Source organism: Coenobita brevimanus, chromosome 49 (genome assembly GCF_032717465.1).
Source record: "Coenobita brevimanus isolate Jiangsu-jjx chromosome 49, ASM3271746v2, whole genome shotgun sequence".
NCBI lineage: Eukaryota > Metazoa > Arthropoda > Malacostraca > Decapoda > Coenobitidae > Coenobita > Coenobita brevimanus.
Window position 1 is genome coordinate 13,581,336 of NC_137002.1, and position 144,179 is coordinate 13,725,514.

Consider the following 144,179-nt stretch of genomic DNA (forward strand, 5'->3'; position numbering starts at 1 on the left):
TTATCTGAGCGAATTTGAAGGATGGAGAAGTGGTAGGCCAAGAATGTGGAGGGATATGGTAGATGGGTGTATGAGGAAGAGAGGTATGGAAGTTGGTGAGGCTAAGGGACTGACAAGAGACCGAGCTGGATGGACAAATTTTGTGCAGAGAAGCGCATAACCAGGGATTTGGCACTCCTTTTTAACGTGAAAGCATTTTGATTGACTCTATCAGAAAGGTATATGTAAAGCTACAGAACTTTTTTTTTTTTTTGCCTATCTGATGAAGCCAGGATTTCGAGGGCTTCAATGAAGAGTGAATGGAAGCGTGGCCCACTGAACTGGGCAAACTTTGGCTGTCTGAACGTTGCTACTTCTTTCCCTGCCCTAGGATGGGAAAGGAGATCCGGATGATGATGATGATGATGATTTTATTATATCATTATTATTAGTATTACTGTCCATAATTTATTCTAATACGCTCAGTTCTTGACAGGTTTTAAGACATTCCCCCTTCTTTTCGACTTGGGAACCTTTTTTTTTTATTTTTTATTTTTTTTAAATCCCATAAACCTGCATCTGTGCTTTCGGGTTGTGTAATAGTAACCGTATGATCCATATTGTAATGGAACCTTGATTTCAGGAGTCCATTAGAAACAAAGACTTTTCATCACTATTTGAAATGAAAATGAACAAATATATTGTCTTGTGGTTATTTGCGTCCTTTGAAGCGAAAGAAAACGGAAAATTACTTTGCCTTGTGGTTAGTGCCGAGACATGACTCAGCACATTGGTGAAGAAAATCCATCAAAAGAAGAAAGGATGATCAATTATTAATGCGTTTGGTAAAACTAAGACAATATCCAGTTCCATCCACTTGCTACGAGACACATGAACCCTGACTAGTCACTGCACTACATAACATCAGTATGGTAGATGACTGGCCTACGTCCCTGGTGGCATTACATGACAAACATTCCTTTTTGGAGTTCGAACCCAGCATCGTTTGACCACTACATCAAAAATGAAAATGTTGGGAAGATATAATTATAAACAAGGCAGGATATACTGTGAATACTGTGAGTGTGTACAAACACTATTCAGATCAGCAGTGTGCGAAAGATTGTGAACACCAAGGTTGGAGAGAGAGAGAGAGAGAGAGAGAGAGAGAGAGAGAGAGAGAGAGAGAGAGAGAGAGAGAGAGAGAGAGAGAGAGAGATGTTTAAGATAAAGAAAATAATAGATCATTCCAGTCAAAACTCCTAATATACCTCTCGGTAGCATTGTCGTAGGTACTTGCAGGGAGATAGGGAGGTCGGTTGTAGATCGTCTGAGCACTGCCAGAATAAAGTCGTGAGAAGTAGTATGGCTCGAACTTGTCGCTGCTTAGTAAAATGGTGTGTCATCGGTTAGACTGAATAGGTAGGTCTCTCTCTCTCTCTCTCTCTCTCTCTCTCTCGCCTTCCCCTTTTGTGTATAATAAGTGAGCTGACTTACAGAGCAACTCTGGGGTTACGGAGTTTATTGTACAGTTATATCGAATTGCGATTTACAGCGTAACGTGGAGTGATGACAAAACCTCTTACGTGACCCTGTCTCCTGCCTCCACCCTGATTGTGTTCTCGGGCCTTCTCTAACCCCTTCTGACCTGAAGGGAAGCTCTCCGACATTATATACAGCTTGGAGAGGATGTGTGGTGTGATGTAGTGTCTGGTAGATTTCCATTCACGTGGACTAACCGACTAGGGCTGCTTACCCCATGTGTTTGAATACGTCATGGAATTCTTGGTCGTCTGAACTAAGAGATTGTTTGAGATACATCATAGGTTAAGAATTCTTGATGGTCTGGGACAACAACATTGTGGATAGACATTATGTCGATTGACATTCCTAGTGAGAAGCTGTGTATGTCTCCAGCAGACACTACATCCTGTACATTGTGTTATGAGATACATACTAGTGCCTATATAATGTCTACTTACCAACGAGAGAGAGAGAGAGAGAGAGAGAGAGAGAGAGAGAGAGAGAGAGAGAGAGAGAGAGAGAGAGAGAGAGAGAGAGAGAGAATTACTTTTTCTATAAAGAAAAAGTCATTCATCACAGTCAAAAATATCTGACATAAAAACCATTCCCACACCAACCAGGCAACTTCATCCTCTTCCGCCAGGGGTGGTTCGGGATCTTTTCTCTTTTTCATTTTTCTTTTCTGTCTGGCGAAAAAAGGGGGTTTCAAAAAACAGAAATCAATAAGGATTTATCTTGTGCCATGCCTTTTATTTTATTTGCATTTAGCTTCAGGGAGATCTTTTAGTGAAGGGATTAGTGAAAGGTATATTACAAGTATGATTAAGGCATGTTAAGGTCTTAAATAGTCTACTAGATTGTTCCGAGGTGTAATAATAAGATTCATGTGACGTCTTTGGGTTGAAGGAGTGAAGCCTGACAATGAAGCTACCAACGCCCACTCTAAATGCCCGCCACAGGTAAATTCAGGCCCCCACACAGAGCACCGAACATCAGGAGACAAACCTCAGTGCGAAAGACAGTGAACACCAGGGCAGCATGAGAGAGAGAGAGAGAGAGAGAGAGAGAGAGAGAGAGAGAGAGAGAGAGAGAGAGATGAAAGACGTAAGAATATGTTTGCGATAAAGAAATACACTTCACCCTGTAATTAATAATCCATACATTACATCTAAAAAGTATAAAACCTCATCATATTAGTAACAGTCCATCAATAATCCCAAGCCAACAACCTCCCTCATTTTCATTCGTACTTCTTAACAAACATGCTTACTTTCCTGTCTGCAAAGTATGTTTGTGCAAAAGAGTAATTTCAGCAACAACAGCAAAGCCTTCATTACTACACAAGGGGCATAAATAGTGGATTTTTCCCTCACAAGTAAGTTTTCGTTCCGCCTGTGTGCAGTAAGCGTGTGTGTGTGTGTGTATTATAACCCGGTCAATCCTAGCTATCCTTGAGCCTAGTATACTCATCTGTCAGAAACGAGAATATCAAACAATTATCTGCAAAGTGGTTAGTGAGAGCATGTGAGTTGGTGTGTGGGGTGATGAGAAGACTTAATGGGGTGGAAGGAGCAGCATAATGGGATGAAGTGATGAAAGAAGCTGTGGTGCAAAAGAAGGAAGCACATAGTAAGTGGATTAGAACTGGAAGCGGAGGCATGGAGGAAGTTGGGAGACAAAAGAGAGAGATATGTAGAGAGGAAGAGAGAGGTGAAAAGATTAGTAAGAGAGAGTGGATGGGGAATTCGGAAGGAATTTGAATGTGAAGTTGAAGGAATGTAAGAAAATATTCTAGATGAAGGTAAAGGGAGTTATACATGGTGTTAAAGGCAAAGCTGAGTAAGGGCGGGAGTTGAATGTCATTAGGCAGCAGTTGGGTGCCTTACTGTTAACCACCTCAAGCCCCAAGTCCCAATCCCCTCCCTCAGGGTACCCTGCCCCACCCCCAACTCTGCCCCCCGAATGCACTGGGGATAAAAGTCCCAACTGAACCCGTTGGTCACATCACACTTCACTTTACCATGGACACCCACCCACTCAAGCATAGGGCACCGGCCCACCTGGTGGACGAAGATTACGGGAAGAAGACGTGCCATCTTGTGGTGGGGTTAGATTCTACTGCCTGCGATGCCTTCACTACATGAAGGAGCTGGAGAAGAAATACCCCAGCTCAACTTCTTCAAAAGCCACCAACGTCTGTACAAATTAAACCATTGTACCAGAGAAAGCCGCATCAAGCCAGGGAGTCTTTGCCTTGTTGAAAACATCGGCGAGGATCCCTGGTTTGCTGGAATTGTGGTGCAGTATGCCACTAGATACCCCACAGACGACAACGAAATGTCCAAGCATTACATCTGCCACTCGACCGACGCAAATTATGTCAAGGGACTGAGGAGCAATACTCAAGAGAACCACCAACAGTATTTTGCTGAGGCCCTGGGACGACTGACTGGTTTTCTCAAGTCCAGGAAGAACGATCTGCGAACAGTGGTGCTCTCTGTGACTAGCGGTAGCCGTGTGAAGAAACTCAGCAGGAAACAAGAGTTTGCCTAACACTATCTTCCGCTGATTCACAAGGTTGCTGAAGATGTGCCCCAGGATTCAGTAGAAGTGGTGTTAACTTCCCCCTCGGAAAACTTCCTCCAGGATGCGCGTCTGTATGCGCAGTATCTCAAAATCATGAAGAAGGCCACTGTTGGGGAAACAGAAAATGATGAAGATGAAATGCGTACAGCCACGGATCCCCCTCCCACCACCACCACCACCACTGACGCCACAGGTGAAGAGGAACAGGAAGCGGAAGAGGAAGAAGAAAAAGAAGAAGGAGAAGAAGAGGAGATGGAATTTGCTGAGGCCAGCCAGAGAATGGATGATGTGGTGGATATTGAAGGTGAAAAAGAAATGATGGAGGAGGAGGAAGAGGAGAAAGAGGACAGTAAGAAACGGAAGCTGGAGTGCAAAGATGATGATCCCTTTCCCCAGGAATAGAAGCAGAAGAAGAAGAACACAGTTAGTGGTCATTAACTCATTGTACTCATCCCATTAAAAAAAAATTGGAACAGTATATATATTTATACTCCTCTATGTTTAGGTCTGGAGTTATTCTAAGGTGTGAAGCACAATGGAGTGGTCTGATACTTATGTGTTTCTGAGCAGCTATGGTACCTGGGACGTATTCCCTCATAACCAAAACCCCTCTCTTCATCTCGATCCTACTAGAGAACAAGAATTTGGATTAATAAATATTGTGTACCATCAAAACAATACGCCTTAATTAAAGACAACTCCAACAGTGGGATCACATTTTATGGTATCAAACCGAATGATAACATCGAACAAAAGATCTTTGTTTACACACCTTGGTCAGACCTATATCACGACTATGTGATATTTGCCATCAGTGTCTTGAACAGACAGATATCCAATGACTTAAAGAGGGGGATGAAGAATCTTTACCAAAAATACTTCGACGAGAAGGGGCTCTTTGAATATTCTCCGCATTTTGACACAGTTATTGAGTATCGGAAAAAGGGAATATGTAACCCACACGATAAATATTGCACCATTAAACTGAAGCTGGGGTACAGATTGGCAAAGTTCCTAGGCTTTGAACAAGGTGAAACATTAACAGTATACAAGCACTCTGGCTTAAGAGTCCATACACCTGAGGCCTCAACAATAGCACCTACAACAACAGTACAGAGGGGATTAGGAAAGGGGGACGAGGCAGCAGTGGTGGAGGCACTGACGGAGGCACCTGTGGTGGAGGAGGCAGTGGTGGCGGAGGCACCGATGGAGGCACCTGTGGCGGCGGTGGAGGTGGAGGTGCGACGTGCCCGAAGAAGCCCTCCCTCAGAAGGGGATTTCAGGCGTAAGCCACAATATGCACCCGACCCACCACTAAGATGCAATTTTGCTACCGCAGTGTATGTGTATACAGATATTTTTGAAAGAAGTAATTTTGGTAATCAGTTTGTCAATATTTTCGATATCTTTGCCCTACCATCCTCTGCAGTCATTTACAAGAAAGTCTCTTCTCATCTCAATGAATCCATAGACATAAAATTAACAGCTGAAAATGGGGAGCCTGTTTACTTCCAAAGAAACCAGAGCATCACATGCGTCTTGCATTTTAGATCCAAATAAATACCATTTCTTCTGAAATATTTCATCAGTGCCACCACACCACCTCAGAATGAAGATGCCGTTTCACTCACCCTGTGAGGAACATTTCCTTAAATTATTTGTCAAGCCCCCACCTGGGGGCTCACTGGCCGATTTTAAATATTTTAAACCCTCTCCACGAGGAATGGGGATATTCGGACTACTGGCGGGGTTGGTTAAAAAAGCCGCCCCTTTTCTTGTTTAAAAAGCTCTCCCCTCTGGGTTAAATCTCATTCAGAATGAATCAGATGATGTTTTAGCTGGCAAAAATTTCAAGTCATCATTAAAGCAACATGGGATCAGAGCAGTACAGGAGGTGCGAGATAAAATAATGTCGGGGGCAGGTAAAAGGAAAAAAAGAGGGTGAAACGGAAACCTCCTAACCAAAGGAGGGTGAAAGAAACACGAAGGAAAACGAAACAATCTCAGGGAAGAAATGCAAAGTGGAGAAAAACTGTGAAGAGGCTACACCCTCATGTATTTGACGTTACATAAGCTTCTCAGTGCAAAGAAGTGTCTCAGTGTACCCGCCGGTTGCATCATGGCAAGTTACCCACGATGGGGGGAGCATTTCCCTGACTCGCAATAAGTGGCCACTGTGGTCGATAGCTCTCCTCATGTCGACCGACATCGTCAGGTCAAATCCAGTATTTCTAATAAATATGTTACTGAGGTATTAGCACTCAACCTACCGCCGACCGGCAGAAAACTGACTGACCCTTATTTGGAGTACAGGATACCACCCAGTCCTGATTTTACTGATATTTCAAGCTTACTCACTGAGCTCTCTCTCTCTCTCTCGATAATGAAGGAAGACGAAAACACGCCTGTAGACGAGAGTGATCAAGTCATGTTTGCCAATGAGATTGCTAATACAGTATTTCGAGCAGTGCAGATTTTCTTGGGGGTACAACAGTCGAAATCAACCATATCATACTATCAAAAGCTACGTAAAACTTCTTATTACAATGACCCCCGGAAAGGACGAGAGTTTGGCCAGGATCAGGGGTTTCCACGCAGATGGTCTGCTTTCTTCCAAAAGGAGCTTTGCCAAGAGAATCATTTCGCGGAGGCGAGTCCACAAGAAATAGCTACCTTGGCTCAGATCAGACAGAGGGGCCTGCACATGATGTTCCCGTTATTGGTCGATGTTTCCCTGCGTGAAAGTTATTTACCCAGTAATCTGGACATGACGTTCAGAACCCAGGATGTAAGGAAAATAGGAAAAGCATTTTGGCCCTTCTCGTCATTTAAGAAAACTCCCTAGCACCTCTTCCCTAGATCTTTATTATTGGGTATGGTTTGTTGATGTCCTTTTGTACGTTATCATTGAAGCATATGGTGATATTGTAGTGATTAATGCAAAACGAAGAAGGAGAGCAAAGTGTAATAAACAAAATAAATCACTTAGGAAAAGGTGTTAGAGAACCTTCTTAACCGACGAAAAGTCGAATTTTGTTGCTAGCACACTGTGAAGGCAAGAATTTTGACCTGCCTTCTAGGTCTTGATGAAAATCGAAACTGATGTGTGAAAATGAATGAAGAATGAGGAAATTCATCTAATATACTATAGCAGTAGCCGTGTGTGTGTGTGTGTGTGTGTGTGTGTGTGTGTGTGTGTGTGTGTGTGTGTGTGTGTGTGTGTGTGTGTGTGTGTGTGTGTGTGTGTGTGTGTGTGTGTGTGTGTGTGTGTGTGTATTTTGGGCAGCCGAAACTACACATTCAAATTGCACCATAATTAGCACAAATATCGCAAAAAATTCGCTGATGTGAAAAAACTTGGTCCCATCACGATTGAGAAACTTTTACTTTATTTAATTATCGATCAAAGTATGACAAAAAAAACTCCATTCCCTGCGTGAGTGCGTGAATCTAGGGTTGCGTTCACTGTAGAGTTTTTCATGGCTTTCTCGACTAAGTTTCGTTCGGAAAACACTTCATTCAGTACCGGGACTTTTAGAAATCGAGTCTACTCGAGCCATGTGCCATGACCCTATACTTTTTGGACGATCATAACCGCTGAATTGAGCGTTTTTACTGTGCGTTTCCCGTGCTGTTGCCTTGGTGGTTGTTTGACTAGAACAGCACATAAACGTGACTCGGATTACCTGAAATGATCGCAACGCACGCGCGAAGACCGAGGAAACGAGTGAGAAGCACGAGGAAACGAGTGAGAAGCACGAGGAAACGAGTGAGAAGCACGAGAAAGCGATCGCGCAGCGCGAGAGTCCTCCGCAGGAGCAAGTGCGATAGGGCCCGAAGGGCCCACGAGCAATTGTCAATACTACAGGGAAACTCATCAGTACTATGCTATCCCATTCGAGATGTAAGTCCCCAGGATAGTACAGAATAGATCTAGAGAGAGACTGACGACAAAGTTGAGATGTGAGACGAAAGGAAAAAGAAGACAAGCGTGTGATGAAGATGTGATATATAAGGGAAGGAAAACAGGAACTGGAGAGTTATATGTGAGGTGTTTTGTAGTCAAAGCCTTGAAAGAAAAAGTGATTGACTGAGGTCCTTATTCCCGTCAGTTGAGGAAGCTCCCTATCAACTTTTTCTAAGCGATTTATTCTGTTTACTGCATCTTACTGTCCTCCTCTGTTACACAAATCCTTTCATTATCGGCATACTTTGCATAAACAGTGTACTAAAGGATATTAACCAAATATGGCCAAGAATAAATCAGGATGGAAGAGGTGTTAGGGAGATTTCTTAACTGACGAGAATACGATGGTAGATGGCAGGGAAATACAGGAAAGAGCTGAGTCATTTTACTACCGTGATGTCTTCTTTGCCACATTGAAAAAACGCTAAGGAGTTTTATTTAGATGCATATTAACCTTCTATAATGAAAAGGATAAAGACAGCCTCCTTTACCACCTTTAATACGTCCGTTAGTTCAGGAAATATCTCTCGTAATGAAGTGGTTAAACGCGGTCTGATAACCCCTTCAAACCGATTACGTCTTTATTGATCTTGGTGTCAAACGATTTATTCAGCCTTACTAACATCTCCCCTATTGAAGGAGTTACAAGCACTGTTATACTTCTTTTACCCCACCTTGGCCTAAAATTGACATCTCACCATCTTTACAGCTAGGTTGTAAGAACAGAATAACACTAGCATGTGATCCTTGTCACAAAGAACTGTTAAAGAAAGGATGTAGAGCCGTAGCATTGTTTTTTCTGCCACTCTGCTACATGAAATAACTTGCAAAAGGACGAAAGCCTGGCTAAGTTAATGTAAAAAAAAAAATATAATTAGCCTCATAAAAATAACCGTGTCTTTTTTTTCTTCCATTTTATTCTTGCTACTCCCTGACAATCTTATTCGGTTAAAGGAAGACTTTCGAAGAAAATATTAGAAATCACGTCCATTTACCTCTTCGGTGCGATGACGTCTTTCTTGATATCTGCAAACTATCGCGTCCATTTACCTCTTCGGTTCGATGACGTCTTGATATCTGCAAACTACTTCTTTCTTCCTACAATTGTTTGATTTTGTTTTCATCACCAAACGAATTTGTTAAGCCTTTGTGCAATGTGGTGTTAAGGCGAGGACAGGGAGCCTTTAGTGTTGTTATCAGCATTCACCAGGCCTGGGTCAGCACGTCACCCTACGCACACAAACACTGACGCCCATAGTCTTGAAACTGAGGGCAGGGGTTACCCTTCCCGCACCCCGCTCGAGGTGGAAGATCACACCTTCAACGTGAGTGGTAATCTCGAAAGCGGGAGAGAGCACCCCTTCGTGTGGGTGGGCGCGGCAAAGAGTTGGTAACACTGATTCATTTCAAAATTCAAAATCTTAAAATAAAAACAATACATCTGACAGTTTCTAAGATTCACACACAGTATAGTCTATTAATGTTTGCAATTCTTATCTCTTTTATTATTAAAGACTGGCAGTTGCTCTTAAATACTCTGTATAAGAGTGTGTATACAGGATTACGAGAACCTGTACCGCAGGAAAAATTCGGTTTCAGACATAGCTTCAAAGGGGTTCATGCAGTCAGTAATAACCCTACGAATATGCCTTGGCTGGTCAAACCGATTTTGACTTTATTTCTGCCCAAATGCTTGTTTTTGACATGTTTCCCACCCAAAACCCAGAAATCGCACCCCCCAAGACACGGGGAGGCGGTTAAGTTGAAAACCAATCATGAACACCGAAAATAAAAGCCAAATTCGTTCAAATCACACCAAAATAAACCAGAAAAATACATTGCCAAGCCAAAACAAAACAGTGTGGACTTGCAAAAGCTCACCGAATGCAAACATGAGACTTCGTAATTCAAACTAACTGGCTGTGCACCTGTCGTCTGTTTACGTAGTACTCGGCCATTCTTTAGTGCAGGAATTATTTCGCATACTAATCAAACTAATTATGAAAGTATCATGCACCATATCTGATAAACAGCTTGGTAGAAATATTGACAAATAAAATGGAAGTGGATACAGTATCTTATCTTTGTTTTCGTCTCGTCGTAAATTAACCATCTCCAGAGAAAAGGTGAAGTCTTTTAAAACGGTAAAAATATTAAACGCTTATTTTTGTCTTTACACGATGTTTTTATCATTAAATTAAAATTCCCATCACACACACCATAGGGTCCTTCAAATTCTACAGTTTTCTTTGCATAAGGCTGCTATAATATGACGAAGGGGCATGCGAAGGGGCGCTATGAGACTCCCCGCGGATTCCAGTATTACGCTGCGGCAATCCTCTCCCGTTCACCGGGGAACGCTATCCCTTTCGTGCGTTAAGACTACCAAAAGATATGGATAGGGCAAGGTGAACGCCTTCCCACAGTTTAAGACTACGGCCGTGAATCTCTCACACCACCCATCCTTACCCTCCCAGCCGTCCCATCTCAAATCATCCCTCTCACACCATCTACCCTTGCTCTTTCATTCCTCTCACACCCCTCTCGTCTTTTGCCACCCATCCCTCACATCCCTCTTACCTTTTTCATCGCTCTCATCCCCCCCCCCTTTCATTTCTGTTACCCCTTTCATGCCTTTCATCATTCCCTTTGTCAACACTTTCATTTTTCTTATCTTTATCCTCTCATCATTTCATCCCACATAGTCCTCTCAGCTTTGCCCTCCCATCCCTCTCATTAATGTAATCCTTCTCATCCCTTTCATGGCTATCATTCCACTTACCGGTATCCCTTTCGTTCCCTTTATCCCGCACATGCCATTTCATCCCTCCCATCCCTCTCACGTCTGTCATTCCTTTCATCCCATTCATCTCTCTTATGTCTCATCCCTTTCATCTTTGCCCTCCCACTCCTCTCACTTTTCCTCACCCTTTTCAATCTGCAAAACACGCAGACAACAGAAACCACTATTAAGTACAGATATTGGAGAAGCAGCAGAAAGCTCTATGTACAAAAATTGGAGGGGCAGCAGAAAGTTCTACTAAGTACTGTACATATATAGTAGAGGCAGCAGAGAGCTCTACTAAGTAGGTTACATATATTGGGGAGAAGGCTGAAAGCTGTAAAAGGTACATATAAAGGAGTAACAGAAATAGTGTTGGTGTGGACGGCCAAGTTAGTATGTAGTTCAGAATACATCTACTATACCATTTTTACTCTGCATTGACCTAAAAATGCCATCTATCCATCTTCAGTGCTAGGATGTGACAAGAAGTTAACACTAGAGTATTATTCTAGTCACGAAGAGGTGATGTGGGGGTCGAAATCTTATTCTGCCACTGAGCTCTGTAAAATAAACAGCAAGCCTGGGTCAGGTTAGAGTAAAAAGGACTATAGTTTTGATACAGGTGGCTGGTGACCTCCATTTACCTGTCCTGTGTTTCTGTTAGTGGAATGATTACAGAGATTCCTAGTATAGGAAAGGACAATGGGTAGGGAACTGTCTCCCTAACATCTCTTCCTAACCGATTAATTTTGAATATGGCTGGTAATATAGTGTTGTATATTATTTATGTAGAGTATGGTGATATTAGAATTATTTAAACAATACAGAAGAGGACGAGAAGGCGTAATAAGAAAAAACAGATCGTTTAGGAAGTGTTAGGGAGCTTCCTTAACAGACAAGACTTAAGCTGAAAGGGAATTACTTGGATTTATTTTTTTCTAATTACAGGTGATGCTGGGCTGTCTGGGGACGGGGATGGGGAGTTGTAGAGCGTACAGTCAAATGCTAAATTCCTTTCACCTCTCCAGCCTCTTTCCCCTTACTGGATTTATTAAGGCTTGCATTAGACGTAGTCGGAAAAAATGCGCATCTTATGACCCAAAAATAAACGATAATATGCATAACGTTGAGCGTCTGTGATTCACACCATACAAGAGAGACTGAAGAAATGAGTCGTCTTTAATGCTTGATTACATGGTAAAAGAGGGGAGGAAGTGAACAACCTTTGGTATTTATTTCTATAGTACAGTACGTAAGGGGTGAAGCCTGGCAGGGAAGATGTAGTGTTATCGTACAACAGAAAAAGAGTCAATATTTGGTGTTCTCCAGCGTCTAGGTGGAGATTAAAGAACTCACCGTACAATGGAGGCGTTGCTCTATGCTGGGCACAAACGGTATATCCTCCAGGCAACTCAAAACTGACTAACTTCAAACTCGGAAGGGAGGTACGAGCTGGCCTTATTCGCAGGAAGTAGGCGTGGCCTAAGTTTAACAGTCAACGGAAAGAAAGTGAACGATATAGGCTTACAATAAATCACTCAGTGAAAGCACTAATGTCGTGGATAAGAATGGTCACTTGTGATAGTGTGACAAATGTTCTGAAAACCATCCCGATCGAAGTGAATACTAGGACGATTGAACTGAGTGATGCCCAGTGGGAAATCCACTAGAGTTCGTGGTTTTCTCATCACAATACAATGTCACGAATTTATATAAATACGCTTCCGCAAATTCGTGACATTACGCCCCATCAAAATCAAATTTTTCTTCAGAAAAATTTTCGATATACAGACATAGAAATCCTAACTCAGTCACACAAGATTCACACTGTGGTGTGTGTACTATCCTGCTGCAAGAGAAAATCACAGTTGCCCATGAGCGTAAAAACTTCGTATTTACCTTAACAGAAGCAAGCTTAAGGAAAAAAAACACCATGACGATGGTGAAAAATCCTGTATTCAGGTCAAACTGAGCGAAAAGTTCGCTACATTTCCATTAACAACTAATTGTTATGTAGCGTGATGTAAGTAATACACGGTGTAATTGTGACAGTTGTAGTGTAACTGTACCTATGTGTAAAATGATATAATACAAACCAATAGTAAATAGAGATGACGGAGCAGAAGAGAAGAGGCGGCAGCATGCGGCAGAGACGATCAGCTGATCTGCACGACAAAATTGCTACACCCGCCAGCTGCATCTGCGAAAGCAATCAAGGTGGAGCATCAAAAGTGTCAGTATGACAAATAATCTTTATTAAATTACAGTTTCTCTGTGTGCCTAGTAGTCAGTACTTATGTTGCAAAAAGTACACTATTATCTTCTTAATGTATACATTATTAACCAGGAAACGTGGTCCCAGGACAGAATCTCAAAGGACCCTTATGGTTTACTGGTTAAACCTACATTATTATTAACCAGGAAACGTGGTCCCAGGACAAAAACTCAAAGGACCCTTATAGTTTACTGGTTTAACCTACATTATTATTAACCAGGAAATGTGGTTCCAGGACAGAATCTCAAAGGTCCCTTATAGTTTACTGGTTAAACCCTATTCTACACTTACAATTAATATTGGCAAGCTGAGAATCCCTATGCAGTCTTGGGCAGGACACATTTTAACACCCAACGTGGGTGTGAACACTCATGTGGATAATGTGCATTCTCCGGGAATTCTCAGAGAGGCCCACAGCTCGAGACACCACAAGGTAATTCAAACACACCCTCAGATTGTCCCTGCGGGGTTCTCGAACATCCCCCTTAACCTATGGTATACATGTATGTACAGGCCCAGGACATAATGTATCCTGTGGGGCCAACAGACGAGATGTCAGATCTGCATGCACATTACCACTGCCCTCTCTCTCAACTGACTCAGAGATAATAGGCGTGGATTCAAACAGCACAGGAAGGTCATGTCCCTGATTGGTGGTACGTTGACACACATTGCAGGAACTCACAAAGCTATCTATTTCTTGTCCCATTCCTGGCCAGAAAAAGTCAGCACGGATATGGCCCTGGGTTTTCCTTTTGCCCATGTGACCTAAGGCTGAACAATGACCCCATTCTAACACTGCTTGGCGATACTTAGCAGGAACAACAAACTGCAGTCGAACCTCGCCCTGGGGTGTTCGTGATTCATGGTACAGCCGTCCTTGTTTGCGAAGGAACCTGGCTTGACCTCCCCGTGAATACTTAATCACTCTACCCTTTTGCATCTTCTACACAGCAGCAAGTGTCGGGTCAGACTGTTGTTCTTGGACAACATCTTGACGACAAATCAGATCTTGCAGCGATGCAATGGTCACAGGGGTGACACAGTTCGGAGCCTCAGCCATGGCTCGTGTTACTGCAGCTGAAGTCTGAGTAGCATCATCTACAGTGCAACTGTACTTGGCACTGGATATGTTGCCTATTATTAGGTCAAACAAAGGTTCTGGCATGACAACTGCAAGTGTCGTACCAGTGTAAAATGGAGATGCCACCTGGATACGTGCCTCAGGGAACAATCTCACTGATCCATCAATAAGCTGAGCTTGGATCTGTCAACCTGTGTACTCCTCAGGCCGAACTAGACTCTGCCTGACAGAGCAACCTGAGGAACCATTGTCTCTTAGGACCTTTACAGGAGTGCCTCCCACAAACCCTGGCTGAACAAGGAAGGCACTGTTACCTGTGGGAGGGCCTGTGAAGGACGCAGCCAGCCACTGATGAGGCTGCTGAATAAATGATGTGGCAAACATGGTGCCCTGAGAACTAGATGCCTGAGGGGTCGTACTCACCGTCTGGGGAGATGGAGCATTGACCACCTGTGGCGGAGGGTTCACTGTCGCTGGGGGACTAGTGAACTCTGGGGAAGAACCTGTGCTGCTAGGGATGACACCACGGTACTGCTGTTGAGGAATGAAGGCTGCATTTGCCTCCTGCCTCCGATACACTGGGGCTGGTGCTGAGAAGGATTGTCCCGATCTTTGATTGCGTGGCTGATACTGCTGCTGATTAGGGTACTTGTCATACCGCTTCCACTCAGGTTTCTGGGTGTTTTGCCCCTGGTCCTTCTTCTGCAGTTTGTTTGGACCTTGGCCATTATTCTGAGAACGGCCTTGATGCTGGGGTTCAGTCTGAGATGGTTTCCCAGATTTGTCAGCTTTCCCGTTCCAGGTGTGTTGCTTATGAGTTTGATACCCGTACACTGTGAAGAATGCATCAGACTTCTCCACCATTTGGCTGGCATCCCTTACCTGGCAGATCTTAAGCTGAGCCATAAGCTCAGCAGGCCACGACTTTTCTAGCTGCATGTGCAGCATAAGGTCAGTTATCCCCTCTTGCGTGGGAGGAGTTTCATCTTTCTCCATCCACTCATCTAGGTGATCAGAAAGCCGATCAAGGAACTGAACAGCAGTCTCCTTTTCTTGGAGACACGCCCTCATAAACTGTCTCCTGGCTTTGTCAACTGTGAGACCGTATGCTTTGATTAGTGCGGCCTTCATCATCTCATACGTGAGATTGTCTCCACGAATTCTGTGGAGAATATCGAGGGCAGGGCCCTCAAACAAGCTAAGAAACTTGAGTCGCTTAGATGCCTCATCCAGCTGGTACAGCTGAGCCATGTCTTCGAAACGAGCTGTGAATGGCTCGATTCGCTTGCCTTCCTTGTACGGAGGAAGCTTGGTGTGTGGGATCGCCAGAACATGTGCAGGGAGAGCACTCATGGAGCTTGGGTTAGCTGCACCAGATGTGTCTGAAGCCAAGGAGTCTCGCTTGAGCTTCAGCATCTCAAGTTCATGTTTCTCATGTGCCTCGTGCACGGTACGTTCGTGTTCTTGTTCTCTCTCTCGTTGTTCTAGCTCGTATTCGCGTTCTCTCTCGCACTGTTCTCGCTCATGTTCACGTTGTTCTCGCTCGTATTCACGTTGAATTCTACGCTCTTCACGGGCATGATTCTCACGCTGCTGCTCGTAACTAAACCGAGAGAGCACATATTCCTTTATTTGTTGGGGATTGATAAGCCACATATCTTTGGCTTCCTGTACATATATATTAGTAGCCATAATGCTAACTCAAGTAAGGCTGAGTAGACTACAGACTGAGTACTGACTGCTATTTTGCAGAGAAATGACAATAATCAATAGTAAAGAATATAGGCACAGGTTGGTGGTGAACAGTTTTATCTAGTTAAACTGATAAAGAAAGAAAATTTAAAAAAATGTAACTGACTGGGAAAACTATGACATAAAATTAATAGAAATGAATCAATAACCACCAGTAAGATAGTGCCTATAGACTTTAATGATAAATACCTAGGTGTGAGTGGGTATTATCTTGTTAATAACTTTAGAGCTAGGAGTTAATATCCTGGAATGAGGTCGCCAGATGTCACGGGGGGATGTGAAATTATGAATTAAATATGCTGGATGTTACTTGAATTAGAGACAAGGAACTGACTTGTGAAAATCAAGCAGTAAGTTTTACTTTATGCTCGCTTACTTCGCCGATTCTCTAAGGACGAGAATTTATGAACTTTCTCAACAGTACACAGCAGAGACTAATTACTCACGTGTGCTATTTGTAGTACTGTTAGCCTCTAAAGAAAGTGACTCCATCCCTGACAATCAATAACTAATGCTAATAATAATAAACAGGTTCTTGTCGGTGCTTAACTCCTGGCTGGCACAACGGATTTAAGTTTGATACAAAAGAACTGGCCTAAGTACCAGTTAAGGATAATGTAAAGAATTTGTGCAAACTAGGAGCGGCAACTAAAATAAGCTTAATGTGGAGAAATAAAACATGGATCTAATTACAATAAGCTCAAAGAAAAGGACTGTAAATCTATTGATTACAATGAAATAAATCTACGTTATATGAATCTCAAAAATGAATTCAAAATAACAAGAATACACTCATTCACTCATTCAAAAGCTAATTAAACTTAAGCCTAGAAAAACGAACAGAAATACTGGTCAGTGAAGGGGAGCCGAAACGAAAGTCTGGGCGCCTGTGATGAACATCAAAACACTGCTATTCGCTGTAAGCCCGCTTCACCAATTCACCATCTAGGTGGAGATTCAGGAACTCACCGTACAATGGAGGCGCTGCTCTATGCTGGGCACAAACAGTCCTATCCTCGAGGCGACTCAAAGCTGACTAACTTCAAACTCGGAAGGGAGGTACGAGCTGGCCGTATTCGCAGGAAGTAGGCGTGGCCTAAGTTCAACGGTCAGCGGAAAGAAGGTGAGTGATATAGGCTCACAATAAATCACTCAGTGAAAGCACTAATGTCATGGATAAGAATGGTCACTTGTGATAGTGTGACAAATGTTCTGAAAACCATCCCGATCGAAGTGAATACGAGGACGATTGAACTGAGTGATGCCCAGTGGGAAATCCACTAGAGTTCGTGGTTTTCTCATCACAGTACAATGTCACGAATTTATATAAATACGCTCGCGCGAATTCGTAACAACACTCTCGGTCTAACGGCCGAATATTTGACTATGCCCTGGGACCTTGGCAGACAACAGTTACTTTCAAAATTTAATTACTTCATTCCTTCCGAGGCCTAAACCCGTCCACTAACTTTGGTTCAGTCAGATAAAAACTGTTCGAGCTGACTTTGCCTAGTGACCTTGACCTTTATCCTTACCCTGTGACACTGACCTTTCACTGATTGTTTTGAGTATCAAACTTTTAACCTTGTCCTAAACTGAACCCATCCATAAAGTTTAGTTTACATCGGGTAAAAGTTGTGTAATTAGATCTTATCATGAAATACTGAGCACTGACCTTTTGTTCTGAAATCAAAAGGCCAACCTCTTGGGTGATCCTCAACTCTACCATGAAGTTTGATACAAACTAGATCAAAACTGTTTTAATGATTTAGTTCACACACAGACACAGGAGTCGAAATTTGACCCAGCCTTGTGATCTTGACGTCTGAGTGCTAGTTGTCAAAGCAATCCATTCGTTCTACCCTGACCCTTAACCCTTCCGCCATGTTTGGTTATAGGCAAATCAAACCTGTGAGAGATGATCTTCCCAGTGACCTTTGAATTTGACTTCCCTGTGACTTTGATCTTTGACTGATCATTCTAAAACTGTAATCCTTTCATTCTTGTTTTATCCACAACCCTTCCACAAAGTTGGGATTGGATCGGAAAAAGAAGTTTTAGATTTTACTTAATGTTCTAAAAATTTATAGGCTTTCCTCTTGGCCGATCATCAACCCTCCAACAAATTTAAGGTATGACTGGATTAAAACTGTTTGAGTTATTTTGCGTACAAGAGCACACAAAGGGCAAACTTTGATATTGCCCTGCCACCTTGTTTTTAAAAAAGACAAATAATTCATTCTTGCCTCACCCTCAACCCTTTCCAAAAATCAAAATTGGACTGAATTTGCTAGGTTAAGCTTTGACCTAGATCAGAAATCTTGACCTTTGAGCTATTGTTATTTAAAAAAAAAATATACATATATATACTTTTTGTCAGCGTCTCAACTCTTTCGCAAAAACTGGTTAAAGTCTGATTAAAACTGAGATACTTTTATAAGATTGGCACACACACACACACACACACACACACACACACACACACACACACACACACACACACACACACACACACACACACACACATTCCATATTCATGGCGAAGCCATTGAAAGACGAATAAAACACTGAAACCTTCTTTTCCTCTCTTACGTCTGAGCTATTAATTCGTTCTTAATATTTCCGGGAGATTAAAATTATTATAATATGTCTGATACGGCTCGCTTTTCCTGCCACCATCAATTTGCCATAAAATAACGCTTTTAAAATCGAGTCCTCAGTTTTGTCTTATGCATTCATTGGGTATTCGAAGTTTTACATCTATGACGGGTGAAAGAGTGCTTACAAAAATGTACTGCCCTGGAAAATTGCTACCGTATTTTTTTTTTTTTTTTTTACGTGTCAGACTCTGGGCAAAGGCTTCAGGGCCTACCAGTAGTCTTTCTACATCTCCACCTGTCACCACTTCGGCGCTAACACCCACCATCCACATTGAATACATGCTAGGACTGTCTCATACAGGAATGGTGTACTGATATTAGCGGAGGTACTTTTATGACATGTCGGCGGGTCATCTGGTAGATCTGAAAACCCTTTTTTTTTTTTTTTTAAATAAAATTCAATCCTTAAACTGTTCCCTGCCCCAGCCGGGATTCGACCCTGGGTCCATTAGGACTGCAGGCCATGTCTCTACCAATTCAGCCACCGCCTCTCCCAAAGAGAGAGAGAGAGAGAGAGAGAGAGAGAGAGAGAGAGAGAGAGAGAGAGAGAGAGAGAGAGAGAGAGAGAGAGAGAGAAAGTAACGAGTCAGTAAACGAACAGTAAGATGAAAGTGAAACTGGTTAATGGTGGAAATAACAAGGCTGGATGGTTGAATGATGGGTGGAGACGAGGGTAGAGTGGGAGGGAGAGGGTGGAGTGAAGAAGAAAAAATGTACTGATGAAAGAGAGGAATGGGATGAAGTGGTGGAGGAGAAGGAGGAGAAGGAAAAGAAGGAGGAGGTGAGAATGGTGGAAAGGACAGGGCGGTGGGTGTGGGTGGAAAATGGTTAAGGAGAGTAAGTGCAGGTGAGGAGCGATGGTGAGGGAGCGTGCAGGTGTGGATGGGGTAGTGGTGGAGGGGAGAGGGTGGGTGTGGGTGGGGTAGTGGTGGAGGGGAGATGGTGGTCGTGGATGGGGTAGTGGTGGATGGGAGAGAGTGGGTGTGGATGGGGTAGTGGTGGAAGGGAGAGGGTGGGTGTGGGTGGGGTAGTGGTGGAGGGGAGATGGTGGTCGTGGATGGGGTAGTGATGAAAGGGAGAGGGTGGGTGTGGATGGGGTAGTGGTGGAAGGGAGAGGGTGGGTGTGGGTGGGGTAGTGGTGGAGGGGAGATGGTGGTCGTGGATGGGGTAGTGGTGGATGGGAGAGAGTGGGTGTGAATGGGGTAGTGGTGGAAGGGAGAGGGTGGGTGTGGGTTTGGGTAGCAGGTGAGAGAGGTGTGTAAGACGGTGGCGTGAGACACAAAGCAATCTTGAGTCCAAAGGAGAGCAACAAGGTGATAGAAAACCTTATTAAAAGTTCTTACGAGAAACAACACTAACCCTTACTATCCACTAATTGACTTTTGTATCGTCCCAATTTTCTTTGTTTTGTGTATATTATGTAATTTCAGCATTTGGACACAATTTTTGTTGACGTTAATGCGAACTGATTTCTTGAATAATAAGTTTTATGAACATATGTACAGTAGCATTGACACGACGTTCTGTAAACACACACACACACACACACACACACACACACACACACACACACACACACACACACACACACACACACACACACACACACACACATTTACTTACACACCTGCTTGTATCCCTTAATCATTTACAACCCTTCCCTCTCTCATCTCATTGCATACCAGTTACACTTCTCTACTTGTCTTTCCTCTCACCTTCCTTTCCACCTATCTACAGTAGTACGTTTGAACTCCCTTCCCACCCACTTACCGATTTAACTTGTTTGTCTCTGATCTTAGGAATCTCTCATCATCTTACCTGCTACCGTGCCCACAGTCCACCTGAGTTCTACCCCTACTCACTCCTCAAATTCTTAGGATTTTACCGTATTCTTCACGGGTCTAGAGGCTCACTGGCACCTCTTACTGTATGATATTCGTACATAATAACTACACTACACTAGTTACGTCACATAACATGCAGGAGCACATCAGCGTGCTCCAAATAAAAATACAGTGTGGTCCATATATAATGCTGCCCTTTCACTCCACTGGGCTATTATTCGTGTGGTGAGGACGGCTCGGTCTGTGTTACCAATGTCTATCCTGCAGCGTTTACTCCTATTCAACCCCCACTTCCACCTCCATCCCACACCAGCATACTCAGCCGTCCCCACAATACGTAAGATACCGCCAGGTGAGTTCTCGTGGAGCGCTATTTACGGACCAGCCTGTATATTTAGGAGGGAGAGAGAGAGAGAGAGAGAGAGAGAGAGAGAGAGAGAGAGAGAGAGAGAGAGAGATCCTTAACCCTTCCGTCCAGCGACTTATTTTCTGCTATATTTTTGCTATCTCCAGGAGTCAAAGGTTTTTCGTCTTATCAACTCTCCTCCTCTTACTGGCTCCCTTCAACCTCTGTATCTTCGCCGCACTGTTGCATCTTTATCTCTTTTCTATCGTTACTTCCATGGTCACTGCTTCTTTGAACTGCCTGCTTGCATCCCTCCACCTCTACGACGGGCGCGTAGCACCCTTCTGGTAACAAACTCTCATCTCTTTTCTGTCCAACTCTCTAATGCAGGAGTTACTTCCAGTCCCTCATTTATGCAACAGGTCAACTCTGGAACTGTCTCCCTCTGTCTGTATTTCCTACTTCCTATGATCTCCAGTCTTTCAAAAGCAATGTGTCCAGGCATCTCGAAATGATCGGATCTTGAATTTGGCTCTGTTTTTTATTGTTTTTGTTTTTCTTGGAAGGAACGGTTCAGGGCTCCTGATCTTTGGTTCCTTCTTTCTTGCATAAAAAAATAAAGACAAACTCTATGAACTGGAGGGTTTAGACATAGACTTCATTAAACTCTTCACTAACGGAGTTCTTTTCTGAGCTAAGCAAAACGATTTACAAGTAGCAAGGCTAAAGAGGAGGAGGGGAAGACCAAGAATGAGATGGAAGGATGGTTTGGAGAGATATATGAGAGTGGGGGATGTGTGCTGGAGGAGGGCAGCCAAATGGCTTAGAAAAGGGCGCTGTGCAAACGAATTGTTAGTGATCACACCTCTTACGGGATTAAAGAGTCTGGTAATAGAAACATAGATACAGATAGACTGAACACTAAAGATATGACACAGTTCTAAAGGGCTTAACTACAAGGAAATAGTACCCATGGTCCGTTTTTTTCTCGGGTAGGAAGACTCCCTCGTACCTCCTCCTTAGCCATTTGATTTTGGATGTGGCTGGCTAATATCATTTTATACATTATTTATGGAGAGTATGGCGATATTGGAATGATATATATATATAACACAACTTAGGACAGTAAGGTGTAATAAGCAATATAAATAACCTGGGAAAAGGTGTTAAGAAGCTTCTTTAATCGACATGAATACGAGTCCATATCCTCCAAAGCAAGTAGTAATTGCCGATGACGTGACTACTCCAGTTTCATCTCTCTCTCTCTCTCTCTCTCTCTCTCTCTCTCTCTCTCTCTCTCTAACACACACACACACACACACACACACACACACACACACACACACACACACACACACACACAGGTTTCTAGTCCTCCTTCACAACCTATCATTGTTTTCCCTCTTCTGTTTTTCCAATATTATCTCTGGCAGGGTTAAGTGTCCCCCAGATTCCCCTATCCAAAATCACTTAATCATGGCAGTCGTTTCAGAGAGCCTCGGAGGGCCCAATACCTGCCCAGGGCCCCAGCCAAATGGGCAGACTCGCGTGACCATGTGGAATGTGGGAGGTGTGATTGAGGAGAGCAAGAGGGTGGAAGTGGTGACTGTGTTTAAGAGTGCGAGATATGCCGTGATGGCACTGTGTGAAACGAAGATGAAAGGGTGCGAAGTGGAGGAGTGGGAGGGTGTGAAATGTGTAAGATTGGGAATGAATGGGCGAGGAAGATGCAAGGAAAGAGTTGCCTTGTTGATGAATGAGGTGTGGCAGAGTGGAATGAGAGACTACAAGTGTGTCAGCTCGAGGTATATGTATGTCAAGTTCAAGTCTGAGAAGGTGAAAGTGGCAGTGATTGTAGCATATGCACCGTGTGAGGACAGGAGTGAGAGAGAGAAAGACAGGTTTTGGGATGAGCTGGGTGAAGTATTGAGAGAAATGCTCAGAAGCTATAAAGTGATTGTGTTGGGGAATATGAATGGAAGAGTAGGCACTGGTCCTGAGGATGACATAATGGGTTGCTATGGAGTAACAGGAGAAAATGATATTGGGAAGAGACTAAAGGATATGTGTCAGGAGAGGAGGTTGTGCATTTGTAACTCGTATTTCAAACACAGAGATGCACATAAATATACATGGTATAGAGGGAACGGGGATCGTGTTGAAAGAAGCCTGATTGATTACGTGCTCGTAGAGAGGTTGATGATGGGAATGGTTGCTGATACGAGGGCTGTGAGAGGACGATGTGGAGGTCTGTCAGATCATATGATTGTGGTATGTAAGATAAAGCTGAGAGGAGTGAGGTGGATCAGGAGAGAGAGAAGCAGTCAGGGAGAAAGACTGAAAGTTGAGAAGCTGAGGATCAAAGAAATGGCAGATGAATACAGGACCAAAGTAGAGGACGCGTTAGAATTACCGAATTGGAATGAAATGGATCTGGACAGACTGTGGAATGCATGTAGGGATTGCTTAGTTAGGAATGCTAAAGCGGTGTGTGGTGTGGCAAGAGTAACAACAAAGAAGAAAGGTACGGCATGGTGGGACGAGGAGGTAAAGAGAGCGGTGGAGGAAAAGAGGAAGAAGTGGCTAAAGTGGTTACAGGATAGGGGTTCAATTGAAATAAGAACTGAATATGTTGAGAGCAAGAAGCACGTAAAGAGACTAGTGAAGAGGAAGAAGAAGGAGGTAAATGAGGATCTAGGAAGAAAAATGAATGTGAACTACTCTGAAAACAGAAAGTTATTCTGGAAAGAGGTGCGGAAATGTAAAAGTGAAAGCGGAAAGAAATGGGATGGTTTGAAGGATGTACTTGGTAGATTATTAACCCATGGAGATGAAGTAAGGATCAGATGGAAAGAATATTTTGAAAGCCTGATGAATGGGGATAGAGAGAGCAGAGCAGCTGTAAACATGATTGGTTTTGGGGATGTGCAGAGAAGGAATGCAGTGCCAGGAGACGTGACACTCGCACAGATGAAGAGTGCTGTGAAACGGCTGAAAAATGGGAAAGCAGCTGGGGTTGATGAGGTGTATGCAGAGATGCTTAAATGTAGTGGAGAGAATGGAATGAAGTGCTTGTTGGAGATATGTAAGAAGGCATGGATGAGTGAAACTGTGCCTGCACAGTGGAAAAAGGCTGTGATTGTACCCTTGTACAAAAATAAAGGTGAACGAAGTGAGTGCAAGAATTATCGTGGCATAAGCTTACTGAGTATTGTAGGGAAGGTATATGGAAGAATTTATCATAGAGAAAGTAAGAGAGATATCAGAAGTCCTAGTGAGTGATAAACAGGGTGGCTTTAGGAGTGGCAGAGGATGTGTGGACCAAATATTTGCAGTGAGACAGAGAGTAGAGAAGGCTTGTGAGAAGGACCATAAGGTGTTAATGGCATTCATGGATCTGGAAAAAGCATATGACAAAGTGGACAGAGAAGGATTGTGGAAAGTTTTGCGCACGTACGGTGTAGAGGGTAAGCTGCTAGGTGCCGTCAAGAGATTTTATGATGGTAGCAAGGCATGTGTCAGGGTTAATGGGCATCTAAGTGAATGGTTCACGATCAGTGTGGGCGTGCGACAGGCTTGTGTGATGTCCCCATGGTTGTTCAATGTATATATGGATGGGGTGATGAGAGAAGTGAAAACACGAGTAATGGAGATAGGGATGGCATTGGTAATGAATGATGATGGATGGAATATCTCAAATTTGTTGTATGTTGATGATGCAGTACTGCTTGCAAGTAACGGACAAGAGTTTTGCTGATGTCTGTAAGCGTCGTTCCTTGAGAGTAAATGCAGAAAAGAGTAAAGTGATGGTTATTGAAGGAGAAGGTGACTCCCAGTGCAATGTAACAGTGAATGGAGAGAGACTGGAATTGGTGAGAGAGTTCAAATACCGGGGTACAGTGATAGAAAAGAGGGGAAAATGTGCAAAAGAAGTTGAAAGTAGAGTGACACAAGAAAGAAAAGTAGCTGGTGCAATGAAGGCCTTGATAAAAAACAGAGGCTTGAGTGTTGCAGCTGCACGAGGCTTACATGAAGGAGTGTTAGTGCCAACTTTAACATATGGATGTGAGACTATGGTGTGGCATGAAAACGAAAAGTCAAGAGTAAGAGCAGTGGAGATGGGACCGCTGAGGGATGAATGTGGAGTACAGAGGGTGGATAGGATACGAAATAATGTGATTCGTGAAAGATGCGGAGTGAGGAAGTCGGTGGACACCCGAACTTAAGAGAGTGTACTGAGATGGTATGGTCATGTGGTGAGAATGGATAACAATAGAGTGGTGAAGAAGGTATATCTGAGCGAATTCGAAGGAGGGAGGAGGCGAGGTAGGCCAAGGAGAAGGTGGAGAGATATGGTGGATGAATGTGTGAGGAAGAGAGGTTTGGAAGTCGGTGAGGCTAGGGAACTGACAGGAGATCGAGCTGGCTGGATGAATTTTGCGAGGAGAAGAGCATGATCAGGGGTTTTTGGCACCCTTTTTAACGTGGCAGCGTCTGGATTGACTGTCGGATACGATTATGTGAAGCTACAGAACGTGGTGAATGTTTTTGGCGTACCCAATAGAGCCAGGATTCCAGGGGCTTGAATGAGGAGTGAATGGAAGCATGGCCCATTGGATTGGGCAGTTTTGGGCTGTCTGGACATTGCTACTCCTCACCCTGCCCTTGGGTGGGAAAGGAGGTCCAGATGATGATGATGATGATGATGATGATGATTTCTATTACCTCCCTGTTATTTCCTTTGGATGGGAGGCCAGTGTTACTCAATGCTTCCCACAAAGAGAGTTCCCCTGGGGAGGGAGGGGGGAAGAATACATCCCCAGTATCCCTGCCTGTCGTAAGTGGTGACAAAAGAGGTATTTTTTCCGTCCTTTTCTCTTTACTGTCTTCCCTCTTCTGTCCTACGTCTTTTCTTAATATTTCCACATTTCTTCCGGCCTCAATTTCCCTTCTACTCCTATCAGGTTAGACATTTGGTGTCATGACATGAACAGTTTAAGGACTTCCCACTGACGCTGACCTTTTCCCCCTTACACAACTTTAACGTCAAGATCACATCAACACCAGCCGTTGTTGCATATAGTCATGTTATGGCTCTCTCTCTCTCTGTATATATATATATATATATATATAATTGCTTATTGACCTGTGCCTTCGAGCCTGTGGTCTATAGCCAGAAAAAAAACGTGTCCGACTCCACGCGAGCAGATGACGATTCCTATTCCCCGCACATACATTTAGTATTAAATAAAAATAATACGAATTTTGAGGCCAGCAAAAAAAAAAAAAAAAAAAAAAACACCAAGACTGTTTTAAAAAGAAAAAAAAAATCCCTTCCCAAGAGTGTAAAACAAGAAACTATTTTTAAAATCTGCTTATTTCGAGATACGTGGACACTTTTTTTTTTTTTTTGCCTGAGTACCTGGGTCGCTGATACCAGAACATCTGTATTGTGATATACTTTGGGTGTATCGTTCAGGACTAGTGCAATAAATGATATTCTGGGGTATTCATGACATATCGTTGTGTCTTGTCAAATTATTCCCGGAAATTTTCTGATTAAATGCTTGGTTGGAGTATCAGCAGCATATTGTATGTTGGAGTGTCCTTTGTGTACAAGAGAGAGAGAGAGAGAGAGAGAGAGAGAGAGAGAGAGAGAGAGAGAGAGAGAGAGAGAGAGTAGGGTGTGGAAACTGTTTGAACTGTTCTTGGCTGATTGCAAAAGTGCAAAAGTTGCAGAGCTTGGTGAATGAGTTTTGGAATGTATGTAAGAAATGAAATGTAAAGGTGAATGTAAGTGAATGCCAGTATGGGTAAACTTATGGTCTCTGAGAGAAATGAAGTCACAGAATGAACAGTGAGGCTGGTTGGTCAGGAAATGGAGAATGTGAGTGCAATCAGATGCTGTGGTATTGTAATGGGTAAGAACGGAAATTTAGAGGATGAAGTGCATGAAAGGGTATAGCAGCGTAGAAAGGTTGCTGGTTCATTGAAAGCTTGGTAAGAAAAATTGGAATGAGCACGGAAGTAACGAAAAAAGTTGCTGTTTGACAGTACTGTGATCCACACGTTAATGTATGGAAATTGAGTTTGGTTCCTCATGGACGGACACATTTCAAGTGTGAAAGCAGTGGAAATAAGTCAGTTGAGATGAACATATGGAGTTACATAGAGAAAGACTGACAAATGAGGAAGTGAATGAGGTTTGTGGTGTTGATACGAATGTGACTGTAAGTGTTCTGAGAAATGCTATGAGATGGTTTGGGCAAGAGGAGAGGATGGAGAATGACAGACTTCTCAGAAGAGTGTATGAGATTGAGATGGAACGGGAGAGGGGAGAGGCAGAGGGGGAGACCGAGGATGAGATGGAGGGAAGGAGTGGAGAGATATACCTATGAGGGCAGCCAATGGCAGAGAACAGGGTGACATGGTGGCGAGTTGTTTGTGGCCAACCCTTATGGTATTAAGGGTTCTGGCTATTGATAGCACTGTTCTATTCATCTGTTTCTTGCCGAAAGTTACATGTGGGTTTTACAAGAATCCCCTCGGTAACGATTCCTTTTCAAGATACACTGCCCGTCCCAGTATACTCTTGCCTTTTATCACAGTCTCTCTCTCTCTCTCTCTCTCTCTCTCTCGCTCTCTCTCTCTCCCAACCACCCCACCATGACACACTCTCCTAATCCATCCATCTCTTCATTGGCTACATGTGAGCAGACCGCGTGACACTGCAGCTTTTAGCTCTTCCAACATCAACAAGTGCACAGGAAAATAGTTAAGGGGAAGCAAGAATAACAGCCACGGACAATCAAGTTACGGAGCCCCCACAAGACTGATCTGTCCTGGCAAGAGTGTGGGTCGTCCCTCTCGGATTAGGCTGGGCAACCCAATATGGGCTTTATTGGCTATCGCATTACACAGGTGGCGGGGAAAAGGCTGCCTGTGTGCTGAGGTGAAGTGGGGTCAGGAGAAGTGCTTGGCTGTGTGCTGGGGTGGGATGGGGTCAGGGGAGGTGCTTGGCTGTGTGCTGAGGTGAGGTAGGGTCAAGGATGATGCCTGGCTGTGCGTAGGATGGAGAGATTAATACTGTAAAGAGGCTTTTACTGGGTCAGCGGGTCAAGAGTTTTCTTTGAGGAGTATAGGAGGAAAAGTGTTTAGGTTAAGGATGAATCAATGAGTAGGTTTAATGGAAATTTTATGATACACCTAGTGGTACCGTGGGAAAGGTAACAGATGTAAAGCAGGAGGGATACTTCAGGTGTAAGGAACATTGCACTATTAAGCTAGAAAACACTCACAGAGCGCATTTCTCCGCCAATGCAATTGCCATTAAAAAGCATCCAGATCCGGATCCGTGGATATTGGATCCGGATCCAAATCCAGATCCACCCCCAAAACTAATCAATTCTTTGTTGGTCTATGGTCGACTTTTCCACAAAATTTCATTGAAATTCATTGATAAATTTTGGAGATATTGTGAGGGATATTCCGGACCCGGATCCGGCCCAAAATTTAACCATTTCTTCCTTGGCCCATGGCCCGCCCTTCCACAAAATTTTATCAAAATCGGTTCATAACTTTTTGAGTACTCCCGGATCTGTGGAAATTGGATCCTCATCAGGATATGGATCCGCCCCCCAATTTAATTAATTCTTTACTTGTCCGTGGCGCACCTGTTCACAAAGATTAACTGAAATTCACTGAAAACTTTTGGAGATAGTCTGAGGGATAATCAGGATCCAGATCCGGATCCGCCCCCAAATTTAATCATTTCTTTATTGGCCCAAGGCCCATCCTTCCTTTAGTTTCATCAATATCCGTTTATAACTTTTTAAGTAATCCTGTTGGCAGACAGACAAACAGACAAACCAACGCGATGTAAAACAATACTCCCTTCGCAGAGGTAAGGAGTATACACACAAACACACACACACACACACACACACACACACACACACACACACACACACACACACACACAAGCAGGAGCCTTAGTAGGTAAGCCAAAGCAAAAGTACGACCATTTTCCTGCCATAAGCATAATAACAAGAGAGAGAGAGAGAGAGAGAGAGAGAGAGAGAGAGAGAGAGAGAGAGAGAGAGAGAGAGAGAGAGAGAGAGAGAGAGAGAGAGTTGAATCTTCCTATCTCCTTTGCTGAAGAAAATCTTAGTCACTAGGTATAATTTACGTTATTTTGTGTAGCTACAATAAGATAGGTTTTTGCAAGAGTATCAAGCATAGGAGAGAACATAATCTTCCTACAGAAACATATCTTAGTTATGAGCAGAAACCATGGTAGTTTGTCTGTGAATATTTTATATGGCAGGGGTGAGTTGAATTGCTTTGTTCTTGCTCCTGATCCTCATTGGTCTTGTTTATGGTTCCATACCAAGTCTCTCTCTCTCTCTCTCTCTCTCTCTCTCTCTCTCTCTCTCTCCCCAATTTATTTATATGTCAACATAAAAAAATTATATATATTTTGTGTTGGGGAAACGAGGGAAGTAGATGTGCTTAATGTATATGTGAAATTGACTGTGTTCGTGGGTTTGTGCGTTGTTGTGTTTAGTGCTTACAAGAACTTCCTTTAAAATTCCTTTGCTTTTCACTTTGTGTTTACTTGTCATGATTTTTTTCCTTTTTTTCTTTATGATGTCACAATGGGCTCAAAGTTAATTTCTAATCAAAGGACTTGTGTAACAGCCAATGGATAAATTCTGTTTGATTTTCATTTCTTTCATTTTCTTAAAATCCTCTTATTGTAACTGCTCTTGTGCATTCCTCTCCCTTATCGTCCATCTTCCCCTTACTAACCGAGGCTTATTCATCCTGTACCAAGATAATATTGCGATTATGCCAAACAGCGAATAATGTATTTTTATACTAAAGGGCGGTGTGAAGTTAATAGCAATAAACAAAGATAAGACTGGTTAATGTAAGTTTCCCTCTACCACAATACTGGTGTATCCTAACTCTCTTCTGTATCAGCTCTTTTCCACCCGTTCATTACCAGCAAATGGCTTCATTACCACATATGAAGGAACATAGCATTTCCGATAATACCCACTGCCTATTTTAAGTTAACCCGGGAAGAAAACTGTAACTGTTGTAGATGGAAGTGCTTGATAAGCTGTAGTCACCGATGGCTTATCAAACAGCAACAGGCCTAATCTTAAAGCTCTAATTTCGAACTGTTTTCTTTCGTAATGCTGCTGATGAATTTTTCCCATGTGCCACCGATACCTAAAATCAACAGTGAAATACAGTCTACTTTACGTCTGTAATTTATACTGTAATTTAAAACAAGATTCGGTAAAAAAAAAAAAAAAAAAAAATCCCTCTTTACCCAATAGCCAGTCTGCCATTTTTATCCATATATTTTTTTTTTTTTCAATATTCACCCTCCATCCTCTAGTATAGTTTCTCTCTTTACTTCCGTGATATTTCTTCCTCCAAGATGTAAACTCTATTATTCAGTTACATCTTTGACTTTCGCTTCGCGCTTGACAGTAATAAAATTTGGTTCATTCATATATACATCATTTTTGTCTGGTTGTGTCTATGTTTCCTGGTGACATTTTTTATTTTATGGCCTGTTGAAACAGTATGGGAAACACATGTCTAACTAAGCTTTCATTTTTCTCATAACTTATATCTTTCTCTTTTCACTGCTTCCTCTTGCTGCCTCGAGTTTTCATCATTGTCTTCACCATCGATCCTTCCTCTTACTGACTCACGTTTTTTTTTTTTTTTTTTTAAATAACAGAACGGAGGAAGGAAAAACAAATGGGAAAAAAAAAATAATCCATACACCAGATTACTGGTGTCCTCTATTCATAAAATATCTGTAACAGTTAGACTTGAACAGTTGTGGGTTGAAGTTTGGAGGAAAACAACTATGGGGAAGCGAGTTCCAGAGAGATGCAGTTCAGGGAATGAAAGAATTCTGATAGGCAGAAGTTCTGCAATATGGATGAGTGACATTCCAGTCATGAGCGCTACCAGATGCCCGTGTAGCACGAGGGAAGGCATGGAGAGGTGGCACCATGGACGCAACTTCATCTGAGCATTTGCCAAAAAAATATCTGTAAAATAATGCAAGGTAGGCAACATTCCGTCTTACTTGCAGGGGAGGTAGTTTATATGTAATGGCAGAGTTGTTAATGATTCTAACAGCTTTGTTCTGAATTTTGTCTAGTTGTCTTAATGCAACCTATCCACAACCATTCCACAAGGGTGAGCAATATTCAAGCTGAGAGCGCACATGACTCTTATAAATTTTAGCTAACTGCTCATCGGCGAAGAAGTTACGGAGTCTGTACAATAATCCAAGTTTCTTTGAGGCGGTTTTAGCAAGTGATCTGACATGAGAGGTCCAGCTGAGGGCACTGTTAAGTGAGACACCAAGAATTTCAATACTTTTGGAGATGGGAATATTAGTAGCACTGAAGGTAATGTACGAATCTGGCAATATCTGTCTATTAGTAAACTGTATATATTTAGTTTTACTAGCATTAAAAGAGACAAGGGTGTTTTGTCCCCATTCACTGATTGTAGCTAGATCTTGATTTATGGAGATGGCTGTACTGAGTTGAGAGATAGAGATATTAGATTTTGTAAATGGATGTCTGAGTGTGAATGAACTATGTAGTGTTGAGTCATCTGCATATGAGTGAACGAGATTGTGAGTGACAGATAAGAGATCATTAATATGAACCAGAAATAGGGTTGGCGCCAGAACTGATCCCTGCGGCACGCCGGCGTTAATTGAGTGGAAATTCGAATATACATCATCAACTTTTACTCTTATTTTCCTGTCACTAAGATAAGAAGAAATCAAAGGAACAAAAGCAAGGGAGTTTGGACAGCAGGGAACGGTGCCATACTCTGTCGAAAGCTTTAGAGATATCAAGAGCTACTGCATGAGTTTCTCCAAAAAGATCAATTGATTGATGGATGGTATGAGTTAAGAGATTGAGTATGTCAATGGTGGATCTTTCGTGGCGAAAACCGTATTGTCTATCACTAATTAAGTTGTTGGATTCAAGATGTTTAACAATATGCTTATTAATTAAAGTTTCAAATACCTTACCAAGAGAAGATGTGACAGCTATTGGTCTGTAATTGGAGGGGTCAGACGAACTTCCTTTCTTCGGAACTGGGTGGATATTGGCTTCTTTCCATGAATTTGGGAATAAAGAAGTACGTATGCATAGTCTAAATAATTTGGCTAGGACAGAGGCAAGTTCAGGGGAACACTTTTTCAAAACAATTGGCGGAATTCCATCTGGGCCTGGAGCTTTGTTGGTAGGCAAATTGTCTAGGATGGATTTTACGAATCTTGTCTGTATTTTAAGTGGGGCAATTTCGGGAGAATCAAGTTCCAGTACTGAGACATTCTGGCTTGTATCATCTATGGTAGAGTTTCTTGCAAAGGTACTAGCAGAGATATCTGCTTTCCCACGCGGGGTCATTTGTAATATTGCCATCTGAAGATTTTAGTGGGGGAATGGAAGATGACTTGTTAAAGTTATTATTGAAAGAACTAAGAGTTGACCAGAATATTCTATTGTCATTAGGGTTGTTAAGTAGTTTTGATGCTTGCTTTTGAAGAAAGTTTGATTTAGATAGATTTAATACAGCTTTTGCATGATTTCTAGCAATTTTAAATTGGGAGAGTGATTCAGATGTTTTTGATTTTAAGTAAGAGTTATATGCTAATGACTTTTGGGCTGTTGCTCTGGCACAATTGCCATCAAACCATTTTGGAGAGTTTGATCTTTTAGTGAATTGTTGACTTGGTATGAATAAATTCATACCAGCTAGTATTAAGTCGCAAATGTGGGACTGGGTAGAATTGGGATCACTAGAGAAGAAAGACTGCCATGGAACATCAGCAAGATAATTTCTAAATCCATCCCAGTCCGCCCTGTCAAAGTGCCATCGGGTCACCCTGACAGGTTCGGAATGGGGAGGTGTAGGAGGGTTAACTAGTGAGGCTTTGATGAGATTGTGGTCAGAGGATCCAAATGGTGACAGTACCTCTATCCTGTATTGATTTGGATTATTTGTTACCATTCATTATAATTTCCTTACTTCTCCATGAATTTCAATTTCATGTCAGCTCTTCATTATTCATTCATTCATCTCTCTTACCCCTTTCTTTTATTTCTCTCTCTCCCCCTTTCCTTTACTCCTCTTAGTGACTTTCTTGTCATTCGTCTCCTCCTCGTGCCTTCAGTCACTCATCCCTGTCTCCGCTAACCCCCTTTCCTCCTTCCCGTCCCAATTTTCCTTCCCTTTCCCTGTCTCCCTTTCCTCATTTTTCTTAACTTGCTGCCTCACCCCGGCTCATAAAAAAAAAAAAAAAAATAGGACGGGTTGACGTGCCTCATATGTCTCTCATTTTCCCCATATTTTTCTTTTGTACCAATTTTTTTTCTTCAGTGTTCTTTTATTCTTCGTTTTCGACTTCCTCCTACTGCCTCTCACTTCTATGTCTCCTTCTTTACTCTTCCTCCAAGTGTCTCAAGGAGGGTAATCTCAAGACCTGCCAAATTTTACTTTTCAAATCCAATCGGTCTCCTTTTTCGCCTCTTCTTTCCTCCCTTCTGCCCTCTCTCCTTTTTTATGTATTTTCCTTCCCCCTTCTTCCATTCTTTACTTTCTTTCTTTCCCATCTCATTCTCACTCCCCTCCCACTTCATCTTCTTCCCCTTCCCTTTCCTTACCTCTACTTTTCACTTTTCTACTTAAAGTTTTCATATCTCTTTCACCTTCATGTATTTTTTTTCATCTTGTTCTTTCCCATCTTCCTCCCACTCCTCCCTTCTTCTTCCCATCCCTTTTTACTTCCTTTGTACTCCTTTGAACACTATCTCCCTTTCGTCTTCTGTGTCTCCCTTTCTTCCCTCGACAAATCTCCACCCTTCTCCATCTTTCTCCCCCCCCCCCGTCCTTTCTCCTTCTTGTCCAATGTTTCCCCCAGACTCTTCTATTTCTCCCTCTTTTCTTTCCACAAATCTCTACCTCTTCTCCATCATTCTCTCTCCCCCCCTCCTCCTTTATCCTTGTCGTCCTATTTTTCCTGCTCCCTCGCTTCTCTCCCTCCCCTCCTCCGCCTTCCCTCCCCCCCCACCTCCTTCTGCCGTGACATTGAGAGAGGCCCCGGAGGGAGGCCACACAGAAGGCCGCAAGGTTCTCAGTCTGATTCTTTTTATAATTAGGTGATATTTCGCTTTATATCATCGGAGAGAGAGAGAGAGAGCTGCTTGGTGTGTGTGTGTGTGTGAGAGAGAGAGAGAGAGAGAGAGAGTCATTATGCACCGTCTGTAGAACTATGAGTACCAGAAGAAAGAGGAAATTTTAAGACATAGGAAGGGAAACAGTAATATAACACAGTTGTCTGAAGAGATGAAAAAGCGTCAGAGAGGAAAAAGGGAAAAGAAGCCAATATAGATATTTATAAGAGAATTGTCATAAAACAGAGGAAAGGGAAAGGTGGAAGAGCTTAAGGAAAATGAAAAGAGAAAAGAGGAAAATGATACAAAGAAAACGTAAACGAGAAGAAAATGTGTAAAGTGAAAACATATGCTGGAATGCTGGGAAATAATGAAGCAAGGAATTTAAGTACTGTATTTGGTGGTGGTAAATTCGGTTAATGTCGAAGAGTGAAAAAAGAAAACTCTCTCTCTCTCTCTCTCTCTCTCTCTCTCACACACACACACACACACACACACACACAGTCACACCCCCTCCACATAATCACCCCTACACTCAAACTTACCCCCTACACACACATATTCACCCCCTCCTCCACACACACACAAATCCACTTTACAAAGGACATTAGCAACCACAAATAAAAATCATCTGAGGCAGCCACTGACATTTCAATACACTCTCCCTGCCTCTGGCGAAATTGGAACGCATTGTTAATAGCTCTTTTTCCAATCCACCCTGACCTCCAGCTTCTCATTTCCTCTACCTGCTCTCTAGCGTAACACAATTCTGGTTTTAGATTTACCCCAGTCGTCGGTGACAAGAGGAGGAGAGGACGTAGGCGGTAATAGGAAATAAGAGAGCAGTGCGGTATGTTGTGTATGGCTCGAGAAGGTAAAACTTGTATAATCTGTCACGGGGTTTTTAAAATATCACGGGGTTTTTAAAATAAATGCTGAATATTATTATCAATTAAATAATATTTAGCACTTATTTTTAAAAACCCGTGATATTTTAAAAACCCCGTGACATGTCACGGGGTTTTTAAATAATCACGGGGTTTTTAAAATAAATGCAAATATTATTTAAATGATGATAATGTTCAATAATATTGAAGAGCAAGGACAATGATTGTCTTGCTTCATCAAGCAATGATTCTTTACGCTGGCTTACTTCGCCGATTTTCTCAGAACGAGAATGTATAAACTTTCTCAACAGTACACAGCAGAGACTAATTACTCAGTTGCTGTTTTTTAGTACTGTTAGCCTCTGGAGAAAGTTACTTCACCCCCGACAATAAATAACTAATACTAATAACAGTATCAGGTTCTTGCTGATGCTTAACTCCTAGGAGCCACAACGGATTTTAAGCTTAATACACAAGACTGGCCTAAGTACCAGTTATGAATAGCAAAACGTTTATGCAAGCTAGGAGCTATATGGAAAATAAGCTTAATTGTGGAGAAATGAAACAAGAGTTTACATTACATTAAGCTCAAGAAAAAGGACAAATTTATTGATTACAAAATAAATTTAACGTTACAATTCAAAATCAAATTAATGAGATAGCACTCACTCACTCACTCGAGCTAAATTTTTACGCCTAGGAAAAACACAACATGCGGCGCAGCCGGCCAGCATGTAAGGAAACAGCTCACTTAACTAAACTCTTAAACCTAGGAAAATACAAAAAGGAAATACTGGTCGATGAATGCGGTGTATCACCACTAAGGTGGGAGCACTGGGGAACTGTACTAGTGGAGCTTGGGTGCTAGCTGACCTCTCCTCTCACACTGCTGGAGCACAGAACCTCTCTCCGTCACAACAAATACTCGACTCAGTAAGTCGTGGGAAAGAAATGGGAGCGATAGGCCGCATTTTTTAACGGTCGAGTGAGCGAAACGCACCCAAAACAAATCGCTCAGCGGAAGCGCTAATGTATCACACAGAGACGATCACTTATGACAATGAAAAATTGATTTGACAAAGCTTCCGTCCGAATGAGCGGTTAACTGAACGATACACAGTGAGTTTTCCACTAATAGTTCGTGGCTTCTCACAAAAGGGAAATGTCGCGAATTTGATTCGTGACATAATCATTTTTTTACTAAGTTGGTTCCACACTTGCCATCTCCATCTTGAATGCTTTTTTTTTTTTTTTTTTTTATGTGACTGACTCTGGGCATAGGCTTCACAGCCTGATTTCAAGGCCCAGTAGTCCTCCTACATACCGCACACCTCTACATGTCACCACTTCGGCGCTAATGAGTTGTAACGAAAAAGAATTACCAGAATATGATGCTAATCACGATGCAGCACTATGGAGAAGATGCAGAACCACATTATTATCTGATTCTGCCACTGAGCTATTTAAAAGACCTACAAAAGGAAGATACAGTAATCTTGACCAGGTTAGAGTGAAAAAGAACTACAAAATTCTGCAATATTTCCTCAGAGATAAATATAGGTGAAGGTTTTTAACCATTCGTTTCCCTGCAGACACTCCCTTTAGGACGATGCTTTAAAGCGGGTTGCTCTCGTGCTTTCCACACAGCCATTTATATTCACAATTTTATAAGAGATTCGAAAGCCAGTATCCCATGAATTATGGTTTCCATTTTCTTCGAATTTCTTCCAGCTCTCAATATCCAGTGATGAATTGCCAATAAAGATGCCTCATAAGACCATAAAGATTTTCATTTTAAATTAATAGTCTATTCCCGTTAATAATACTGTCATTTCATTTTAACATCTTGAGCACGATGGTGTCTTTACACTTGCATTCATAAAACGAGAGTTGATCTTATGTTTTTGATGTGTGTGTGTGTGTGTGTGTGTGTGTGTGTGTGTGTGTGTGTGTGTGTGTGTGTTAAAATAACTCGAAGTTAACTACACTCGGTGGAAGGTTTAAGGGTCACCCACTTTTTTTTTTTTTTTTTTAAGTGTCCTGTATCACGGTCAAAAGGCAAGGTAACTTAATTAGTTCTTATCCGATTTTGACCAGACTTGTGGGAAGGAATTAGACTAAGGCATTCAATATTGAAAACAATCAAAGGACAATGTCACATGGCAGGATCAAATTTCAGTCTTTGTGTAAGGGTGTGAAAAAAAAAAAAAATCGATGTGGTTTGAACCAAATTATGTGACTGGGTTGAAGACCACACATAGTGTTGATTAACTGTTCTTAAGAGCAGTGGGTCAAACGTCAAGGGCCCGTACTCTCGTCAGTTAAAGAAGCTCCTTAACACCCTTTTCTAAGCAATTTATTTTTCTTATTACACTTACTGTCCTCGCCTGTGTTATATAAGTCCTTCTAATATCGCCATACTCTGCTTAACGTACAAAAGAATATTATCCAGCCATATCCAAAACCAAATCGCTTAGGAAGAGGTGTTAGGGAACTTCCTTAACGGACGAGAATACTGGCCAGGGTCACATGACCAGGTCAACTTCAAGAATTTTCTGCCATGTTAAGCGAAACTTAATTTAAGGACTTATATTAAGATAGGAAGAGAGGGATTCGATTTTGAGATCAGTTAGTCCATCGTTAGCGCCACAAGGAAAGGTCAAAGGCCAAAGTTATTGGGCAGAGTCAACTCGAAAAGTTTTTATGTGATTTGAATTGAACTTGGTGGAAGTGTTAAGGGTTAGGCAAGATTGGAGCGGTTTGATTTTTAGAATAATAAGTCTAAGGTCAAGGTCACATAGCAAAGTCAAATATTCAACAACTTTGTGGGCGCGGGTGTTGCACTTTCTGAGAAATTCTTGTTTATATGTAGGCTGATAGGAAGGGGGAGGAGGAGGAAGAAGAAGAGAAGAAGAAAACAACAAGAAAGAAACGTGCTAAACCAAGAGATACGGGATATAATCAAATACTCTTAAAAACAATCTGGGCTGTAAAAGGGAGATAAGAAAGAGGCGAGATAACGAGAGACGAAAGAAAATCATATAGCAGTGGAATTTATAGAAAGAAAAAGAGACAAAACAGTAAAAAGAAGAGGCGAACGACGTGACAAAGAAGATGACCTAGTTAAGGGGGAGACAAAGGAAATTATATCATGGTGAAAGATGCAGATGGGAAAGGGAAGAAGACGAAATGTTATAAACGTAAAAGACAGATATGAGAGTAGTTTAAGTGAAGAAAGAATACTAAGAAGGGACAGAAAAACGATGGTAAAGGAAGCAAATATAGCAAACAAAACTGCACGAGCAACGAAAGTGAGCTATACGAAAGTACTGTACACACACACACACACACACACATATATATATATATATATATATATATATATATATATATATATATATATATATATGTATTCCCTCCACAATATGTCTACCCCCGATGTATATATGTCCCCCCCCCCAATGCATACATGCCCCCACTAAACTTGCTAGGTCAGCACGCATTCCCAGGGCCCAAGCCTGGGCAGATGGCGTTACTGCGTCAGTTGATAGCAGGCAGCCTAGATGGGCAGACTATTTTACTGTGAGCTTGTAATAAACTCCTTATCTAGCTGTTTGTACACGGAGTTTCTATCACCAAAGTATTGCAAGTTACATTTGGTAGCAGCGGTGTTTCGAACCATCAGATTCTGCCCACCTCCACCAATTTTAGTGACATCACAAGATACACGACATCTCGCATCTGCCAGCCTCGCCCCTCCTCAGTGCCTCTAGTGGTGTAATACCTGGCTGTGCTTTCCGAGTGTCCAATTTTTCTCACCAGTGCTCACCTCTCAAACAACCCCACCCACACGCCTTGTTCCTGACCGCAAGTGTCACCGTCGCCGACCTACGCACCTGTTGCACCTGTTCCCAGCACCTGTTCCGAACTCATCATAACTCCTGCCCCCACGGTGCCACTTATCACTGTCTGCCCACTGCCTGCCCACCACCATTCCCTGCATTTGCAACTCACCAGCTCTACACCTGCCTTGAACCAACATCTGCCCTCACCACCCACCACCGGCCTCCGCCGCCGCCACATCTGGTCCGCATTACGTGAGCCTCCTAAGACCGCCACTCCCTGCCGGTGATTCATCGCGGCATCTCTTCTCCTCTCCGCCCAGCTGTCTCTCCACCGCCGCCCTGCCTCGCCCCACCTCGCCCCTTCCCGCCCCAGCCCCGCCCCGCCCCGCCCCAGCCCCGCCCTGCCCCGCCCCGCCCCGCCCCGCCCCAGCCCTGCTACGCCCAGCCACCCCTGCACGTCATACATCTCGACACTCCCATCTCTCCTGTGCAACTATAGTATATCTTTCCTTTCTATAGAGATTATCCTCGATTTTCTCTACAGATTGGTTATTGTAAATATTCCATCTCATTTCCATTACCCCGTTTTCATCTTCACCTACGTTATTTATACTCCATCTCATCCTTCGCCTTTTATTTAAACCATCCATCCCCGCACCTTCATTCATTTTCACACCTCGTGTATTCCATTCTCTCATTGTTATATTATACATTTCCACCTACGTATCCATCTTCATCCTTTCATCTTCCATTGCCTCATTAAATGTCATACTTTCCACATCAACCGCTTGACACCAGCCCTCTCGCCCCGGAAATATCACCTGATCATACCCCGTCTGCCGACTCTAACACAATCACTCATTTACACAGTGGCAAAGAGTACCACCGCCCTATACCTGAGACTCCCGTTTCACTTCCCGCAGAATCACTTACTACCCATCCTACACTTGTAAATCCAGATACCTCCTCCTCTACTTCTGCCTCTGCTCTCCCTTCTTCTTCCTCTACTCCTTCCCCTGTCGTTCCCTCTCCTGCCTCCCTTCATACCCCGTCTTGCTCGCCCTTAACTGCCACTACCTTCTCTCTCTCCCACACCTCTCCTGCCGCCACTTCTACACTTCCAGCCAAGGCCAACCCTCCACAGTCTATCTATCTCGACGATGCCAATCGTCCCAAATTTACTGGCCAGGACCCAACTTGGTCTGTCTATGATTTCCTCAGAGAAGTCGAAACAGAAATACACAATAGACAAATAACCGATGAATCGCTCAAAGTAGCCTACCTCCTAGGTCGCTTGCACCACGGTAAATCGGACATCGGATCCACGATCCATGAGGACATTTCGATAGCATTCGTACCTTTGCTGATTTTCATACGGAACTCATCAGCCTTTGTTGCCAGCATTCAAATACCGCATCTCTCATGGGATTCATTAATCTCCTAAACCAACTAGATGAGGACTTGTGAGTCCCAGCACAATATGTCAAGCTCCGTGAAGCTGCCGCCGCCATGAAAGCAACTTGTAGCGAGATGCTCCAATTACTGGTAGGCACGACCTGGTTAGAAGACAAGAATGGCGTTCCAATGCTTTCACTCACTAACTTTGCTGACTTAATTGGTTATCTCAGATTCCTTCACTGGCTTACTCTTAAACAGCGAGAGCTAGCCTTGGAAATCGGTTTCAATCCAGGGGATAAAAATATTCATGTCACTAAAGCCATTCATGAAAGAACAGGTTCGAACTACATGCGTCAGGGCACCACCCAACCCTTGGCCTCCTCAGTCTGTCACACCTCCACTACCCCAGACCAATCTCACTCCCATCCCACCACACGCGGCAGGTCTGGTCCTTGAAACATTTCAGACATATAGTCTATGGTTATCCAGTGCATATCCAAACAGACCACCTTCCACTATGTGATTTGTTCAAGAATCACAACCTAACAGGTAGACTAGCTAGATGGTCTGTCATCATCCAGGACTTTAATCCCACTTTTCAATATGTGCCAGGCAAGTTGAATGTAGTCACAGACGCACTCTCACGTCATGTAGCAGCAGCTATAACATCACTGCAACCTGAAGTAACTGAAAACACTACACTAACGTCAGATGTTGTTCGAAACTTTCAGCGCCAAGACCCCATGTGGTCCAAAGTCATTTATTTCCTAGAATCTGGCGATGCCTCAACCTTACCTACTCTGCCAGTATCACTAGATGAGTTCATGCTAGATGATGATCTCTTGTACAGGAAAACACTGCTAACAGGCAAAGATATGCCCAATCACGAAGTACGCCAACTTGTCCCCACTGCCCTGATACCAAAGGTTCTTCATATTGTTCATAATACTCCTCAAGCTTACCATCCAGGTAAAGACCGATGCTTGCACCAAGCACGTCTCAAATACTATTGGCCAACCATGCGCCGCGATATCAATGCCCACTGTGACTCTTGCCTCTCCTGCCACTGCCACAAAGGATCAACGGGCTTACCAGCACCTCTCTTACAATACCCAATCCCATCACGACCATGGGAAACTGTCTCAATCGATCTCTTAAAACTACCTCTCACAGAATCTGGCACTGAGTACTTGTTCGTAGCGGTCGACCACTTCTCCTGCTACTGTGTCCTCGTACCCCTCTCCGACAAGACCGCGAAGAGTGTTGCACGTGCCCTTGTAGATCACGTAATTTGCCCGTTCAGTACCCCTCATACCATTCTTACTGACAACGGTACAGAGTTCAACAATAGCCTTCTCGATGAGATCTGTCGCCACTTTCATATCAGTAAGTGCAATGTCGTGCCTAACCATCCGGCTTCCAATGGCCTTGTAGAACGCCACAAGCGAAAAATCTTAGAGTGCCTCAGACATCTAGGCTCCCATAGTTCGTCCTGGGATGACTGGATTCCCCAAGTGGCATCCTCCATCAATAGTTCCATCAATGCATCCATTGCTGAATCTCCCTTCTTCGTCCTCTTTGGTTTTGACAAGGACCTCCCATACTCTCTCTTATCCTCAAAGCCAGAACCCATCTACAACATGGATGATTATGTTAAACTAAAATTGGCCAACTTCCAGACAGTCCACCAGTATGTCCAATCCACTTTGGCTTCCTCTCAGGAGGACATGCTGCAGCACCAACATAAGTCCGCCTCTCCTATCACTATCAATGTAGGCGATCTTGTCTTTGCTCAATCCCATACGCGTTCCTCTAAGTTGGATGACAAATTTACAGGGCCCCACCGCGTCCTCACTCAAAAAGGCAACAAATTTCACCTCCAGGACCTGTCCACTAGGGACACCAGATGGGTCCACGTCGATGACTTAAAGCGAGCGCCCCGTGGCCTAGTGTTGGAAGAGTCACTTACACAACCTCCTGCCCCCTCTTTCCCTCCTCCCATCCCTCAGTCTACCTTGTCTCCACCTATCCCTCAGTCTCCTTCCTCTCCACATCCACCTGCTCATTCATCAATCAATCAATACCTGTCCAAACTGCGCTCTGCCCATCAACCTCTTCATGACCTCCCCCATTAACTCTACCCTGATTTTCTAGGTACGATGTTAGCGATCTCCCTGCTGGCAGTGCTAACCCTCCTGGGGTCTGGGTCAGGTCAGGACGATGGTGGAGTACGTCCCGGTGCCTTGGTTGGCTCGGGAGGCGAGGTAATGCTTACCGAAGACGTAGCTTCCTTGCACTACGATCTTGCGCCCCTGGCCGACGTAGCCATTGCCCTACCTGCCTACGCGCACCAGCTCTGCGGAATCAGGACCCATCTCACGGCCCTCGTGGGGACACACAACCCGAATGAGTATCTCTATAACCTTTTCCTCCCACTCTCCTCGCAATTGCAATACATAAGTAACAGATTCACTGAGCTCAATGACACATTTTCCATTCAGACACCTGTGGGTCGTTCTCATGTGAAACGAGGTCTCTTCAACTTCGGCGGTGAGATTCTGAGTGGCTTGTTTGGCGTTGCTACAGCCTGTGACATTTCTGGCTTCAAATCTGATCTTACTCATTTAGCTTCAGCCCTAGAATCACAACCCGAGTCATTAAATCCAACACACTATGTTACAGAAGCTCACAGCCCAACTCAATGAAGTCACGTCCACTCTAAACAATTTCACCGATATCTTACAACGCCACCTTTCAGATCTCAACGTTATCTCTCAGTTCTTCTACCTCAAACTCAACATGGATAATCTCAACTAGCCATTGACTCTCTCTTGTTTCAAGTCTCTGCCTTGGTTCATATCCTGGTCGATGCTATCAATGGACGTGTCACTGCCGACTTAGTACCTGTCTCAGCTCTCCGTTCTGTCCTGGAATGGGCTCACTCCACCTTCGGTCTCTCCCCAGTCCTCCCCTACTCCTCCCTTGAATATTATTATCCTGTTCTCGAAGCCACTCTTCTCACCACATACGTCGTCGTCCATATTCCTCTCCGTTCTGCCATAACCTTTAACCTTTTCCACATCATTCCCTTCCCTTTCCGCCTCAACAACTCCTTGTTACAGGTATCTGTTCCTTCAGAATATTTCCTCCTCTCCCATGATCATCTTTCCGTTGCCTTCCTTTCTTCCACAGACCTCCAGCAATGTTCCTCCCTTACTCCGACCTCTCGTCTCTGTGCTCCCCACCTTTTCGCTATCTTCCCTAGCAGTGCTACACCCTGTGAATCTGCTTTAGTTCGCAACCATTCCATCTACTCGGCCTGTTCTTTTGTCCCAGCTCCTGACCTCGCGGTCCACCATGCTCACCTCAACCATGTCCAGTACTTCTTCTTTGCTGTTCCCATCTCTGTCACAATCATGTGTCCTGGTTCTTTGGTTCGATCCGTCCCCGCTAGTGGTCTCTACAAAGCACCTGACTATTGTACCATCAAATCAGAGTCCGTCATCACTTACGCCACTCGCTATCACCAAGCTGTCCGTAATCACTCCTATGACATCTTTCAACCACTCGACATGCCTTCAACCCTACCGTCTGCCAACATTACCATCACCTCCCCTAACTTGCGCATGCTCACCTTCCTCAATGACAGTGATTTCATTATGGATCAATTTTCTCTGGCCTTCAGCCGTTCATGGGTTCATCCAACAGTTGTGTTTCCCCCTGTGGTTATCGCTTTCATGGGTTTTCTACTCATCATATGTGCAGTGCATTGTTGTGTCAGAAAAATGGAACGCCGACTCCAGGAAATCAGAGTCGCCACAGGCATAGTACGCCCTACACACGACGTAGAAACTCCCCGTACTTAGTGCCCTCACATTCAGTGCCTACCAATGCCATCTGACAATTAACCAAGCTGTGAACAGAACTCTGCCTACTAGAAAATGATGGTATTTCTTTAATGCATTACTGAGTACCAGTGTATCCTATAGAAACTACAAAAAATAAAAAATAAATAAAAACATGGAGGAAGAACAACAATAGAACTCTCATATCTACTCCTTGTTTATCATGTATCAAACTATTATTGTGTAATTCCCATTACGTCTTAATCCTTGTATATCTTATATGTATATATCCTTCTAATTCCCTCCCCTCAACATGGCCATGTCTCCCCTACTGCCCCTGTATCATACTTATCCCTTGTACACACCTCCCAGTCCTGCCTTACTACTATAATCAACCACCATTTAACTCCTGGTGTCAGGAGACACCATCTCAGCTACCCGGGGGAGTAGTGTACCCCCTCCACAATATGTCTACCCCCGATGTATATATGTCTCCCCCCCCCAATGCATACATGCCCCCACTAAACTTGCTAGGTCAGCACGCTTTCCCAGGGCCCAAGCCTGGGCAGACGGCTTTACTGCGTCAGTTGATAGCAGGCAGCCTAGATGGGCAGACTATTTTACTGTGAGCTTGTAATAAAATCCTTATCTAGCTGTTTGTACATGGAGTTTCTATCACCAAAGTATTGCAAGATACACACACACACACATATATATATATATATATATATATATATATATATATATATATATATATATATATATATATATATATATAACAGCAGTAGTTCAGTATAAGAAGGACATTGCCCAGTGAGTTGTTCTTCCTAGAGGCAGCGTTTCTGTGTACAGTACACCGGATCAGCTCAGGCGTCGTAAATAAACACTGGATTCAATTTCACACTCTTTATTTTCCATATAATTACACCGAATGCTTTCCAACTTCACTTCACCATTCTCACAAGCACTGGAGCTATACCAACTTTACTAACTGCAGTTACACTTAATGCATGACAATACTTCACTATTTTCACAAGTACCAGTGATATACAAACTTCAGTAATACTTCACTGTTTGTCAACAACACTTCATTATTTTCACAAGTACCGAAAATATACAAACTCCACTGCACTGACACTGCACTACACTCAAACTGAACTGAAAACCGACTGACTTGCTCTAGTCTCTTCTCCATACTTACATAAGCATCCATTGTTCTAGAATGTCCTACACTCTAGGAGAAGCAACAGTTGCCAATTAAGAGACATCCAAAACCTGCCATATTTTTCTTACATTACATAACTCTGTAAATTATTTAGCATATCGACTTAAATTACATAACTGAACAAGCAGTCACCTAAATAAAACATTATTGAGAAAAAGTGCTTAAAAATTAATTTACAACTTACGAAATAACTATGTTCACAAACAATAGGCTAACCGGCAACTCTGACTTGTAAAGAACTACAGTACAGGAAACACTGAGAAACTTCTCGACTACCTAACTGGCAAATCCCACTTCTCAACACGGCATCCTCTCTACTCCTTTTGTCATCCCGACAAAACTACACAATATGGTAATACAAACATAGTCCTTAATCCAAATTAAACATCTAATAACACACAATATAATCCTGCAACTTATCAGGTCTTCTCCTAAATCGCTTTCGACGACGTCCTTGCTCCTCCACACAGTCCACTCTTCCTGGAATATATTGTTCCTCTTCCTGATGCACTTCTTCACTTGGGAAACTGTCACCATCCTCTTGCATTTCAGTTCCTTGGTCCTTCTCAATATCTCAGGTGCAGGAGAGCATGATTCCTTGGAGACATCCCAGCTGTACTGTCCTGTCCCATGGTACTGCAACAGATGGTTCACGTGTACCACCTTTGAGGTGAGACTTTCTGCCTCCCCAGATCTGATATGTTACATCTGATAGGCAGTCCAGCACAGTGTAAGCCCCATCCCATGGGCTCTGCAGCTTCTGTGACTGTCCCTTCTTTTACCGAGGATTGTTTAAATAAACTTGGTCACGATCCTTAAAGCTCAACTCACTTGCCTTGGCATCATACTTGCACTTCTTCACCTCTCCTGAAAACTTAAGGGCTCCTTGCACTTGATGATGTACCTCAGCCAGCCTTTCCTGAAGATACTTCACATAGCTGGAGGTGTCTGTAGGCAGCTCTTCACCAGGTGGTTTTCCCATTAACAAGTCAACAGGTAAGCATAACTCGTGGCCCAACATCAGTTTTACAGGAGCGTAGCCAGTAGACTCATGGGATGGAGACCAATATGCCATCAACAATGCAGGTAATTTCTGGTCCCATTCCATTTCTCCCTCTATGCAGTACTTCGCCAGTTCTTGTCCCAGGGTCCAACTGAATTTTGCCACCATCCCATCCGACTATGGCCTTAGTGTGGTCGTCCTAGTCTTTTTGATCCCCAGTAACTTGCAGTGCTCACAGAACTCAGCAGACTCGAAGTTTCTATCCTGGTCTGAATGTAGCTGCATCCCAAAACGACAGAAAAACTGATCAACCAACATCTGAGCAATAGTCACAGCCTCTCGATCGGGGGTGGCATAGGCATCTGGCCGCTTTATGAAGAAGTCCATGGCAACAAATATATACCAGTTTCCTCTTACAGTGGGTGCACCCTTTCCATCGGTGTACCCACTTAATACAGCTGAAGAGGGGTGCAACTATATTTCTCTGGTTCCTTCTTGGCACAGCATACAACACGGACCCGAAACCCTCTTCAACATCCTAATGCATGCCGGTCCAGTGGAACCTCTTTCGCAGCCAACTTAGAGTTTTCTTCACTCCCAGGTGCCCACTAGTGATCTGGTCATGAGACTTATCCAAAACACCAGACCACATTTTCTTTGGAAACACCAGATGCCAGTACTTGCTGAGGCCATCGGATGTCTCCCACTGATGCTCCAGTGGTCCAATGTTCAAACGAAGTAGGTCTCACTGACTCCAGTTGCTCTTGGTCGCAGGGCTTAACCTGGAAACTTATTCCCAAGATGGTTGCACTGTACTCTGCTGCAGCCACTCTAGCATTGGTTGTAAATCAGCATCCTCCATCTGCATCCTCTTTCAGGTTTTCTGTCTCTGATACTGGCCCTGTCACAGCAGTATGGTGGCATTTCTTGCCAAATCTCCCATTCCTACTACACTGCTTGTCGTCTGTTCTTCCATCTTCTCGCACACTATTCTACAAGGTTCTCCTGCATTTCCTCAGTGGTGGGGCTTCGTGGGAATAACTGTCTGGTTGTTGCCTCTCATCACCAGCCTTCTCTAATTTATCCTCATCCTTCTCATTTGGACACTCATAGCTGAAGTGTCCCATCCCACCACGTGACCAACACCTGTTTGTTGCAATCGTGGATTTCCTTGCACTGTTCCGTTCTTGCTCCTTCTTCCATTTGTAACAATCCACCTTCCTGTGTCCCAGCTTTCCACAGAACCAGCAACCTCCTCTGGTCTTCTCCTGTTCTCTCCTCTGCTTGTTGCAATCCACTTTCTGATGTCCTGGCTTCTCACAATACCAGGAACTTCCTCGGATCTCCTGTTCCCTTTTCCACTTAAAACAGTACTTTTTCATATGTCCTGGCTTTTCATGGTACCAGCATCTTCCCTCAAAATTTTCCACTTGACATACCTGTGCCTCTCTTGCCTTGAATTCTGCACTATGACTTGTCCGAAAAGTGGACGTACTGGACCTGACATAGGATTCAAACTCTAGAGCCTTGGCTAGTGCTTCTTACATGTTCCTTGGTTTTGCCTGCTTTACTTACACTTTCAACTCTGCACTATCAAGAGCATCGATGAACTGGCCTCTCAGAAGACTAGCCAATAGGTTAGGTGCTGCTCCAGGGTACACCTTGTATGTCATACGCTCCAGGTCGTGAGCAAGCTGCTGTAGAGATTCGCCTCGAGCCCGTACATGGGTCCGAAATCACGCTTTGTAAACCTCAGTCTGGTACATGGTCCCATATCTGCACACCAGTACTACTACTAGGGACTGATAACTGTTCCTCTCCATCACTTTCTGGCCCAGAATTTCCATTGTGGCTAGCATCAAGCTGCATTGCCCTCTGTCTATCATCCTAACCATTCTGATCACCAAGTAACTCAAACTGTGCATGGTAAGCTTCCCAAGATACTCTACCATCAAAATCCTGAAGATTCTTTTTAATTGGACCCCCATTATAGCCATGCACTTCACTGGTTTGGGGCCTAAAAACTGGGGCATCATAATTAAGTCCAGGACTTAAAACTTCTTCATTCTGATTATTCAACCCTGTAATGCTACCTTTAGATACTTGGGATCGTCAAGATTCACTATACACTGTCCATTCTTTTCATTTGCTCCCTGTACACTAACTTGAGGCTCAGTAGTGCAGTATTCCTCTACAGCCTCAATTCTCTCACAGAGTATCTTCAAATGGCTATCTACATGCTTGAACTGGTCATCTACATGCCTCAACTGGTCATCTACATGTTGTCTGCAGTCCATCACAATTTTCTCACTAATTGTCTTTAACTGGTCGTCTACTTGCTGTTTACACTCCATCATGTTATTGCTTACCTCATACTTCTGCTGCTCTAGCTTGGCATCTACTTCCTCCTTCAGCTGTTGCTGTTCTTCCTTCATTTCCCCCATGATTGCATCCAGCTGTCCTTGCATCCTTTGTTGTACTTCCCTCAGTTGCTCCTGTAATGCCTCTTGAAGATTTTCATATCAGTCTTTCAGTTCTTCACTTTGTGCCTGTAACTGTTCTTTGAGTTCTTTCTGTCCTTCGTTCTGTGCCTGTAATTGTTCTTTGAGTTCTTTCTGTCCTTCGTTCTGTGCCTGTAGTTGAGCTTGTAATAGCATCATAACTGCACCCAGCGATGTCTCCTCCTGCCTAGCTTGCCATCTTGTCTGTACACCTGCCTTCATGTCGAAGGTTAGTCTCACTGCAGCCCTTAATGATCCTCTCTCCTAACACCACTGTTACTTCCCTGTCCCACACTGCCACAGGCTTCAACAGCAATAGTTCTGTATAGGAAGGACGTTGCCCAGTGAGTTGTTCTTCCTAGAGGTTGCCTTTCGGTGTACAGTACACAGGATCAGCTAAGGCATCGTAAATAAACACTGGATTCTTAAGTTCACTGTTTTTATTTTCCAGATAAATACACTGAATGCTTTCCAACTTCACTTCACTATTCTCATAAGCACTGGAACTATACAAACTTTACTAACTGCAGTTACACTTAACGCATGGCAACACTTCACTGTTTTCACAAGTACCGATGATACACAAATTTCAACAACACTTCACTGTCTGCCAACAACTTCACTATTTTCACAAGTACTGCAAAAATACAAACTACACTGCACTGCACTGATGCTGCACCACACTCAAACTGAACTGAAAACTGACTGACCTGCTCTGCTATAGTCTCTTCCCCATCCTTATGTAAGCTAGCATTGCTCTAGTATGATCCACATTCTAGGAGAAGCAACAGTTGCCAAATCGGAAATATCCAAAACATGCCAAAGGTTTCTTATATTACATAACACTGTAATTGATTTAGCATACAAACTTAAATTAAATTACATAATTAAAGAAGGAATCACATAAATAAAACATTATTGAGAAAAAAAAACAAAAATTTATGTAGAACTTACAGAATAACCGCTCACAAACAGAAGGCTAACTGGCAACTCTGACTTGTAACGGAACCACGGTACGGAAACATTGAGAAATTTCTCGACTACCTAACTGGTAAAGACCACTTCTCAACAATACAGAGAGAGAGAGAAAGAGAGAGAGAGAGAGAGAGAGTACAGAAAATCACATAGAGATGAAATATACTGTCAAGCTAGGGAAAGCAGAGGGGAAAAAAAAAGGAAAAAAAAAAAAAGAGGAAGAGGAAAAGTAGAGAAAGAAAGATATTTTCCTTATTCCTGTGCCTTCCACATGTCATTATGTTACCAGTACACAGCTTACGAAGACAAACAATCGTAAGTCCTGCTGCTACAGCTTTTCCTTCAAAAAAATCCAGTGCCAAAAGCAACTTAAGGTTTTTCTTCATTCATGACATGATGGTCTGATGTCACGGTGCCAATAGCTATGATATTATCTATTGTATTTTTATTTATTCATTTACATTATTCCTTTTAGTCAATCATAAACGCTCACTAAAATTATCTGACCTTTTCCACGTTGTTTCTTCTTTACCCCCTCCATTATCCTGCTCTGATTCTTAAGTCGCAACATCTTCCCTCACCACCACCTCATCGTCCTTTCTTCATTCTTCACCGTCTTCGCTCCACCAATATCCTCTCCTTAACCCTTAGCCGCCGGGGGGTTCCCGGCAGCTACACACTCCTCCCTACGGGCAATTTTCGAGATTTTGGGAAAAAATACCCTTACTTCAAACCCTTATATCTGTCAAACTATAAAAGCTAGAGAATTCAATGAAGTCCATAAGACTCACCAACTCTCCCTCTTTCCAGTGAAGGTATCCCGAGGTCACTAGGTGGTCCCGTCGATGAGTAAGGATGAGTTGAAGACGAGTGGTTTTTCACGTTTTGGCGCGCTGCTCCTAGCGTGTCATTGGCAATGGCCTTGGCCCGGCCGGCTAGCGTTGGCAGCACTGACTGGAGTGGTGTTTGTAATACCGCCCGTGCGTCCTTGGAATGCTGAATATTCCACTCGTTTTTTCTACTCCTCCTTACTCACCGCCGTGAAAATGAGTCATCACCCGGTTCATGTAGCTCACCCAAGGATTTACCGCCCACACCACCATGCCACTATGCCTTGTAGGTGTGTGGGAAAGGAAATATCTCGTCGTTTCTCTGTACTCACTTCTGTAAATAATCATATTTCTCCTTTACTAAGACACTTTGAACTGCACTTTACATCACGATTACGGGTAATTGCACTTTGACAAGTAAGTGTTGTTGCTCTTTCACGACTGATCGTAGAGAGTGAGGTAATTATTTGTACTGTAAATCAGACTGCTTTGTACTAATCAGTGTTATAGTGACAATCATATAAATGTTTTACACAACTAACATTATTTGTACTTCACATCACAGACACACTGATGCTCATATTTGGCACAATCCCCCTGAGTATTGAGTGAAATAATTTAGGTATAGCAAAGCAGGTATTGTTCATTGTGGCTCGCTCACAAGTGGTTTTCTTTCAGGTAACAGGTAGGCAAACTCAAGGTATATCCAATAATTTTCTAACCAATATCCAATAAACAGTTACAACTCCTGTATTGCACTTACTATAAATCACTTATATGCACCTGTAGAACTTATAAAAGACATATCTTAGCACTTTCTATAATTCACTTATAATATCGCACATTTCACTCATGAAAATACACAAACTTCTGCACTGCTGTACACTATTTACACTTCTCCACACACCTGCTCAGTACTCATACCACTCCCAAAGGGCCTGATTGTGGAGATTCTGCCCTTGAAGTGGTAGGCTGAGGTGGGAGTGCTGGAGGAAGATACGTCGGCAAGCAGGCGGCGAGAGTGTGGGGAAAACGGCTCTGCGGTGTTTTTTTCCGCAGATGATCGCAGGTCCGCATCACTTTCCCGTTGTCCTGGGTCATCTTGCGCCTCCTCATCGCCGAAATCATCACTCTCATAGACTGTCCCTTCCTCCTGGAGAAGTCAGAGAGCCCTCTCTGACGTCGGAGGGCGAGTAGGGGTTGGAGGGCAAGAGAGCTCGCTCTCCACGTCATAGTTTTTTTTCTCCTCAGCGGACGTACTCTAGCTGAGTGTACGAGAGGAGACAGTATCGTCAAGGGCACGTCCTATGGCACTATCACTAAGCCCATTACCTGGCACTAAGGACTGAATTTTCTCGGGGGTGGATGAGGCAATTGGCCCTTCATGCGGTGGGACAGAATCGGATGATGTCAAGGAAGATGACATGGCTCCTCTCACTACCACTACCGAGCACAAACTGAACCGTGCAACTGCGGGGTACCTTGGGGTCCTACCTACCCTGTAGGTATCACAGAAAATGGTATCGCGCTTAAACAATGGCGGGATGGTGAGTGCGGTATATCAAGTCAACCGGCGGCCCTCCGCTCCCTGAATCCTGTCGTGCATACACGTCAGCTGGCGGATAGGGGTTAATAAGCTACCCCTGCTTGCCTCTACATGTAGCATGATGACAGAGATGAAGGTGATACATAAACTAGGACTCACTTTCCCTAATTTCATTCTACCCTTTGCTTACTCACCATTTCATTCTCTCCCCTCCGCACCTCCCTTCCTCACCTCTCCACCGTTTTTCCCTCCCCTCCCGACATCTTAACATTCGTCTGTCCTCCTCCATCCACTATACCGATGATCAGCACGTTCCTCACCTGTACCACCACCGTTTCTTCCTCACCCCTCCACAACCCCCTCAAACACCGTTTGTTCCTCACTACTCCACATCCCATCCCACCACCTTTTCTTCCTCGCCACTTCACATCTCACCTCACCATCGTTTCATCCTCACCCTCTACCTCCCCTCTCATCAACACCTCCCCTGCCTCTGGGGTGCGAGAGTGTGTCGTTAATGAACAGGGAGGGTGGGGCTCTATCACTAATAGTACACCAGTCCACACAAACCCTGGAAGGCAACACAAATCCTCCAGGGCCAACACTGACGTCCTATTCACTCATACTGCAACACCTACTGGCACAACACACTCCACTACCAATATACATTACAGTTTAGATCAGATCTGAACCAAATTTGGTGGAAGCTTTTGACGGTCAAGAAGGAATGAAGTTATCGGACTTTAACAACAGTTGGTCAAAGGTCAGGGTCACACAGCAAAGTTAAATGTTCGACCTTTAGGCACTGAGTGCTCTTTCTTATTCTGTATATAATTTTCTTTTATACGAAGCATAAATTAGTATATGGTACAAATATATATGACTATGTTTTCACTGTAACTGGACAGATGTACTGTATCTGGCACAAAGCTGTGTCTGTCATGGACCCATCTACTTCGTCTCTCACTCTCCGGTCCCTTACTGTATAAATTACTAGTATAAGATAATCCTCTTTATGTTTGCCATTACATCCGCTTCAGTACTTCATTCATCCCGTAAACGCTCATTGGCCAAATTACCGTAATCTTTAATTACTTGTCATTGTCAAAAACTTGCTTTGTTCCTTAAAGATGAATTGTAGAGATGAATTCCGGTATGTAATTCTTAGTTCTGCAGCAAGCACACATCACTAGAAATACTGTACTAAAGTAGAATATGTCAGAACTACTAAAAAGTGTTACATGATGTCAAAGTTGTCGAAAGAGCAATGTCTGGCATCCAGACATTAAAAAGGGAAATAGATCATAGAATTTACTTTTATCTTCTTCTTTTTTTTTTTGTCTGAATAGCTACAATATAAGGGGTGCAAGTCAAAATTAAAACAGGAGTGTCCAGTGTAACAAAATGATGCACTGGCTTGCAACAAGGATTATTGTAGCTCATGGACAAGGCGTGTCAGTGTTTGCAAGTGGCTCATTTGACGTTGAACAGTTGATTATATTTTTCGAAACTATTTTCTTTGTTGTTGATTTATTGTATTTAAATTTAGATGGCTAAGGAAAATATGGATATTTTAAATGCTAGTTTCTGGGCAGTATATTTAGTTATATTTACTCTGGATGGCTCAGGAAACAGTATGGATCTATTTTCACACTTGGCACGAAGACAGAAGAAAAATAATACCTGAAAATATGTGGAATTCTAGATTGATCTAGAAGTGTAATTCAAACCTAACAAGCGTTATAACTGAATGGTTTGGAATTGATTTACACACACATCCAAAGCCACTACAACACTACAATCACACTCACGATCACTTCTGACCCTACATATAGTCTCTACCAGACAGCCTAAGCCACTGGGTAGAGATACAATGGCTGTATTGTCCCTGCTTCGCTAGGGATAGGCCGGTCCTGTAGTGGACCTCAACGGCTGATAATGATGATGATGATGATATAGATAGATAGATAGATAGATAGACAGATAGATAAAAAGATAGATCTATATCTATATCTATCTATATACAGTATATATATATATATATATATATATATATATATATATATATATATATATATATATATATATATATATATATATATATATATAGGTGTGTGTATATATATATATATATATATATATATATAAGGTGCTACCCAGTAGTTCCAGTTATTGGAACTGTCGTAGCCAACGGTTTGCAGTTTTGCCTTTTGTCACTAACAGGAGTCAGCAGTACCCCTTGTGCGCCAGCGTGGCCCCGGCCGTGTCTGTGAGCGGACGTGTTGTTGAGCTACGCTTACTATTATAACTTGGTGTGTAAGTGGTTTGGCAGTTTTGCAATGACGGACCAATGGCGCAGCATTGTCAAGTCAATGTTGATCGTTTTCTTCGATATCCAAGAGATTGTTCACAAGGAATTCGTCCCACCTGGTCAATCTGTCACCGGAAAGTTTTACACACACACACACACACACACACACACTTTCACACACACACACACACACACACACACACACACCCGTGCCACATTGTTTTATAACTATAACAGGTGTGTAAGGCAATACTAAGGACAGGAATTTTAGTGCCAGTATTATTTACCCAGTACAGTATATTATGGAGCCTGTACTTTCCTTTGTATTTTGGATGTGAGAAAAGTAGTTCGTGGGGGTAGTTTTCGTGTGTGTTTTTGTGTGTGTATGTTACTTCTTGTTTATCTATTTTCATATATTTATTTGTCTGCTTAACTATTCACTTATATTTGTTCTATTTATTTTTTATTTATTTACATATATTTTTATCTATACCCGTATATATTTCCTAACCATCCATCCATCCATCATCCAATCCTACATGGCCCCATGAGGAGCGTAGGAGCCCAGGTCTAGGCAGTTGGTCCCGATATTTGAAATGAGAGTGACCAGCCTCACTCATCCTTGAGTGGCATTACATGAGCAACCAATCCCAACCATCCCTTGGATATAAACCTTCACCGGCTTAATCCGACTGGAGCGCAATAATTACCCACTAGACCACCAGGCGCCAATATCGGGTTAAATGGTTACCAACCAGCGTAGTAAATTATTTCCTGGTGTACAGGAAACCGTTTGGCTTGTCACTCAGTGTAGAGTCACCCACAGGCAGAAGGAAGAGGAAAGAATGAATGACAGAAAAATAGAAGAGGGACCGTAAAGTCACTCGTAGGCAGGAGGACAAGGAAAGAATGAAGGAAAGAAAGACAGAAGAGGATGGAAGGAAAGAAGGATGGAGGAGAGGAAAGGGCAGACACCCGACAGCAACGCTACATCGAGTGAGTGGATGGTAAGCGCCCCACCTATCACAAAGTTAGGCACTGTTACCACTACACCACCTAACCTATTTTGTTAATTTATGTTAATTATTGTCTACATAATTTGATTTAATTTAATTTACTTACGTAGATTACTTACTTATTCATTTCCTACCTTCAAGTATTTATTGATTTATTTTATGTATTCATATTTACTTATTTTTGCTCATTATTTCCTTTATTTGTTTACTTATTTTTTAGTTATTTACTTATTGTTTGCTAAATACCTTTGATCAGTTATTACTCCTTCATTAAGAGATGTCTCCACTATGCTGAAACAAACAGACAGTTGGTGATAGGAATAACGGAAAGAGATACTTTACTCCACTTTGATAACTGCTGTAATAGAAAGTTTTCCAAACCTTTTAAACAAGAAACTAAATGAGCATGGATGCCGCAAGGAATGAAAGAAAAAATATTCCATTATATGGAGTACAGAACAGTTTCCTAAGAGACAGGATGTTATCCCTTTACAAAACATATGAGAAATAGTTACAATGAATGAAAATATCGCTATTGGGAACAGACAGGGGGCCCGTATTCTCGTCGGGTAAGGAGGCTCCTCAGCACCCCTTCCTTAGTTATTTGTTTTCCAAACTTCCCATTAACATCCTCTTTTTTACTTCTAATATCTTTTCAGTGTCGACAGAGATTGCATGAATAACAACCAAGAACATAGCAACAGAGCAGAATCAGAAATAAACAGGTGGAAGAGACGTTAGCAAACTTCCTAACCGCACCAGAATACCAACCAGGGAAGTGATGGCATAGCAAACAAAGGAACAAAGAAACTGCAAGAGGAATGAAGACATTCATTACTTCATAAATACTTAATCTGAAGTTGCCTTTAATGAAAATGAAAATTTCATTGGCGGCTTTTCAGTTATCATGTACTCTTTCAGTTTTGATTTAGGTTGGATTAGGTTAAACTATTTTTATGCTTTCAGCTATTAAATAATTATCCTGCCTAAAAGAGCTGAGTTTTGTTTAAGTTGCTTCTACGTTATATTAATCATTGCTTTGAATTCATATCTCAGTAAGTTTCTCCGACATCTTATTGAATATTTATCTGAACTCATATCTTGGCATTTCTTTTAACTCAAACCTCAATATTTCTCAACTTTATTGACTATTTATTTGAATTATATTTGTAACTTATGTACTGCTATCTCCATTTCTTTTTTACTATAAATCCTCATTAATGATAGTCATAAGTGGTTCTTTGAGCTGACTTAGTTTTATTTTTATTCTAAGGTTAATATTGCCTTCTTTATTAATTATTCTTGATTTTTTGTTAGCTGTCTTGTTTAAGAAAGGAAACAAATGTACATATAAATATTTTCCCTTATTAGTTAATGTATGTAAAAATGTTTATGTACTGTTAAACCAGCTATGATACTCACATCTCTTTATATCCTTACTAAACATATCCGATTCCAGCATCTCCGTCGATCTTTGTATAAACACACACACACACACACACACACACACACACACACACACACACACAGACGAACATACATCTTTTACAATCACTTTAAATTCAAAATGTTGGGTAATATTTCGCAATTTAACATTTTAAATGGAAAGTTCATTTCCTTATAGCTTGATATATTTTGCAGTATTAGTCATGCCAATATAGAAACGTTTTATGTATCAACTGTAAACATTAAACTTATAAGTATCACTATCCATGTAAGTAGGTACATAAAAGTATCCAGAGGTCAACATGTAAAGTGTATGTGTTTGGAGTGACCAGAGTTGTGCACAGTCTAATGATTTTGTGAACCACAGCGGCCATTCCACTTTTATAGCTAAACGATTTCTGAATATTCATAACATCATAGAGAGTTTCACATACTTTTTTTTAGGAGTGTTAACCGTCCAATTAATGTTCTAGTCTTCCCATGCTGGATAAAATCAGTGAAGTGCATTATAATTTAGTGATGTTCAGTTCAGTGTCGGTGTCCAGGCTGTACGATTTAATAGTTTACATACGAGATCACTCCAGTCATTTCCTCTGACTTCACCTTTCACCACCATCATCCCTGACAACATGATCAGCCTAGACACCATCAGTACCCCTGACACCACCACAACCCCTGACACCACCATCACCCCTTACACCACCAATACCCCTGACACCACCACAACCCCTGACACCACCATCACCCCTTACACCACCACAATCCCTGACACCACCATCACCCTTGACACCACCATCACCACCCCTTACACTACCACCACAACCCATAACACCACCATCACCCATAACACCACCACCGACACCCCTAACACCACCACCACTACTGACACCACCACCATCACCCGTAACACCACCACCACCACTGACACCACCACCACCACTGACATCACCACCACTGACACCACCACCACCACTAATGAACCATTCCTTTACTGTCGTTCAGTTCTAAAAATTTCATTTTCTCTCTCTCTCTCTCTCACACACACACACACACACACACACACACGCACACACACACACACACACACACACAAGCTCAACACGGCCAGAGGCATTACCTAAATAAGTATCTTTGAATGAGTCAAGCTCTGTACCAGGTTAGACTAAATGATTTTTCATTATTAAAAGGAAAAGAAATAATAAGTTTAAATAAGACTGGTTGAAACAACAAAGAACCACGATGCGTTGAGTCAGCTGGGTTTGTTTATACTACAGAAAGACCGGGAAAGCGTGCACACTGTAAGTACATACTCTGTTCATTTAGTATTACAAAATGGATACATACTTCAGTAAAACAAATTTGGAAAAGAAAAGGGATAAAAGTAAAAAGCAAAATGACGATTTCTACCAAGAACTAGTTGAAGTGGAGACTCACAATAGACTTGTTGAACGTGTACACAATCTAGAAATGGCTTTCAAAAATGAAATTGATGAAATAAAGAAGCAAATGCACTTGCAAAAGGAAGAGATAGATAAACTGGGAAAGGAGGCCAATAAGAAAGACACAACCATCAGTGAACTAACAGTGGAATTGAGTACACTTAGGAAGAAAGTGAGTGAAATGGGAAGTACAGTATTTAATCACGAGAGTGTTATGGAAGAGTTAAAAAATGACACAGAGACAATTAGACAAGCAAGCAGTCTTATGGACCAGAGCAGTGATATTGAGGAGAAGATAACACAGGTGAATGAAGCTGTGCAAAGCTACAAAAATGATGTAGAAATCACGTATGCTGAAATGGTGAAAGTAAAGAAAGACTTGGAAACAAGGGTGGAGGAAAAAAGCATTAAAAAGGAAGTGAAAAGAATAATCCAAAACAATCCAAAGTTAGTCAGAGATTCAGTAGAAATAAATAAATCAATAGTAATCACTGGTATAGAAGAGGAAGAAATTAAAAACAAAATCACTAGAGACAAAAAGGAGATGGGAAATGTTATGAACTTACTGAAAGAAGTATCAGAGGAAATCTGTAGTAAAGACATAGAGGAACACAAAAGGTTAGGGAAATACGAGAAAAGCAAGACAAGACCTCTAAAGGTGACTTTCCAGAGTGTAAACACTGTGGAAGAGATACTAAAAAATGCAAAGAATCTTATGGAAAAAGAGGAGTTCAAAAATGTATGGATAAAAAGATGTCTAACACAAGAGGAACTGGAATTACTGAAAGAGAAAAGGGAGGAAGCAAAAAAAAAAAATGAGGGAAGATCAGAAGAGGACAAGAAGAAATTTTTTTACAAAGTAATAGGATTGCAGGTACGAAAGTGGTACACAAACAGGATGGAAGAAAAAGGAGGAAGTTAGTAGAACCATGTCATGACAAGTATATAAACAAAATGATAAAGTTGATGTACTCAAATGTGGATGGAATGGTATCTAAATTACTAGAGATGAATGATTATGTCAGAGAAAATGAACCACAAATAATATGCCTAACTGAAACAAAATTAACACCAAGGATATCCAATGACATACTAAACTTAGAGGAATACAATATATGGAGAAGAGACAGAAATTTAAAAAAGGAGGAGGAATTATAATATTAACTAAGAAAAATCTAAAAGTCAAGGAAATAAACATAGATATACCATCACAAGTAGAACTGATTGCAGTAGAGATCGACACATCTGAAGGTAAAGTAATTGTAGCCAATTTGTATATGCCACCCAAATCAAACACATGGGAAAGAGACGAATATGAGGACCTAGCAGAGAGTACAATTCAGAGTATAAGATCCTTGCTACATAAAATGGAAGAGAAATCGGAAAGAATTATACTAACTGGGGATTTCAATACAAATATAAATTGGAATACTCTAGATATAAATAGCCAAGAAAGCTGCTGGGACCAAAAGCTCCTGGATCTCGTACAAGAGTTTTTCTTAACGCAACATGTGAGGGAAACCACTAGAAAAAGAGGACTTGATGTACCTTCAGTGCTAGATCTAATATTTACTAGGCAAGAAAATGACATTGACAGTTTAATATATCACCCTCCACTCGGCAAAAGCGATCATGCAGTACTAAATTATAACTTCAGGATAGCATATGACATAGTAAACAGCACTGACAGTTACAAAAAGAGACTAAACTATAAAAAGGGAAATTATCAAGACCTAAAGAAGTATTTCTTAGAAGTTGATTGGGAAAATGAGCTTAGAGGACAAGATTTAAATGCTGTATATAAAAAATTTTGTGAATTTTATGAAATAGGAGTCCAGAATTACATCCCACAGCACAAAGAAGCAGATAAGAAAATACAGAAATGGTTCAATACAGAATGTAAAAAATCTAAAGAAAGAAGAGATTTGTTGTGGAATAGATACAGAAGACACAATAGTGAAAGGGCATATAATAATTACAAACAGGCAAGAAACGACTATACAAGAATAAGGAGGAAGCCCAAAAACAGTTTGAGGAGGATATAATAAATAAAAGTAGTGATCAACCAAAGCTGTTTTACAGCTATATCAGAAGCAAAACCAAAGTAAAAGATATAATACAATCCATCACGGACGAGGGAATCACTTATACACAAGAGAAAGATATTTGTGAAGCACTAAATAAGAATTTCCAATTAGTTTTTACAGAAGAAAAAAATTTTGAGAGAGACTATGTGGAACACGCATGTCCACACATACTACCAGATATACAAATAGCAGAAAAAGTAATACAAGAGGAGTTAAGTAGATTAGACAGAGGAAAAGCAAGTGGTCCTGATGAAATTTCATGTTGGGTGTTACGAGAATGTGCAAATGAGTTAAGTAAACCATTATTTTTAATTTTCAAGAAATCTTTGAGTCAAGGGAAACTACCTGATATTTGGAAAAAAGCAAATATAGTCCCCTTATTCAAGAAAGGAAATAGACAAAATCCTCTCAACTACCGACCAGTATCACTGACTAGTGTTGTAAGCAAGGTATTAGAAAAACTTATAAGAAAAGCTTGGGTAAATCATCTAGAAAAACACAGTATGATAACAGAAAGACAGTTTGGTTTCAGAAAAGGAAAATCATGTGTTACTAATCTGTTGAGCTACTATGACAGAGTAACAAACACAATACAGGAAAGGGAAGGATGGGTGGACAGTATCTATTTAGATTTCAAGAAAGCTTTTGACACAGTACCACACCAAAGACTTTTATGGAAGCTGTACCATCAAGGAGGAATTCGAGGCAAACTGTTTTGTTGGATGCAAGACTTTCTCATAAAAAGAGAAATGAGGACAGTACTAAGAGGAAACCACTCATCATGGAAAGAAGTGACTAGTGGAGTACCACAGGGTTCGGTGCTGGCACCAATCATGTTTTTAGTGTACATAAATGATATAAACAGTAACACTGGAAATGAGAGCTATCTGAATATGTTTGCAGATGATGCAAAAATACAAAGGAGAATTACTAGCACAGACTCTTGTAGGGAGCTACAAGAAGAATTAAATAAACTTCATGAATGGAGTAGTACATGGCAAATGGAATTCAATGTGGACAAGTGTCATGTAATCAAGTTTGGCAAAAGTGGAAAAAGACCTGATTGGGATTATAAGTTAGGAAATAAAACCCTATACACATCAGAAAGAGAGAAAGACCTAGGTGTGATTATCAATAACAGACTATCTCCGGCTGACCACATCAGCGAGAAGGTACGGAACATGTATACACTGCTTGCAAATATGAGAATAGCATTCACATACATAAATGAAGACATGCTAAAAAGGATAATAACATCATTCATTAGACCAACCCTGGAATATGCATCAGTAGTCTGGAGTCCTCATCTCAAAAAGCATATAGACAAGATTGAAAAAGTTCAAAGGGCCGCTACAAGATGGATACCAAGCTTAAGGGACCTAAGCTATGAAGAAAGACTAAATAAACTGAATCTACCAACACTACAGGAGAGAAGGAAAAGAGGTGACATGATAATGCTATATAAGTGCATATCAGGAAAGGAGAAAATAGACATAAATGATTACTTAACATATGGAGAAGCATCAGCAAGAGGACACTGCAAAAAACTGCATAAGAAGAGAGGTGATAAAGACGTAAGGAAATTCAGTTTCCCAAACAGAGCAATTGATCAATGGAATGCACTACCGAATGAAATAGTGTGTGCCAAAACAATTCACAAATTTAAGGATATGTACGATAAATATGGTCTAAGACACGGGACAATACGAGCTTGACTCATTCCTGTAAAGATACAATTAGGTAAGAACAATTAGGTAAGAACACACATTGGGCAGGCGTGTAAATATACTCGTGTGTGTGCTAGCGTGTAGATATACTCGTGTGTGTGTGTGTGTGTGTGTGTGTGTGTGTGTGTTTTCTCATCACATTTACATAATTTCCTTTCTTTTTCCTACTTGTCTCCACAGAAAACGTCCTCGTTGTGGTGTTGTGTCGCATTGTGTTATTACTGCAGTCACTTTTATCAGCATTTCTGATCGATACCGCCTCCTTGCCACAATGTATCTTTTACAACATCGTCCAATTGCTGGCGGTCCAAACACTTACCATCCTTCTTTCACATGTCTTGATTGCAAGGTTTTATTTGAATTTCTAAAATGCTATACAATAATAATATATAATTTCGTTAACTCTATGCTTTCTTTGTGCCCTGTATTCTTGTCGGTCAGTTCATTACTATACCATAACATGGCTTAAAATTGCCGTCTTTTCACTTCCAGTATTGAGTTGTAACAATAGATTAACATTAGATTACGGTGTTAAACACGAAAAAGTCCCGTGAAAAGGACGTAGAGCCTCAGTGCCGTCTTATTCTGCCACCGAGCAATATGAAATAAGCTACAAAAGGACAAAAGTCTGGGCCAAGTTAGCGTAAAAGGAGTATCGAAGACTTGAACTTGGAAGACCTTGACTGGAGCACTTTTTAAAATTTTTAAAAAAAAACTTTTCCCTGCTGTCGCTCTGAATTTCACTGGGATTACATAGCCATCAGTCCGCTTATAAATACATAAAGAAAAGTGAGCTACCTGCATATAACAACGTAATGTGGCCTAATCGTGGTTACTGTGTCAGGACCAGACAAAATTTCGCCACGTGTATTGAAGGAACAACAGAATGAAATATCAGAGCCATTATCTGAACTTTTTATCTTATCACTTAGGAGCAGTAAGGTGCCACATGAATGGAAGCATGCTAACGTAACCCCTATATTCAAAAAGGGCAACAGAGCCCAACCAGAAAACTACCTGCCAATTAGTTTAACATCAGTGGTTTGCAAATTGCTTGAAACTATTATCAGAGACAAGTTTGTCAAACACTTAGAAACAAACAATCTCATAAAAGATTCTCAACATGGTTTTCGTAATAGTCGCTCTTGCCTCACGAATCTGCTGGACTTTTTCAATGATATACTGAACATGTACGACGAGACCAAATCTGTTGATGTGGTCTACCTCGATTTTCAAAAGGCTTTTGACAAAGTTCCACACAAAAGACTCCTTCAGAAGCTAAAGGCACATGGTTTCAGCGGCAGTGTTCTCGGGTGGGTAGAAGATTGGCTTACCGGTCAAAAGCAAAGAGTTGTAACAAATGGAAAAGAGTCAGACTGGATAAACGTTACAAGTGGAGTGCTGCAGGGTTCAGTGTTAGGTCCTACTCTTTTCTTAACCCCTACACCGCGGGCATGTTTACCAATGTTTTGCATGTGCCACGGGGTTATTCGGGCTCCGACAGACTCTCAAAAAATATTTGCCAAAAATCAGTTATTAGTCCTAGAATATTAAAATTACATATGCTTATGGCACATACCTTCAGCTTTCTCCTGGAATGTTTGTTGAGCCTTCGTCAGTTACCGTAGGACTTGTGGAGACCTCTGAAGTTGGGTAACGAAGTCTCCACTTTACACTTCCCGACAACCCGTAATATGATTACCACAGCCAGATATTAATACTATAAACACTACTCTATGATTTTCAAGTAGTTTGGGATCCATACTCCAAAAAAAAACCCACTGTGAAAGCAATGAAAATTATGAGCGCGTCTGACCGTCGCACTTGTGCTAGTTCGCTCTTGGTACACTGTCATTTATTATTCATAAAACCCCTCACACTTTATATTTCTATTACTATGTAACACTTATATATATCTACAGTCTTTATCCATAAGTTTCCTTCAGTAGTATTAGTTTATTGTCACTGTAGGGATTCAATTTCTTTCAGTAAAATACGTAGCATTCACTTTCTAGTCCTGTATACTAGCATTGAGAGTGAATGTCACTTTCATCTTCACTCTCATAACTCATAGTATTCAGTCATGCTAGAGTGAAACTTTCACTTTCATTACTCCTAGGGTATATAATCGTATTCTTATAATACTTCTCATTTACATTTCTATTTACGTTCTCTATTTTATTTACGTTATTTACATTTCTATTTTATTTACACTGTGTTATGCACTGTCACTTGAAGTAACTTATAAAACTATTTTCCACTGTTCACGTATATTTACATTCATTACTTTCACTTGCTGTTTACACATTATTTACACATTATTTACAATTCCACTTGCACTGTTTTACTCAATAGAAAGATCGTAGTCACTCTTTTATCAATTGTCAGCCCTTTACCTCTTTCCACACGAGGTTTAGTAGGGGGTAAGGGTCACAGGGCCCTTTGCATGGGGGTGAAAAGGCCCTGAAGTCAGCAAGAGGAAACAGACATACCTCCACTTCGGAAGATGAGACTGAACTGATAAGGGAGGGCCGGGGTGGAGGCCTACCTAGGGATATTCAGTACTACCAATGTTAGGTCTTGAAACAGCTATGTATAGCACTGAAATGATTTGCAGGAAATCTAGACAATACATTATAAATTAGGTAGTTCCAGGTGAATGTAAATATCACTTAGGCTTCTCCCTTCCCTCCTTATATGTATATTTATTACGAAAATAGATTATACGGCATAATAGGGGAAATAAACAGTGAAAATTAGCGAACGAGTGCACGTGAGGTGTTGTCAGGTGATAATTAGCCAATTCCAGGTGTATGGCACTCTCACTTACCTTATTTCATTCTTGTATATATTATTTGGTATAAGAATAGAGCATAGGGCTTATTTCAAGGGATGAAATCAGTGAAAAATTCCAGGGAAGATTTACTTAGCGTAGCACGGGCAGGCAGGCGAGAGGATAGGGTAATGGAGGGGGGGTAGGAAGGGGAGTCAAGAACGGGGAGAAATGGCTAAATTGTCAACAATGGATGGGAGTACAGATGAGATTAGGAGTGCTGACTAGTGTTGGACATTGGCAGTACTGATAGATGATACAAGCCCCCACTTGGAAGCCTGGGTTAATTCAAAATAACACAGAATCACAAAAGCGACGCCCCGCGGTATGATCCCTTGCTCCCAAGCGTCACGAAAGTGACGCCCCGCAGTTAAGGGGTTAATATATGTAAATGATATTGACAAAGGATTGTGTTGCAAGATTTCAAAATTTCCTGATGACACTAAAATAGGTAACAGAGCAGACACAGCACTGCAAAGGCAGGCAATTCAGAGGATCTTGATCAACTGTTTAACTGGGCTCAAGTTTGGCAAATGGATTTCAATATTAACAAATGCAAAGTGCTAAACATTGGCAGTAAAAATGTAAGAGCTAGTTATAGGATGAATAATGTTCAACTTGATAGGGTAAACCATGAAAAAGACCTTGGAGTTATAATAACTAACGATTTTAAACCAAGCAAACAATGTACTGAAGCTGTCAAAAAAGCCAGTAAACTGACTGGATTCATAGGCAGAGCATTTGAATATAAATCCGATAATATTGTCCTCACTTTGTATATTTCCTTAGTACGCCTGCACTTGGAGTATTTCGTTCAGTTTTGGTCACCGTTTTATAAAAAGGATATGGAAAAGCTTGAAAGAGTGCAACGAAGGATGACAAAGATGATACCTAGATTGAGAAATAAACCATACGAGGAACGTTTAGAAGCCCTGAATCTCTCTACACTAACAAAATAGAGGATACGAGGAGAATTAATTCAAGTATTCAAGATATTCAAAGGACATGATAACATGACTGTCAATAAATACTTCACAGTTGATCACTCGAATACACTAGAGGCAATGGGCATAAAATAATTGGCAAACGATTTCAGTTGCATAAAGCTAAGCATTTCTTCTTCAATAGAGTTGTAGATGTATGGAATAAATTGCCCTCCAACGTAGTGAATTGTAATACAGTACATACCTTTAAAGGTCGCCTGGACAAGTATTTGGCATCTAACCCCCAGCTTAATATGTTTACTCCTGAAGAAAACACTTGTGTATGTATAATTTTCTATTCTATTTTATTTTAGTTTTTTTTTTAGAGCCTGGATCAATTTATTAAATGCAAATATAGTATATACACACTACTAGGATATGCACAGATAGCCCTGAGTTAACGGTCACTACTCATACTTTCGACCTGTGATGGGCTGTGGATCACTGAGAGTCCCTGTTCGTTACGTGGCCACCATTGGGATTTTTTAAATGTACCAGGGGTCACTGCTTCAGGAGGTGACCTGTGTGCTTGTCCCACATGGGAAAGTTCTTAGTCTCAGTGGAATGAACGGAGCTGTGGCCTGATTGACTGCTGCCTACCTTAATAGCGCCAGGCAAGGCTGCCGGCACCACCCCTGAATATCCACAGTGTGCACTGTGGAATTTCCACATTGTGTCCGCAGACGCCCCGTCAACTCAACGTACCCGTACATAGTGACATGCATTAGTTATTTACTTATTCGATTATTCATTTTACTTTACTACTTTCTCTTCCAGGTTATTCATACTGGTAGCTTATAGATAATGTATTATAGAATGTAGCTTTTCCTTTTCAGTCTTTCCTATGAAATTTACATGTCAGTTTTTCCATGCTGCATGGTGGTTTTTCTCAATTTTTCTTCCCAGTTTTAACTGGAGGGTTTGGAGGCGGGGGAGCCTTCTTGCTTTACTATCTTTATCATTCAGCATGTAGAGTTTGATCTCGTAATCATAGTCTACTCTGTAACAAACAGCCTTGAAAGGACCATAAGGCATTTTGCTATTTGGTTTCCTTTGTACTCCTTTGTTTTGTGTGTAACTTGACTAAGGTCGGTATTAACTCATTAGTTCTGTAGGCAGCGATAGACACGTCAGCTTTATCAGCCTCTTCTTATGTAAAATTATGGCGCCAAGATACATCAATTATTCAAGCGCTGTGCACTAAAATATTTTTTTTTGTAATTATTTTTTCAGTCTTTAACCTCTTCTTGTTATGAATAATAAAAAAAATAAGATTAAGATGGCGTCAGAATAACTGCAACACAAATTAATGGACTACTATACACGCTGGCACTGACGCAATCAAGCACACGGATGCACAGACGCACGCACGCATGAGTCTCCATTTAATTCGCTAATGGATAATATGTGTTCAGAAAAATTCTAGTCACTCCATTAATTACCCAGGATGAGGCCTGCATAGACTGTCTGATGTTTTTAAATTTTTGTTTCCATTAATAGTTACTCTGTAGACTGAAGTCTTGAGTCACTCATCTTGCTCATTGCTGGTTTAGAGCAAAAGTCTTTTATACATCAGCCATTTTATTATGAGAGAGGCTTACCCAACGCTAAATAAAGTCATCTGGCAGTAAAAAGAACAAAATGAAAGACGTATTAAGTACTGAAGTACATATTTAAAACTATTTACAACTTTCTTCACCACAAGTAAAGTTAATAATGCTAACAAAATAATTTGCCTGCGAGAAAAAAAATATATAAATAAAAAGTTACACAACAATGAAGGTTTAAATGCAGATGAAGTGACATATAACGAATTTAAGCTTAGAAAAATGAAGAATTTATTTAAAATTTTTCTTCCATACTGTAAACAAAAGAACGAGGAAGACCAAAACGCCACAATTAAGATACAGTTAGCCCGGCATATTTTTGCGGGAACTGGTGTGTGTGGCAGATCAGGGAGGCGAGGCAGCGTAGATGTTACGGAGAGTCTGGGCGTCTCGTTAGTTAATAAGGAGGCTCCCTAACACCTTTTCCTAAGCGATATATTTTTTTATTACACTTTGCCGTCCTCTTTCGTGTTACTCGAATCATTCTAATATCGCCATACTCTGCATACGTAATATACTAAACAATATTAGCCGACAGTATCCAAAAATAGATCACTTAGGTAGAGGTGTTAAGGAGCTTCCTTGACCTCCGAGAATATGAATCCAGGGATGCACACACTGCCACGTCGCAACAACACCAATTTATCTTGATGGAGAGAAAATTCCAGACTGGACATGGGAATGCTCGCTTCCGAAGAAAAGAAATGTATTGTTTTCATGTTCCCGTATCGCATGGTCTTTTGCTGTTTAACAGGGTGGTCAGTAAATAGTGCTTCACGAGAAACACAGCGCAGTTTTTCAAGGACGTCTCAGTCGGCTATACTCATCTTACTTAACTTGGTCAAGATTTTTGTTCAATTGCACCTTGTTTCACATACCCCAGTGTCACTAACACAGTGCTATGGTTATGCATCCTTCCCCCTGCACTTCTTCGTGCCATCTATTGTTACAACTCAGCATTCAAGATGGAGAGATTGCAGTTTCAGGCCTAGTTAGAGAAAAAGGGGCATAGTGTGGGTCTGGCTGTGGCATGTGGAGGAGGAAGTGAATAAATAACGCAAGACAGATACTGATGACACTGAGCTGTTCCCACAGCACACGAGAAATTGCCAGGAGAGGAATAAACCATTACTTAAGGATCATGTTGTTAATATTATTTTCTTCCCATGGTATTGGGCATCTTCTTAGTCATACCATCATACTGGGTAAAGTTTTCAGGAACGGAACCTTTGACTCAGAGCTTGTAAGATAGTGGGTGACTGATACTGACAATGGTAGGTCCCGGGAAGACACGTTTCTTGAAAAGGCTGTGGATTTTTTTTTTTTTTTTTTTTTTTACGTGTCCGACTCCGGGTAAAGGCTTCAGGGCCTATCCCCAAGTCCCAGTAGTCTTTCTTGGGGACCAGTAGTCCTCGTACATCTCCACATGTCACCACTTCGGTGCTAACACCCACCATCCATACCGAACACATGCTAAGGCTGTCTCATACAGGACTGGTGTATTGGTCTACCAAAATACCCTACCTGCAAGATTCTAACAATTAAAAAATAATTTTGTCTACTTCATGTCCACTGCCAGGCAGCACCACTATTTCCACCACAGCCACTTTCACCTCAGACACCACCACTGTCTTCAACATCACTTTCATATCCACCTTGTAGTGCACTGAATCTTATTTTACACTTAACAGCCTTTTCTCGTGTTCATGGAGTACCGCAGCTTCCTAATAACGCCCTCATTTCCGTCTTCAATCCTATAAATGATAATATTTGGAATTAGCTTCAGAAAATAATCTTTCACTCTGATGTTTTTCAAATATAGCAGTAAAGTACATCATTACTAAATTATATGAGAAGTATAATGGTTTTTCAATATGATGTTGAACTATATACATTTTATTTATTTATTTATTTATTTATTTATTTTTTTTTTTTTTTAGTGGCGAACATAAGCACGGAAATGAATGGTGAGCCCCATGATTATGTAAACCCTGTAAGGATGTAGGCGTGGAAGTTTATAACACATGTTTTTCTAGTTATTTTTGCCATCGAAATATTCTCTAGCTATATCCATTTACTCTAATTTGGCCTATCATTGACGCCTCTCCATCTTGAATGCTGAGTTGAAAAGCTGACTGGCATTAGAAAATGTTGGTAATCACGAAGAAGTGTTGTAGAAAGGAAGTAGAGCCATAACATTATATTATTCTGACAATGAGTAACGTGAATTAAGCTGCAAAAGGGCAATAATCTGGCCAAAGTTAAGGTAAAAGCAGTACAACCCTTTCTTCAGTCAGAAAATTTACAAGTATGCTGTGCAGTGATGTAAGGTTGACTTAACACTAACACAGAAGTCTACATACAGTATTATGTAACTGAAACAATAAAGTTACATCATCTTTCCTTCTGTTACATCCGTCATTCATCTGTAAGGGAAGTGAAATGGGCTGTAGCCATAGCGCCCCTTGTGGTTAGGTCACGAACTACGTGAAGACAGCGTCCCTTGTGTCCAGTAATGTATACGACACGGTAATGGCTGGTATTACTAAAGTTGGTGGAGAAAAGGGAGGAGGATAACGAGGCTGTTGGAGGTTGTAGGGGAGGGTGGCAAAGTTTAAACGTGGGCAGCGCTACGTTGTTACAACTCTCCATTTGACCAAGTACATCCCCCCCTCCACCTCCATGCACACCTTAACCGAGGGCAAAGCGGCCCTCCCCCTCCCCCCCCTGCAACATTTTCTTTTAAAGGTGGGCTTACGGAGATCGCCTTGAGGACACATAACTTGGGCCCTTCAGACTCCTTGCGCATGTTGCACTGAAATCTCTGGGATTTTTTTTTTTACTTATTACTAAATGAAAACTACTTAAGACACAGTATCCTACCTATCAAAAGGCACCTGTTCACGATAAGACACATGATTATGTGAGAATTCATGACTCTATGGTGAATGCTTTCTGAGTTCTGGCCCGGAAATGAAATCTCTGCACCAGCAAGTCTTCCGCTCTGCCACCCAACTCTACGGACGGACACCTATTGATCCCAGTGATAACAACATCCTCCTCCGACTCTCTCAGGTGGAGGGTAAAAAGACAAGATGAGAGGGGAAGAGAATAGAGTTGACAGAGGATGTGAAAGAACAGGGCACTGAGGAGAGTGAAGAAAAGACTTAACTATATCACAGTTTTTACGAGAGGAAGAGGTGTGACAGGGATCGGAAAGTAAACACTAATGGAGGGCACAAAGGAACGAGAAATTCGATGTGAGTGAAATTAAAGTGAGGAAGCAGAGAGCAAGGTGGAAAGAAGCAGTTGAGATGTGGGAGAGAAAGTCATTTTGAATAAAGTAAGAGGGGAAGGTGAGAACTTACAGTCGAAAAGGCAGATAGGATGACATGAACTGAGGGGAAAGCATCAGTGAGTGCTGTCCACGAGTGAAAAATCAGTGATGATGAGGTGTTTGAGGGACAACAAAATTTCCATGTGATCTATCTATCTATCTATCTATCTATCTATTGCGAGACGCCTCATTCCCGTACGGGATGACCACAAACAAATCGCCTCCATGTCGCCCTGTTCCCCGCCATTTCACTGCCCTGCTCCCAACTCACAATCCCTTCTCTCATATACCTCTCCACTCCATCCCTCCATCTCATCCTCGGCCTCCCCCTTCCTCTCCCCCCCTCCACCTCACTCACATACACTCTCTTCGTCAGTCTCTCACCTTCCATCCTCTCCACATGGCTAAACCACCTCAGTGTGTTCCTCCTAACGCTTCCTGTAACATCCACATCCACACCACAACGCTCCTTTATATCCTCATTTGTCAGTCTGCCTCTCCATGTGACTCCATAGGCTCCTCTTAAATAACTCGTTTCCACTGCTCTCACTCTTGACTTGTGTCCTTCCAACAACGCCCAAGCTTCACTTCCATACGTTAGAGTTGGTATCACAATACTGTCATGTAGTAACTTTTTCACTTCCATGCTCACTTCCCTGTTTCTTATCACTGCTTTCAAGGAACCAGCAACCTTTCTTCCTTGTTGTACCCTTTCAAGCACTTCACCCTCCAAACTTCCATCCTTACTCATCACACTATCCAAGTACTTAAACATACTCACATTTTCCGATTCCTTACCATCCAACCTCACTGTACATTCATTGACTTCATCTCTCTCAAAGACCATCACTTTACTCTTCCCTACATTCACCTTTAGATTCCGTTTCTTACACGCTCTCCTAAACTCATCCACCAAGCCTTGCAGCTCCCCTTCATCTTCACTCAACAACACAGTATCATCTGCAAACAACAGTACAGGGAGTTTCCAAACACTACCCTCACTCACCAGGGCCACTCCAACATCCACTGCCCTACCTTGTCCCTCTTTTATTACCCCATCCCTGCACAGATTGAAGAACCATGGAGACATGACACATCACTGTTTCAACCCAACCTTCAAAGAGAAAAATTCACTCAGTTCACCATCCACACGCACTGCAGCCTTAGCACCATCATACATACTCTTCACAGCATTCAACAACTTCCCATCTACTCCATATATTCTTAATACTTTCTACAATCCTTGTCTATCCACCCTGTCATATGCTTTCTACAAATCCATGAAAGCCGGATACAACTTCTTTCCCTTCTCTAGAACCTTTTCCACTAAAGATTTAAGAATGAATATCTGATCGACACAACCTCTTCCCTTCCTAAAGCCTCCCTGTTCTTCAACTAATTTCTCAGTTCTTTCTCTAACTCTGTCAATAAGTATCCTACCATACACTTTTCCTATTACACTAAGAAGACAAATGCCTCTATGATTACCACACACTTCTTTTTCCCCTTTTCCTCTGTACAAGGGAATAATTATCCCTGACTTCCAATCCTCCGGGACTTTACCTTCCTTCCAGGCCAATCTGCACATCTTCCGCATCCATTCTACTACTGTCTCTCCCCCATGCTTCAGCATTTCACCACACACTCCATCAATTCCTGGGGCTTTCCCCAATTTGACTTTCTTCATTGCTTCCATAACTTCCATTCTACTGATTTCTTCCTGTCTTCTCACCTCCCTCATTCTCCCGGCCATTACCCAGCCACTTATACTTGCACTACTTCCATCCTCTATGTTCAACAATTCCTTAAAGTGTTCTCTCCATCTGCTCACTTTTTCTCCCTTATCAACTATTAATCTACCATTTTTATCTTTCACTTCTCTGCTAACTTCACTGCCACCCTGTCTGACTTTCTTCACCTCCTTCCAGAACGTTTTCTTACAGTCCCTCCGCTTTACACTCAAATTCCTTCCAAATTCCTCATCCACTCTCTTCTTACTCTCTCTTACCAATCTTTTCACCTCTCTCTTCCTTTCTACATATAACTCCTTCTTCCGCCTCTGAGCTTGTTCCACGCCCCTATTTCTCATTCATTCACTGCATGCTTTCTTCTTTTGTGTCACAGCCTGTCTCACCTCTTCATTCCACCACGCTGTTCCTTGCACTCTTCACCCCACACACCACATAACATGCTGCACATATTTCTTTTGTGAATATCCTGCACACATCTTCCACATCCCCCATCTGCTCCAGTTCATATTTACCCAATCGTTCCTCCACTTCTCTCTTATATTCTGCCTTTTTCTCATCCTCTTGTAACCTTTCCACTCTCCTTGCAACTACTCCTTCCTCCCGTCCTTCCCTTCTTCTATTTCTCCATCTTACTTGGATCTTACTTGGATATAAAGGTATTACATTTTCACTGAGGTGGAAATTAATACGAAGCTTTTCGTTTATTCCTTTGTTGAAGTGAATGGATAGTGATCATATATATATATATATATATATATATATATATATATATATATATATACATATATAAATACGGATAGATAGGTAGATAGATATAGATATAGATATAATTATGAAAGAGCCACGTTTTTGCTTGTTTAATTTTTTGTTTTTTGTCCTTCAATCGCTCCGAAACCAAGGGCCCCAGTCCCCCAGACCCATATATATTCTGAATCAGGGTTACCCAGGGATGGTTTTAGGGGTGTTAAAATTCAGATATGGGTCATTTGAGGTCACCAATAGTGTGTGCGCCTTCTTGGCTCAGGCAACACTGCTTACTCCTTCAGCCCTGTTTTTGGCAGGCTGACTCACATGACCTTCAGTTCGAACATAGTGTATGTGAGATTGACCTCCGAGGTCATTTGAGGTCACCGGTAACACACGTTCAAACGACTGGACCCAGCAGCCCAATTTTGGGCATGGAGACTCACATGATCTCCAGTTCGGACATAGGCTATGTGAAGTTGACCTCCGAGGTCATTTGAGGTCACTGCCCAGAGATCATTTGAGGTCACCAGTAACATACGTTCAAACGACTGGACCCAGCAGCCCAGTTTTTGGCATGGCGGTTTGCATGACCTCCAGCTCAGGCATTGGCTATGTGAAGTTGACCTGTCATTTGAGGTCACCACAAATAGTAAATAAGTATACATAATTACTATGCGCTAGTCTGCAAAAGCTCAAAAAGAAAGTTCCTGGACCTCTTCAAAAGCATAAGAGGTACATGGTTTTTCTGGAGTAGAAAGAAAGACTGAACTAGAACAAATATGATTAAAGTGTTCGCCTTTTTGGCCCGGCAACGCAGGGTACCCCTGCTAGTATATATATATATATATATATATATATATGTATATATATATATATATATATATATATATATATATATATATATATATATATATATATATATATATATATATATATACTCTGATGGTTCTGTAGCTATTTCTTCTACTGATAAAGCAGATCTCTTCGCACAGACTTTCTCCTCCAATTCCACCTTAGACGATTCCGGGGCTGTTCCTCCATCACTTCCCCCCTCTGACTTCCTCATGGCTGACATTAAAATGTCTTCAGTTGATGTATTTTCTGCCATTACTGGCCTCAGTACTAACAAGGCATATGGGCCTGATGGGGTCCCTCCTGTTGTTCTCAAAAACTGTGTTTCTGTGCTTACACCCTGCCTAGGCAAACTATTTCGCCTTTGTCTGTCAACTTGTACCTTTCCTTCTTGCTGGAAGTTTGCTCTCATTCAGCCAGTCCCAAAGAAGGGTGACCACTCCCAACCCTCCAACTATCGTCCAATTGCTTTAACGTCCTGTATTTCAAAAGTTTTCGAGTCAATTCTTAATATAAAAAATTTTAAGGCATCTTTCCCTATCACAACCTTCTTTCCGATCGTCAGTATGGGTTCCGTCAGGGACGCTCCACTGGCGATCTTCTCACCTACCTTTCAGACTCCTGGTCATCCTCCTTTCGGGACTTTGGCGAAAGCTTTGCCATTGCACTTGACATCTCAAAGGCTTTCGATCGAGTCTGGCATAAATCTTTAATTTCCAAACTGCCCTCCTACGGTTTCTATCCTTCTATCTGTACCTTCATCGCTAGCTTCCTTTCTGGTCGTTCTATAGCTGCTGTCGTAGACGGCCATCGTTCTTCTCCTAGATCTATCAACAGTGGTGTTCCTCAGGGCTCTGTCCTATCACCAACTCTCTTCCTTTTATTCATCAATGATCTTCTAAGCTGTACATCTAACTCTATCCACTCATACGCTGATGACTCCACCCTTCACCTTTCCATTCGGTTCCCGCAACGCCCATCTCAACAGTTACTTCAAGAAACAAGGGATGAGGCTATGGCACACCTAATGTCTGACTTGGCTCATATCTCTGACTGGGGTAAAAATAATATGGTTGTCTTTAATGCTTCTAAGACTCAGTTCTTACACCTATCAACCCGACAAAATCTTCCACAGGTATACCCACTAATGTTTAATAATATTCAGATTAATCCTGCATCATCCTTGAACATGCTTGGGGTTTCATTTACTCGGGACTTATCTTGGAAAGATCATATTGCATCTCTTGTAAAATCTGCTTCCAAGAGATTGGGTGTGCTAAGCCGACTCCGCTCTTTCTTTACCCCTGCACAATTGTTGACTCTATACAGGGGTTTTATCCGCCCCTGTGTGGAGTACAACTCTCATGTGTGGGGAGGCTCCCCACATACAGCTCTTCTCAATAGGGTGGAGTCAAAGGCTTTTCGTCTCATTAACTCTCCTCCTCTTACTGACTCCCTTCAACCTCTGTCTCTTCGCCGCACTGTTGCATCTTTATCTCTTTTCTATCGCTACTTTAATGGTCACTGCTCCTCTGAACTGTCTGCTTGCATTCCTCCACCTCTACGACGGGCGCGTAGCACCCGTCTGGCAGCAAACTCTCATCCCTTTTCTGTCCAACTCTCTAATGCAAGAGTTAACCGTTACTCCCAGTCTTTCATTCATGCAACAGGTCAGCTCTGGAACTGTCTCCCTCTGTCTGTATTTCCTCCTGCCTATGATCTCCAGTCTTTCAAACGCAGTGTGTCCAGGCATCTCAAAATGATCGGATCTTGAATTTGGCTCTCTGTTGTATTTTGTTTTTCTCTTGGAGGGAACTGTTACTGCGGGCTCATGGCCTTTGGTTCCTTCTTCCTCGCATAAAAAAAAAAAAAATATATATATATATATATATATATATATATACTTAAGCTGCTTCCCCTAAAGAAAGGGGGGTACCTGGGACAGGACGACAAACTCCCAGTTTACTTATCCACTTATCCACACGCGCACACTTACTCATATCTTAGCTCCAACAGGAGAAGGGACAGATCTCCACTGCACATCACATGAGGGTCAACTGTGCAGTTCAGTCAGTGACATCTGCAGGAGGGCCCGACAGCAGAGCTGGTTTACCCCTGTCACATCATAATAGATCCCATCCCCTTGTCTGCACCTGACCTGGTCATTTGATCACACCAAATGCAGGAGGATATCCCCTTGGGGTTGCATCACCATGTATCCATTCACATTTTTTTTTTTTTTTTAATGCAAGGAAGAAGGAACCAAAGGCCAGGAGCCCGCAAACCGTTTCTTCTAAGATAAAAACAAAAACAATACAAAAGGAAGCCAATTTCAAGATCTCCAGTTATCTTTATCACGGGCAGACATTCTTCCTTGCTCTACAGACACCCTTTTCGCATCACTTTCTTCACACTGTCCATCCATCCTATTCGTGGTCTTCCTCTCAGTCATACACCTCTGACATCAGATCCAATTATCTTCTACATCAATCGGTCTTCATGCATTCTCTCCATATGCCGCAACACTCTTTGCTCAACTCGATCAACCACCTCCTGCATAACTACAGCTCCCCTTCGTGCATCATCATTTCTCACTCAATCCATATGCTTCACTCCACACATGGGCCTACTCCTCAGACACCTTATCTCCATTACATTCAAAGTCTTCCTCTCTGCTACACCCATATTCCATGTTTCAGCCCCATACAACACAATTAGTACCACTACACCCTCATACAACGTTCCCTTTATAACCATTCTAAGCAAACGACATCTGAACATTTTCTTTTTTTAATTCCTCCCAACACCTTTCCTACTTCATTCGTTCTACATTTCACCTCTACGTATTTTCTTCCATCCACAGCAACATGTGACCCTAAATACTTAAAACACTCTACCTCCTCAAGCAACTCAACATTCAAAACTACATTCATCCTCCTACCATCTACAAACCTCATACACTTCATTACTTAACTCTTATTCTCATTTACTCTCAGTTTCCTCCTTTCACACACCCTTCCAAACTCCTCTACCAACTGTCTCAATCTCTCCTCTGAATCAGCTACCAGTGCGGTATCATCCACAAACAACAACCGATTCAGATTCCACTCTCTACCATCAGTATCAGTAGTTCTTAACCTTCTTACTACCACGCTCCCTCTAGTAGTCAGTCCCACCACGCCCCTGCTCATAGCTTCAACCAAATTGATAAAATTCCCTCCCAGATTTTAAGGAAAAAATGAAAAAAAAGGGTGTTTTTAGTCTTTACTGAGCATGAATTCTGTGCAAACAATATACCCAGCATGTTTAACCCGAGACGTCCCGTCAACTTATGGATACGTTACAACATTTTGCATATGCCAGTCCCGTCGATGTACTGGTACGTTTTGCTATTGGAAGTTGCATGTTTTCCACAATTTTCAAAATTCGCACGAGATTTTTGGTACGTAGTGTTGCACGACCTTCCTCTACCTGCCACCAGGCGGGGACACTTGGCGACCCCTTGTGACCCACACTCACCTGCGGCTCGGTCACTCACCTGTTAGCAACGGTCCTGCTCAGACATGGCGCATAGAGGTCTCTCGGAGGAGGAAATTCAAGCCGCCCTGGATGCCTTTACTGGCGATAGTGATTTGCCACTCGATGACGAGGAGATGGACAAAGATTATGTCCAACCACAGGATGTGGAAAGCAGCAGCAGTGATGAGGAAGTCCTGTCCCCCAGGAAGCAGCGCTACATGACTTATTGTGCTGCAGGAGAGGGTCAGGCTGCACAAAAACAAAGTGCAAGATCCTCTAGCCAGCCCCTACATGACGTGGAGCCCGATTTCGAGGACGAGGACGAGGACAGAGCCGTGGGACATGCTGCCACGTGGTACGGCCATGAGGTTATTACTCATCGCTGCTCAGAGCGTACACCACATCGTTCTAACAGGTATGGGCCTAGTGTTTTGTTTGGGGATGGCGGAAGTGGCGTTGAGGGAGTGGGGAGTGAAAGGGAAAGTGTTGGGAGGAGTGTGGAAAGTGAGAGTGGCGGGAGTGAGTCACGTGGTGGTGTGAGGCGGCGGGGCTTATCACGTGGGGCAGTGAGCGTGGGTGGTGAATCACGTGGTGTGGTGATGGAGCAGGGAGGTGAGGAGGAGCCACTCCCCAGCACGTCTTATGCTCCTCAATATTCCCAGGCTTCCTCCCGACAACCCCCTGATGTTCCCCAAGTCCATAAGGGTAAGGGAAAGGGGAAGGGTAAAGGCTGAGGGAAGAGGAGTGCGAGTCGGGAAGCCCTACGCACTCCTCCTCCCCAACCTCCCCCACCATCATCTCCTCCCCATCCTGATGAAGACGAGGATGGGGACGATTGGGACGAGGATTTTGTGGCATGGAACTGGGAGGATGGGAGTGATTTTACTCCCCTCATTCACCCATTCACTGAGCAGGGGCGTGCTGGATGCATTGCTCCCGGTATTCACCCTAATTCAACCAGACTGGATTTTTTCCACCTTTTCTTCAGTGAGGGTTTTGTGGAGGAAATAGTGGATCAAATAAACCGGTTTGCTACCAGCCAGTGCCGTGAGAGTGAAAGACAGGGCACAAGGAGCAGGCATTCTCTCCTCTATGATTACCCAGTCTCCCTTGCAGAAATGTTTTTGTTTTTGGCCTTGGTACTTTTGATGGGTATTGTACGAGAGAACCGAATTCCTGCATACTGGACAAGGGACCCTATTATGCTTACACCAATATTTGGCCAAGTAATGAGCCATAATCGGTTTCAGCAAATTCTAAGCCGCCTCCACTTCTATGTTGCTGATGATCCTGCAAATGCTAATGACACAGATAAGATGAGGCGAATTAGGTTGGTTTTTGATCACCTAAGGCAGACATTCCGTTCCTCATTTTATCCCTATAGAGACCTCGTCATAGACGAGTGTCTCGTGTTGTGGAGAGGCAATATTTCATTTCGGCAGTACATACCCAGCAAAAGGCACCGTTTTGGGGTCAAGATCTTTGTTATGTGTGACTGCAGGACTGGTTATGTGCAAGACATAGTCTTGTACACTGGTGCACAGACAGACATAATAGAAGATCGGAGTATTGGTCTATCGGGAGCAGTGGTAAAGACAATGATAGAAGACTATCTTCATCGTGGTCACGTCCTTTACCTTGAAAATTGGTACACTAGCCCTCTTCTCGCTCATTATCTACACAGGCATGACACGGGGATCTGTGGGACCATCAAGGTGAACCGGCGTCACGTGGTCAAGGTGGGGCGGAAACTTGACAGAAATGAGGTTGTCTTCTTCCAGGCCAACAATATCCTTGCAACAGTGTGGAACCACAACAGAGAAGTCCACCTCTTGTCCACGGTTCACCACCCCTTGATGCACCGTACAGAGTCGGTAGATTATCGGAGCGAGCACATATGGAAACCTGAGTGTGTGCTTGATTATAATATCAACATGCGGCTGCTGGACCAGTCAGACTCCATGATATCGACTGTCGAGTGTGCCAGGACCACGATGAAGTGGTACAAAAAACTATTCTTTCACCTGCTTGACATTACTGCCCTGAATTGCCACCACCTTCACGCCATGACAACAGGAGTTCAGGAAACCATTGAAGGGTTTGTGAGGGAGATGACACGAGAGATTGTTGCAAGGTATGCGGTTGAAAGGCCCCAACACCGCACCCGCACAGCCCCAGGTGCCCACCCTCCCCTGAGATTATCCGTCCACCATTTCCCCACTCCTATACCTCCCCAAGCAAATAGACCTAGACCCCAACGCAGGTGTCATGTGTGTAGCAATTCCCACGTCAGACCCACCACTCAGAGAAAGGACACCCGCTATGAGTGCGTTCAGTGTGACGTGGGTCTGTGTATTCACTCATGTTTCAGTGAGTTTCACACGCTCCTGCACTTCTGATAAGGTGTGAATGACTTCTGATAAGGTGTGAATGCGATAGGACGCTGATACTCTGAAATAAATGCGACAAACAGACGCTCAGTGTAATTATAAGCCCAGTAGATTTGTAAATAGTAGTATGGAAGTGGAAACGGGTGTAATATAAGTGGAAAATTATTATGTAAGTGTATGAATAATATCTAAGTGGAAACATACCTTGCGAGGGTATTTTGATGCGATATTCAGATGCTCAGTGGAATAAATAAGGCCTGTAAATATGTAAATAGGAGTCTACAAGTGAACACGGGTGTAATATAAGTGGAATATTAGTATGTAAGTGTATGAGTATTATCTTAGTCGAAACATTCATTGCGAGGGTATTTTGGTGGGATATTCTGATGCTCATTTGAATGAATAAGGCCAGTAAATATGTATAGTGCAGAATAGGGTGTAAATGGGTGTAATGAAAGTGGTAAAGTATATTGGGATTGAAGAAATAGAGTACAAGTGGAAACACGAGTGTTAGAGAGAGTGCTTGCTATGAGATTATGCGCTAGCATTTCGCTAAATGCCCTCGTAATGAATGTAAATAATTGAAAACGTTTACAGTGGTAGAGGAAAGGTTCAATGTAAAGAAAAAAATATTATGAAAGTGATAAAACAATGTTGTATGTTGAAATACGAGTCGGAGCGAGTGCGCTGAGTATGCATATGTGCGCTATACTTATGCTACATGTCATCGTAATGAATGAAAACAGCTGAAAATATTTACATACAGTACAAAATGGTAAAATGGCATTGAAACAGTAGTATACAAGTAGAAAAAATGATATGCTGACTGAAACAAGAAACTTAGCACATAGCATTTTACCAACAGGACCAAACTCGCTATGCTCGCGCAAAGTTACAATGCTTATTTTTCATATATATGTCATTGAAATTCATTATATTGTTATTTTTATTGTTTATTAGTTCAAATTCAATAAATGTAGAGGTGTTGTTTGTTGTTTCTCCCAAAATTACCTACCATAGAAAACGTGAGCGCCTCACACCTCAATGATAGAATATGATACCTGGCGCGGGGGACCTCACCCGTTCTGACCAGTTGCAGACCACGGTACGCACTTTCTTTGTGATTTTCCTTTGTTTCTCAACAAAAGCAGAAGTTTTAGCCAAAAATTTTTTTTTCCAAAAGTGGTCAGGACTGGGGGGTGTTGGAGGTGCGAAAGTGATCGGGACGTGATGGGTTAATGAGGTTACTTTCTTACTAATTTAATGAGATATTTGACACTGCTTCTTAGCTACCAGATCTTGAAAGCGTGGTCGAATGCCAGAGGGTGTACAACATAAGTCCCCTTCAACGTTCAGCTGGTTTTTGTACCTGGTCTTGACAGCAACGAGAATGGAAAATGCAGCTTCACAAAGATACGTGGATCCAAACATTGTCAGAAGTCGAAGAGTTTGATATGAGATCAGAGCGTAAACAGGAAGGTACGTACTTGACCCAGAATGTGTCAAGATCCAGTTCTTTGAAGTCTTCCTCAGCTGAGAAATTGAACCTTAACTCAATAAACTCCTCTTGCACTTCATCCGGAACATCAGCTACCTCAATTTGAAATGGGTTCCAAATGAATTTCCAGGCAGTGAGATGAGTGATTTTTTTTTTTTTTTTTTTCAGAATCAAGGTAACTGTGAATGAGAGCCGAATCCAAGTTACTAAAACTAGCTGTATTTCCAACCTGAATTCGACATTCCCAGAGGTCGAGTTTGGCCATGAAGGCTCGAATGGTGTCGTGGTGCATGATGATGTTGCTGTTTTTCCCTTGTAGTTTAAGGTTGATTGCATTCAGTGCTTCGATGTCCACCAGGTAAGCTAGAGATAGCAGAAAGCCTTCAGACTGGAATTTGTCATGGAAATCTGGGTTCTACTGTGAACCTAGAAAAATTGCTACTTCTTCTCATAGTTCATAAAGCCGTCCAGGCATGTTTTGCACTGTAATTCTTTCATAATCATCTTCATATTGGCGATGTTCTTGTTAAGAGAATTACAAATATAATTAGAGAAATTTCTACTTTTTCCCCCGGGTTCAAGCCCCCCCCCCTGGAATTTACTCACGCCCCCCTAGGGAGCACGCCCCCAAGGCTAAGAACCTCTAATCAACATTCACCAGTCTCAGACCTCCACCTAACTCTCTTGCATTCACCTCCCTTGCCACACCATCCATATAAATATTAAATAACCAAGGCAACATCACCCATCCCTGCCACAGCCCCACTCTGACGGGAAACCAATCATTCACAGTATTTCCAACTCTTACACACACTCTACTATTTACATAAAAACTTTTCACTCTTGTAACAACCTACCATCAAGTCTATACAATCTCAAAACAATCCACAAGGCCTCCCTATCAGTTTTATCATAAGCTTTCTCTAAACTCATTAATGACCAAAACAGATCATTCCCTTTTGCCGAATACTTTCACACAACCGTCTTACAGAAAACACCTGATCAGTGCATCCTCTCCCTCCCCTATAGCCACACTGCTCATCATCAATCACTCCTTCAGTACCGTCTTTAACTTACCTAACCCTTAAAGGCCTGGATCCTATCGACTGTACTAACGTGAATATCTGTATATGGAGCCGATTTTTCGACTCTTAGAGAAGTAAAAAGTGTTATGCCCAAGGTTTAGAGCTTGAATATACACACCTTATGCTGCAAACCAGAGCATTCTAGACCAACTGATTACTGAGCTACAGCCTGTCAAAGATCGTCAAAAATTGACACTGAAAACCTTGCATATAGGAAGAGAAAAAAAAACGCACCAGTATTAATTTTGGTATTATAGAATGAAAGATCTTGATTTTACACACCAGAAAATGTATAGATCATTCTCATAATATTTTGTCAAATGTTTACCACATAGCCACAGCAAGAAAGTAGCTGGAGGTGGAGGGAGTATGAAGGGGTAGAGGGGGGAGAATGAGGGAGAAAGGTGGAGGGAGGATGGTGGGGGGAGTGTGGCATGGAAGAATCAATTTTATAGAGTTGGTAGGAGGAGCTGTGAGTCCAGTCACAAGCGAGGGAGGGGGAGAGGGAACAAAAGGTTTGGGTAGAGGTAGGTGGCAAGAAGGCGATGGGGAAATCACCCCCCCCCACCATGGGTAGAAGCCCAGATCCTCCCCCTTCCCTGCTCGGGACTTAGTTCTCATTGGTTTGCATCGATATACGTCACAATCGGGCCGAAGCCTACTGTCTGCAGTTTTTTTACAAAGGTTCCTCTATCGATCCTATTACGCATCAAGTGAAATTCTGGAAAAGGATTGATCGATCCTATTAGTACTCTGGGGGTCAAGACTATTATACACCTTAGCTACAATATTCAATAGACTTTACCCTTAAAACTAGTACATTCATACTTATCACCCTTTCCTTTATACTGTACATTGGAAGCACACATGCACCAGCCCATTCAATCAGCACCATACCTCTTACAAAACACAAATTCAACAATCTTACTAACCACTCAACAATAGTTTACCGACCACCTTTCAGGCATTCCTTGTGAGGAGTAGACTGTAGCACCAGTCGAGCGGGGCAGTACTTCCAAGGTGGATGGAAAGCTGATGACAGGGAGAGCTGGAGCTCCCGTTTCATCAGCCCTCAGAACTAGTTCCTGACCATTCCCCTTTGCTGAACTTTTTCAGTGTCTCAATAATACAGAGAGTAGGCCAGCATGCTTTCTAATACATGTTTCCCAAAATGTCAACACCAAACTACATGCACAGTACACACTACACTCCTTTTTCAAAATTTAAAAAGAAAAAGGAAAATTGCACACCAATACAATGCCTTGGAGTCTCAAGGGGGGGGGGACCATAAATGCCCCCACCATCCGCCCCTCTCCCGGTGACAACTCTTTGAGTTGCCTGGATCCACTGTCTTACTCACTTCTTCATTTCTGCAACATTTGCAGCTTTTCCTCTAACTTTTTCTCTGTCAAACACCACCTCTCCTCCTCTAAACCTCACCTTCTCTTCCTTACTGAGACTCAACTGTCTGAGGCAACTGACAGCAAATCCTTTTCTGTATCCTCCTACTTTCTCTATACTCATTTCAAAGCCAAAGGTGGATGTTGTGTATATGTACGCAACAACCTATCTTCCTCTCATGTTCCTGAACTTGATTCTTCTGAATTCTCTACTCTCTGGCTTCAGCTCTCCTGTCATTCTCTGACTAAATACATCTGCGCTGTTTAATTATCTCCTAATTCTGCTGAGTATCACCAATTCTTTGACTATCTTACTTCTGCGATGGAACACATTCTGTTCATTTCTCCTTTCTCTGAGATCTCCATTCTAGGATATTTCAATGTTCACCACCACCTTTGGCTCTCCTCTCCTTTCACTGATCCACTTGGTGAACAAGCCTACATCTTTTCTATCCTTAATGACCTAGAGCAGCTTGTACAGCACCCTACCTGTATCCCTGACTGCCTTGGAGATAGCTCCAACATACTTGATCTCTTCCTTACAACTAGTCACTTACTTGTAAGCTGTTAATCATTTCTCTCAGTTGGGCTCCTCTGATCATAACTTTATTACCTTAACCTGTCCTATCGCTCCGGTATGGCCTGTGGACCCTCTAGAGAAACGTCGTCTGTGGCACTTTGGAACTGCAGATTGGGAGGCCCTCATGCAGTACTTCTTTGATTTTCCATGGAATGAGTATTGCTTCCATGACCGGGAGCCATCTGAGTGTGCTTTGCACATTACAGAGGTTATTCTCTCGGGCATGGAAGCATGCATTCCTTTCTCATATCCTTTGACTAATGCATGAAAGCCTTAGTTTAATCACGCTTGTTCTAATGCTGTCCGCAATAAGGAGAGGGTTTATAAAAGGTACCAGAGCCAACCCACCCCTGAATCACATCTTTCACATGTTTCTGCCCAGAATTATGCTAAGTCTGTTCTTCTCTCTGCTAAAAATAATATCATCCGTATTAAATGCTCTCAACTCTCCAACTCGAATTCTTCGCTCCTTCTGGCATCTTGCCAAAAACCTTTCTAACAACTTTACCTCATCATCCTCTTTTCTATTCTGATGACTTTGTAGCTATTTCATCTACTGATGAAGCAGATGTCTTCACTTAGGCTTTCTCCTCCAATTCCACCTTAGACAAGTCCAGTGCTGTTCCTCCATCACTTCCCCCCCTCTTACTTCCTCATGGCTGACACTAAAATCTCTTCAGCTGATGTATTTTCTGCCATCACAGGCCTCAATACTAACAAGGTATATAGGCCTGATGGAGTCCCTCCTGTTGTCCACAAGAAGTGTGCTTCTGTGCTTACACCCTGCCTAAGTAAACTCTTTTGCCTTTGTCTTTCAAGTACTACCTTTCCCTCTTGCTGGAAGTTTGCTCTCATTCAGCCAATCCCAAAGAAGGGTGACCATTCCCAACCCTCTAACTGTCATCCAATTGCTTTAACATCCCGTGTCTTAAAAGTTTTTGAGTCTATTCTTAACAAAAAAATTTTAAAGCATCTTTCCTATCACAACCTTCTTTCTGATCGTCAGTATGGGTTCCGTCAGGGACGCTCCACTGGCCATCTTCTCACCTACCTTTCAGACTCCTGGTCATCCTCCTTTCGGGACTTTGGCGAAAGCTTTGCCATTGCACTTGACATCTCTAAGGCTTTCGATCGAGTCTGGCATAAATCTTTAGTTTCTAAACTGCCCTCTTACGGTTTCTGTCCTTCTATCTGTGCCTTCATCAATAGCTTCCTTTCTGGTCATTCTATAGCTGCTGTTGTAGGCAGGCATCGCTTTTCTCAAAGATCTATCAACAGTGGTGTTCCTCAGGGCACTGTCTTATCACCAACTCTCTTCCTTTTATTCACCAATGATCTTCTAAGCTATACATCTAATCCTATTCACTCATAAGCTGATGATTCCACCCTTCACCTTTCCTTTCGGTTTCTGCGACGTCCATCTCAGCAGTTACTTCAACAAACAAGGGATGAGGCTATGGCACACCTATTGTCTGACTTGGCTCATATCTCTGACTGAGGTAAAGATAATCCTGTTTTTAATGCATAAAAGACTCAGTATTTACACTTATCAACCCATCAAAATCTTCCACAGGAGTACCCACGAAGCTTTAATAGTACCCAGCTCAATCCTGCATCATCCTTGAACATGTTTGGGGTTTCATTCACACGGGACTTATCTTGGAAAAACATATTGCATCTCTTGTAAAATCTGCTTCCAAGAGATTAGGTGTGCTAAGCCTACGCCGTGCCTTCTTTACCCCTGCACAGTTGTTGACTTTATACACATGTTTTATTCGCCCCTGTTTAGAGTACAACTCTCATGTGCTGGGAGGCTCCCCACATACAGCTCTTCTCAGTAGGGTGGAGTCAAAGGCTATTCGTCTCATCAACTCTCCTCCTCTTACTGGCTCTCTTCAACCTCTGTCTTTTCACTGCACTGTTGGCTCTTTATCTATTTTCTGTCGCTGCTTGAATGGTCACTGCTCCTCTGAACTGTCTGCTTGCATCCATCCACTTCTACGACAGGGGCGCAGCACCCGTCTGGCAACAAACTCTAATCCCTTTTCTGTCCAACTCTAATGCAAGAGTTAACCGTTACTCCCAGTCTTTCATTTATGCAACGGGTCAACTCTGGAACTGTCTCCCTCTGTCTGTATTTCCTACTTCCTGTGATCTCCAGTCTTTCAGATGCAGTGTGTCCAGGCATCTCAAAATGTATGGATCTTGAAGTTGGCTCTCTATTGTATTGTTTTTGTTTGTTTTTTCCTGGGGAGAATGCTTTGTGGACTCGGCCTTTGGTTCCTTCTTCCTCGCATTAAAAAAAAAAAAAAAAATCCACTGCAATCCCATCCATACCTGCAGCATTCCCTGCTTTCATCTCCTTTAGTGCCTCCTGCACTTTCCCCATCGTGGTCAAAGAATCATTCAATTCTCCCAACACATTTTTTCCTTGCACCCTTCCATCTACTACAGTCTCAGTCTCCCTTTCCCCCTCTGCATTTAACAGTCTTTCAAAATACTCTGCCCATCTCTTCCTTACTGCATCCAACTCAAATGCCATTCTTCCATCCTCTGTTTTTACTCACTCTTCCTTCCCAGACTCTCCCCTTTGCATTCTCTTCACCTCCATCCAAAACGCTTTCTTATCCCGTTGAAAATTCTCAGCCAACCACCTACCCCACCTCTCATCTGTTGCCACATCATTATCACGCACAGCCCTTCTCGCCCTATTCCTTTTTCCCTTATACCTCTCATATGACACCTCATCCTTCCTCTGCAGCGACACTTCATATGCACATCTCTTCTCAGCTACAGCCATACTTACTTCCTCACACCACCATTCACTTCCTTTTCATACACCACCACCCACTCGTCTCACACCACACACCTTTTTCGCATACTCCACCGCAGCACTCTTAAATAACTGCCATTCCTCCTCCACATCATCATTTTCCTGATCTTTCACTGCGTTCCACTCATCTTTCAACTTTCCCTCATACTCTATCATTTTCTCTGTTTTATCCAACTTATTTTCAAAACCTTTCTGCTACACTTAACTCTCCTACCTTTCACCCATCTCTCACCTACTCTCAACTTTCCCTCCACCAGGAAGTGGTCAGACATACTTCCACCCTCCCCTCTCAAAACTCACATCCAACAGTCTTCCTATTACATTCCTGGACACAACCACATAGTCCATCAATGTTCTATCAACAACCCTTTCACCCTCCTGTCTCACACATGTGTACTTATAAATATCTTTCTTCTCAATCAAGGTATTTCCAATCACAATCTCCCGCTCAACATCCCTATCATTCTTTCCCCATTTTCATTTTTTCCAGGCACACCATGCATACCAACTACACTATCAACTGCTACATTTCCAACTCTAGCACTCAGATCTCCCATCATTACCACATTCACATTTGTTCCAAAACTCCTTAGATACTTATCAACATCATTCCATAAGGATTCCCTCTCATCTTCTTGTCTTTCATACCAGGCCCATATGCATTCACATATACACACAACTCACGTCCAAATATCACCTTCATCCACATCAGTCCTGATGACACCTCCTTCCATTCAGTCATACACTGCTACACGTCCAAGGTCACTGTCAAGGCCACTCCTCTTGCTCTTCCTCCATCAAAAGCTGACACTTTTCAAGTCATACTTCCAAACTTAGGTTCACCTTTCCCTTTCATCTTTGTTTCACTCAAAGCTAACACATCCAACATTCTTCTCACAAACATTTTCCCACTCTCCTCCCTTTTAGCCTCAATCGAACTACATCCATGCACATTCATAGACCCAGTCTTCAGGGTTCTGGGATAACTCAATCCTCCATCTATTTTTAGGCCCTGTCTCATTGTAGGGCGTAAAAAACAGAGGAGAGGGTCCCTAATCCCCTCACCTCGCCCCTTTTAGTCGCTTTTTGCGACACACAGGGAATTCGGTGGCAAAATTCTTCCTAACACAACCTGGCCGCAGTTCGGTAGTACGGAAGTACCACCCCATAGTGCGGCCAGATTGTGTACCCCTGATATATATATATATATATATATATATATATATATATATATATATATATATATATATATATATATATACAGCCACTGCAAATTGACTTAGGACCTCCCCCATGAGGTATTAAAAAACACAGAAATCATAGTATATCACAATGTTTGTTCATGAAATGCCATTCATTAATATGAAATAATGTTTCTCGTTCTTCAGGACCAGTTGGATGCGTTTTCGCATGGAATCACGTAGATCTTTAAAGTAATCTATGGACATTTCTTTGCACCAAACATTTGTCAGTTCAGTCTTGAGGTTGTCCAGATTGGCTGTCTTCTCTGCCACGATTTTCTTCATCTTTGCCCAGCAGTTTTCTATTGCATTTAGATCCGGGCTCTTGCCAGGCCAGTCAAGGACCTCAATCCGATTATTCTGGAGCCATTTTGTCACCTTTCTTGACTTGTGACATGGAGCTGAATTGTCCATGAAAAAGTTGCATCCATGAACAGCAAAAAAGTTTAACAAATGATCTTTCAAACCTTGAATGTACCGGCCACCATTTATCATCAAGTTCTTAGGAAGAAAGTAGAGGCCTCCTCTTCCCATTTCACCTGAGAAATACCCCCATACCATTACTGACTGTGGGTACTTAACAGTCGGCACCGTGTAAGCAGGATCATATCGACTACGGGAGGCAGGGAGACGAACCTTGGCAGAAAGCACCTGGAACACTTGAAATGTGCTTTCATCGGAAAACATAACTTTTCTCCACTCATCCCATGTTCAATGTGCATGCTCCTTGCCAAACTGTATGTGCTTCGTCTTCATGCAGTCAGTTAGAAGCGGTTTCTTGGCTGCAGTGTGGCTTGGCAAACCCAGCTCCTTTTGCAAGAGGTGTTGGATAGTTCGAATTGAGAAGTCTTGTAACAGCTGAGGATGCATTCTCTTCAGTTCTGCTGCTGTCAGTCGAGGATTCTTGGTTACTTCCCTCTTCAGAAGCGTATCTGTACCCCTGGAAGTCGTCCTCTTCTTTCCACCTCCATTGACGACTCATCCTCCATCATAACTTCACCTATACTAGCTCTTAGAAGAGGGGCAATTCTCAGGGGAGCACTATTATCTTGGCTAATCTTTCCAGAATCCTACATTATTTGCCTTTCTCCCCTTATAAAAAACCTAGTACTAACAATCAGAATCCTCGGGGGACTAATAAGCTATCTACTCAATATTATAAACGTAAACTTTAAACTAAACTCACTCAATCTCTATCCTCTAGTAGTATTTTCAGGTTCTATATGATTCCTAACATTCCTATCTACCTTCAACCTATCAAAATCTAGCCTTAATCTAGGCCTAAACTACTCCAAAATAATCGATAAGGGATGATCCGAAATCAGAGGAGGCCAAGGAATCTTCCAAACATTAATAAACTCGTCCAAACTACATCAAATAATTAGTGATAGAAACTTTAAATCCTTTATAAAAATCTTCCTTATTTTAACTCTTATACTCTCATTCTTTAATATTTACTTTTATAATTTATTTGAAGAATATCGCGTTGAAGTTGCGAAAGAGATGAATCCAACTAAAAGTGATTAGCTTCTAAAAAAAATATTTTAACTATACAGCGAAAACGTATCGTGTTATACTTACACCACAGAAGCTCTTCTCTTGATAGGAAGGTAACTTCAATTCAATCATTAACAGTGATTAGCCTCTCCTTTGGCTTCTATCAAAATTAGAGACTACATAGTCAAAGCTTAGGCCGAAACTAAGTGCAAAACTTCGCTTTCTAATCTACTTACTTATTTTTTATCCACCTCATCAATAAATAAAAATGTAAAGGAACAATCAAACTACATCAACAAAATGCCAATATCATGCAGCAGCCTCAAAACCAAAATGGTGAGTCGGAGAAAAATGACACATATAAAGACGATACAAACATACCATCAAAAAAGTAGTACCAATAATCACGTGTAAACCATGGAAACCTGTAGCTACAAAAAAAAACAAGATCCAAAAACCGAGTCAGCAATAGTAAACGGAGCCTCAAAATACTCAAAAGCCTGAAGAGCCGTAAAATAAACACCTAAAAACACAGTAATACCAAGACTCTGAAGAGCTTCATTATGATTAGACCCTATAATAGCGTGATGGGCCCAAGTCACTGTAGCTCCTGAAGACAAAAGAATAATAGTATTCAAAAGAGGAATTTGAAACGGATTAAACGGAATAATTCCCTTAGGCGGCCAAGTCATACCAATTTCCACAGCAGGAGCCAACCTTCTATGAAAAAAGGCCCAAAAAAACGAAAAAAAGAAGAAAACTTCCGAGACAATAAACAAAATCATCCCCCACCGCAATCCAGCAACCACAACTCTAGTATGTAACCCTTGATAAGTCCTTTCACGTACTACATCCCGTCACCACTGAATTATAGTCAAAATAACAGCAACAAACCTCAAAACAAGAAGGTCTATATTAAACTGATGAAATCATTTAACTAACCCAGTAGTTAATATTATCGCTCTAATAGACCCAGTTAAAGGCCACGGTCTTACTCGTATTTCTACCAAATGATAAGCATGATGTCCATGTGATGATGCCATTAGTTAATTTCTCTCGCAAACATAGTTCTTAAAACGGCAAAAACATAAGATTGAATAACTGCAACAGCAAATTCAAGCAAAAGAAGTAAAACCTGAGCAACAAATAAAAGAACTAAAAAGTAAGAAGTTAGTGAAGGGCCAGTCCCCCCTAAAAGAGTCAACAACAAATGGCCAGCCATCATATTAGCCATCAACCGAACCGCCAGAGTCCCAGGCCGAATAATATTTCTAATACTCTCAATTAGTACCATAAAAGGTATTAAAACTACAGGCGTTCCCTGAGGAACTAAATGAGCAAACATATGCTGAGTATGATTAAACCAACCATAAATCATAAAAGTCAACCAAAGGGGAAGAGCTAACCCTAAAGTCATAACTAAATGCCTAGATCTAGTAAAAACATAAGGCAAGAGACCCAAGAAATTATTAAAAACAATAAACGAAAACAGAGAAACAAAAATAATAGTTCTGCTTTGTAATTTAGGCCCAAGAATATTCCTAAACTCTTGATGCAAGGCTATATTTAACTTATATCACACAACAGACCACCGAGAAGGAGAAACCCAATAAATATAAGGCAAAAATATCAACCCCCAAAAAGTAGAAAGTCAATTTAATTCCAACTCCATTAAACCAGAGGAAGGTTCAAAAATAGAAAATAACCTTGCTATCACTTTCAGATCTTTTCTACAATCCCAATCTCCCCCGATCTTGATTCAATTTTTTTGGAACTCTAATATAATAATTCATTACAATGAAAACAATAAACGTAATTAAAAACATGATAACTAAATTCAGCCACAAAATAGGAGCCATCTGAGGGATCGGATGATATCCTCACAGGATAACTTAAGCCTGACAAACTTATGTTATTTTTTAACTAATCAACCAAACAATTATGATCACAAACGGAATTAAAAGTCCAAAAAAATTAACAAACATGCAATACGGCATAACCCACTTAAATCCCTGCTGATCCACAAAAGAAATTACCAACTTAGGAGTCCTAATGGTCAAAGACATAATTGATACTCGAAGATAAAAATACAAAGTCACAAGAGCAGACCCAAGAAGCACAACCAGCAAAACAAAATTACCTGCCCCTGCCAACTCTTGAATAACTAACCACTTAGGAACAAACCCAGTAAAAGGAGGAAGACCCCCTAACGACAACAAAGAAAAAAATACTAACATCTTCACCTCAGCAGGAAAATTATAAGTCAGAAGATGATTAAAATGGAAAGCTTGCTTATAATGGAAAAGAACAACAATAGATAAAGAAATCACAGAATAAAACAAAAAATAAACACCTATAGTCACTTCTCTTACCAAAATAGAAGAAAGCATCCAACCAATATGATTAATTGAAGAAAAAGCCAACACCTTATGCAAAGAGGTCTGATTAATACCACCTACCGCACCTACAACTGCCGACAACATCCTAGCCACAGAAAAATACACTTCCATCATCCTCACCCTAGCCAAATAACATAATAAAAACAAAGGAGCAACTTTTTGAACCCTCATTAAAATTATAGCCCGAGGCCAAAGCAAACCACCCATAACTTGAGGAAACCAAAAATGGAAAGGAGCACCCCCTAACTTTAAAATTAAGGCACAAAATAAAATAACAGAAGCAACTCCAAAATAAATTAATATAAAAGAAGCTGAAAAAATAATCAAAGAAGAGCCCAAACTCTGAATTAAAAAATACTTCAAAGCCGCCTCCGAAGAATACTGGTTACTTTTAGTAATTATAAGAGGAACAAATGACAGCAAATTCAACTCCAACCCAACTCAAGCCCTAAATCACGAACAAGATGAAATAGAAAGCAAAGTTCCCGAAACTAAAGTAGAAAAAAACAACAAATTAGGATAAGAAAAATAAATTCAAAAGAGAAAACCTTTCAATTAACATAAATTAATTAACTACTTCTTTCGCAGGTGTAGGTAACGTCTAAATTACAAAATTGACATTATCAGCGTCAACCTCACTAAGAACTACACCACTTTTAACCACTAAAAAGAGGGAAATATACCCATAAATGGGATATGAACCCATCAGCTTTATCTTAGCTTATCTTTTTACTTTGCTCACCAGAAGTAATTATACTATAACAGGTTTAAAAGACCTACACTTAAACTTCAGTCATCTGGTGAAATTCAACCTAAGCTTCATCAGAAGATGTAACTCATGACAAAAAAGACTTAACAGAAACTCTTTCTACCACAATAGGCATAAAACTATGATTAGCTCCACAAATTTCCGAACACTGGCCATAAAACAAACCTGGGCGAGAAATTAAAAAACTAATCTGATTTAAACGACCAGGAATAGCATCAACTTTCACCCCTAAAGCAGGAACAGTTCAAGAATGAATAACATCAGCCGCCCTTACCAGCACCCGAATCTGAGTATTGAAAGGCAACACAGCTCGATTATCAACATCCAAAAGCCGAAATCCAGCCTCTCCTAACTCCTCAGTAGGAACCATAAACGAATCGAACTCCAACTGAGAAAAATCTGAATACTCATAACTTCAATACCACTGATGCCCAATAGACTTTAAAGTCACACTTGGATTATTAACCTCATCCAACAAATAAAGAAGCCGCAGCGAAGGTAAAGCAATAAAAATTAAAATCAAAGCAGACAAAACAGTTCAAATCACTTCAATTGTCTGATTCTCTAACAGAAAACGATTAATAAACCTATTAAAAAATAACCTAGCCATTATATATCCCACAAGAGTTGTAATAAGAATTAAAACCACTATCGCATGATCATGAAAAAAAATTAACTGCTCCATAAGAGGTGAAGCCCTGTCTTGCAATCCTATATACCCTCAAGTTGCCATTAATTAGTTCTAAAAGAGAATAACATTCTCATTCATAGGTCCTAAACCTAGTGCATTGATCTGCCATTTTAGAAATTAGAAACTAAAGGAATTTCCATATATCTATGATCTGCAGGAGGGTGAGCGTGTTTTCACTCAATAGAAGTAGGAAAATACATCGAAAACACGACTACACGATAAGACACTATTCTCTCTCAAATAATAATAATGAATCCCAACACAGCCACTAAAGAAATCATAGACCCGAGTGATGATAAAACATTTCAAGCCGTATAAGCATCCGGATAATCAGAATACCGCCGAGGCATCCCATTCAACCCTAAGAAATGCTGAGGGAAAAAAGTGATATTAACTCCTAAAAACATAGTACAAAAATGAATCTTCAACCACTTAGGATTTAATGCTAACCCAGTAAACAAAGGGTACCAGTGTGCCAATCCAGCAAAAATCCCAAAGACCGCACCCATGGAAAGCACATAATGGAAATGCGCCACAACATAATAAGTATCATGTAAAATAATATCAATTGAAGAATTAGCTAACACAACCCCCGTTAATCCTCCTACTGTAAATAAAAAAATAAATCCTAATCCCCAACACATAGAAGGTCTATAGTTAATCTGCGTTCCATGAAGAGTTCCCAATCACCTAAAAATTTTAATTCCGGTAGGAACCGCAATAATCATTGTTGCTGACGTAAAATACGCTCGAGTATCCACATCCATCCCCACAGTAAACATATGATGAGCTCACACTACAAAACCAAGAATCCCAATAGCTAACATAGCGTAAATCATACCTAACCTCCCAAAAGCCTCTTTTTTCCCAGACTCCTGACTAACAATATGTGAAATCATCCCAAACGCAGGTAAAATTAAAATATAAACCTCAGGATGCCCAAAGAATCAAAACAAATGCTGATAAAGAACAGGATCGCCCCCTCCAGCCGGATCAAAAAAAGAAGTGTTCAAATTACGATCTGTTAATAATATAGTAATCGCACCAGCTAAAACAGGCAGAGAAATTAGAAGCAAAATAGCCGTAATAAACACTGACCAAGCAAACAAAGGCATACGAGCCATCGTCATACCCCGCGGACGCATATTAATAACAGTAGTCATAAAATTAATAGCACCTAAAATAGAAGAGACCCCGGCCAAATGCAAAGAAAAAATTCCCAAATCAACAGATGCCCCAGCATGAGCAATAGCCGCAGACAATGGAGGATACACAGTCCAACCTGTACCAACTCCACTCTCTACCATTCCCCTCATTAAAAGCAAAGTCAAAGAAGGAGGCAACAATCAAAACCTCATATTATTCATACGAGGAAATGCCATATCCGGTGCACCTAACATTAAAGGAACCAATCAATTTCCAAAACCACCAATTATAATAGGCATAACTATAAAGAAAATTATAATAAAAGCATGAGCAGTTACTACTACATTATAAATCTGATCATCCCCAATCAAGCTTCCCGGCTGACCCAATTCAGCCCGAATTACCAATCTTAAAGAAGTCCCGACCATTCCAGCCCAAGCCCTCAAGACAAAATATAAAGTTCCAATATCCTTATGATTTGTTGAAAAAAACCACCGTTGCATTATAAATCTCATAGTGGAATTGTTAAGACGTTAGATTGTAAATCTAAAAATGTGAGTATTCACTGAGATTTAACATATATGTTAGTGTATAAGCACAAGAAGTTTTGATCTTCTAAGATAAGGTGAAATTCCCTACCATATATTCAATCCAACTTAAGGTTTTAAGTTAAACTAAAAACCTTCAAAGCTTTCAATAAAAGTAAAAACCTTTTAAACCTTGCAAATTAATGAAAGAGCAATCGCTCACCTTTAGATTTACAGTCTAATATCTTCAAATTTCGGCCACTTCATTCTAAAATGGCAGATAAATGCCTAAGATTTAAGCTCTTATCATGGAAATTAGATTTCCTCTTAGAACACGTTTTTTTAGTATACACAGTATACGTGACTTCCAATCACGAGGACTAGAAACTTCTAGAAAAAACAATGATCATTTTATCATTTATTACAATCCTAACTCTCTTAATCAGATGTGTTGTTATACTCCTGGCTTCCATTTTAGCCAAAAAAAACAATTATAGACCGAGAAAAAAACTCACCATATGAATGTGGCTTTGACCCCAAGGGATCCGCCCGTTTACCCTTCTCCCTACGATTCTTCCTAATTGCTGTTATCTTTCTAATTTTTGACGTAGAAATCACTTTAATCCTCCCAGTCGCCTACATCTTAGAAATTTCTAATGTCTACTCCTGAAGAATAGTAGGACTATTCTTCATTTTAATCCTCCTCCTAGGCCTTTACTACGAATGAGCCCAAGGAGCACTTGAATGAAGATAACACACTAACCCTACTCTAGGCTATAGTTTAGTAAAAATTTTTGATTTGCACTCAAAAGATGTCCTCCTGGACTAGCTTAACCACAGAGATTTAAGTCAGAAGAGAGGCTTCTAACCTCTACTTAAAGCGGTTAAACTCCGTTTACTTCTCTTACACAAAATTATTAGCTCCAATCCAAATAGGAGTTTACCAGCTCTCAATATACAGTCTCCCCCCAGCCCCACTAAATTTTTCATAGAAAGTAAAATTCTTAACACAGTAAACACACCCTCAAATATCACCTTGTTATAGTTATATATATCAAATCGCCTTATGTACTAGCTTATACAGGAAAATAAAGGTAATGTAGAGCGACAGCCATATACAACTGTAAAAGAGCTGGGCAAAGAACACTCCACCGTCGGTCCTGCTTATCTAAATTATGATATATACACAATCTAGGGTCAAATAAACATACATATCGAATGGGGTTAGGTCCTTATATAGAAGAGCTTGATGCGGCCATATCCTTGATGGAACGGGGTTCGGCTACGCTTGAGTACCCTTTCACACACGCTCTCAACGGCAGTGTTCCCAGGGTCCTCATGAGCCATCACCTCAAGATCGGCCCCATAATTTTTATTCTAAAATGGGTCTAATGCCACTCATTAGCTCAGTACATCCAGGAGGTCTGAGTCAAGTCTCTCTCATGAATATATAGTGGCCCTTTATTTAACAGATTAGAGTATTGGAAAACTAAATTTTACTTTACCTAATATAGTCTCTTTTTCAAATTGTAGTCAAACTGACAACAGAAACTTTATAGCAATTCCAATCTAGAAGAAATTTTGAGCTCCACAAAATATTTTATTATTTTTTTGTTCCAACCCCCTCTCATGCCAGAACAATCTTTTTAGAAAAATTTTTAAATTCGCTTTCCTTCTTGATCAAATACATTGTAAAAAATTATAGTAATATAACGCTTTATTTCAACTAAAAAGCAAAATCAGGTAAGATCAAACCAGGCTTTCCAATACCCTAATCTGTTAAATAAAGGGCCACTATATATTCATGAGAGAGACTTGACTCAGACCTCCTGAGTATACTGAGTTAACGAGTGGCATTAGACCCATTTTAGAATAAAAATTGTGAGGGGGATCTTGAGGTGAGGCTCCTGAGGCTCTATGAGCATAAGTGCTTTCAGCACATGCGGGAGAGCCTCTTAGGCGCAGCCGAACCCCGTTCCATCAAGGATATGGCCGCATGAGTCAGTGCCTTATAAGATCAAGATAGGACTTCTCATACATTGGCACTAGGTACTCGAAGTCTGCTCGGAATGAAGCTGGCGGCTGGGGGCTATTTGGGAGGAGAGATGTGTAGAGTGCTGTTTGTGTTTACCTAGATTTTTGTATAATCTTGTATCTAAGTTTTAGTTTGATGTATATATATAACAACGGAGAATTAAGAAAAAATTTACTATGTTTAAAAATTTACTTTTCACGTTTTTAAGTTATACACAATCGAGCGCCATTTATTTCACCAATATAAATATAAGTTTGATTCTTGCTTTAAATATTCGCTTTTCAATTAATAACATATGAAAACTCCAGTACTCCCAGGCTAACAAGTTCAAAACTCCAAGCTTTAGTAGATCTCAGTGTGTATTATTTTCATATCAGTGAAAACTGGAAAAAGTAAATGGAATTATCTCCGGCTAAATCTTGTGCCAGCAGTCGCGGTTATACTAGAAGGCAGAGTGAATACAAATCGATATTTAACTCTTATGCCAGCAAACAATGATTTTTTTAATTTTATAAAGGGTGAAATCAATTTTTCAAAGATAAATAAATCAACCCATCTCAATTAATAAGTTAACAAATAAAGGAAATAAACAAGGATTAGATACCTTCCTATACCTTTAAGAAAAATTTATATCTGATTAGTAACAGCTATGTGCTCTAAATTCAAAGAATTTGGCGGTATTTTAGTCTAATTAGGGGAACCTGTCTTTTAAACGATAAACCACGAAAAATCTTACCTATGTTATATAGTTTGTATACCGTCATTGAGATAACTTTTACAGAACAAGTTATTGAAATAATTACATTAAAATAATAGATCAAAGTGCAGCAAATATATAGGCTAAGATGGGTTACAATAAAATTTATATTATCACGAACAAATTTCAGAATACAAATTTTGAAGGTGGACTTAAAAGTAAGGTTTGCTTTAATAAGACAACCTGATTTTAGCTCTAAAATGTGCACATATCGCCCGTCGCTTTCATTAACCTAAGATGAGATAAGTCATAACATAGTAGGTGTACTGGAAAGTGTACCTGGAAAGCAAGATAGAGCTTGAAATAAGCAGCTCGTTTACACCGAGAAGAGTACCTATGGTCTAGGTTATCTTGAAATCAGTAATCTTACTTTTGTTATGAGAACGTTAACATTCTAAGAAAACTAATTTTGCACTTTTCTAAATAGTAGATTTTATCGAAATATCAATATAGTGAAAGTAAAAAGTATTGTGAAAGAAAGTAGAAATAACACTTAAAATTCTTAAAAGTAAATATAAGAAATTGTATCTTGTGTATAACAGGTTTTCAAAATTAGATCTATAAATAATCATCCCGAAAAAAAGATAGCTAATTTTAAGAGAAAGTTTTTGTAGCAATAAAATTTTAAACTTAACATTAGAGGTGATATGCCAATCGAGCTTTTATATCTGGTTTTCTAAGAAATAAATTTAATTTACGTGCTCAGCTATTTAGCTATGCAACTAAGAAGATTAGGGTAGAGCTTTTTCTTCCAAAATGAAAAATCATAGAACCAATAAATAGATACTTATAAAAGTTGGCTTAAAAGTAGCCATCTTTTCCAGGTTTTTCAACCAATATAACAAAATATTTTAAATTTTACAGGTTCTTTTTATCAAGTATTAGAAAATTAACTTCAACTTAACTTGTTTAGCTACTATGAAATCATTAGTAAAATTTATATGTTAAAATATTTTTTTATTATAAATAAAATCTTTTAAATATTAAAAATTTATTTAAGGAACTCGGCAAATATTATTTCCGCCTGTTTAACAAAAACATGTCTTTGTGAAGATTTACACAGTCTGGCCTGCCCACTGAATTATTAAAGGGCCGCGGTATTACTGACCGTGCGAAGGTAGCATAATCATTAGTCTTTTAATTAAAGGCTCGTATGAAAGGTCGAACGAGATATATACTGTCTTAACAAAAAAAATTGAATTTAACTTTAAAGTGAAAAGGCTTTAATATTTTAGAAAGACGATAAGACCCTATAAATCTTTACATCACATTTAGTATTAAGCCAATTTGTTAGTGTAATGAAAAATACTGAAAAAATGTTTTGTTGGGGCAACAAAGATATAAATAAACTAACTGTTTTTACTTCTAAACAAAGATTTTTGATAATAAATTGATCCTTTCTAAAGATTAAAAGACTAAGTTACTTTAGGGATAACAGCGTCATTTTTCTTGAGAGTTCCCATCGAAAGAAAAGTTTGCGACCTCGATGTTGAATTAAAATCACTACATAATGCAGCAGTTATGAAAGAAAGTCTGTTCGACTTTTAAAATTTTACATGATTTGAGTTCAGACCGGCGTGAGCCAGGTCGGTTTCTATCTTCTAAAAAAAATTAAACTACCTTAGTACGAAAGGATTAGGTAGTTAAAATAATTTTATTAAATATGAACATCACTTTTACCTAAACAATCAATTTTGTGCTTCAATTTAATGAAACTCATAAACAGGTTTATAAATAGTTCAAGCTAACTATTTTGTGTTGGTACGACATTAGGTGGCAGGCCATGTGCTGCAGCAAGAATCTTCATGATGCTCGACTTTGTGCGTCCTGTACTTTCACAAATCGTGTTGATAGGGACATTATCCTGCCTCCATGCAATGATACGGACCCTCTCATCCCTTGAGCAGTACTTTTCAGGTATTACAACTCGATTCTAGGAAAATAACAGGGCAAACAGTAATGCATATATAAAAAAAAAAAAAAAAAGAGGGAGGTGCAAGCTCTGAGAGACGGGAACATATACTCCCACTCTCGCTTCTGGGTAAGCACTGATGTGCTGAGTGTTTCACCACCTCCCGCCAACACCAGAGGAGTAGCCAGTTATTTCTTGCCCCCCAAATTCACTTGGTAGAGATGGAAACACAAACCAAAGACGGACAACTTTTCCATACAATTGTGTACGTAGGTCGACAGTCAATTTGCGATATATATATATATGGAGATGATTTTAGGGCTGTTTTTGAGGGGGTAATATGCTGTATCAGCATAGGTTCAGGTTTCACCCTTTTCAGTGTTAGTCATAATGACCTTATGAGCAAAAATGGTCTCCCTCAAAACGAATCCATTACGTCATCACTAGCTGCAGATCCAGATCGGTTCAGAATTGAACCTATATTTATTTAGTATTTTTTACTCGAAGTCAGCCATAGAATTTCCTGAAGTTAATGAAGCAAGTTCTGGAACACACACACACACACACACACACACACACACACACACACACACACACACACACACACACACACACAAACAGAAAGACAGTTAGATAGATAGACTGACTGACAGGTAGGTAGGCTGAGAAGGAAGAAACTCGAGGAAAGAGTCACTGATAAAAAAGGCAACATAAAGGATGGGGACTGAAGACAGCCAATGAAAGACAAGTAGCATATGTGAGCAGGAGAAATGACATTGGTGGAAAGGCTACCAGGGGAAAGAGGAGAGAGGAGGAGAAAGAAATATAAATCAGTGAACAAGGGAAATATTGAAAGAAGGGAGACGGAAGACTGAAAAGGAGGGAGGAAGGCAGGGAGCACAAGCAAGAGGGCGTATAAATAAATGAAAAATAGAACCGGAGTAAAGATGGAAGTTAAAGTGACAAAAGAGAGAAAATAATGCCTAAAGGGGTGAAAGCTTATGAATTTTACTTCATTACGGTACGTGTAATTCTTACCACACAGACGATTTTAGTAAACTTGCAATGTGGAAGCAAGATCGGGTATTACAGTATGCTTTGCTCCCTTGTGTGTGTGTGTGTGTGTGTGTGTGTGTGTGTGTGTGTGTGTGTGTGTGTGTACAAAATGACTCGGAAATCTTTTATCAGAGTTTAGCTAAACTATGGATAAGAGTTGAGAGACGACTAAAAAGTAGATTTTTTTTTTTTTTTGAACAAGATGTCACAGACCACCTAGCAAAGTCAATTTAATAGTTTCTTATTATTTGATTTACTAACCTTGGAAGAAAGGTTGACGTTAAGGCAAGAGCGAATGGAAGAGATTTTGAGAACAATCCGTCAAAGGCCAAGGTCGCAGGCCAAGCTTGAACTTCGGCTACTGTATGTGTGTTAAAATAACATTTATATATATATATATATATATATATATATATATATATATATATATCTGATTTTAACCAAATCTGGTGAATATGTTGAAGATCAGCCAAGGAACTGACAGGTTATTTTTAAAGCAATAGGTCAAGATCACGGTCACATGACAAGGCCAGTTTCGGTTTTAATCAAATTTTGACCAAAGTTTGTGGAAGGGTCCATGATAGGGAAAGGTCAGTGGGATTTAGTTTTGAGAACAATAAACCAAAGGTTACTATCACAGGGTAAAGTCAGGGGTCAAGGTCACAGGGACAAGTCAACTGAAACAGCTCTGATACGTTTTGGACCTATTTTGGTGGAAGTGTTAAGGGTTAGGCAAAAATGAAGTAATTCGATTTTAAGGGCAGTCAGCTGAATGTCAAGGTCACAGGGCAAAGTCAAATGTTCGACCCTTAGGCCCATTGATGGGGACCAGGCTCCTTCTTGTTCATATTCTTGTTTATTTTTTTGGATTACTTCTCGTAGCAACTAGATTAAAAAGAAACTCCATATAATACTTCAGTTTGGCGGCACAGTGGGTTTATATTTTATTTTTTGTACCCAAAGGTGACGTTTTCAAGATTAGCAGAGAACACAAAAAATAGAATTGGAAAAAAATATATACAAATGGAGAGAAGAAAACAACTTTCGTAATATGTGCTAATACCTTTCGCAATTAATATCAGTCTCTCACTTAATACATTGCAGAGGAGAAACGTACACCAATGACAAATTTAAATGAAGATTGCGATAATTTGTCACCGCAAACGATATGGTAAACAGAGGGGAAGTGGAGAGGCAATTATGGTGGCAGGGAAGGGAGAGGGAGAGGAGGCATGATAAGAGATGGATAAAAAGATCAAAGAAGAAGAAAAACTCAGGAAGAAAGTGTGTGTGTGTGTGTGTGTGTGTGTGTGTGTGTGTGTGTGTATTCAACAAATGTACTTAAATAAATACCTTAAAACTACACTCGATTGTCCAGGCATCTCGCAGTGAACGATGTATGAATATGCCTATCATTTGTTTGTGTTCAGCTTATCCAAGAAAGAACAAATTAATCCTAGGATTGCAGGATTTAATTACTCTTTCTCTGCCTAAAAATATTAATGTAGACAAACACAACAGATGCTGACAAGTTTAGACCTTGCCCTGTGACCCTGATCTTTGATTGTTCTCAGAACAGAATCCTTACATCATTGGCTAATCCTGAACCCATCCACCAAGTTTGATATAACTCGGATAAAAAAGATTTGAGCTATTTGTTCACACACACACACACACACACACACACACACACACACACACACACACACACACACACACACACACACACATTCTTTATTTTCTCCTTTCTTCCTTTCTTTGTCTCATTCTTTCTTTCTTTTTTATTCTTTCTTTCTCTTTTCCTTTCTTTCTTATCTTTCCTTCTTTCTTTTTTCTTTCTTTATCGTCATTTCCTTCTTTCTCTTCCTTTTGTCTTTCTTTCTGTCCTGCTTATTTCTTTCATTTTACTTTCAAGTTATCTTTCTCTGCTTTCTTTCTCTTCCTTTCTTTCTTGGTCTTCTTTCTTTCATTTTCTCTTGTTCTTTTTGCCTACTTTCTCTTCCTTCTTTTTTGTTTCTTTCTTGGTATTCTTTCTTTCTTTCATTTTTCTCTTTCTGTATCTTTCTCTACTTTCTTTTTCTTCTTTGTTGTTTCTTGATTGGACTTCTTTCTTTCTTTCATTTTTCCGTTCTCTCTCTTTACTCTTTCTTTCTTTTTTTCTTTATTTATCTTTGTCTACTTTCTGTCTTACTTTCTTTTCTTCTTTATTTATCTTCTTTCTTTTTCTCCATTTCTTTATTTCTTTTTCATTCTTTCTTATTCTTCTTTCTCTCTCTTCTTTCCTTTCTTTCGCTTCTTTTCTTTATTTCTCTTCTTCTCCTTCTACTTCCAAACACTTTTTCAACTTAGTGTCAGTCCTTTACTTCTCCACCAGTTTGCATCAGATTTGGCACAATCATTTCATGGATCAATTCTCAGTCACTATTATTATTATTATTATTATTATCATCATTATTATTATTATTATTATTATTATTAAGAGGATTTAGTGCAAAACGTCAAACCATAAACATTTAAACCCAATTCTTCTTATGTGCATTAATCATCATACAAATTTGAACAAAAATGTCATTTTTTTTTCAACAGAGTGGAGACCATCTTGCATTCCACTGGGAAGGCTGGCAATCTGTAATCGTTCTTAATATCCCCTTGTTCAATTTTCCCTGCCGGACTTCCATCCTTTACTCCCATTTCTCCCTGCTAAATTAAGGTGGTGTTGAGTGGAGAGGGACTCTCAGGAGGGGAAGGGTTTGGACGAGTATTTTGAGAATACTGTGAGTAGGTTGTAAACAAAGGAATTGATGGAGGAAATAGGGAAATACTGAAGACGACGAGTGATGGAGAGAGAGAGAGAGAGAGAGAGAGAGTTCCCTGTCACACCTAACAATAAATGCAAGTTCGAAGTCAAACCAATTCTGCCTATCTGTCTATTGCCAGACGCCCTAATCCCGCAAGGGGTGACCACAAACAAATCGCCTTCATGTCGCCTTGTTCCCCGCCCCCCGCCATTTCACTGCCCTGCTCCCAGCTCACACCCCCATCTCTCATATACTGTACTTCTCCACTCCATCAATCCATCTCATCCTTGGCCTCCCCCTCCCTCTCCCCCCCTCCACCTCCCTCACATACACTCTCCTCGTCAGTCTCTCGCTCTCCATATGGCCAAACTACCTCAGTGTATTTCTCCTGACGCTTTCTATCACATCCACATCCACACCACAACACTCCTTCACTTACTCATTTGTCAGTCTGTCTGTGACTCCACATGCTCCTCTCAAATAACTGATTTCCACTGCTCTCACTCTTTCCTTGTGTCCCTCCAACAAGGTCCAGGCTTCACTTCCCTAAGTTAGAGTTAGTATCACAATACTGTCATGTAGTAACTTTCTCACTTCCATGCTCACTCCCCTGTTTGTTAATACTGCTTTCAAGGAACCAGCAACCTTTCTTCTTTTTTGTACCCTTTCAAGCACTTCACCCTCAAAATTAGTTACTCAAGAATATTAAGAACTCGTAACCAATCCACGTTACAGGTACTATAACATGATGGGAAAACCTTCTTCCAGCTCTCAAGGACTCAAATCGGCGAGTTAACGTTATATCATCACCCTGACGGGCGCCTCACACCATTCAAGCACCGGCGCAGCATGAGAAGGGAGTATAAATCGATTGAAAACGGTATGGCTTGATCTATAATCTTATTAATTTAACGTGGCCCAAAATTTCACCGTTCTGTAGCCAATTTCACGTAGTTCACTGGGAAAAGAAAACAATTCTACGGTTCTAATTCCTTTTCATAGCGCTTCTTCATGACTAGCATCATATTTTAATGTTGATCTCTCGTTACAACCCAGCATTCACGATCAAGATGGCATTATAGATCAGATTACAGTAGAGTAAGCGTAGAGTCGGTAAGGAACTGAATGAGGATTGCAGGAGACATTCGGATACGCTGTTATTCCCAATGTTTCTTCTACTGCCAATCTTGCTGTTACTCCTACTGCCACTGCCACTCCCACTGCCACCCCCACTCCCACTGCCACTCCTACTATTACTCCCATTGCCAATCCTATTGTTACTTCCACTACCACTCCTACAGTTACTCCCACTGCCACTCGTACTATTGCTCCCACTGCTACTCCTACTGTTGCTCCCACTGCCACTCCTACTGTTACTCCCACTGCCATTTCCACTGTTATGCCTACTGCCAATCCCTCTGTTACTCCCACTGCCACTCCCACTGCCACCAACAAAATCCACAAACTTCCCTGACGTTCAGGACCAAAGTTGTTTCAAGACTCATCAACACGACACAACCTCTCTCAGGGCGCCGCCTCTAATGGCAAGTGACAGACATCACATTGACCTACATCCTACCCCCACTCCATCACTTCCTTCTCCTGCTTCTCTCATTCCATCCTTGACCTCCCTATCTCCCTTCTATTCCATCCTTTTCCTCTTCCTTCCTCTGTCACTCCATCCTCTAGTTCTTCCTACCTTTCCCACTCCGTCTTTTCTTCCACCTGCCTCTCCCGCTCCAGTTTTTTCCTTTTCCTACGTCTCACACTCCGTCCTTTTCCTCCTCTTTCCTCTCTCACTCCATCCCTTTCCGCTACTTAACTTTCTCATTCAATCATTTTCCTCTTCCTACTTCTCCTACTCCATTCTCTTTCCCTTACTACCTCTCTCCGCTCTTTTCCTCTGCTACTTCTCACACTCCATCTTTTCCTACGTCTCCCACTCCATCCTTTTCCTCTTTCACACTCCATCCTTTCACACTCCATCCTTTTCCTCTTTCACACTCCATCCTTTCACACTCCATCCTTTTCCTCTTCCTACCTCTCTCCCTCCATTCTTTTCCTACACCTACCACTCTCATTCCGTTCTTTTCCTCTTTTTGCATCTCTCATTCAATCCTTTTCCTCTTCATGCCTCTCTCTCTCACTCCATCTTTTTCCTCCTCCAATCTCTCTCTCTCTCTCTCTCTCTCTCTCACACACACACACACACACACACACACACACACACACACACACACACACACACACACACACACACACACACACACACACACACACACACACACACACACACACACACAACACACACATCTTTTCCCCTTCCCACGTATTTCATTCCATTAGCCTTCCTGCCCTGCTCCAAACATTCTTGTCCAGGCAAATGAATTGAGCACGACGAACTAATTTCATAGGCATAATGAAAGTCTCATAATAGTGCTGAAGGTCTATTAAATTTAGAAGGTTGGGGTAAAAAATATGTTGCTTTTATGATAAGAAAACAGAGACATGGAAGCAGGAGAAAACAGTGTTCAGCGCATCATCATTATCATCATCCTGTGCTAACCTTCAATATTCACATGGGTTGGTGAGATTTACGGGTGCATTCCTTCTTTCCCTGGGAACATGGTATAACTGGAGAGCATTTCCTTCTGTTGTGCCGTGGAAGGTACTACTCTGCTGGACACTCAACTCTCCATGGCCAGTATTCTCGTCAGTTAAGGAAGCTGTCTTAACACCTTTTCCTTACTGGTTTATTTTTATATAGCTCATTAATAATCCCTTGTGTGCTACTTTTGACTTCCTTGTAGGTGTTTATAAGACAAAAACAACATACAAGATAGCAGTAAGGTGAAGTATGAACAATAAATCGCAAGGGAAAAGGCATTAGGTACCGATGGGAATATGGGACTTTATATGTACGCCACTGAAATAAGGAAATATTTATAGGTACCATCTTCCTCCCGTAGCAGTTATCGTGTAATACATGGCAATACATGGACAGTAGTTGATCCCCCATCCCCTCATCTCAAGAAATTGGGGTTAACGCGACAGTCATATTAACTGAAGAGTAAAGTCCTGATCACCCTAACAAACGCTTGGTGAGTCCTGCATTATCACAATCACTAGTTTCTTTACCCCTCTGGCGAGAAAGAAGTGGAGGACATGGCTAGAGATAGGCCAGGGGAACTGACACTTGAGTCACACACACACACACACACACACACATCAGTCAATCAGTAATGAGAAGTATGCGAAGGTTCAATGACAAATCCCCATTCGACACATCCCATCACCCACTCTCATCTTTACAGCGGCAAGATTTCTAGTGCGACAACCAAAACACAACTACGGCTACACCCACGATCAGTGTTTCCCCCACATTCCTACGCAGTTATAAGAGTTGACGTTCACAATAAATGAACCCAAGATCGCAATCTCGTATCCATTAAGTGAAAATGAAGTGACAAACAGCACCAGATCTTGGTAATTGTACTTGAGGAGGCAGGACCTTTTCACCTTGAGAATTTTCATTGAGGTCTTAGGTTGTACTTTTCAGAGTTCTCGAGTGTACTCAGAGGCGGTGCTGCTGAGGAGAGATGCTCCCAAAGTACACTTTAATCTCGTACGCAGGCCTTAGTTGCACAAGATCAATGACTCTTATTTTTATAGAAAGTTTATACACAAAGGGTATATGCTGAAGCTGCATTTTGTAAATAAGCCTTCTGCAAGTATTACTTTGAAAATACTACGGATAAGGAGTTTTAGACACACACACACACACACACACAATATACATATATATATATATATATATATATATATATATATATATATATATATATATATATATATATATATTTTCCATGACATACGGTGTATCACCATGGGTCTAAGTGTCAGTGCCTACAAAGTATTTAATTAGCGACGACATTATGGGTGAATCATGAGAGAGACCATTCTCACCCCAAAGGCTATCAAGTAAATATTACAGATCCAACAAGGAACTGAAGTTCTTAATTTCTTTAGAATCCTGGACTACCACCAGATGATTTTATCCAGCTTAAGAGTGACATCTCGGACTGAAAAGGCTAAATGGTCCAAAACCCAACAACCACCTCTTGAATAACATGCTACAGGTACCTGACCCAAATCCCAACTGCCGCTTCCCACCGCAACAACACTTACCGTACTACAACAACACCTGTCCGACCACACCACAGACCTCACAATGCCCTACCATGCTACCACATCTCTCTGTTCTACCCACATTTTCATTGATGCTGTCCTGTCCCAGAAAGACAGTCTTTCCCTGATTACTTCATTTCTGGCGCCATCCGGACGAAGGAGGCGGAGAGAGGTGAACAAATTTGTCGTTTCTTTTCCCTTCGTATTCATTTTCTTTCTGGTCTGTCTCCCTCTGGTGCTAATGAGGAAGAGATACCAGTGTTTTATGCGATGTTTCAGCTTCTATTTTTTACCTGCATATATATGGCTATGGAACATTCAGTTCCATGTGCTCGCGTATAATTATCTGTTTCATTATAATATGTACGTGTATTTAAGGTCTCCTCACTTTTCCTACATTGCGTATTGCAAAAGGAGACTAAAAGGGGCGGAGTGAGGGGACTAGCGACCCCCTCTTCTGTTTTTTTAGTTCCTAAAAAGAGACAGGCCAGAGAAAGGGATGAGGGACTGAGTTATCCCCGTACCCTGAAGATTGGGTCTATGAATGTGCGTGGATGTAGTACGATTGAGGCTAAACGGGAGGAGATTGTGAGAATGATTGTGAGAAGAAAGTTTGGATGTGTTAGCTCTGAGTGAAACAAAGATGAAAGGGAAGGGTGAGTCTAAGTGTGGAAGTGTGAATGGAAGATTGTCAGGTGTTGATAGAGGAAGGACAAGAGAAGGTGTGGCCTTGTTAGTGAGTCCGGAAGTGCAGCAGAGTGTGATTGAATGGAAGGAGGTGTCATCGAGACTGATGTGGGTGAAAGCGAAATTTGAACGTGAGTTGTGGGTGTTTGTGAGTGCATATGGGCCTAGTAGTGAAAGGGATGAAGAAGAGAGGGAGTCTTTCTGGAATGATGTTGATGAGTGTCTGCAGAGTTTTGGAGCGAATGTGAATGTGGTAATGATGGGAGATCTGAATGCTAGAGTGGGAAATGTAGCAGTTCAAGGTGTAGTTGGTATGCATGGTGTGCCTGGAAGAAATGAAAATGGGGAACGAATGATAGGGATGTGCGTTGAGCGAGAGATGGTGATTGGAAGTACCTTGTTTGAGAAGAAAAATTTTTATAAGTATACATGGATGAGACAGAAGGGTGGAAGGGTTGTTGATAGAGCTTTGATGGACTATGTGGTTGTGTCCAGGAATGTAAAAGGAAGATCGTTGGATGTGAGAGTTCTGAGAGGGGAGGGTGGAGGTATGTCTGACTACTACCTGGTGGTGGGAAAGTTAAGAGTAGGTAAGAGATGGGTAAGAGCTAGGAGGGTTAGGTGTGGCACGGAGGTTTTGAAAGTAAGTGAGTTGGATAAAAGAGAGAAAATTACAGAGAATCAGGGGAAATTGAATGATGAGTGGAACGCAGTGAAAGATCAGGAAAATGGCAGTGTGGAGGAGGAATGGCAGTTGTTTAAGAGTGCTGTGGTGGGGCATGCAGAAGAGATATGTAGCGTGAGACGAATGGGTGGTGGTGTAAGAAAAGGAAGTGAATGGTGGTGCGAGGAAGTAAGTATGGCTGTGGCTGAAAAGAGACGTGCATATGAAGTGTGGCTGCAGAGGAAGGATGAGGTGTCATATGAGAGGTATAAGGAAAAGAGGAATAGGGCGAGAAGAGCTGTGCGTGTTGCTAAAGTGGCAGCAGATGAGAGGTAAGGTAGGCGGTTGACAGAGAATGTTCAACAGGATAAGAAAATGTTTTGGAAGCAGGTGAAAAGGGTGCAAAAGGGAGAGTCTGGGAAGGAAGAACGAGTAAAAGCAGAGGATGGAAGGATGTTTACTGAGATGGATGCAGTAAGGAAGAGATGGGCAGAGTACTTTGATAGATTGTTAAATGCAAAGGAGGAAAGGGAGACTGAGATTGTGGCGGATGGAAGGGTGCAAGGAATAAATGTGTTGGGATAATTGAATGATTCTTTGATCACAAAGGAGGAACTGCAGGAAGCAGTAAAAGAGATGAAAACAGGGAAAGCTGCAGGTATGGATGGGTGTGCTGTGGAATGTCTGAAAGGTGGTGGAGCGACTATTGATGACTGGTTAGTAAGATTGTTGAATGTGTGCTTTGTGCAGGGTATGGTGCCAATTGACTGGGCAAGTCCTTGTGTGGTCCCGTTGTATAAAGGTAAAGTTGATCAGTATGAATGTACTAGCTTTAGGGGTATAAGTCTGTTGAGTGTTGTAGGTAAGGTGTATGGTAGAGTGTTAATTAAGAGAGTTAGAGAGGGTTCAGAGGGAGTGATTGGTGATGAGCAGTGTGGCTTTAGGACAGGGAGAGGATGCGTGGATCAGGTGTTTGCTATGAGACAGGTGTGTGAAAAGTATTTGGCGAAAGGTAAGGATGTGTTTTGGGCGTTCATAGATTTAAAGAGAGCGTATGTTAAAACTGATAGTGAGGCTTTGTGGATTGTTTTAAGATTGTATGGACTTGATGGTAGGGTACTAAATGGAATGAAAAGTTTTTTTTTTTATAAATAGCAGAGCGTGTGTAAGAGTGGGAAATACTGTGAGTTATTGGTTTCCTGTGAGAGTGGGGCTGTGGCAGGGATGTGTGATGTCGCCTTGGTTGTTTAATATTTATATGGATGGTGTTGTAAGGGAGGCGAATGCAAGAGTGATAGGTGGAGGTCTGAGTCTGGTGAATGTTGGTGGCACAGAGTGGAATGTGAAGCAGCTGCTGTTTGCATATGATACTGCACTGGTGGCTGATTCAGAGGAGAGATTGAGACAGTTTGAAGAGGAGTTTAGAAGGGTGTGTGAAAGGAGGAAATTGAAAGTAAATGAGAATAAGAGTAAAGTGATGAAATGTAAGGGGTTGAGGATGAATATAGTTTTGAATGGTAAGTTGCTTGAGGAGGTAGAGTGTTTTAAATATCTAGGGTCACATGTTGCTGTGGATGGAAGAATAGATTCAGAAGTGAAGTTTAGAATGAATGAAGTAGGAAAGGTGCTGGGAGGAATGAAAAAAGTGTTTAGATGTTTGCTTAGAGTGGATGTAAAGAGAAGGCTGTATGAGGGTGTTCTTGTACCGATTGCATTATATGGGGGTGAAACATGGAATATGGGTGTGGCAGAGAGGAAAAGTTTGAATGTAATGGAGATGAGGTGTCTGAGGAGTATGTGTGGAGTGACGCGTATACTGTAGATCGAGTGGGAAATGATGAAGTGCGAAGGAGAACTGGAGTTGTTCGGGAGATGGCTGGTAGAGTTGAGCAGAGGGTTTTGCGATGGTTTGGGCATATGGAGAGAATGGATAATGAGCGATTGGTGAAAAAGATGACTAGATCTGATGAGAGGTGTAAGGCTGAAAGGAAGAACACGAATAGGATGAATGGACAGTGTGAAGAGAGCGCTGGATGCGAGAGAGATGACTGTAGACCAAGGAAGAGTGGCTGTGCGTGATAGAAATGAACGGAAAGAAATTGTGAATAAATAAATGATGACGCAGCCCTGAGGGGATATTCTCCCGCATTTTGTCTGATCAGCTGATCAAGTCAGGTGAGGGTAAAGGAATGGGTCTATTATGATGTGGCAGGGGTAAACCAGCTCTGCTGTTGGGCCCTGCTGCGGATGTCACTGATTGCACTGCGCAGTTGACCCTCGTGCCGTGTGGTGCAGCGAGGATCTGTCTCTTCTCTCCTTTGGGGCTAAGATGCGAATGAATGTGTTCGAGTGGATGAGTAAATTGGGAGTGTGTCGTCCTGTCTCAGCTACCTCCCTTTCCATGGGGGAAGCAGCCTAGGTATATAGATAGAAAGAAGATAACCTTCGGGATTACAAGAAATTTACATGATCAGAGGAAGTACAGTATGTATAATAAAGAGGTAAAGGTTTTTATTTGTTCAAATATCTAGAACATTTCTGTAAATCGTTATTTTTTATTGATTCAATCAACTTCAGCTTTAGGTTGGGTTGGCTAAAGATAATTGGGGGTTTGCACTCTCATATGGGACCAACCATCCACCTGCTTGCTGTAGTGCGACCTTAAGATGACTTTGCACTTAAAGACAGGACAAAAGGTTGCCTGTACTCCGGAAAATCATCTACTACATTGGATGCCAATTATATAACCAGCAAGAAGGACGCCTGGTGGTTTGGTGTGTTCGGCCACTTCAAGCAGATGTGATACATAAAGATTTCAGATCCACGGAAAAACTGGAGCTTATTGGTCACATAATGTCATTCAAGGGCGTGTGACTATTTAACCTCATCTAAAACATGTCGACTAGTTTACCTAGTCCCAAGCCCTACCGGAATACCCTGTGATGTAGACTAATGAATAGATGGATGGCGAGGTTACGTGAATTTGTCCCACAAAAATAACATTGAAAGAAAAGTCAATGACAAGTTTATAAAAAAAGTTCACGGTACTGGGATAAAAATGTTCCTCTCATCGCCATTTGATTGATCAATATTCTGACACCGCGACTCTACTCCTTTTACTCTAAAGTGGCCTAAAATTACCGTCACTCCATCTTCAGCGCTCAGTTATAATAATGGATTAACACTAGAATATGGTGCTAATCATGAAGAAGTGATATGGAAAGGATGTAGACCCGCAGTACTGTCTTCTGCGTGAAATAAAGTACCAAAGGTCGTAAATCTGGGCCTAGTTATGGTGAAAAGAGGATATTACCATCAGCTTGAGCCATCTCTGTCCTCTGCCACCAAAGCTACCAAGTGCGGCTACGGTCACTGGCATGTATTGTCGTCGGTTAAGGAAGCTAACTAACACCATTCCTGACATTCCCTTTTCTTATTACATCCTACTCTCTTATTTTTTGCTGTATAAATTCTTCTAATATCGTCACACTCTGCATAAATAACGCATAAAAGAGTATTTTCCAGCCGTAACCAAAAATAAAAAGCTGAGGAAGAGATGCTAAGGAGCCTTCTTAGCCGATGAGAATACGGGCCAAGAAGACGCACTAGGGGGAGAAGTAAGAGCCTCCTAAGAATGACACAAGGTACTGGAGAAACCAGGAGAGATCAAAGGTGAGGATAATGACAAGGAGGAAGGGGAGATGATCTAGGAGCACATGGCCAGGGCGGTGGAGGAGGGGAGAACTAACACTGAAATATATGATTTGTATAGATTGTTTACGTGTCAGGTGGAGAGGAGAGGTTCAATAGCTTTAATAGGGAAGTTACTCACTATATTTATTGCCTGGATCATGTGCAGTTAGAATAATGAAGATGATATGAAAAGCTAAGAAAAGAACTGCAGAACGATAAGAGAGAGAGAGAGAGAGAGAGAGAGAGAGAGAGAGAGAGAGAGAGAGAGAGAGAGAGAGAGAGAGAATGAAGTCCTGATCACTAACTGCATTACAAAAAAGTTCCGAAGTAATGGATTTCAACCTACTCAATTCTCTCTCTCTCTCTCTCTCTCTCTCTCTCTCTCTCTCTCTCTCATTTATCGCTTACCAAGAGGTCATTAGCTTCTGAAAGTTTCGAAATGGTGCCAGGACTCTTTTGATGAAAAGTTAATGACAAATCAGGAAGGAAAACTGAACTCATACGACTGAGAGAGAGAGAGAGAGAGAGAGAGAGAGAGAGAGAGAGAGAGAGAGAGAGGGAAACTATATGCAAAGCAAAGACTGAAATAAATGATATAGTAATGGGGAAGTGGGAAGAGGAAGACATGAGTGAGGTTGGAGCAGGGGAACTTAATGAAGGATGGAATATTATGAAGAAGGAGGCAATACATGAAACAAAGCTTGCCGGAGGGCAAAAGAGAAATGAGGGCATCAGCCACCATCATCACGTATTATATCACTTGTAACCATCTACCCCTACCTTCAGTGGGAACAGAACAGAGGGCATTCCACCAACTTCGTAATATTGATATCGCAGTTTCGAATCTGGTGTTTTGGAGGGATATCATATAAATTTACTTGGCGTCTCTCTCTCTCTCTCTCTCTCTCTCTCTCTCCACCAGACCTTCGACATGCATTTAAAAAAAATCGTGTAGTTCTTAATACACCGCTCTCCAGGAGATTCCAAATTAGAAAAAAAAAAATGTGGTGGGCAAGCAATACCCTATCAGCCAGCATTTCTTCTTTCTTTATCGCCATCTCAGCATTCGATTAAATCACCTAAATGAATTAATAAGCACAAACCTTTCATTGTTCCTACTAAACAGAGGACAACCTTAGTAGCAGAATTTAGTTCATGTACGCTCGAAATTAGTTTTAAAAATTTGACTGGACGATGGATCTGATGATGACACTAGGAAATTGGAAACGTGGTCAATATTCATGTAACTGACTCTAAGGAAGCTTGATCCACCCCGCTTAAATTCCTGTGTGCCACGATGTTCAGTTGGTTCAATATTTATTCCTACTTCTTCTCGCCGGGAAGGTGAAAATGAAGATTTAAAGTACACTGTTTTTTTAATCGTAAATTGATGTAGTGTTCTTCTCTCTTGTTGTTAATACATACTATACCCCTTTCACTCTAAACTGGCCTAAACTGCCATCCCTCCAAGTTGAGTGCTGAGTTGTAACAATGGATTAATAGTTGAATATGATGTTAGTCAAGAGGACGTACTTTGGAAAGGATATGGAACTGTAGTACTGTTTTTTTCTGCCACTGAGCTACGTGAAATGAGCTGCTAAAGGTAGAAAATCTGGGACAAGTTAGAGTAAAATCGATGTAGTGCGTCCACGACAGGAAAATATTAGAGACTAAATGTACCTCTGCTATTATTTTGTTCTTTTTCTTGTGATAGAAAATCGATTCATCAGTGACCAATTGGTTAGACCTGCATCTGATAAGAATAACAGCTAAGAGAGTGTTGTTAAGAACGTGGAAGAAATCTCACTAGAGCATCATGGACTGTTTATGAGATCATGCGTTATGAATACCTATGTGTGTCTATGTTGGGCAGTAGAAAAGTCACATAAGAATAGGCCCATCACTTCCATTAGAGTAACAAAAGCATGAAGGACTATGGGCAAGGAACAGAATGAAATATTCATTCCAACATAATTAAGAGCTTGCAAGGAAATTACATGGACATTTTTCTGGTTGATAATTAGTTGGGTCCTGAAAGTTAATGGAAAGTCACACGTAACGATAGAAGGGCGACGGAGAGAGAGAGAGAGAGAGAGAGAGAGAGAGAGAGAGAGAGAGAGAGAGAGAGAGAGAGAGAGAGAGAGAGAGAGAGAGAGGAAATCGTACTTAAAAATCTACTGGTGACTGTATCTAACACCATCATTATAAGAGGTCTTCCCTAAACTGAAACGCTGATGTACACCTACTCGTCACATGTGCTGTGATGTACTGTGTAGGCAAAGAAACCTCCATCTTCCCTGGTTTATCTGAAAAGAATATACAACTGGCGAAATACAATAAAAACCCTATCCCTACCAGTGCATGTTTCACATGGTTCCACATTTCCAATATGTATTCCTCAAAACTTCGGGAAGATATTTGTTTCTCTGTCTTTATGTGCATGATGATGATGATGATGATGGTAAAGGAAAAATCTTGCCTGCTCTCGAAGGTATTATCCCTTCAGTCCAATGACGTATTTTCTATATCCATCTTGCTATCTCCAGGCTCCTTTTTACAGCTCGGCGTACATTTTTGGAAGTGAGACAGTTAGGTGCAGACTTGTCATCCTGTTCAATATGAGAAAGGTTTTCTGAGTCACCAAATATTGCTTGCGTTAACAAAGAATAAATGAATAAATAAAATGCTAAAATACGTCACCGTATTGAGGATGTTCATAAAGTGTAATATTGGACTATGAGGAGAGGGAGAGCGAGGAGTGGGTTGGGTGGAGAGAGACAGCAAGTTTTGGCGTCTTGGCTGCTTACTGATGCGTCCCACGCTTAGAAATTTTATGAGTATATGATTAGCCTCGTTAGAGAGAATATGAAGAGGTGAAGAGGGGGATGTGGAGGCGATGGAGACGAGAGAAGGAAGGCTGGTGGAATACTGGCTGCCACTTATAATTTTACACTTGTGAAGATGATAAAATTGTCCTCTACATTCCCGGGTAATAATTTCTTCACATTTGGAAGATTCCAAATATTTTAATCTGTTTATTTTGTGCAAATATAATGATGATGTTGTTGATGATGATGATAACTTCCTCTCCAATTATTTTATTCATCTTTGAGTAGATGTTTCCAGCTGGAGAGATAACTTGCAGCATTTACCCATCCCTTCATTACTACAATCAGGTTAGGGAGCTACCATATGGCTGATCCGTCCTGGCAAGAGCGTCGGTCGCCTCTCTTAGATTAGGCTGGACAACCCAGTAAAGACTTAATTGGCTATCGCATTACAAAGGTGTTGGGGGAAGGTGATGCCTGTGTTCGGAGGTGAAGGGGCAGGGGTGATGCTTGGCTGTGTGGAGAGGTGAGGTGGGTGAGGGGGCAGGGGTGATGCTTAGCTGTGTGGAGAGGTGAGGTGGGTGAGGGGGCAGGGGTGATGCTTGGCTGTGTGGTGAGGTGAGGGGGCACAGGTGGGGCTTGGCTGTGTGGTGAGGTGAAGTGGGGTCAGGGAAGGTGCTTGGCTGTGTGGTGAGGTGAGATGGGGTCAGGGAAGGTGCTTGGCTGTGTGGTGAAGTGAGGTGGGGTCAGAGGTGGTACTAGGATGTATTTAAGATGCAGGAAATGATAGAGGCTTTAAATGGGTCAGTGGATAAGGCGTTTTCTTTCAGGAGTATATGACAATAAATGTCTAGAGTAAAGGTGTGATCGGTGAGTGAATATTACTGGACATATGATAGTTCTGATAGAGTTGTGGCAAGGTAAAGAGATGTAGCTTATAGGAGGGAAACTTCAAGTGTAAAGAACACTGCGCTTTTAAATGAGCACACACGCACACACACACACACACACACACACACACACACACACACACACACACAACTGACTGAAACGAGCGATGCAAAACGAAGGAGTTTGCTGTGTCTAGTCAGCATCAATAGTTTCACTATTTACATAACACACATTTGGGTTACTGATCACTCATGGGCATCTTTTTTTTTTTTTTTTTTTTTTTTATGCGAGGAAGAAGGAACCAAAGGCCATGAGCCCGCAGTAACAGTTCCCTCCAAGAGAAAAACAAAATACAATAGAGAGCCAAATTCAAGATCCGATCATTTTGAGATGCCTGGACACACTGCGTTTGAAAGACTGGAGATCATAGGCAGGAGGAAATACAGACAGAGGGAGACAGTTCCAGAGCTGACCTGTTGCATGAATGAAAGACTGGGAGTAACGGTTAACTCTTGCATTAGAGAGTTGGACAGAAAAGGGATGAGAGTTTGCTGCCAGACGGGTGCTACGCGCCCGTCGTAGAGGTGGAGGAATGCAAGCAGACAGTTCAGAGGAGCAGTGACCATTAAAGTAGCGATAGAAAAGAGATAAAGATGCAACAGTGCGGCGAAGAGACAGAGGTTGAAGGGAGTCAGTAAGAGGAGGAGAGTTAATGAGACGAAAAGCCTTTGACTCCACCCTATTGAGAAGAGCTGTATGTGGGGAGCCTCCCCACACATGAGAGTTGTACTCCACACAGGGGGCGGATAAAACCCCTGTATAGAGTCAACAATTGTGCAGGGGTAAAGAAAGAGCGGAGTCGGCTTAGCACACCCAATCTCTTGGAAGCAGATTTTACAAGAGATGCAATATGATCTTTCCAAGATAAGTCCCGAGTAAATGAAACCCCAAGCATGTTCAAGGATGATGCAGGATTAATCTGAATATTATTAAACATTAGTGGGTATACCTGTGGAAGATTTTGTCGGGTTGATAGGTGTAAGAACTGAGTCTTAGAAGCATTAAAGACAACCATATTATTTTTACCCCAGTCAGAGATATGAGCCAAGTCAGACATTAGGTGTGCCATAGCCTCATCCCTTGTTTCTTGAAGTAACTGTTGAGATGGGCGTTGCGGGAACCGAATGGAAAGGTGAAGGGTGGAGTCATCAGCGTATGAGTGGATAGAGTTAGATGTACAGCTTAGAAGATCATTGATGAATAAAAGGAAGAGAGTTGGTGATAGGACAGAGCCCTGAGGAACACCACTGTTGATAGATCTAGGAGAAGAACGATGGCCGTCTACGACAGCAGCTATAGAACGACCAGAAAGGAAGCTAGCGATGAAGGTCCAGATAGAAGGATAGAAACCGTAGGAGGGCAGTTTGGAAATTAAAGATTTATGCCAGACTCGATCGAAAGCCTTTGAGATGTCAAGTGCAATGGCAAAGCTTTCGCCAAAGTCCCGAAAGGAGGATGACCAGGAGTCTGAAAGGTAGGTGAGAAGATCGCCAGTGGAGCGTCCCTGACGGAACCCATACTGACGATCGGAAAGAAGGTTGTGATAGGAAAGATGCCTTAAAATTTTTTTTATTAAGAATTGACTCGAAAACTTTTGAAATACAGGACGTTAAAGCAATTGGACGATAGTTGGAGGGTTGGGAGTGGTCACCCTTCTTTGGGACTGGCTGAATGAGAGCAAACTTCCAGCAAGAAGGAAAGGTACAAGTTGACAGACAAAGGCGAAATAGTTTGCCTAGGCAGGGTGTAAGCACAGAAGCACAGTTTTTGAGAACAACAGGAGGGACCCCATCAGGCCCATATGCCTTGTTAGTACTGAGGCCAGTAATGGCAGAAAATACATCAACTGAAGAAATTTTAATGTCAGCCATGAGGAAGTCAGAGGGGGGAAGTGATGGAGGAACAGCACCGGAATCGTCTAAGGTGGAATTGGAGGAGAAAGTTTGTGCAAAGAGATCTGCTTTATCAGTAGAAGAAATAGCTACAGAACCATCAGAGTAGAAAAGAGGAGGGAAGGATGATGAGGTAAAGTTGTTAGAAAGATTTTTGGCAAGGTGCCAGAAGGAGCGGGAAGAATTCGAGTTGGAGAGTTGAGAGCATTTAGTATGGATGAAATTATTTTTAGTAGAGCGAAGAACAGACTTAGCACGATTCCGGGCAGAAACGTAAAGATTATGTGATTCAGGGGTGGGTTGGCTCCGGTACCTTTTGTAGGCCTTCTCCTTGTTGCGGACAGCATTAGAACAAGCGTGATTAAACCAAGGCTTTCTTGCGTTAGTCAAAGGATATGAGAAAGGAATGTATGCTTCCATGCCCGAGAGAATAACCTCCGTAATGCGCAAGGCACACTCAGATGGCTCACGGCCATGGAAGCAATAATCATTCCAGGGAAAATCAAAGAAGTACTGCCTGAGGGCCTCCCAGTCCGCAGCTCCAAAATGCCAGAGACGACGTTTCCCTGGAGGGTCCGCAGGCCGTACTGGAGCGATAGGACAGGTTAAGGTAATAAGGTTGTGATCGGAGGAGCCCAACGGATCTAACATACACCACCTCCCGTCGTATTAATGTGTGGATGATGTGAGAACAGGAAGACATGCAAACTTATAAAGATATTCGATATAATATCATGCAATATTCACATTCGTGTACGGACCATGAAAAGAATTTTTCTCTTCGACCCTCAAAATCGTTTAAGCATTTATATAACTGGTAGTACGCTTGCAATATACCAACGGTAACACAAGTCTGGTGAAAAAAAATTATATAAAGACTGGGTAAGGATTATCAAGTCAACAGTCAATAGTGGAGAAGTTAGCTGCCATAATCGTGCAGTGACTTTCGTACAGGCTGTAGAGAATAATGAACAATGTTGATGTTTGTAATCAAGGCACTATATAGTATTGTGGTCACCTTTCTACCCTGAGGTGCTGGAGATGGAAGCCTTCATGTAGTGGCACTGATATAACCAGGAGGCTAAACACCTTGGATATCTAAATGTCTCCCAGTTTCTTCCCAATCTCTCAAAATGAGGATGGTGAACTGCAGAAGAGGAACTTAAGCCTGCAATCCACCGAGCTCACACACAGCTGAGCATGGGGTTGCAACTGCTACCTTTACACATCCCCTGTAGCAAGTGTGTGTCAAATGGGTTTTGACCTGTATGAGACAGCCATAGCATGTATTCAGTATGGATGGCGGGTGTTAGCACCGAAGTGGTGACATGTGGGGATGTAGGAGGACTACTGGGCCCCAAGGAGGACTACTGGGACTTGGGAATAAGCATTGAAGCCTTTGCCCACTGTCGGACACACACACAAAAAAAAATACTCGTAATGCCTGGAGGTACTGAAGTTATATTCGGTGTTATGGAGTTCTCTCTCTCTCTCTCTCTCTCTCTCTCTCAAAAAAAAAAATAAAAAAAAAATAAAAAAAAAATAAATAAAAAATAAATAAATAAAAAAATAAAAAAATAAATGTAAGGTTCGTTGGAAAGAAAAGGAAAATAATAATAATAATAATAATAATAATAATAATGATAATAATAATAATAATAATAATAATAATAATAATAATAATGATAATAATAATAATAATAATAATAATAATAATAATAATAATAATAATTGAGAAGAAGAAAAAATCCCTAGAAGTAGGTGTTGTTAGTGTTAATAAAGCACCTTCAAAGAACTTTACAAAAACATCAGAAGGAAGGTAATAAGGCCAACAGTAGTTCTCCCTCGTGACAGAGAATGGGGAAAATAGTGATAATTAAATGGTCAGTATTTTAAACACTTTTTTAGCTTATATATTTACGATAAAAACATAAATAAAATTCCTGAAATTTCTCCTGTTCTTTAGAAGAGGATAACATAAACAATGATATTACAGCTTATGAGAGAGGTGTACTGCTTGCAATTACTAATCTACAGGGACCGTATTCTCGTCAGCTAAGGAAATTCCTTAGCACCTCTTCCTTAGCAGTTTCTCAATATGGGTGGCTAATATCCTTTTCTACGTTATTTCGTTATTTACACTAATTATGGAGATATTGGAAGGACTTAAGTAACACAGAAGAGGAAGACAAGGTGTAAAAAAGTAAATTGTTTAGAAAGAGCTGTTCGGGAGCGTCCTTAACCGACGAGAATACAGGACCAGGTGACTAAAACACCTGAGTCAGACAAAATATCCCCACGCGTACTAAAGGAAATGAAGAACGAAATATCAAAACCTTTAAATGTAATTCTGAACATAAAGAGTACTACGGTGTCACACGAATGAGAGCTATAGTCCTTTTATCTTAACTTGGACCAGTTTTTGGTCCTTTTTCAGCTTTTTTCATGTAGTATAGTGACAGAATAAGACATTACTGTGCTTCTACATACTTACCATAGCACTGCTTTATGTCTTGCATCACATTCTAGTGCTATCTCGCCACAAGGTAATCTTTAAAACATGGAAATAATTTCAGGCCAGGTTAGACTAAAAAGGGTATGACAGATGTAATCCGGATATTAATATTAGGAAAAAAAAAACACACACACCCGGTAATTTATCAGACAATTAATTTAACGTTTGTGCTTAACAGGTTGTTTGGCAATGTTATCAAACACAGCTAAAAATAACCTCAGAGATTATATCATGAAAATTGCTTCTAACCCCTTCACTGAGAGAGGCATCTACCAAACTGAGGATAATAATTTGACAGAAGCAAGAATAACTAAAAATTTCATTGAATGGACGGGATTATGAGCAAAATGTAGGAAAGATGCAACTCTCTCTCTCTCTCTCTCTCTCTCCAAATTATTTCTTATATAAATTTTTAGTATTTCAGAGTCACCATAAGAGTTATACATGTTTTGTGAGGGGGGGAAAGGGCGGAAGGGGATGTGTTTATCTATATATGTAAAATTGCTTGTTTTCGTGGGTTTGTGTCTCAGTGTGTTTAGCAAGTACTAACACTTCATTTATTTTTCCTTTGCTTTCCGCTTTGCATTTACTTGAGACATGATTTCTTTGTTTTTCTTTCTGATGTCACAGTGCTTTGAAAGGTCTGTTTCTTATCAGAGGACTTCAGTAACAACTAATGGATAATTTATGTCTGATTTTCCCTTCTTTCATTTACTCAAGACCCTCTTATTGTAACTGCCCTCCCTTGTCGTCCATCTCCCTCTTACTCACCCAGGCTTATCAATATACTCCTTTAATTTTAGCTGTAAAAACTTCTGCCACTACCCCGCCCCCAGTGCAGTGCCGTGATTGGCTGAAACCTTGAGTAGCCACAGGCTCAAAAATTTATAGTCTATCATTCATTCATTTCTGTTACTTTCATGAAGTGCATATTCAGTTATTTTGTCCTCTACCAAGAAATAATGCATTTATACTGAAAGAGGATTAATGCCCTTAATACTAAAGGTCGTTGTAAAGTTCATAGCAATAAAAAAAAAAGTAGGTTAAGTGAACATAAGTGCACTAGAGAAAGGCATTGGTATGGCCGTTCCTATACGCACTGCACATTACACTAGCTATTCAACTGCAAGAGTGTGGAAACATGAAAATGACTCCACTACCACAATTTTTCCGTTGATATTTCACGCAGTACATTCATTTACATTACTTCCCTCCACCTGAATACTGGTTCATCCTAACTTTCTTCTGTGTCATATCTTTTCCACCCTTTCATTACCAGCAAATGGCTTCATTAACATGTATTAAGCAACACAGTTTTTCCGATAATACCCACTGCCTATTTTAAGCTAACCTATGAAGAAAAATGTAACTGTTGTAGATGGAAGTGCTTGAAATGCTGTAGTCATCGATGGCATATCAAACAGTGACAGGATTAATCTTAAAGCTCTAATTTTGAACTGGTTCCTTTCGCAATGCTGCTGACGAATTTTCCCCCGTGCCACCGGTACCTGCAATAAACAATGAAATACAAACTACCTCTCGTCCTTGTGTACTGTAGATTAATACATGACTCGGTAAAAAACAAAAAATATAAAACTTCTACCCAATAGCCTGTCGCCATTTTTACCTATATTCCCTCCTTTTGTTCTAAATTCACTCTTCCTTCTATCGCAAATTTTCTCTCCTTACTTCCGTGTTACTTCTTCCCCGACGATGTAAGCTATAATATTCAGTTACACCTTTAAAATTTTGTTTATTCATATATACAGTTTTGTACCTATGCCTCCTGTGACCTTTTTTATTTCATGGCCTGTGGAAACAGTATGGGAAACTCGTGCCTAACTGAACTTTCCCTCATTTTTCTCGTAACTTATATCTTTCTCCTTGAACTTTTCCTCATGCTGTCTCGTGTTTTCATCATTCTCTTCACCATCGATCCTTCCTCTTACTGACACGTTATCATGCATTATGTCTTCCTTACTTTCCCATGAAATTTAATTTCATGTCAGCTCTTCATCATTCATTTATTCATTTCTCCCCCTCCTTTCCTTTATTCCTCTTAGTGACTTTCTTGTCATTCTGTCTCTCCCTCATGCCTTCAGTCACCAATCGCTCTCTCCGCTAACCCACTTTCTTCCCGTCCCAATTTTTCCTCCCTTCCCCAGTCTCCCTTTTCTCATTTTTCTTAACTTGCTGCCTCACCCCGGCTCACACACACACAAAAAAAAAAAAAAAAAAAAAAAAAAACGGTTTGACGTGCGTCACACGTCTCTCACTTTCCTCTTACATTTCTTCTGTGCCTATTTTTTCTTCCATGTTCTTGTATTCTTCGTTTTCGACGCCCTCCTTCTGCTTCTCACTTCCATGTCACCTTCTCTCCTCTTCCTCCAACTGTTGCAAGGAGTGTAATCTCAAGACCTGCCATTTGTTTCTTTTCATATAAAATCAATCTCCTTTTACTCCTTTGCATTCTTCCCTTCTGCCGTTTCTCCTTTTTATTTTTTTTCTCCCCCTCCTCCTTACATCCTTTCCTTTCGCTCTTCTTTCTCCCTCTCATTCCCCTTCCTTTCCTTCTCTTTCTTCCCCTTCTCCCTCCTTACCTCTTGTTTTCCTCTCGTCTTCTTCAAGTGTTCATTCCTCCTTCACCTTCTTTTAATTTCTTTTTTCACCCTTTTCTTTCCTGTCTTCCTCCCATTCCTCCTTTCACCTTCCCTTCTCCTGCTCTTCCCTTCGTACTGCTTTTGTACTCCTTTGAACACTATCTCCCTTCCGTCTTCTGTGTCTCTTTTCCCTCTACAAATCTCCACCCTTCTCCACCTTTCTTTGTTTCCCCGATCCTTTCTCCTTCTCATCCAATGTTCCCTCTCACTCTCCTATTTCTCTCTTTCTTCCTTCCACAGATCTCCACCCTTCTCCATCTATCTTTCTCACCCTCCCCCGTTCTTTCTCTTTTTCATCCAATGTTTCCTCTCACTCTCCTATTTCATTCTCTCTTCCTTCCATATATCTCATTTCTCCATCTTTCTCCACGACCCCCCCCTCTCTTTATTCTTCCCGTCCTATGCTTCCCCACACTCTTCTATTTTTCGCTCTTTCTCCCTCTCTTCTCCTCTCCCTTCACCCCCCCCCCGAGCCCCGCCTTCCATCTCCCCCTCTTCCTCCTGCCGTGACGTTGAGAGAGGCCCCGGAGGGAGGCCACACGCAAGGTCGCAAGGCTCTCAGTCGGATTCTTTTTATAATTAAATGATCTCGCTGTAAGTCATCGAGGATCTGTATATGTGCAGAGAGAGAGAGAGAGAGAGAGAGAGAGAGAATCATTAAGCACAGTATGAGTATCAGAATAAAGACGAAATTTCAAGACACAAAAACGAGAAAGGTAATATAACAATTGCCTGAACAGACGAAAAGACGTCAGAAAGAACGATGAAATAAGACAGGATGCCAGAATCGGTAATTATAAGAGATTTACCATAGAGTGGAGGAAAACAGAAGGTTAAAGAGATTAAGTAAAGAGAGAAAAAGAGGAAAATTATACAAGGATACGGAGACACGAAGAAAATGAAAAAAAAAAAAGTGAAAATATATGAGTATGTAAGAATAACAGGAATAATGCAGTAAAGAACTTCAGTATGTAGTGGTGGTAAAAGGTGTTAATTTGGAAGAGAATAGAACACGAACACTCATACACATACGGACAGTCAGGGAAAGTTCCGCATTATCCACTGTTCGGATCATTGGTGGTCGACGAATAGTCACGAAGCAGCAGCCACACCCACTTGTCTGGTAACTGTGAGTGGGAGGGAGGGTGGCCGCGGGTGTGAGGGTTTGGAGAGTTGCTCACATCACAGTATCGATACATGTTTACTGCCAAAGGTATGCTTCTTTGCCTTTGTTTTATAATGTTCGATAAGAATGATAGTTACAGGGACTGATCTTATAATTAGGACGTCCCACGTCATTCTGTCTATAGGAAAACGAGAAACCTGTTAATCGCTCATATAGATTTTTTTTTTGTTATTACTGTTATTACACACTACCCTAGATTCTAAGTTCGAGATGAATAATTACCAGAATAACACTGGACATATTGGCAGATGGATGTTTACAGTGGGATGACAGAGGAAGAATAAAAAAACAAATGAAACTATACATTATACAGTATATATATAGATAGATAGATGTAATGTAGTGGTTTTGTTTTCGAGTCAACACAGACTATAAATATATGCTATATCGTTACGAATAGCTCCTGGGGAAACGTCTCATGTTAAAGTCGAGACCTCTGTTCGAATCCAGCATATTCCCATAACTTTCCTGACAACACTAACTCTACACACACACACACACACACACACACACACACACACACACACATATTCTCCCCACAAATTGAGTTTGATTCACTTTACCATTCCGATGCCAGCTTTTCAATTTTCCTACGCACTTTTTTTTTTTTTTTTTTACGATTTTCAAAATCATATTTGCTAAACAATTTTCTGCTTTCAACTTTTAAATTGTTTTCCTCCCTATAAGAGCTTAAGTCTTAGTTAATTTTCTACTACACTTTACTCATTATTTCTTTGATCTGACATCTTAATAATTTCCAACACTTTATTGACGTTTTATGGACTCATATATCTGTTATTTTCTGTTATACGTTATTGACCATTGCTTTCAACTCATATCTTTATAATTTTCTGTTCTACCTTATTAACCATTGCTTTGAACTCATATCTCAATATTTTCCATACTTTTTATTTTTTTGCCTGCCTCTTAGTCCCCGTTTGTGGCAGTCATAATCTGTTCTTTGAGTTTACCTTGCTTTATTTTCCAAGGCTGATATGGCCTTCTTATTTGTTTGTTCTTTACTCGTTGTTAGCCCCATTGCTTAAGGAAGGGAGAAAGCAAATTTAATGTGTATAAATGTTTCCCCTTATTAGTATATCATCATCACCATCAGCCGTCGAGGTCCACTGCAGGACCCGCCTATCCCTACCGAAGCAGAGACGATACAGCCAATGCATCTCTACCCAGTGGCTTAGGCTGTCTGGTAGAGACCGTATGTAGGGTGAGAAGTGCTTGTGAGTGTGACTGTAGTGTTGTAATGGCTTTGGATGTGTGTGTAGTCTGTGAACCAAGTGTACAGGGCCCGCCTTAAGCCGATTGGGTGCAAGCATACTAGTATGCGACAGTGGTTCAACCACAGCACCCCTTATGCCCGCCAAAGTAGCAAGTGGCTTGGTGAACGCTTCCCAAAGATTTTACAATTCTGGCGGCAGGCGAACCCGCGCTCACCAGCGTGCGACACGCACACTCTACCACTGTACCACAGAGGCTCCAATTGATATATATATATATATATATATATATATATATATATATATATATATATATATATATATATATAATTTTAGCTATGCTGTTAAACCAGCTTTGCTAGCCTCATTCTTTTCGTATTCTCACTATTAATTATCTGACTCCAGCATCTCAGCTGATTCTTGTACACACTGATGCTGAAGAAGAGAACACACACACACACACACACACACACACACACACACACACACACACACACACACACACACCAGAGAGAGAGAGAGAGAGAGAGAGAGAGAGAGAGAGAGAGAGAGAGAGAGAGAGAGAGAAAGAATTGAACACTAACCTTTTACTGTCACTGAATTGAAAAACATGACAATATTTCAGAATTAAACATTTAAAATGGAACATGCTGTTCCGTATAGTTTGATATATTTTGCAGTATTTATCATGCCAATATAAACACGTTTTCTGTATCAACTCAGAACATTATACTTATACCAAGAGTCGCTGTCCCTGTAAGTGAATTCACAGAAATATCCAGAGGTCAACATGTAAAATGTATGTGCTTGGGACAACCTGAGGTAGGCAGTGGCTATTGTTTTTGTGAACCTCAACCATTCACCTTTTATGAGAAAACTACTTATTGTTACCCGCCCCCGCTCCGGAGGGGCTCGGGGACGGGTATTGTTTTCACTCCGTTTGTCTGTTTGTTTGTCTGTTTGTCTGTCTATCGGTCTGTTTGTTAACAACTTTACGCGAAAACTACAGGTGCGATTTGGACTAAAATTACAGGGATAATGGGCTATGGCTTTCTGACCACCAATTAAATATAGCCCCAAACTGGGCCAAGGCCAAGGCTGTAGGCACAACAAAATGTAAATTAAGAAAAAAAAAAATATGTTTTTCGCCATAACTCCTTTCAAATTCATCATATCGACATGAAACCAAAACTTACAGGTTCATCTTTCATATCTGTATCCTGTAACATGCCTCATTACATTAGGGAGGTCACCCCCCAGTTAGTGGTAGGGGGGTCAATGTCAGGTATGTCAGGTCTAAAATTTTAAATGGGCATAAAATCCTCAATTTTCACCTGATTTACTCCAAATTTGATATGTGGCATCTTTGACTAGTTATATTGTTGTGTTTATATGTCAGCACTAAAATGACTGCCGGGGACGGGTTTGCTGTGCCTTGGCACCGCTTCCTGTTGTTAATAGCCTTATCGATTTTTACTTTTTTTTGAGGGGGGAGGAATATTAATCGTCTGATCAGTATTCTATTATTCCCTTACTGGATGAAATCAGTGAAGTGTATTATGAATTACTGATGTTCTAGTTCAGCGCCGGTGTCCAGGCTGCACGACTTAATAGTTCACACACGAGATCACTGCAGTTATTTCTCCTGACTTCACCTTCTACAGGTACAACCACCACCTATGACACCACCATCCCTGACGCCACTACCTCTGACCACCATCCCTGATACCACCACGCTTAACACCACCATTACTCCTGACTCCATAATCACCCCTGACAGCACCACCATCACCACCCCCGACACCATCACCACCATATATATGTGTACAATATATGTGTATATATATAATCTATATATCTATGTACCTAGGCTTTTCTCCTAAAGAGGGGTAGCCGAGACAGGCTACTCCCCTTTAGGGGGGTACATTTACTCGTATCTTAGCCTCGAAGGGGAGGAGGGACCACTCCACACCGCACAAGGGTCAACTGCGCAGTGCAATCCTGCGACATCCGCAACAGGACCCGACAGAAAAGCTCGTCTACCCCTGCCACATCATAATGGACCCGCCCCCTTCCCCTCTCACAGTAACTTTGTAGTTTGTTGTAGTGATGTTTTGTAGATCAGTTATACATATACTAGACTCGTAGACGAGCGGTTGTTATACGTGAGTAGTTTTGTAAGTAGATAATCTTCGTTCCCTATTTGTCATGCAATGACAGGAGAGGTAAATATTAGTGTGGGACTATTTTTATTTGTCTTGGAAATATTAACAAAGTCTCTCACACACGAGTGAAGTATAGAGTTCCGCGAGCTAACCTCCCTGTCTCGCTCTCTCTCTCTTCCACCCTCTCGCCCATGTTGCTAGGCTCCTTCTCCCTACTACCTGTCGGTTCTATGGCCTGTCTCCTTCTGAGTTCTGTTTCCTAAATTCCTATTTTAGCAGGGGTTGTGTCACGTGGAATATACTGATGTGAAGTTTCTAGAAGCCTGTGTGTGAGTATGTGTGTATGTGTGTGTATGGTGACGAGGCGCTGTCGTGTGCCTATCAAGCATTCCTTGAGTTAGAGTGTGTAATCATGTTTAGCATTGCTCGATTCTCGCTGACACAATACCTATCTCATCCCCTGACTTGCTGCTTCTGTCTGTCTATCTATCTATCTATTTATCTATCTATTATGATTTGTAATTATAATATGGAGTCCTGACACTGCTCGGTCATGCGCTGGAGGTCCTCCGACAGCAATCATCATCGACATATGCTAATCTATTAGTACATAATATTGATTATAATATTGTATAGACATAATATTCACGATAATATTGTACTGATCCAGTTATAATACATTTTAAACAAGTTATATACATAATTGAACAAATGCAATGGCTGTTGTATGACATTTTGTAAGATGTGTATGTATAATAGACATAAGCTTATAATTGTGCAATGGTAATACTGCTAAGTTATTACATTACATATTGAGTTATCCCTTTAGTAGTATCTAATATTTCACCAAACTTGTGTGATTTTTCTGGTAATACAGAATTGTGGTAACATTGTATGAATTTACATAATATTGTAGTAACATTGTGGTAATACATAATTGTAACATTGTATGAATTGTTACATAATTGTATTGCAATTGTTACATTGTTGTAAAATTGTAGTAATACATAATTGTAACATTGTATGAATTGTTACATAATATTGTAGAAACATTGTAATAATACATAATTGTAACACTCTATGAATTGTTACATACTATTGTGGAAATGCATAATTGTGTTGGCCTTATAATTGTAGTTACATTTTGTTAATGCAACTGTTACATAATTGTGTTGGCCTTATAATTGTAGTTAAAGCTACATAAAAGTTACATCTTGTTAATGCAACTGTTACATAATTGTTACATATTGTTTGTAGTTACATAATTGTAGCAAGTGTAACATAATGCAATCGTTTGTCATTACATAATTGTTACATATTGTTTGTAGTTCCATAATTGTATTAAGTGTAACATAATGCAATCGTTTGTCGTTTCATAACTGTTACATATCGTTTGTCGTTACATAATTGTAGCAAGTGAAAAAAAACCCTACCCCTGGGGGTAGGGTTTTTTTTTCAAGAATACTCCCCCAGTATCCCTGCTTGTCGTAAAAGGCGACTAAAAGGGTTGGCGGAGGGTTAGTGCCCCTTCCCGGAAAACTAACTAAAAAAACAAACAATAAGCCTCGGACAAGGACTGACCAAACGATGACGACCAAGGACCGGACAAAGGACATGGTTATCGGAACGTGGAATGTAAGGGGAGCGAATGATGAGGTGAAAGAGAGAGAGACTGTCCAGGTGCTTGAGGGTGCGAAAGTGGATGTATGTGGAATAACTGAAACAAAATGGAGAGGAGAAAGTGTGAGAGAATGGGAGTATGGATGGGGTATATGTGCAGGAGTAGGTGAGAATGAGAGGGCAAAGGAAGGAGTATGTATAGTTGTGAGTAAAAGATGGAAGAGGAGCATAAGCCAGTATGGATCACTTGGGTCAAGGATTGTGTGGGTAAAGTTGAAAGTTGGAATACAAATGTGGGCGATTGTGTGTGTGTATGTGCCAACGCAAGATCGTGCTAGAAGAGTGAGAGAAGAGTTCTGGACAAATGTAGAAGTGTGCATGGAAAAGTTTGGAAGGAATGAGAGAGTGTTTTTGATTGGTGATATGAATGGTAAAGTTGGGAATGTGAAGGTGGATGGAATAGTTGATGAGTGGGGTGTGCCTGCTGAGATAGATGAGAATGGGAGTGCGTTAGTGGACATTTGTGCTGGGAGGGGGTTGGTGATAGCCAATACCCTCTTCAGGCATAAAATGATCCACAGGTATACATGGCGAGTGATGAGAAGGGTGGGTGGTGAACTGAATGAAAGGAAGGCAATGATTGATTATGTGTGTGTGGATGAAAGGATGCGAAGATGTGTAATGGATGCAAGAGTTTATAGAGGTTGGGGGAGTAGACTTTCTGACCACTACTTGGTGGTGGCCAGAATTAGAATTCAAGTAAGATGGAGGACAAGAAGAAGGGAAAGACGAGAGGAAGGAGTAGTTGTAAGGAGAGTGGAAAGGTTACAAGAGGATGAGAAAAAGGCAGAGTATAAGAGAGAAGTGGAGGAACGATTGGGCAAATATGAATTGGAGCAGATAGGAGACGTGGAAGGTGTGTGTAGGATATTTACAGAAGAAATATGTGCAGCATGTGATGTGGTGTGTGGAAGGAAGAGAAGACGGAGGGGGGTGCAAGGAACAGCGTGGTAGACTGAAGAGGTGAAACAGGCTGTGGCACAAAAGAAGAAACCATACAATGAATGGATGAGAAATAGGGGCGTGGAAGAAGTTGAGAGGCGGAAGAGAGAGTTATATGTAGAAAGGAAGAGAGAGGTGAAAAGATTAGTAAGAGAGAGTAAGAAGAGAGTGGATGAGGAATTTGGAAGGAATTTGAGTGTATAGTGGAGGGACTGTAAGAAAATGTTCTGGAAAGAGGTGAAAAGAGTAAGACAGGGTGGAAGTGAAGTTAGCAGGGGAGTGAAAGGTAAAAATGGTAGATTACTAGTTGAGAAGGGAGAAAAAGTGAGCAGATGGAAAGAACACTTTAAGGAATTGTTGAACGTAGAGGATGGAAGTAATGCGAGTATAAGTGGCTGGGGAATGGCTGGGAGAAGGAGGGAGGTGAGAAGACAGGAAGAAATCAGTAGGAGAGAAGTTGTGGAAGCAATGAAGAAAGTTAAATCGGGGAAAGCCCCAGGAATTGATGGAGTGTGTGGTGAAATGCTGAAGCATGGGGGAGAGATAGTAGTAGAATGGATGTGGAAGATGTGCAGATTGGTTTGGGAGGAAGGTAGACTCCCGGAGGATTGGAAGTCAGGTATAAGTATTCCATTGTACAAAGGAAAAGAGGAAAAAGAAGTGTGTGGTAATCATAGGGGCATTTGTCTTCTTAGTATAATAGGAAAAGTGTATGGTAGGATATTTATTGACAGAGTTAGAGAAAGAACAGAAAAATTAGTTGGAGAAGAACAGGGAGGCTTTAGGAAGGGAAGAGGTTGTGTAGATTAGATATTCATGCTTAGATCTTTAGTGGAAAAGTTTCTAGAGAAGGGAAAGAAGTTGTATGCGGCTTTCATGGATTTCGAGAAAGCATATGACAGGGTGGATAGACAAGGATTGTGGAAAGTGTTAAGAGTATATGGAGTAGATTGAATTTGTTGAATGCTGTGAAGAGTATGTACGATGGTGCGAAGGCTGCAGTGCGTGTGGATGGTGAACTAAGTGAATTTTTCTCTTTGAAAGTTGGTTTGAAACAGGGATGTGTCATGTCTCCATGGTTGTTCAATCTGTACATGGGTGGGGTAATAAAAGAGGTACAAGGTAGGGTAGTGGATGTTGGAGTGGCCCTGGTGAGAGAGGATAGTGTTTGGAAACTCTCTGTACTGTTGTTTGCAGATGATATTGTGTTGTTGAGTGAAGACGAAGGGGAGCTGCAAGCCTTGGTGGATGAGTTTGGGAGAGTGTGTAAGAAATGGAATCTAAAGGTGAATGTAGGAAAGAGTAAAGTGATGGTCTTTGAGAGAGGTGAAGTCAGTGAATGTACAGCGAGGTTGGATGGTGAGGAATTGGAAAATGTGAGTATGTTTAAGTACTTGGGTAGTGTGATGAGTAAGGATGGAGGTTTGGAGGGTGAAATGCTTGAAAGGGTACAGCAGGGAAGAAACCTTGCTGGTTCTTTGAAAGCAGTGATAAGAAACAGGGAAGTGAGCATGGAAGTGAAAAAGTTACTACATGACAGTATTGTGATACCAACTCTAACGTACGGAAGTGAAGCTTGGACGTTGTTGGAAAGACACAAGTCCAGAGTGAGGGCAGTGGAAATGAGTTATTTAAGAGGAGCCTGTGGAGTCACATGGAGAGACAGGCTGACGAATGAGAATATAAAGGATCGTTGTGGTGTTGATGTGGATGTGATAGGAAGCGTTATGAGGAACACACTGAGGTGGTTTGGCCATGTGGAGAGGATGGAGGGTGAAAGACTGACGAAGAGAGTGTATGTGAGTGAGGTGGAGGGGGGAAGAGGGAGGGGGAGGCCGAGGATGAGATGGAGGGATGGGGTGGAGAGGTATATGAGAGAGGGGGTGTGAGTTGGGAGCAGGGCAGTGAAATTGCGGGGGACAGGGCGACTTGGAGGCGATTTGTTTGTGGCCACCCCAAACGGGATTGAAGCGTCTGGCAATAGATAGATAGAGATAGTTTGTCGTTACATAATTGTTACATATCGTTTGTAGTCACATAGTGTAATAATTGCAGTCCTGACACCCCGCACCTGACATCAGCTGATCAATGAACATATATAAATATATATATGTATAGCCTATATATGTATGTATATATATATATATATATATATATATATATATATATATATATATATATATATATATATATACATATACATACATATGGTGTGTGTGTGTGTGTGTGTGTGTGTGTGTGTGTGTGTGTTCGTCTCATTTACAGCAGTTCTTATGTCATCATTTCCCATCTTTTTACTCTACTTCACCACAGAAAACCTCTTTGTCGTGGTGTTGTTTCATGTTTTGATAGTACTGCTATTACTTCTATCAGCATTTCTGATCGGTATTGCCTTCATTCCAAAATGTAACTTTTAGAAGATCATCCAGTTCCAGACAACCGCAACATTTTCCTTCATCCTTTCACAGATCTTGAATGCGAGGATATATTTGAATTTATGTTATAATATACAATAATCTCGTCAATTCTGTACCATCCATATGAGGAAGCTTTTTACTGCTGTCACACTGAACTTCACTGAGTTTCTATAATCATCAGTTCGCTTCTAAAGCTGTATTAATATAAGTACTTGTTAATTTATTTCATGTAATAATTTTAATCTTGGTAACTGTGTCCTGATCAAGATCGGTATTATCTAATCGGTTCCTCAGATATCGATAGAAACTTCGGCGATGTGAGTATGACCGTGCATTAAATTATGGTGCCAAGTTACATTGGTGACCCCAGCATTTTGTACTAAAATATCTTCATTAATGATTTCCTTCATTTGTCAGTCTTTACCTTCTTCTTGCTACGAATCGTGAAAGATCAGATTAAGATAACGTAAGAGTATTTAAAACTCAAATCAATGGACTAATATACACGTACGCACGAACACACCCAAGCACACGCAAAGACGCATGCATGCAAAACTGCACCCAAGCCGGAGTCTCATGCATTTAATTCGTTAATGGACGGTATATGCTCGGTAAAACTCTAAGTCACTCCATTAATTACCGGAGTAGGATGAGACCTGCATACACACTCAGATTTTTTTTTTTCCACATTATTGTCTCCATTAATAATTACTCTAGGTTGACGTCTTATGTGTCCTCCCTCACTGCACCTTGCTGGTTGTGATGAAAACCTTTTATACTTTAACCCTTTCCTTATAAGCTTCAACTCTTTCCTTATACGCTTCGACCCTTCCTTTGTGATGAGCTTCATTCCTTCCCTTATGAACTTCATTCCATCCCTTATGAGTTTCATCCCTTCCCTTATAAACTTCATCCCTTCCCTTACGAGGTTCAGTCCTTCCCCTATGAGCATCGTCCCTTCCCTTATGAGCTTCATCCCTTCCCTTATGAGCTTCCACCTTTTCCTCATGAGCTTCAACCCTTTCCTCATGAACTTCAACCCTTTCCTTATGAGCTTCAGCCTTTTCATTGTGAGCTTCAACCCTTTCCTTATGAGTTTCAGCCCTTTCCTTATGAACTTCAACCCTTTCCTAGTTAGCTTCAGCTTTTTCTTTGTGAGCTTAAACCCATTCTTGATGAGCTTCAACCCTTTCCTAAAGAGCTTCAATCCTTTCCTGATGAGCTTCAACCCTCTCCTGATGAGAGGTCTTCCCAGCGCTAAATGAAATCGTCAGACAGTGACAAGAGAAAATGATATACGCGTCAAGTACTGAAGTACTGTACTTATTTAAAACTATTTACAAATATTTCACTACAAGTATATATATATACATAATTAAAGTGAATAATATCATTCGACTGCGGAAAGAAAAAACAAATAAATAAATAACCAAATAAATACATAACAATATATATATATATATATATATATATATATATATCTATATATCTATATATATATATATATATATATATATATATATATATATATTGTTACATAGCCTATGATTTCATCATCCTTTGTGTAATTTTAACGCTCAGTATGCTGCATGTTTGATCACGAGCGTGTTCTGCCTCAGTTCCCCCTTCTACCGTTATAGTAGAGTAAGTCGTTCTCTCTGTTGCTTAGAGCGGGATTATCAGCTCTTTGTCCCCATGGCTTCATTTGCGCGTCCTGCTTACAAGTTGTATCAGGCTCTGCTGGCCCCTATATAATGAGCTCAGTCTCTGCATCATTGCCACTTAGATCTGCTCCTCATTTTGTTCACATCTCTGTCCTCCCCTGTACAGATATTATTATTGTGAGTGCTCAAGAAATCTCCAAACATCTAGCAGCTGTGTGTAATTTGAGTATAACTGTTGTTGTATATTTTTTTGTACTGTGTAGCATGAGGTTAATTCTTAGGCCTAGTGAGGTTTTTGATTAATGTTGGGTTATGTCAGTCATTTTAAATAATAGTTTGTATCTGTAATAATTTATCTGGCATTCACTGAGTATTATCTGGTATCTCATTTTATCAGGGCTGACTTAGATAAATTTACTCTTGCTAATTTCGTGTTAATAGAGGCTATTGCAGTTAACCATATATTTAACCTGTTTATTTGCCATTACATTATCCTTATGAGTCCTGAATGTTTTGTTGTTAGTTTGAGCATTAAACTTTAACTTGTAATTTTACCTAACTCTTTTGTTTTGAACCTGGAACTTTACGGGACAGTAGTGACTCTTAGTATTCTCACTTAATGTGTACATTATCTTTCTCTGTTCCGTAACATAAATTTGGCGACCTCATATCAGGATATTCAGGATATTATCATAAGGATATTGTTTGATATTTTGTGACTGTGATATATTCATGATGGCTACTATTTCTACACTTGATGAAGCCAAAGATTTTTTGTCAAATGTGCAAACAGTGTGTGATATAGAAAACAGAACAAAGAATGAACTTAAGCTTGTTGCTCAACAATTGGGAATTGCTGTTCGCTCTCATCATTCTAAAGATCAAATTGTTGACATGATTAATGAAAGCTTGTTTAATGTAACTCTTCCAAATGAGCAAACGCAGATTGAATTAGCTAAGTTACAGCTAGCCCTGCAGGAGGCTCGTGTGAAGGAAGCTGAATTTCAAGCACGTGCTAAGGAGGCTGATGTTAAGGAGGCAAATGCTCGTATTGAAGAGGCACAGGTACAGGCTCAGGCACAAATTGAACTTGCCAGGATTCAGGCAGACCATGAGTATCGCATGAAACAAGGTGGAACTGAATCATCTTGCTCTGATGATTTTGATGTGGCTAAAAATGTTAAACTTGTCCCTCCTTTTAATGAATCTGATTTAACAAAGTATTTTCAGTTGTTTGAGAGGGTAGCTACAGGTTTTAATTGGCCTAAGGAGTATTGGCCAGTACTCCTTCAAACTGTTCTCACCGGTAAAGCTCAAGTAACTTATGCATCTTTGCCTCAGGATCAATCTGATAATTATGATGTAGTTAAGAGCTTGATTCTTAAGGCCTATGAGCTTGTTCCTGAAGCCTATAGAGTAAAATTTAGGACAACTTACAAGCAAGATAAGCAATCCCATGTTGAGTATGCAAAAATCAAAGAAGATCTGTTAGAGCAGTGGTTAAATTCTAAGAATGTGGATTCTGATTTTGATAAATTTAAGCAGATGATTTTGCTGGAGGATTTCAAAAGGTGTATTAGTAAAGATGTAAGCCTATATCTTGATGAGAAAAGAATAGATAATTTGTCTGATGCTGCAGTTTTAGCTGATGAGTATGTTCTCACTCACAAGAGATATTCTAAAGAAAAAGTGGAAAGCTGAGATGTAAGTACGTTGCCTCTACTCAGAGTACAGGTAACAGGAAAGAGAATAAGGATGATGTTTCTCAGGAAGTAAATACCAGCTTCACCTCTAGATTTCAGAGAAGTAAATGTACTTATTGTAGTAAGCTTGGTCATACTACGGAGAGATGTTTCAGGAGACAGCGTGATGTGAACAAAAAGGAGTCTTTAAATATTCAGTCAATTGGTCTAGTGTCCACTCTTGAGAGTTCCCAGAATTCTTTAACTGAGTTAACTGAACCTGCTTTGAGGGGTAACTTAAATTCTCATGATGGAGCTCCTCTTTTGAGCAGTAACGTGGGTGACACTCTCAAGAGTTCATGTGCTAATTTCCTGTCTGATGGTTTTGTCAGTCCTCTGGACAGTAATGACAGGAAATCAGTTAAAATATATCGTGACACAGGTGCTTGCCAATCCCTTATGCTGACCAGTGTTCTAGGCTCTAATGTTAATTCCTCTGATGAAATTGTAATCTTACAAGGTGTAGGGAATAATTACTTCTCTGTTCCTCTGTGCAGAGTGAATTTAGAGTCTGGTTTTGTTAATGGTTCTGTTATGGTTGGGTTGGTTGAGACACTCCCAATGTCAGGTGTAACTTTCTTACTTGGAAATGATATTGGTGGAAGTCAAGTGTGTCCAGCTTCTCAGTTGTCTAGTGAGCCAGTGGCTGCGTCCCAGGATTGTGATGTCCCTGATGTGTTCCCTGCATGTGCTGTCACTAGGGCTAAGTCTAAAGTTACTGGTGATTTAGAGGATAATGATGATGATGATGTTATCCTAGCTGACACTTTTCTTGCTAATTTGGACCACTCACCAGATGAGGTAGTACCCCGTAGTGTTGATAATTTGTCTCGTCAAGAGTTGGTTGAGTTGCAGGTTGCTGACCCTGAGTTGAAAGGTCTAGCTAACTCTGCTTGCAGTGAGGAAGAGTCAGCTGGTGCTTCTACTTGTTATTATGTAAAGTCAGGAGTACTTATGAGGAAGTGGAGACCCCCAACAGCATCAGCCGACTGTGAATGGGAGGTTGTACATCAAGTTGTCATCCCTCGTGTTTGTAGGCAGGATATCATTAGAGTGGCTCATGATTCCAGTTTGGCAGGACACCTTGGAGTGAGGAAGACTGTGGCACGCATTTTGAAACACTTCTACTGGCCAGGTATCTTCAGGGATGTTTCCCTGGTATTGTAAGTCTTGTCACACCTGTCAAGTTGTGGGGAAGTGTAATCAGACCGAAAAGGTTGCACCTCTAGTTCCCATTCCTGCTTTTGAGGCGCCTTTCACCCGTGTGTTGGTGGATATTGTGGGCCCTCTTCCTAAGACTTCTTCAGGATTTTCTTATGTGTTGACCATGATTGATATGGCTACTCGTTATCCTGAAGCCATTCCACTTAGAAACATCTCAGCAAAGAACGTGGTTAAGGAAATGCTAGGGTTCTTCACAAAGTTTGGTCTGCCTAAGGAGGTACAGTCAGACCGGGGAAGTAATTTCATGTCAAACGTTTTCAAGCAGTCTCTGAAAGAGTTGGGCATCTCCCAGATCACGTCTTCAGCTTACCATCCCCAGACCCAAGGAGCGTTGGAGAGATATCATCAAACACTTAAATCGATGCTCAAGAAATACTGTTTGGAACATCAGAAAGACTGGGATAAAGGTCTTCCATTCGTTGTGTTTGCCGCAAGAGAATCTCCAAATGAATCACTGGGCTTCTCACCTTTTGAACTACTGTTTGGCCATGAAGTAAGAGGACCCCTTAAGTTACTCAAGGAATGCTGGCTGTCGGAGGAAGATGACGTCAACCTGCTGGAGTATGTGATGAAGTTCAAAGAACGGCTGTCCACTGCTTTACAGCTGGCGAGAGAGAATTTAGGAGCTGCTCAGGAGAAGATGAAGACTTGGTATGATAAGAAGTCCAGGTTACGCCACTTTCAGCCAGGAGATCAGGTTTTGATTCTGCTACCAGTTCATGGGCAACCTCTTCAAGCCAAGTTTAGTGGTCCTTATTTCGTGGAGAAGAAACTCAGTGATGTCAGCTATGTCATCGCCACACCAGATCGTAGAAAGAGCAAGCAACTATGTCACATCAACATGCTAAAGTTATATCACAGGCGGGACGAAAATAATCCAGTCTGCACTGTAGCTGTTCCACCCGAGTCTACAAGTGAAGTTCTCCCATGCAGCATGAGCCTGAGTGATAGTTTGGGGAAGAATCCTGATATCATGAATGATCTCCAGACTAAGCTTTCTCATCTACCTCCTAAGGAAAGGCAGGAGTTTTCGGCATTACTGCAGGAGTACCCGCAAGTGTTCCGTGCTACTCCAGGAAGAACCACTGTGTTGATGCATGATGTCGATGTTGGAGACGCAAAGCCAATTAAATTGCCTCCTTACCGTGTGAACCCAGTGAAAGTTCCTCTCATCCAGAAGGAGCTTGGCTACCTGTTGGACCACAAGATGATTGAGCCCTGTCAGAGCGAGTGGAGTTCTCCTGTCACTCTGGTCCCTAAGCCAGGTGGGTCACAGCGGCTTTGCATTGACTACAGACGTGTTAATCAGATAACTAAAACAGACACTTACCCTCTCCCTCGTGTGGAAGATTGCATAGACAAGATCGGAAAGGCTAGGTACATAAGTAAGTTTGATTTGTTAAAGGGATACTGGCAAGTACCTATGACTGAACGTGCTAGGGAGATCTCATGTATTGTAACATTAGGAAAGACATTTGCATGTTCTGTAATGCCATGTACAGATTGTTTTAGAGTAATAAGAAATTTCCTTTGTAAATTTCTTTTTCTTTGTGGGGAGGTGTTACATAGCCTATGATTTCATCATCCTTTGTGTAATTTTAACGCTCAGTATGCTGCATGTTTGATCACGAGCGTGTTCTGCCTCAGTTCCCCCTTTCTACCGTTATAGTAGAGTAAGTCGTTCTCTCTGTTGCTTAGAGCGGGATTATCAGCTCTTTGTCCCCATGGCTTCATTTGCGCGTCCTGCTTACAAGTTGTATCAGGCTCTGCTGGCCCCTATATAATGAGCTCAGTCTCTGCATCATTGCCACTTAGATCTGCTCCTCATTTTGTTCACATCTCTGTCCTCCCCTGTACAGATATTATTATTGTGAGTGCTCAAGAAATCTCCAAACATCTAGCAGCTGTGTGTAATTTGAGTATAACTGTTGTTGTATTTTTTCTTGTACTGTGTAGCATGAGGTTAATTCTTAGGCCTAGTGAGGTTTTTTGATTAATGTTGGGTTATGTCAGTCATTTTAAATAATAGTTTGTATCTGTAATAATTTATCTGGCATTCACTGAGTATTATCTGATATCTCATTTTATCAGGGCTGACTTAGATAAATTTACTCTTGCTAATTTCGTGTTAATAGAGGCTATTGCAGTTAACCATATATTTAACCTGTTTATTTGCCATTACATTATCCTTATGAGTCCTGAATGTTTTGTTGTTAGTTTGAGCATTAAACTTTAACTTGTAATTTTACCTAACTCTTTTGTTTTGAACCTGGAACTTTACGGGACAGTAGTGACTCTTAGTATTCTCACTTAATGTGTACATTATCTTTCTCTGTTCCGTAACAATATATATATATATATATATATATATATATATATATATATATATATATATATATATATATACTGTATATATATATATATATATATATATATATATATATATATATATATATACAGTATATGTATAAATATATATATATATATATATATATATATATATATATATATATATATATATATATATATATATATATATATACATATATATGTATAAATATATATATATATATATATATATATATATATATATATATATATATATATATATATATATATATATATATATATTGACAGACGCCTCAATCCCGTTTGGGGTGGCCACAAACAAAACGCTCCACGTCACTCTGTCCCCGCCATTTCACTGCCCTGCTCCCAACTCACACCCCCCCTCTCTCATATACCTCTCCACCCCATCCCTCCATCTCATCCTCGGCCTCCCCCTCCCTCTGCCCCCCTCCACCTCACTCACATACACTCTCTTCGTCAGTCTTTCACCCTCCATCCTCTCCACATGGCCAAACCACCTCAGTGTGTTCCTCATAACGCTTCCTATCACATCCACATCCACACCACAACGCTCCTTTATATTCTCATTCGTCAGCCTGTCTCTCCATGTGACTCCACAGGCTCCTCTTAAATAACTCATTTCCACTGCTCTCACTCTTGACTTGTGTCCTTCCAACAACGTCCAAGCTTCACTTCCATACGTTAGAGTTGGTATCACAATACTGTCATGTAGTAACTTTTTCACTTCCATGCTCACTTCCCTGTTTCTTATCACTGCGTTCAAGGAACCAGCAACATTTCTTCCCTGCTGTACCCTTTCAAGCACTTCACCCTCCAAACCTCCATCCTTACTCATCACACTACCCAAGTACTTAAACGTACTCACATTTTCCAATTCCTCACCATCCAACCTCGCTATACATTCACTGACTTCACCTCCCTCAAAGACCATCACTTTACTCTTTCCTACATTCACCTTTAGATTCCATTTCTTACATACTCTCCCAAACTCATCCACCAAGCCTTGCAGCTCCCCTTCGTCTTCACTCAACAACACAGGATCATCTGCAAACAACAGTACAGGGAGTTTCCAAACACTATCCTCTCTCACCAGGTCCACTCCAACATCCACTACCCTACCTTGTACCCCTTTTATTACCCCATCCATGTACAGATTGAACAACCATGGAGACATGACATATCCCTGTTTCAACCCTATTTTCAAAGAGAAAAATCCACTTAGTTCACCATCTACACGCACTGCAGCCTTAGCACCATCATACATACTCTTCACAGCATTCAGCAACTTCCCATCTACTCCATATATATTCTTAATACTTTCCACAATCCTTGTCTATCCACCCTGTCATATGCTTTCTCGAAATCCATGAAAGCCGCATACAACTTCTTTCCCTTCTCTAGAAACTTTTGCACTAAAGATCTAAGAATGAATATATGATCTACACAACCTCTTCCCTTCCTAAAGCCTCCCTGTTCTTCTCCAACTAATTCCTCTGTTCTTTCTCTAACTCTGTCAATAAGTATCCTACCATACACTTTTGCTATTATACTAAGAAGACAAATGCCCCTATGATTACCACACACTTCTTTTTCCTCTTTTCCTTTGTACAAGGGAATAATTATACCTGACTTCCAATCCTCCGGGACTCTCTCTCTCTCTCTCTCTCTCTCTAATGAATTTAATCTTATATAAAAAGTGAAATCATTTACAATTTCACTTTCACACAGAAACAAAAGAACGATGAAAACCAAAACGCCAAAGTTTCGGTATAGTCAGTCCGGTATATTGTTGCGGCAACTGATGTGTTGCAGATTAGTGAAAGCAGACAGCGTGGATTTTACGGAGAGTCTGGCAGTCTCGATGGTTAAGGAAGCTCCCTAACACCTCTTCATAAGCAATTTCTTTTGCTTGTTACACCTTGCCGTCCTCTTCTGTGTTGCTCAGATCATTCTAATATCTCTATACTCTGCATACATAACACACACAACAATATTAACCAGCCGTATCTAACAGTAAATGACTAAGGAAGAGGTGTTTGGGAGCTTCCTTAACCTCCGAGAATACTAACCCAGGGATGCACACACTGCTACGATGCAACAACACAAATTTATCGTGATAGAGAAAAAGTGTCAGACTGGGAGTGGGAATGGAAATGGTCCATTGTGACAAATGGAAATGTTGGGTGGGAGAGACGCAGGTCAGTGCTTGAATACTTTATTGTCTCTAACTTTTCGGGCTACACCGATCCTGTCTTCGGTCTCACTACATATGTTCTGTGTAGCCCACAACATTAAAGAAAATAATGAATTCAAGCTCTCACCTGCTTCTCTCTCCCACCCAATGACTGGGAATGGGTATGCTCACTTCCAGCAAAGAAATGCATCGTTTTCATGCTTTCGTAACACATGCTCTTTTGCTGTTTTACAGGGTGGTCTGTAAACAGCACTTCACTAGAAACTCAAATAGCAGTATCTTTTGTCTCAGTCAGCTATACTCATTTAACTCTAACTTGTCAGAGATTATCGTTCATTTGCTGCTTATTCCACGTAGCCCAGTGGCACAGAAATACAGTGCCATGGATCTGGACTTACCATTCAACACTGGGAGACTGCAGTTTTAGACCAAGTTAGAGTAAGCCAGTACAGTGTGGGTCTGGCTATGATATTTAGAAGAGGAAATGAATAAATAATGCAGGGTAGATACTGATAACACTGAGTCGTTCCCACAGCATACGATGATTCTCCCGGGGAAGTGTAGTGGAGCATTATATAAGGATCACTTTGTATATATCTTTACAACTCGTGATGTTTGGTAGAGATTTTTTCTTAGTCGTATCTTCATATTGGGTAGTTTTCAGGGAAAGAACCTTTGACTCAGTGGTTATTAGGTATGGCGAGGCAGGATTGACAATGGTAGGTCCCAGGAAGACAAACATGTTTCTTAAAAGGAAGGTACAGACCTACCAAAATACCCCACCTGTGAGATTCTGACAAGTGATAAATAAGTTAGTCTTCTTCACGCAGACTGATAAGCAGCACCACTACATCCACCACCGCCACTTTATCTCAGGCATTATCGCTGACTTCAACATCATCACTATAATATCCACTACAT

The 144,179-nt window shown here is 41.2% G+C and overlaps 3 pseudogenes; 1 reads left to right on the forward strand and 2 right to left on the reverse strand.

Annotated features, from left to right (window-relative positions):
- Positions 1 to 47,814: 47,814 nt before the first annotated feature.
- Positions 47,815 to 91,317, reverse strand: LOC145399539 (cytochrome c oxidase subunit 3-like; annotated as a pseudogene).
- Positions 91,317 to 92,757, reverse strand: LOC145399541 (ATP synthase subunit a pseudogene; annotated as a pseudogene).
- Positions 92,758 to 98,476: 5,719 nt separating this feature from the next.
- Positions 98,477 to 98,880, forward strand: LOC145399561 (small subunit ribosomal RNA; annotated as a pseudogene).
- Positions 98,881 to 144,179: the final 45,299 nt, after the last annotated feature.